This window comes from Rattus norvegicus, chromosome 1, assembly GCF_036323735.1.
Source record: "Rattus norvegicus strain BN/NHsdMcwi chromosome 1, GRCr8, whole genome shotgun sequence".
Lineage (NCBI taxonomy): Eukaryota > Metazoa > Chordata > Mammalia > Rodentia > Muridae > Rattus > Rattus norvegicus.
Window position 1 is genome coordinate 196,813,346 of NC_086019.1, and position 116,527 is coordinate 196,929,872.

General features: G+C 49.8%; 2 protein-coding genes and 2 long non-coding RNA genes across 8 annotated transcripts; 1 reads left to right on the forward strand and 3 right to left on the reverse strand.

Moving 5' to 3' along the window:
• Positions 1 to 3,145: 3,145 nt before the first annotated feature.
• On the reverse strand, positions 3,146 to 8,026 carry Nkx1-2 (NK1 homeobox 2). Its single transcript, NM_001170476.2, has 2 exons — positions 7,710 to 8,026; positions 3,146 to 6,190 (listed from the first exon to the last, which is right to left on the reverse strand). Exons 1-2 carry the CDS (start codon positions 7,921 to 7,923, stop codon positions 5,487 to 5,489), a joined length of 918 nt encoding a protein of 305 aa, NP_001163947.1. The 5' UTR covers positions 7,924 to 8,026; the 3' UTR covers positions 3,146 to 5,486.
• A 12,144-nt stretch (positions 8,027 to 20,170) lies between these two features.
• Lhpp (phospholysine phosphohistidine inorganic pyrophosphate phosphatase) lies at positions 20,171 to 111,342 on the forward strand. Of its 5 annotated transcripts, none has more exons than XM_063267900.1 (7): positions 20,171 to 20,357; positions 40,577 to 40,764; positions 43,920 to 44,073; positions 50,638 to 50,701; positions 51,589 to 51,681; positions 59,969 to 60,060; positions 79,035 to 80,107. In XM_063267900.1, the coding sequence occupies exons 1-7, from the start codon at positions 20,233 to 20,235 to the stop codon at positions 79,087 to 79,089; spliced, it is 771 nt and encodes a 256-aa protein (XP_063123970.1). In that variant the 5' UTR covers positions 20,171 to 20,232; the 3' UTR covers positions 79,090 to 80,107. The 5 variants fall into 5 exon arrangements, with proteins under 5 accessions (XP_063123970.1, XP_063123974.1, XP_063123973.1 ...); XM_063267903.1 differs by lacking the exon at positions 79,035 to 80,107 and adding an exon at positions 84,893 to 85,570 and having other exon boundaries at positions 20,172 to 20,357; NM_001009706.1 differs by lacking the exon at positions 79,035 to 80,107 and adding an exon at positions 110,429 to 111,342 and having other exon boundaries at positions 20,223 to 20,357.
• LOC120099944 (uncharacterized) lies at positions 49,073 to 64,508 on the reverse strand. Its single transcript, XR_005499493.2, has 3 exons — positions 50,879 to 64,508; positions 49,573 to 49,675; positions 49,073 to 49,415 (listed from the first exon to the last, which is right to left on the reverse strand). It is a non-coding gene; the product is annotated as an uncharacterized LOC120099944 (long non-coding RNA).
• On the reverse strand, positions 87,868 to 110,429 carry LOC120099945 (uncharacterized). Its single transcript, XR_010061153.1, has 2 exons — positions 103,866 to 110,429; positions 87,868 to 101,350 (listed from the first exon to the last, which is right to left on the reverse strand). It is a non-coding gene; the product is annotated as an uncharacterized LOC120099945 (long non-coding RNA).
• Positions 111,343 to 116,527: the final 5,185 nt, after the last annotated feature.

Sequence of the window (116,527 nt, forward strand, 5' to 3'; positions counted from 1 at the left end):
TTGTCCTTACCTTGCAGAATCAGTAGAATGGAAAAAAAAAAAAAAAAAAGGAACCCAGAGTGTTAGGAGTGAGCATGCATAAGGGGTCTGAAAATTGCTGAAGACCTCAAACCCAGATGGTGTGCAAAGACAGAGAATTTTTTTCTGCAGAAACAACCAGCATGTGGGGAGTCAACCATTCTGTCAACCATTCTTTGAAGTAGCAACCACAGACAAAGGCGCACAGGCCTTCTTATAGGGAGCCGGGGGAACTCTCTAAAAGGATTAGATAATCTAAAATTTCATTGGTGGGTGCTAGGAGGTCAGGGGTGGTCAGTGGTCTGCATTCCTCTGTCAGGAACGTTTAACCATAGGATAAGACAAGACTGCGGAACACAGCTGGCCCATCCTGAGGTAAGATATTTCCCCATTCTTGGGTTTATGACCTTGTTTCTGGATTTTATGGTCTGTTCCTGGAGCTGGTGCCTTAATGGCCTTCTTTTGGAAATCAGGCCTGGTCCTTAAGTGGAGACAAATGGTGTTTATGTCATCCTCTCCGGATGGGCATGGGGCATGGCTCAGCAGCGAAGCACTTGTCTAGCATGTGTGAGACCCTAGGTCAATATCCAGGACTAAGAAAACACAGTGATGGGTGGCTGATGTACACAGAAGTGTTCAGTCACTGCAGGAAGAAGTGAAATGTGGTTTACCCACACAGGAAGACCGGTGATTCCTACTAAATCTAGGCTGTGCATATAGACACCCAAGGACTCTACCCTTAGATGTATTACCATGGGAAACATGACGAATCAACGGACAGGACCAGGACTGTGTCTATCATGTCAGCCTCAAATTGGGAAGTTTGCAATTTCCTAGTAATGGTAGAATGGATAAGTTGAAGCGCTCAACCTATGAAAATCACCAACAGTTACAAACACGAAACATCTATAGCTACCCATAGCAACATGGAGGACACTAAAAATGTTGAGCATAAAGAAGCCAGACAGAACACAGTCTCACTTTATAATTAAAAGATGTTCAGAGCCATCCTTGCGTACATAGCTTGCTCCAGGCCAACGTAGGCTACATGAGACTCTGCTGATGAAGAGGACCAAGAGGTCTGTTGAGATGGTTCAGTTGTTAAGAGTATTTTCTGCTCTTCCGGAGGAACTGGGTTTGATTCGCAGCACCTGGCAGCCCACAGCTGTCTAAAACCCCAGTTCTGGGGGTTCTGATGCCCTTTTCTGGCCTCTATGGACCCTACTCACATGTGCCACAGACATCCCTTCAGACAAACCATTCATGCACATAAGATAAAAATTAATCGTTTTATTTTTCAAGAACTCCAATGTATACACATCTTCTATATTCATTTTTTTCTCGGATGTTCATTATACAACAAAGTAAATAAGCAAATATTTTGTAAACAAATGGTGGGAATTAGGCATATCAGTGTTAGGGTCTGAACCCTCAGCCTTACATATACTATGCGACCTCTCTTACCACTGAGCAACATTTCCCTAGGTCCAAAAAAATTCTTAAGTCTATTTCAGCCAGAATGACATCATTCTACCAAGTCCCAAGCTAAGTGCTTCCCATATGAATTCCCAAGATTCCCTTCTATCGCCTTCAGTGAAAGACATTATTCTGAGGAACCAGAGGCACAGACACCAATCTGTCAGTCATGTTTCCATGGCCGCCAGGTGGCCTTAAATCCTGAGGTAGGAGACCATGGTTTAAACTATGCTTTCCCACCTCAGCTGAGACCCTGGCGCACCACAGCCTGAGGGAACTTGTATTTCCTTGGTTGCCTACCTTTGGCATCTGCAAACTTTCCTCAGCTCTGAGGAGCTGCGTTTCTCATTAGAGTAACAGACTGCGTTCTGTCAATGCCCTCTTAAGTGTAACCAGCACTTACTGGAATTCTGATGTTACTCTCCCAACAGCAGTAAACCGTAGGTGGTTGAGAGATGCTTTTCCTTGTTTGCTTTGGGCATAGGTTTAATTCTGTAACCCAAGATGGCCTGAAACAGCCCAGCCTAAACCTGAACTCATGTCGATGCTCCTACTTCAACCTCCCAAGTGCGAGAATTACAGGTGAGTGCTACCAAACCTGGTGGACGATATTCCTAAAAAAGCTCAGACACAAAGATTGCGAATCACCATGAGTCCTGGGCCAGCCTGGTTTACACAGACACCTCCTTGACAAGCAAATCTCCCACAGTGAGACTTCCATCCCCTTCCTACAAAATGAAAAGGGGGGGGGGGGACGGGGCTGGGACTCTTAACAGGAGAAGTGTTCCTTACTTATTATCTTTAAAAAGGCTCTCTGGGGGGCTGGGGATTTAGCTCAGTGGTAGAGCACTTACCTAGGAAGCGCAAGGCCCTGGGTTCGGTCCCCAGCCCCGGAAAAAAAAGAACCAAAAAAAAAAAAAAGGCTCTCTGGTTACATGGCTTCTAGAAAGAACCAAAAACTGTCACTTTTACCCATAGCAATCGATGGGCATCGAATGGTTAGATTTTTTTTTTTTCCCCCGGAGCTGGGGACCGAACCCAGAGCCTTGTGCTTGCTAGGCAAGCGCTCTACCATTGAGCTAAATCCCCAACCCCCAACCCCTTTTAGACTTTTAAAAGGTAACTATCAGGCTCTTGGGTTGGGAGTGGAGTATTAGGAACTTGTGAAGTAAGTCTGGGACACTAATGTCCTAGAAACCTGGTGGGTAGATAGTGGTTTAGAAAGTAGATGAGAAATTAAAATTTTTTCAAAGATGCATTACTTTTGCTAGAACAGCCATGAATGTGTCTGTAAAAGTGACTTAAAAGTCTACATCTAGTGTGGCTCTATAAGAAATATTCTTATTGGGGTTGGGGATTTAGCTCAGTGGTAGAGCGCTTGCCTAGGAAGCGCAAGGCCCTGGGTTCGGTCCCCAGCTCCGGGGAAAAAAAAAAAAAAAAAAAAAAAAAAAAAAAAAAAAAAAAAAAAAAAAAAGAAATATTCTTATTAAGCTGTGAGTGTTAGCTGGTAGGAGAAGTGGGACAAATACACACACACACACACAAACACACACACACACACACTCTCTCTCTCTCTCTCTCTCTTTCTCTGATGATTATAATTGTTAAAAAAGTTTTGTTAATAATGAGGAATAATTAATCAAAAGTGATTAAAAAAGAATTTATTAGGCTAACACACCAATAGAGACGAGTCTAGGGGGTTAGTTGAAATGTTACTGGGCCTTGTAATATGTCCAAAGTCACGCATTTCCGACATCACTCTGACAACATGTGGAATGAGGCAGGGTCTCGGTAATGACAGCCAAGGCTGGGCCATTACCTCCTCTGAAGCCCGTGATTCTGGTACCTGGGGCACAGTTTCCCACTTAGTACAGACCTTTGACCTCTTCGTTCAGACCTTTGCATATTTGAAGTTCTCTGTTCACAGATATGGATTCCGCTGTTGAGAACGAGTAGCCAGGGAAGGAGCGTTTATCAGCACACATGGTGAATAAAACTGTGCTCCCTACTGCAGTAACTTCGTCTCTAATCTCCTCTGGCACCAGCTGTCCTTTGAGAAGTTACAATACAGCATTTGGAGAAACTGTTCTTCAGAATAGAAGAAGCAGAATCTAATTATCAGTTATACAATGATGTAACTCATACTGAGAAATCTTACAGTCCCAGGACATGAAAGCTTCACTGAAGGTGGAGGAAAGAAGGGATATTTTCCTAGCATTCCTCATGATAATAAAGTGAATTGTTTCAATGTTCTAATGTTCAGAATTCCAATGTGTATGCTTAATTTAAAGCTATTGATGATTAGATTTTTTTTGTTTTGTTTTGTTTTGCTTTGCTTTTTGCTTTTTGTTTGTTTGGTTGGTTGGTTTTTTCTTTTTTTTTCTTTTCCAGAGCTGGGGACCGAACCCAGGGCCTTGCGCTTGCTAGGCAAGCACTCTACCACTGAGCTAAATCCCCAACCCCGCTTTTTGGTTTTTGACACAGTTTCTTTGTATAGCCCTGGATGTCCTAAAACCAGCTCTGTAGACCAGGCTGGCCTCAAATTCACAAGGCCCACCTCCCTCTGCCTCTAGTGTGCTGGAATTAAAGGCATCCACCACCATCAGCGGGCATGTTTAATTTTTAATGGTACAGGTTGCTGAGGAATAATAGTAAGAAATACATTATTCTGCCATCAAACCACTAAAAAAGTAAGGATGGAACACAAAATAGGGTAGATGGGGTCATCTGGGTCTCTGAGGTATGTGACTACAAGACACAGAAAACTGGTATTTCAAACCGTTGAGTTTACAGAGTACCTTTGCTTTGTTTTAACAGAGAAAGCAGCAGTTAGAACATAAGTACCCTTGAACCCATTCCAGACAAGGTTTTGGCCTCCACAATAACTCCTTACAGTTAGCAAGTATTTCTTTTCCCGGCCCCTTACAACTTTTGCTTCTTCCCCATCATAAAGGGGGAAAAAATCTATTTAGAGCAAGAATTGTTTTCAAGTCAGAATCTCAGGTTATCTAAATAGGTTATGTTTGTGCTTTCAGAAATACAGTTAAATGCCTGAGTGCAATGTCTGCTGCTGGAGCTCGTCAGTTTGGAAGTCCATGAAGGTGTAGCAGGACCGACAGGTAAGCACCAAGCACTGCACATCGTGACAGTGCGAACGCAGACTTCAGGATAGCCTTTGAGTCATCGCTCCCTTTACTGTTCTTTCTGTGCATTCAGGGCACTGCTGTGGTCGAGTCAAGCTGTTCTCAAAACCTGTGAGGCAACAGAGTGGTGTCTTCTTCTCTGGGTCAGTCTATTTACAGTGCTGAACAACTTCGGGGGCACTAGTGGAGTCCTCACCAAAAAAAGTAAGGCTGTGGCTTTCTGAAGAACAAGCTACGTAGTTAACTTCTGGAACTGGCTCAAGTCTGAATTTCACATGAAGATCTAGAGATGCTGAGTTCTGCATCTTGAAAACAGCCCACAAAACAGTTGCATCTGCTTTGAGTTTCTCTCCAGCTTTGTTCAGGATTTGGGAGTATTGTGCTGAGCCACTGCCACCGCCAGGAAGGAAAGTTTCCTTCTCTTTGTTTGTACTGCAACCTGTAAAGATTCAGTCCTTGGTGCTAGCAACTGGTGCCCAGAGCATCTTGGCTCCCTCCGGTCTCCATCCTCCATCCTGGGAACTCCTATTAACCTGGTACTGACTACACAGACACTTTAAAAGCAGAGCCCTCGGAGTAAATGAAAGCGAAGAATGAGGTCCAGAAGCTGGAAGGTTTTTAACAACCTGTTCTGGATACCTTCTCGAGCCCCTCAGTGGCTTGTGTGGTTGTATGTAGTCCAGCAGGTGGCTTCTCCTCGCCCTCTGGTGGTGTCATGAGCAGCTAGAGGGAAGGGGTACATAGTCACCAGCACACCAGGAGGGGGCAGTCAGTGCCCCTCTGTGAAGCGGGGACCCGCGTTACCACACTTGATCACTCGTGAATTCTGACTGAGCAGCAGTACCAGATTCATAGGTGTGGAGCATAGAAAGGGGTCAAGTAGGGGGGACCAAGGAAAGGAGTGAAGGGACTCCCGGTGGCGGTGGTCGTCAGCGGGAAGGAGGCGGCAGGGAAGAGGACGTTGGTCGCAGGATAGGTGGGGAAAGTCTGAAAGGGCAAAGCGCCGGGAACCGGCGGGCCAGGACTACTCCCAGTGGCACTACCACCGCCCCCCGTCACCGCGTTGGGTGTCCCAGGCTGAGGCGCACTGCCTCCCGCCTGCACAGCGCCGTCAGCCCCTGGGTTCTGCTTCTTCCACTTGGTCCTGCGGTTCTGAAACCAAATTTTGACCTGTGTCTCCGTGAGGCTGAGCGACAGGGCCAGGTTCAGGCGCTCGCACACCGACAGGTAGCGCGTGGCTCGGAACTTGTTTTCTAGGGCCACCAGCTGCTCGTAGGTGAAGGCGGTGCGTGCTCGCCGTGGCTTGGCGCAGCTGGACTCCGCTCGCCGGCGTCGAGGCCGTGGGGAACCGGGAGAGCCGGGGGACGCCGGGAGGCCATCCGCGCCGCTCTCCTCCGTTCCCACCGCCACTGCCCCGGCCTCTAATGAGCCCGCGTGGGCCCCCTGCCAGCGCTCTGGCCGCTGCGCGCGCCCGGCATCCTCAGCTTCTTCCTCCTCTTCCGCCTCAGAGCCTTCCACCGGGGACGCGGGATCAGTGCCTCCGCCCACCGCATCTAAAAGAGAAGGGGAAGGTGACCAGAAGCCCCGTAACAACTCTACCCAGTGGCATCCCCAAACCTCCCCCAGAGCACTCAGATTTGCCCTTGATCCAACTCCCAGTTTCTCCCCTCTCCCTACTTTGCCCTCTTTGGTTCTGAATCCACACACCCTAGAGAGCTGTGTCAGTACTGTGTTCTCGTGCCCTTTACAAATCTGCCACTAAGTAAGCACACAAGAAGTACATGTTGGATGGCACCCCTTATCAAGAAAGTATAGGGACTTTATCGAGCCGGGAAAGTCAAAGTCTGCCGTGCATTATGACAGGGAACATCAAGTGCGTTTACTATTGAATCTCTCTAGTCCCTAGAAGTCTATGTTGGTGTGCAACTCCTAGCAATTAAAAAAGAAGTTATTAAACCCCCATCCCCCAAAAAGAGAAATTCCCCCTTTCCCATCTTCTCTCTCCAGTCGTGTTAATAGAGTTTCAGATTTGTCCGGGGCCTGATCGATAGATGTCATCTATTAAAGGTAAGTTTTAATCGAACAATATTAGGATCAGACAGGGAAAGGGGGTTTGAAGTCAGTACCTGCAAGCTGCGGGCAGGAGATATGCAGGCGCCAGTAATAGAATATCGATCAAGGAGTTAGGGGGAAGGGAGCGCGGCCCCACAGAGAGACCATCCAAACAATTAATCCAGGCCCGTGGCCGGGACCCAAGCCAGACCACCAGAGGCTTCCGGGCGTCCCAGGCAATCACCTCCAAACTTAGAAAGGAGGAGGAGGAGGGGATTGTGTTGCATACAGTCTCCCCTGGGACCCGAGTCCCTAGACCTTGGGCGTCTCCCTAAATAATCCATTCCAGGCCCACATCCCACTCAGAATGAATCCTGCTGTCTTAATTCTTCCAGTCACAAACTTTCCGGAACCCTTTCTTTGATGTCCACCAACTTCAGGGATAAGGGGGAAAGGTCTAGAAGAGAGCACCAAAAACTTCCTACCGGCCTCCAGTTCCCTGTTGGGTCCGGAAAAGGAGAAGGCATAAGCTCTGAAGGTGTTTCTGAGTAGTTGAAAATAAGCACCTAATCCGGAGAAAGCCCTAGCCTCGGTTGCCCCACACATGAAATGGGAGTGATGTTGATGACACTGTATACTTGGAAGGCATTTTCATAACCTTTATCCCAGCTCCTCACCCAGGTTCTAGCACATGGAGAGCACAGTGCATTTCCGTTAGATCAATGAGCCTGAGCTGTACTTTATGTGAGCCAGTCAGTGTGGTGGTGCTCATCCACTGAGCAGGTAGGTATTCAAGAAGCACACACCTGTCCTGCAGTCTCAGCCACGTCCCTGCCTCTATTCTCTTCCAAGGAGGGGTGCTTCGCTTCACACCTGCACGGGTGCACCTTCTCTAGATCCCAGGCTACCAACAGACCTTGCTACTACTTACACACACACACACACACACACACACACACACACACACACACACACACACACGGATAGCATCTTAGGCTTAAAACCGCCTCACATTCTTACCAGGGGTCTCCTGTGACCCGATTGGATTCCCCGAGCAGGCATCTTCACCTGCTTCCACCTCCACTAAACTTTTCTTGGCTTCCAGGGCTGCGAGACGCACGGGCGGGAGAGCAGCTCGCGTGAATTTCTGCGGATCCAAGATGTCCAGGACCGAGAAGGAGATCTTGTGGTGAGAGGGGGCCGCCTTGGCCCCGCCGTCCTGCCATGCCAGCATGCCCGTCTTCCGCGGGTTGGAGGCCAGCCGCGCGGGGTCCGGGATGGATGCGTTCAACCTTATCTTCAGCAGCGGTTCGGCCACAGCTCTCCAGCCGCGAACTGGAATTTCCCCGCCAAGTGAAGCTGGAGAAGGGGGACAAGGAGGCGGGGCGGGAGAAGAACAGCGGGGGGCTGCTTGAGGATTGGCACTTGCGCTGGCCAGACCCCTTCCACGTGCAGTGAGCACTTGCAGCCACTATCCTGGGCAGCCGGGGAGGCCGGGGGAGGGGGGGAGATGGCCTGGACTAGAGGGACCCTTGCACGCCAATGCGCGCTCTCCATTCGTGGGGTCACGGTGGCATGCTGTGTGAACGTCCTCCCATGCTGCAGAGACTCGTGAAGGGCGTGAGGGGGAATTCCGTCTCCGGCACCCCATCTGCACACACGTTCACCTAACCGAAGTTTACTTATTTCTCTTGGTGCACTTGCCACCTGCCTTTGACCTGGTGATGCCAAGAGGCCAAGCCTGATCGCTTTGCAATGATGCATGGTGCTCCTCATGCCCCATCCCTGAACCACAGTAACGGCTCCGGGCACAGAAGTTTTAAATTTTAAATTAGAAATTTTAAAGTCTCTGTGCATTTACAGTTTATAAAGCCCTGGGGTTTTCTCACTCTCTTTTGATTTTCTAAGCATGCCCCCTGTGAGGTAGGCGTGGCCTGCGACCACAGTCTGGGTTTCAAAGTGAAGGGAAACGAGGTTCAAAGATGAGTGAGTAGTGGCACTGCGGATGACACGGGTCTGGGCTGGGTCGGGGCTTTTCAGCTCACCCTGATGGCTTGGGATAAGTAAGTTTAAAATAAACTACGTGGAGGGGATACTTTTCTCTCCACCCAGAAGACCAGCAGGGTCAGAAGTCAAAGGGGGTTTATAGGAAATACGCCAACCCAGACGGCTGAAGGCTTAGGGCTAGGTGGCTTGGCTAAAGGTGGGTATCCCTCCTTTGAGTGACCCAGAGTACCGTTTTCCTTGCCCTTCAGGACTTCTTCACAGTCACAGATTCCACCACTAACATCGGAAATTGACTCTGGGTTTCTGACCCCTGTCCTTTCCCAGCCGCAAGAAGGAAAAGGTTAAAAGATGCCCAGTGGTTTGAATTGAAGATCAGAGAAGAGAGACAATTAAAATGGCCCCATCTGCCCCCAAGTCTCCAGGGAGTACAGCCGGCATCAGCAGTGAGGGAAAGCCTGCACTAGCCACACCCATGGTAATATTCCTTTTTTTTTTTCTTCACAGCGATGAGCTTTAGGCATTCATGTCAGCGACAAATTCTGAAGCATTAGCCCTCTGCCCAGAGCCACCTCGGACCCGCAGCTCCTTTCTTCTTTGCCCCATGCGGTTCCCAGACAATGTCTTGACAATTAATATTGTCTGAGCAGGTAAGAAGTAGGAAGAGGAGGGGAATCCTTCTCACTAAAGTGCTGGGAGCTGCTAATCCAATCTGTTATTAAAGAGGCATCCTCGGGGCTAGCTCCTTGTAGCCTTTTTCATTCAAACCTTTCAGCCCCTCCCAGGGGTGGCCACCATATTCCCTGCCGACTTTAAAGCCTTGCCGAAATTCAAGCCAGCTCCAGTCCTAAAGTAAAGACGGATTGAGCTTTTAAAGCGAAGGGAAGGAAGTGCCCAGACCAAGCCCACCAGAACCCCTCCCAACCCCCACCCTCACCCCGCCAAGGGAATATGTGCGGTGTGAAACTCAGGGAAAAGACAACCCAGAGGTCGGGCCAAGGGACAATGCATGCAAATCACAGATCCTTCTGGAATGCTCATACTTTGTTTTCTGTTTGGATAACCGTTTCTCACCTAGTTCCCACACTTTTTTTTTTAAGTCTTCCGTTTTCTTTCTCTCTCCTCCCCTACTGACCCCGATTCCTTTCTTTTTTACCTTTTCCCATATATATATATGAAGATCTGCCTAAGATCACTCATTCAGGAATCGATAAAACTTTTGTGTTTTCCCATGGTTCCTCTGGAAGACACATTGAGTCATTTCACAGGAATGGGAAGCAGTGTTCCAGGGAATACCCACACCCCAAAGCAGAGGAGGCCCACTACCAGCAGCCACCATCTCTCAGAACTGGGATCATTTCATTGCACCTCCACAGTCTTTCATTCTTGTTTACATTATGCAAAGTGTTTCCTCTCCTTGGACTCATCTCTCCTTTGAAGTCTACAGGGCTAAACACAGAAAAGGACAAAAAGGAGACAGTAACCAGCTGGAGAGAAGATCCAGGAGCACAGAGGGTTCCCTAGCCTGAAGGCAGGCCTTCTTGTGGCAGGTTTTAAATTCCTCTCCTCGTCTTCTCATCATTTCTCTTGGGTGTGTTCACCACAGTGTGAGCCTCCAGGACTCTTGCTTAGTGCTTGGCTCTGGGTAATCAATGAGAAAGGGAAAACACTGGTGTGTCTCTGTCAACACTACCTCAGTCACTCAGCCCACAGGCAAACGCTCCTAGACCTGGGTTCGTCCTTCTGCTGATGGGGGAGTGGAAGCAGAAAGCTTAAGGGAGCCTTTTTTGGTCTGGCTACTTGTTTTGTACAGACCATAAGGCGGCGGAACCTCCCTTTGAGAACAACTGGGAAAAAGTGCTTGACTCACTAACTCGTGTGTTATCCAGGCTGTTTCTCTATAGTACATATGTCCACATCTGGCAAGTCATCTTGCCTCTGTGCATGACGTTGATTTGGTTGTCTGTCTGTCTTTCTTTCTTTCTTTCTCTCTTTCTTTCTTTCTTTCTTTCTTTTCCTCCCCTTCCCCCAGCCTGGGCATTAAAATTCCATTTGAGTGCTGTCTTTAAATTGCTTTGATGCTAGGTGGGTTCCAACTCTGACCTGTCCTGATGGCAAGTGATGGCTGTAACAAGCTCAGGATCAATATTCATAGCGGGTGTCCTGGGCTGATAACGCTATCCAAGACAATGTCCGCTATCAGTGTGGACAGCTGAGATATTGCGCCATTAGGGATGTTGTGTTAAATAACCTGATCCATTTCTGGGGCTATTTAATGAATTTCCCAGCTTAGATGGTATCTTTAAGGAGATGGCAAAAGGCTATTCCAGAGGCACTGATGCAAATCAATGGTGCCAGGCTTCTCCAGCGACTGTCCAAACAAAGTGGCCTGTAATTCCAGCACAGTCTGGGGAAGCAGCCACCCACCCTGGGAGCAGGATTAACAATGGAGAAAAAGAATGTGAGGTGTATGTGGAGGGAGGGAGGGTGATACTATTAGCTGCACTAAGGTCCCTAAGATAAAATCATGTGTTCCTGAAATAAATACAAGTGGAGTTCTCTGTTTGAGCCAGCCCACAGGTTAGGACACACATGCCAAAGAGACAGCTTCATCAGGCACAGCTGAAGGCCAAGGGGAGGCACTGACTATGGGGACAGCCATGGATATATTCCTCTACTTGGTACTCAGATGGTTTTCCCCAACATGTGCTTCTTCAACTCAAATCACTCTATGAAGAGAGAAGAAAAAAAGACGCTGAATTTCAAAAGGACGCTATTGGCGGCAAGCTCATTAATGGTCTGTTTACCTGATCCCAGGCCCTTGTTGCTATCAGTTACAGTTAAACACTGTCATTTACATCCTCGATGGAGCTTTGCACTCTGAACGCCAAGAAAAGCAAGTACCACTTTAAAAACAGAACAATGACACAAACAAAACACCTCAGAATCAGGGACAGTTTTAGCACTAGGAGGCAGAGGCAGAAGGACTGTTGCAAATCTGAGTCCATTAGGTCCCTAGCCAGCCAAGGCTGCATAAGAAAACGCCTTCTGAATTAAAAAAGTAAGTAAACAAAACCGAAAAACAACAAATAACCACAAAATGCAAAACCATCTTGGAGTCAAGATTTGGGAAAGATAAATTCAAAATGTATCCTTCCTAGGCTGGAATCTTGGCTCTTGGCTCTTGGCTCGGCCGTTAGAAGAGTTTGCCTCGCATGTATGAAGTTCTGATTCATTACCCAGTACCACGGAATTTGATGGCGCACATCTATCTGTAACCCCAGCGCTTGGGAAGTGGAAACAGGAGGATCAGGAGTCCAAAGTCACCCTTGGCTACTTATGGGGTTCAAAGTAGGCTGGGCTACTTAAGACTCTGCCTCAAAATATGAATAAAAAAAAAACAAAATAAATTAAGCAAAACTACAGCCTGCCTGCCTTCCTCTAAACTGCACAAAATAAGCATGTTTACATATTTCACTTTGAACAATAAAAGTGTGTCTTGTAGAAATCAGTAGGGTAAAAAAAAAAAAAGTACTTGTTTTTGAGACAGGTTTGGGTTTCCTAGTAGCACAGGTTAGTCTGGGGCTTGTGGTCCCCTGCCTCCTTCTCATTCTGGATGCTGGGATTAAAGACTCAGTTTCTTTATCTTAAAACCTTAGAGGAAACATCAAAGCTTATTAAGCAATAGAGGGTTACATTGTTGAGCAGAACACATGTTGATTGATACTGATAATAATAATTAGTATTAACTGCATCCACTCTTGGTTGGGTGCTCGCCCTTGGTCAGGCTGGTAACCAATTCAAAATGTTGGAAGAGTCAGAATATCCCCTGGGCTGGGAACCCAGACAGAGTAAAAGGAGAAAGGAAGCTGAGTACTGGCTTTCATCTCTCTGTGTCCTGGTTTTCATCTCTGTCACTTCCCGAGCGGTGACAGCTGCCTCAGGCTCCTGCTACCACACTTTCTCTTCCATGAGGCACTGTGAGCCTCAAACTGTGAGCCCAGACACATGAATTTTTCCATAAATTTGCTCCTTGTTAGGTATTTGGTTACAGCAATGAGAAGAGAATCCGTAACTATTCCTACGATGTTTCCATGCCTACTTTGGTTCATGTGGTGTAGACTAAATATCCTGGCATCAAATCAAGCTCCTTCAAAATCCTAGCCCAGATATCATGTGAGCCATGTGTTGGTTCCCTGTCTCTGCATGCTACCTCCTGAAAGGCTTCCTCTCAGTGGAACAGATAGCAGGGAGGTATTATATGATAGCCCATTCCTGGTCTGCCTAATAACTCAATTGGGTTCTATCAACTCCAGCAAGTGAGCTGAACCACCCAGTGACCTCAATCTCCCAAGTGCTAGGATTACAAGTATGCACCCTGTGCCTATCTTCATTTGTGAAATGCCAGTATCATTTCAAACTCTGCCTCTAAGTTTTGTTGGTTTGTTTTTGAGACAGGATCTTTCTGTGTAGTCTGGCAGCTTTCCTGGGACTCTGTGTAGACCAGGCTGACTTCACACTCACAGAGATCCACCCGCTTCTGCCTCCCAACTCCTGGGATGAGAGGGGCTGGGAAGGGACTACACCCTCCCTCCCTTCTAAATTGGCCAGAGTCAGAGAACCCTGCCTGGCACAGCCTTTGTCACAGTGTCTTGTACTTACTCTGTCTTAAAGTCATTTGCTTTTGGACTCACCAATGACCTTGTCTTCAGTAGGTTGAAGGATCACAAGGAGTAAATGGTAGCCCGATAAACATAGTTTCAAGGTTGGATGAAATGGGCTAGAAGAAATTGTGCTAGGGTGGGTTGTGGGGTGGGAAGCCATGGAGCGATGATTCAGTGGTTAAGAGCATTTACTGATCTTGAAGAGGGCCCTAGTTTGATCCCCAGGACCCACATGATGGTTCACAACCGCCTGTGACCCCAGTTCCAGTGTGTACAACCCCCTTGTCTGGCTTCCTCTGGCATTGCACACATGTGGTACATACATACACACAAGAAAACACTCATACACATAAAATAAAAATAAATAATTCTTTAAGAAAAAAGGGGTGAGGCTAGAGAAACAGCTCAGCCATTAACAGCTGCTCTTGGAGAGGACACAGGTTCAAGTTCCCGGGACCTACAGGGCAGCCCACAATAACTCCAGTGCCTGGGGATCCCATGCCTCTTCTAACCTCCAAGGGCTCCTGCACACATAGTGTGCATATATACATGCAGGCAAAACACTCATTCCTGTAAAATAAAATAAACATTTTTAAAAAGAAAAGGGTGGTGCATGCTAAAGCTAAAAACAAGAGCAATTTTTTGGTATGGATGTGGGTTTTTGAGCTACCCAACAGTGGCCAATGCCATGCCTCTATGGAGCCGCTGTATTCTTCAAGGCATCCGCAGGAGACAACTGTGCCCTTTCAGAACAGAACCACGGGAGCAGCAGCAGAATTTAACCCAGTGTGAGGTGTTTCTGGCAGAAGGATGTTGTAGAATCGGCTCCACAACGATCACCCTGAATGTGCCCAGTGCTCAGTGTGCCTGACCTGAGTCCCCATTGTGTCTGTGTAAGCAGTTCCAGAAGGCCGAAGTGACCAAGTTAGGTCAAAAGAAACCAGCAGACTCTGCCCTGTTCTCTCCAAATGCTTGCTCCCTTGGTTGGGAGAAATCTCTGCTTTGACGTGCTGTGTGAGATACTCTAGTAGCCTAGACAGCCTTCATTTTCATAAGCGCTTCGAGTTGTGTAGTGTGTACTAAAGTTTGAGAACTGCTTCTAGAGCAATTGTCCAATCCCCACCCCCACCAACACACACACACACACACACACACACACACACACACACACACACACACACACACAAAACTGCTGTAGCCCATTTCAGAGAACAGGAGGTCCCTTCGCTCACATGGGCATTGCTTGGTTTGGTCGTCTCACTTTTCAGAGTAGGAAGGATTTGATAGGAACAAAGCATCCTGAGGGTAGAAGGTCCTGTATTTCTGAACAGGGCCACTTCCTTCTTCCTCTTTGCTGTGGAAGCCCACAACCACAGTACCTGCCTGGAACACCTTAAGGAAATTTTTATTTTGGCTCTCTCAGTTTCAGAGCTTTTCGGTCCTTGTGGGAGGGAAGGCATGACAAAGTCTTCATATTAGAAATGTGTGTCAGAGGCTGTTCACGTCACTGTTGCCCAGGGAAGCTGAGGGCAAGGGTTGGGTATAACCTTCGAAGATGCATCCTAGTGACTTACTTGTGCCAACTAGACCCAATCTCCTAAAGTTTTACACACACACACACACACACACACACACAAACACATACACACACACACACACACACCCCGCCACCACACCAAACAGCAACACCAGCTAGGAAGCAAGCATTCCAAACACCAGCCTGTCTGAGACCCTTCAGAGCCAAGCCCGGGCATCCCTGATTCCACATGGCCACGGTGGGGTTACACGCAAATGTTCTTGCTACAGCCGTGTTAGGACACATGCGTGAGCCTGGATCTTCAAAATATCGCTTCCCTCTGAATACAGGGAGTGAGAGGCCCTGAACAAATAGAGTTAGAATCCCTCCTCGAACTGTCAGACTAAGTTGAGAAAAGACTCTTCACCAGGCAGTTGACCTGGCATTCTGTTCCCTGGAGCTGAAAACAAGCTATTGGTGAAGCTTTTAGTTAAATGCTAGGATGTCAGTGAATTCCTTCGAAATCTAAGGAATTTGTTTTCTGTCACCAGAGTCCTGGCTAATAGGAGTAAGTTTACACAACTCAACTTGTAGAGCTTATGAAAACTCAGGCTGTCATACATACTTTTGCTATAGTAATTAAGGATTAATGGATGTATGTGTGAGCTGAAGTTCAGCTATGGTTGTAGATTTGCTATTGGAGAAAACGAAAATCAAAACTAAGCCCAAAGCCTCTGCTAATGGTGTGTGCGTCCCTACACCCTCCAGGGTTACTGGACCTCTGGAGCCTTGGCCCAAAAGGTGCAAACAATAGTCTTTTGGGGTTAGGAGCCTGGGGGAGGCTTTGTTTCCTCTTGCCCACCCTCTCTGTCTGAAATGCAGAAGCCACCCCAGGAGTGCAGCAGGCAACTTGAGAGCATGAGGGTCAAACCTCTTGCTGGACAGGCAGGTGGTAGTGGAGAAACATGGAAGGAGCCTACTCCCTGGAACTGTTACGAGAAGCTGTTGTCCTGGCCAAAGTTGCCTCTCTTTTGGTTCCCTGCGCAGGAGAAAAACTGACCCTGCCTGGTTATTGCATGCAGTTGGATGTGACTCTGAGTTAGACAACACTCTCTGCCCATCATATCCAAACAAAGCTCTTAGATATTTGGATCAGGTGGACAGTTCTTGGAGGCTTGTTGCCATAGACCAATCAGGTCCGGGCTGTTATGGCAGCTCTGGATCTCTGGATTTCTGGATCCAGTCCCTCTCCTTTGTAACAGTTGTACATTCACTGGCTTCAGATGGCAGATGCATTATTTGGTACAGGTCTAGCTATTAGAAGTCTCCAAACCAAGCTGTCAGCAGAGCTGCTTTTGCTTTCCTTGTAGAGGATTTGGGGACATCCATTTTGTCCCTTTAAGCATCATCCAGGGACCTCCTATTTCTCTTGGTCCATGCCCCCTTCTTCTTTAAGGTTGAGACTGTAACAGTTGCGCATGCATGCACGCACACACAGGCACACAGGCACACAGGCAGGCACACAGACACACACACACACAGACACACACACACACCACTGCTGTTGGCCTGTTTCCTGTGCGTCTAACTCCCCTGACTCTCATTTTCTTTAAGGATAGCATTTGTGGTTCTGTTGCATCCACCAGATCAGCCAGGCCAACCTCCCTATGATAGGTGTAATCTCATCTGCAAAAGCCCCCTTGCAGCCTATATGCTAAGGCGCGTAGCTGGGCTCTGCTATTCTGTGGGTTCTTCTTTATCCCACCTTTTATCCCCCTGGTTTCACCCCCGCTCACCATATAGGAGAGAAAGGATAGAGGGGAGATAGAGGTCCTTGAGGTTAATTTCTTTCTTCTTGTTCTTCTTTGACCACAACTGCTAACAAACTGTAACCAAACCCCCTGAACCACCATTAACCATCAACCCCACCTATGAGGGCCTAACATTTATATACCCTCTGAAGAATTTCCAGAATTCCAAATGTCCACACCTCTGCTAGTACACGAGGCAAATATAGTCAGTTACTGCAGACAGTCCAAAGCAGCCCCACATCCCCATACCTGGAGTTGAAATGAAGCACATTTTATAATATTTGTCTTTTGTCTTTTTAAAAAAAAAAAAAACAAAACTTCCATTGCTGCGCTATCCTCTTTCTTTCTGAGCTGACAGCACTCCTGCAAACACGGTGAACATTCCTAAGACCTGCCGGACATTCTGCAAGAAATGTGGGAAGCAATAACCCCACTAAGTGACGCAGTACAGGAAGGGCAAGGATTCCTTGTATGCATTATGACAGGAAATAGAGTGGCTATGGTGGGCAGACTAAGCCTATTTTCCACAAAAAGACCAAAGCTACAAAGAAGAGTGTGCTGAGACTTGAGTGCGTTGAGCCCAACTACAGATCTAAGAAGATGCTGGCTAGTAAGAGATGGGAGGAGATAAGAAGAGAAAGGGCCAAGTGATCCAGTTCTAAGACGATTTTGTTATGAAGTCAATAAAATCATAAACTTAAAAAAAATTCCAGAATTCTCACTACACTAATGCGGTTGCAGGTTCTGGGTATCGAGATGTAGACATCTCAAGGGTCATAGGCCTTTCTGCATTGTTTTCTGTCTTACCTAGAGAGTGACAGTGACTTGTCCAGGTCCCATACAGAGCTGGTTGAGGGGACAAAAACCACACAGGTGTGCTCATCAGTAGCAGAGGTGCCCTTTATCCTCCTGGGCATAAGTTTAGAGTCAGACATTCTTTCAAGTTCCACTTCAGACTTCTGTCTGCATATAAGATACTGCTGCCACCCACAGCCCAGCGTCCATCCTCTTGGCTGCATCTCTGTCACTCATTGTCACTTCGCATACATCAGGCCAACCATGCTACATGTTGTCTTATCCTCAGATCATCTTGATATTTGAAGGCAAAGGTCACATCTCAGGTCACTTTGTACCACAAAAGCCCCACTGCAAGGGGCAGAGGCTTCTGGTAAATTCTTCAGTCTAACCCAGCTCCAACCTGGAAGTCTGGAAAGACCCAGATTCCTATGTTGATTAAACTGGGTGCTGTCCAGCTAGATGTCGAAGGTGAAGTGGTAGGCACCAGAAGGCAGTGTTGAAATGATTTGGTGCTTCTGCTTCACTGGAGGCAGAGGCTGTTCTAACAGGATGCTAACATCTTACCAACAGGCAGTGGAGACAGACTGCCAAAGGAGCAGAGCATTCCTAATGAGAGGTTCAGAAACCTTGGGAATAAATTTTTTTACTTCCTCGGGAAGCATGCTGGGCTTCCTAGAAGGAGCCACAGGGCCTTTAGTCAGTGATGGCCCTGACTTAGGGAGGATAATTGGGAGCTGAGTCAGCTCCTTGGACACCTAGTTGGAGGAGTTGACGAGGCCAGAACTGAGCTGGTCTACAAACTTCTTCAAGGCCTCAGCAATTATAATGAAACTAACTTGGCAACCAATCAAAATTGTACTGATGTCACTGCTTTGCCCCATCAATCATATTAAAGACTACCTAATCTCTCTGGAAAACTCCCCTAGACCTGAACAAAAGGGGTCTGCAAACCATTCTGATGAATGATTGACCCCTGCATGCTGGTGATTTCTGCAGAATAAATGCTCTTTGCCTTCGCATGCTATTTGAGTCTGGGATCTTCTTTCAGTGATTCTTGGACCCTAACACTCACTCATAGACATATAACTCCTGATTATACAGGACTCCAGCCTGATTCTTCAGCCTCCATTCCCTAAACCCCAAATCTGTAAGCTTTTTCTTGCCTGGTGCAAACGAACTTTCTCTAGTGGGAGCAGCTTCTCTGGTCTCTCTGTATAGTATAATACTGACCTCTAGCACAGTTAATCCACTCAGGGTAGATGTTACACCTTTTATTTCTCTTGCAAACTGATTCTCCAGTAAGATCATCAAAAGAATAATACACACTTTGTTGAAATGGATTAAAGTCCTAACATTCTGGATGCTGGAGAGGTGGTTCGGTGGTTAAGAGCACTGGATGATCTTTCAGATGGGCCAGGGTTTAGTCCCAGCACCATATTACCATTCACTATAGTGTATAACTCTTGGGCCAGGGGTCAAAACCCTCTTCTGGACTCCTGAGACTCATAAAATTTGTTTTCTTTCCTCCCATATTACTTTATTTTTTATTTTTGCAAGGCTATTGTTTGCATACAACTTGTTTTTTAAAGATTTATTTATTATATGTAAGTACACTGTAGCTGTCTTCAGACACACCAGAAAAGGGCATCAGATCCCATTATAGATGGTTGTAAGTCACCAGGTGGTTGCTGGGATTTGAACTCAGAACCTCTGGAAGAGCAGTCAGTGCTCTTAACTATTGATCCATCTCTCCAGCCCGCATACAACTTTTGAACTTATGTTTTTCATATAATATTAGAACAGAAGAGTTTTCCAAGGTTGTTACCTGGCTCTCTTTCTCTCTTCCTTCCTCCTTCCCTCTCTCTCTCTCCCTCTCTCCCTCTCCCTCCCTCTCTGTCCCCGTCTCTCTCCAACCCCCTTCTCCTCCTCTGTTTTTTTGAGACATGATTTCTCTGTGTAGGCCAGGCTGTCCTGGAACTTGTTGTACCAGGCCTCAAACACAAGAGAACTCCACCTGCTTCTGCCACCACCCTTTGGCTGGTTTTTCTTTCAGCACATTTCTTTCAGCATCGCTGATATGCGATCTGTATTCTCTATCTTAATTTTCTTCAGCTTGTCTTGGCATTATCATTTATTTACACCACAGTCATTCTGTTTACACTTGTTTCTCTAGTATGTTTCCAAGGAATGGGATTGGGCCGACTATTTAACTGCCTGCAAGATCTCTCCCTCTCTTCCACTTTTGGGACAGAACGTCACTACTGAGGCCAGGCTGTTCATTTACTTACTCTGTGTGTGTGTGTGTGTGTGTGTGTGTGTGTGTGTGTGTGTGTACTCATGGGGAGCTCTGGGGACAATGTGCAGGAATAGGTTTCTTTCTGCTATGGTATAGGTCCTGGGCATTGAATTCAAGTTGTTAGGTTTTGAGACAAACACCTTGCTTGATCCCCTTGTGGCATCTTGCTGACGCTGGCCTCACACTCTCAGTCCTGCTGGGGATTTACAGGTGAGAGCCATCCCTCCTGGACTGTTTTACTTTTGATTTCAATTTGCATTGTCCTGACTCTTAGGGGGTTGAAGTCCTTCCGAGGCATGTGTTCACTGCTTTTCCTGGCAGCCAAGCGCCAGGCTGGCCCACGTGGTTCCTAGTTTGCGCCGGCCCGCCAGCTGAGGACTACATTTCCCAAGCATCTCTGCGCGGGAGACGCTGAGCGGCAGCAACGCTGGGTTCGGGTGTACAGCTGGACGCGATGGCCGCGTGGGCTGAGCGGCTGTCGGGCGTACGGGGGGTGCTGCTTGATATCTCCGGCGTGCTGTATGACAGCGGCACAGGCGGCGGAGCTGCTATTGCAGGCTCTGTGGAGGCGGTGGCGAGGTTAGTGAGATCAACGTAGGGGGTGTCGGGCTGTTGCTACCGGAGGCGGGGCGTTCCCGCTAGCTCCTCCTTCTCGCGCTCTAGCCCCACCCCTCAGGCTGGCTAGGAACCGGGTAGGGAAGGTTGGATTGGTTCTAGACCTTTATGAGTTGGAGCTGTGCTTTGGAAGTAGTTGGTTAACTTTCAGATATAATACAGATTCAGAAAGTGTAGACTGTCTCATTAATATTGTAATATGTTAGGCGGGTGAGATGGCTCCATGGGTAAAAGGCACTCACTGCCAACTGTGACAACCTGAGTTCAATCCTTGGGACCTATATGGTAGAACAGTGGCTACAGCAAATTGCCGCTATCTGCCTTCCTTGTACGTGCGCCATCCTAAAAGTAAATAAATGGAAAAGTTCCTTTAAAATATTTCAGTATGTTGCTTACATGTTTAAATGACCATTTTTAATATACTAGGCTAAGTAAACTATTTAAACGACCCGCCTGCTTCTCTTAGAAAACTTTAAATCACATACAATGGCTAGCCATCTAATTCTCTCTCTTTTTTTTTTGGTTCTTTTTTTCGGAGCTGGGGACCGAACCCAGGGCCTTGCGCTTCCTAGGTAAGCGCTCTACCACTGAGCTAAATCCCCAGCCCCCTGATTCTCATTTTGATTTGAGGACAAGGGGTCTGGTTCTTCAAGCCTTGCCCATGCAGCGTGTGGCGTTAAACCTGGGCTATTTGCCCTTTGTCCCCAGATAGCACTGTGTAATGTTGATGAGCAGTTGGAAGAGGCTCTTTGTTTAGCATTGAGCCTCTCAGAATCACCAGCTGGGGTACCCTGACCTAACTAGGACTGTTTACTTATCTGCAGTTAAATAAGTCCCTTGATCTGAGAGGCCTCTCCCCACCCCCTGTCTGTGTGTGTGTGTGTGTGTGTGTGTGTAGAGAGAGAGAGAGAGAGAGAGAGAGAGAACACTTGAGCAAGAGAGATGGCACTGATGACATAACAAGGACACAAACACGGTTTTGTATCAAAGTGAAAGGGCCTGGTGAGGGACAGTGAGAACTAGGAAGCGCCTAGACCCTCTGGGTGGGTAGATGTCCAGTTTACATGTCTCTCTGGCCTCTATTCTCTACTAAGTCTAGAATTTAGGGCTGGCTTTGTTTCAATGAGCCTTGAATGTTGGGCAATTAATTATGTGGATGGAGGTTCCTCTTAGAGTGTAGCTGGACACTGGATGATGTTTTGAAGTGAAGTTGCCTCATGTAAGCAGGCAAGGCATAAGGATCTCATTGAAGGGAATTTAGGCCATATTTTGTGCTCAAATGAAGAAGCTGAGTCACCATAGATCAGTATATGTGAAGACAATTCCAAGGCACACAAGCCCGGGGATGGTGCCACTCATAGGAGGTGACTCTTCACTCATAGGTAGTGACTCTTTCCACTCTAATTAACAACTGAAGAGAATCCACACATAGATACGCCCAAATGCATGTCTCCTGGTGATTCTAGATCTCATCAAGTTGACAATTGAGATTCCGTGGTCATGTATTCATATCCACACACACACACACACACACACACACGAACATGTATAATGTATACATGTATAACATAAATAAGTGTAATGAAAATGAGGTTTCTTTTGACATCTTGGCAACAGAGCCTTCGCATCTATGCCTTAGAATATATAAATCAAAAAAGTCAGCAACTGAGTGAGAATATGGACAAATGACATAATCATTCACCAGGAGACACCAGTGATGCCCATCCAGTATTAAAAATTAAAATTAAAACTATACCAATAGTTTTTAATAAAACTGGCAAGAATCCAAAGGTTGGGAACAAGTTTGCTTTTTTTTTTTTTTTTTTTTTTTTTTGAGACTTTGTAGAAACAAAAACTGCCACCTTAGGTAAGAAGAGACAATTGGCAGTGCCTGGCAGTAGTGGGTACAGTTCTGGGTATTTGTCCTGACTTGTTTACTAGAAATAACTAAGCAGTGGGCAGTGGTGGCAGATGCCTTTAATCTTAGCATACAGGAGGCAGAAGCAGGAGGATTTCTGTGAATTCAAGTCCAGCCTGGTCTACAGAATAAGTTCCAGGACAGCCAAAGCTACATAGAGAAACCCTCTCTTTAAAAATAAAAAAAGCAACAACAAAAACAAAAGCAATAAAAGAAAGAAGAGAAAGAAGGAATTGAAATAAAAGGTGGCTGTGTCTTATGAAGTCATAAAAGACCAAGAACAACCACTCTCCATAATCAGGGAAGAGTAACTGTCCCAGTGTCCGCTGTGGACACCGTACAGTATGAGGACAGCAATCATTGTGTCCTCTTTGGGGTAGAAAAGATAGAAATGCACGTGTTCCTGATGCTATATTTGCATAAACCCTGGAAAGGCAATACTAACCCTGCTGGTATTTTGGAGTCTTACTGAAGAGATGGGGTTGAAGCAGAGAGAAGTGGGTTGGGGAAGAGTGGAAGAAAGCCCCTTCATTGTTCAACTTTATATATCAACATTTTTAAAGCTTTTGAACCATTCCAAATCAAAGTTATAATATGTGGCTTTCTTCAGCAGCACGGGAAGAATGGTGTTACAAGGGGCATGAAGCCAGGAGGGCGGGGTGGTGGTGGTGGTGGTGGTGGCAGGAGCCATGGTGGTATGGTATGGACACTTACAGTGGCTAAAGGAGGAGGCAGTTGAGTTGGGAAAAGAGAATTAAAGAGACTTGTCCTCGTGTGGATATTGTGGGGCTGGAGAGAACATCGAATGAAAGGATCATGTGGCTTTTTCAGTCAAGAAACAGAGTGACAAATGCTTGTGCTTGGCTAGCTTCCTGCTTTTTATAAAGTAGGGAGACCCAAGCCTAGGGGATCGTGCTGCCCGCTTAGGGTGGATCTTCCCAATTCTGTTAACCTAATGAAGAGAACCCCTTACAGGCATGATCAGAGGCTTGTCTCCTATGTGGTCCCATTAAGCTGAAAATTCTACATCTAGAATCTACATCTACATCTACATTCTTTTTTTTTTTTTTTTTTTTTTTTGGTTCTTTTTTTCGGAGCTGGGGACCGAACCCAGGGCCTTGCACTTCCTAGGCAAGCGCTTCTAGAAGACATTCTTACTGCACATGTGACACTCAGTTCATTTCACTCTCAGAAAGCCCCCACCATACTCCCCTGCCCAGAGCTTTGCCCTCTACACCCATAGATTAGTTTTGCTTGTGACTCTTGATATTGTAGGCTGGAAAGAACATAGAGTGAAGAGAAGTCAGGATAGCGGGACCTTGAGGAGGCAGCTGATCACGTGGCTTCTGCAGTCAAGAAATCACAGAGTTTTTAAGGGTCCCCTTCAAGTTGTCCCTCTCACCTGCTGTTCACAGAGCTCCGTTGTGTCTGTGGCATGTGGTTCGTAGATGGCTTGATGGTGTCACTAAGCATATTTCCATGTAGGAATGTCTTAGTCATGGTTCTGCTGCCATGAAGAGACACCATAACCAAGACAATTTAATAAAAAGGCATTTAGTTGGGAGGTTATTTATTATTTCTGCGGGTGAGTCCATGACCATCGTCATGGGGAATATGGCGGCAGGCAGTCAGGCAGGCACTAGAGCAGTAGCTGAGAGCTCATATCCAATCCACAAGCACAAAGCAGAGAGAGTTTCCTGGGCTCTTGAAACTTCAAGGCCTTCCCCCAGTGGTACACCTCCTCAACAAAGCCACACCTCCTAATCCTTCTTAAACAGCTCCGCCAACTGGGAGTCAAACATTCAAATCTATGAGCTTGTGGGGGCCGTTCCTGTTCAAACCACCACAAATGATGACATAATTTTTTCTATCTGTATTATCGCCACTAGAGCTGCTGTGACTATTCTAGAACGTGCGTTTTGGTGAGCATGTGAGTGTGTTTCTATAGGAGGATGGGCATGTCAGAGTAGAGTGGCTAAACTACAAGGCAGGAGTAAGTGATAAGTGCTGCCTGGGAGTTCGCCAAAGTGGTTGGATCTCAAGCCATCAGTGTGTAAGAGTCACGGCTGTTCTTTGTCCTCCCCGACACTCAGCTCATCAGTCCTTTCCTCGAAGCAAGGCAGAATTGGAGACAGGGAAAATCCAGGGAACATGAGAACTGAGAGGAGCCCTTCAGCCTTGAGTCTGGCTGAAGCCTCTTACTCACAGAACGGTTCCAGCAAAGTTAACCGTTTAAGGCCTTCATCCCTTCCGAGCTGTAAGCCTGCAGTTTCCTAGGGCTCTCACCAGAAAGCCCCTTTACCAGAGACAGGTATCTACCAGAGAGATAGATACCATGCCCCTTGCAATGTAACCTTAGTGGCTCCTGATTTTACTCTTTTTTTTTTTTTTTTTTTTTGGTTCTTTTTTTTCGGAGCTGGGGACCGAACCCAGGGCCTTGCGCTTCCTAGGTAAGCGCTCTACCACTGAGCTAAATCCCCAGCCCCCTGATTTTACTCTTATCAGATTATAAACCCATCCATGGCACTTCAAAAGCCTGTCGTCTCTCTTATTAAAAGGGAGAGAAGATGGAGAATTAAAAATAAAATAAAATTTAACAACCATCTACGAGGTAGCCTGAGAGCCACCTGGATGGTTACAGTTAATGCTAAGATAGTTGTGCCTAGTGAAAAGCCCATCCTTACACTTGGGCATGTCTTACTGCTTGTGGCTCTTCAGTGTACCTATGCATCCAAGTGTGTCTTCTGTCTGAGCACCTCTCTTTCTCTCTTCAGCCTTGTGCTTAAGCCTAAATTAAAATATCTTCAATAAAACTTCCAATTCTGTTTCCTTAACTGACCAGTCCTGAAAATCTGATGAGAATTGAAGCCATGGCTCCTGTTTTAACCTGAATCGAGGTCTCTGAAAGTCTAGTGGAGTTCCTCTGGCCGCTGAGGGTGGCTTCTTGGAACTATGTCCTCATCCCCTCCATCACTGACAGTAGCAGGGTTATTTTTACTTCCCAGCCCTGTGAAGAATAGTGTGACGGTACGGAGCCTCAGTCTCTCTGTCTCCATCTTTTGTTTTTTTTCCTCCTGTCAGGAGCACAGAGTTGTTGTCAGGAACTGGCAGGAGGAGGACCCCTCGTCTGAGCCTTTCATTTCTAGACAGTAGTGTAGTTCTGGATAGTATACCTCCAAGGCAGGTGATGTCCAGGTATTTCCCAGGGACACCAAGGTAGCTGGCCTTTGGGGGTGAGTGTTCTACCCATAGGAATTTCATCAGAGATTTCTTCTTGAGCTCTCTGACATCCAAGGTGGGTGCTATTACCTTTTTTGTTTGTTTGATTGTTCTGAATTTTGAGACAGGGTTTCTCTGCGTGGCCCTGGCTGTCTTGGAACAAGCTCTGTAGACCAGGCTGGCCTTGAACTCGAGATCTGCCTGCCTCTTCCTCCTGAGCACTGGGATTACAGGCAGGCACCACCACTGCCAGGCCTGCCGTTACCTTTCTTAACTAGCAGGCCTACTGGAGACTCAGAGTGAGGAAAGCTCAATCTGTACCTGAGCTAGGATAGCAAAGCAGACCTCTGAACCTCTCTGCCAGACCAGAGCAAGCCCTTAACCGCCGTCTTAGACCTGGACTTTTGAGGAGGAAGGGGCTGGCGAGGCTTCCTTCTAAATCAGTGATTCTCAGCCTTCCAAATGCTGAAACCCCTTAATGTAGTTCCTCATGCTGTGGTGATCCCCAACCATAAAATTACTCCATTGCTACTTCACAACTTAATTTTGCCACTGCTAAGAACAATAATGTAAATGATTTTGGAGATAGAGGTTGGCCAAAGGGTCTCTGACCCAAAGGTGAGAACTGCTGTCCTAAATGTTTGCCCCAGAACTGACTGACACTCCTAGCCTGTCACGCTGCTATCCAAGAAAAGAAGGCAAAGAGTTGTGGTGTTAGAAAAGACGATTTTAGACCCCGTGGCTTGTGTCTCCTGACTGGTCCTAGGAAAACTTTTCTAAGATATGCTTTGAGCACAATAGAGATGGCATTTGCTGTTCTTGTAGAGGACCCAGGCTCAGGTTCTAGCAACTACATCATGGCTCAGTTCCCAAACACCCACCTGGAGGCTTACAACCAAACATAACACTAGTTCCAGGGGGTCTGATGGCCTCTTCTGACCTCTGCAGGCACCAGGCACACATGTGGTGCACAGACATACGTGCCAGCCAAAACACCCATACACGTAAGATAAAATAAAAAAAAAATCTTAAAAAAGAAATTAAAAAGACCTGTTTTGACCCCTACAGTCGTCTTGCATAGCAGGGGTGTCTCTGGTGTGGTGATGCTGTGAACAAGGCTGCCTGTGACAAGCCTAAAACACACTGAAGGCAGCTGTGGCACAGGCAGGGGGAGCCCCTTTTCTGAAGCCTGTGAGGTTATTCCTGTTGAGGGGACAAGGAACCCAGAGGACTGACATGCTCTCTCTGAACTGCCTGTCTCCTTTGCTACTGCATCAAGTCCCTAAATCTGTGCCCAGTCTATTGGAGCATCTCAGGTGACCTTTGACTCTGTTGACTGACAGTCCTTTTCTTGCCTCATTTCTTCTGTGGCTTTTGCTGAGAATGCGTCCAAGTGGCCTCTCCATAAGGCCAACCCTCCCTGCTCAGACATAGGGCAGCCCCACAGGCCACCGTTCCCCTGTCACAGGTGCCAGAGGCTTGGGTAAGAGGCTTGCCCTCTGTTAAAACACACCTGCTTTTGAAGTTTGGGGGGGGGGGGTTCCTCTCTGGGTGGCTGAGCCAACAGTGACCCTCCCAGAATCCTTCACCAATGGGTCCAGCTTGCCAGGATACACAGCTGGCCGTCCAGCTGGCTCGTGTGGCCTTGTCGGATCTCTCCACCTTTCCCTCTGTGACCCCTTGAAGTGCAGGGCTCCCTTTGAAGTTCTGCCTGAGTGCAAAGGAAGTTCCTAGGGTAAGGCCCTCAGCCACAAAGGGACACTGAGATGGGGGTGGGATGGGACCCAGGGGGAACAGGCACTTCCCTGGCAGTTCCCAGGCACCGCACCTCAGGCCCCCAGGAGGCATCTTGATTTTTGAAGTCTAGGAGGGGATGGCTCACTGTCTTCCATTATTCTCTATGGATTTCCTGGGGTGACCGATTTTTTTTTTGACATTAGTTCCCACTTACTGGGGGACAACACACAGGAAGAGGATAATCTTAGCCTTTGAGAATGAGATGAAGATCGCCTGAAGGAGGCTCGCCAGCCAGCCAGGTGCTCACTCCCTACCTCACTTCCACACCTTCCCAGTGAGTCCTTTCCAAGATGAGGGTGGAGGTCTAGAAAAGCAGAAAAGAGGCTGAGTTCGCACTAAAGGCAAATGAATGCTTGCATCCGCCCACACACCCAGCACACATTAGTTGGACACCTGCAGTACCGGGAACCCTGCTCTAAGCCCCGAGAGTTTGGTAGTGAGCCAGGTAGCTAGATACCAACACCCTGGTGGAGTCAGTGCGGCCAGTGCCTGGAGACTGATGGAGCCTAGTGAACAACTTGTGCTGGGTAGCCTAGTGGGTCAGGTAGACAGGGCCTGGACTGTGTGGGTGGCAGTCAAGGCTGCAGGTGCTCACAGGCCTCAGAGTTCGCTGAGCATCGAGTTGATATCCAGAGAGGTGAACCTAAGAGCATCCTAGATGGAAGAAGGGCAGCTTCGTTCTTCCCGTGTGGAGTCGTTCTTACCCCCTCCCATCCCCCACCCATACAGACACTTAGTCCTGGAAGCTGCTGGGTGGGGCTGATTGACTGTTGTAGGACCTGTGGGCAGGTGTGGACATCTGTAACCCGCCTGGGTCTTCCTCCACCCCTCAACAGGCCTTTATTGGAGCCCATTTGTGGGCAGATTGGGCTCCCCGAGGGAAGCCATTCAGAGGCAGGCTGAGCACAGCAGGGGCTGCAGCACAAAGGCCCCGGCGGCTGGGCAGGCCCTGGTGATGGCCCCGAGGCATCTGCATGTGAAAAGAGACGGGCATTTACTGCATCCTGTCGAAGGCCACTAAAGCACATCTGGACCAGCCTAGGCCAGACTGGCCTTTTGGGGGCCAGCGGAAGGAACCGGGCTTGGCCTCAGCCCAGGGCAATCTCATAAAGCAATTCCCACCCAGAATGGTGAGCCAGACCCACAGCCCAGCCTTCCAGGTGGCTCCTCTCCATCCTCAGGGTGAATAGAAGTCTTAGGGACCCTATGGAAACCCACATGCTATACAGAAAGTCAGGGTGCAGCAGCAAGTGATCAGGGTCAGGGCAGCTTTGAAATCTGGCTAGTCCCCAACTCTAGGACCTCAGTGCTCAGCTGTCAGGACAGCATCTGGTCATGAGGACAAAGTCCCCAGGAATAGCCATAACAATGAGAGCAAACTGGCCAAGCTGCTTCCTCTCAGTCCCACCTGTGGGCCAGGCTAGCCAGGAAGTCAGCTGGGGAAACACTTGCTTGAGTTTTCTTACCCTCCCTACCAGGAGCTCTGGTGGCTCTGATGGTGAGATTAAGTGGTCTTATATATTGCCCTTTTCCCTGTCCACAGGTGAGCCATGATGGGGGAGGGCACGGACCAGAGCAGCATACTCTATCCTGGGTTCTGGGTTTTCTGTTTTGTAATGTCAACACTTGAAATTTCATAACAGGTAACTTCCTTCAGTAAATGTCCCTGCCAGCACTTGGTTCAGAGAAAAGTTCAAGGCCTTTGCCATCACCCTGCTGTGGTACCTGCCTCAGACTGATCCTGTGGGTCTTCCACCACCTTTCTTTTATGTTCCCCTAAAGCACCAAGCATTTGTGACACAGCCCCCACCCCAAACCCATCTTTGAAGTCCCCAAGGCAGCTGCCTGTCACACAGTCACTGCCCTTGCCCTGTCTCCTCTCCTCCCCAACTCTGTTCAGCCGGAGTAAGGTCTTAACTCTGTATTACCCTCAGAGCAAATTTTAAAAACTGTATTTAGTTATTTGTCCTTGGGCATGCGGGCATTAGCGCGCGCGCGCGCACACACACACACACACACACGCACACACACACACACGCACACACACACAGGTCAGAGAACAGTTTAAAGGACTTGGTTCTGTCCACCCTGCAGTTCTCAGGGATTGAACATACACACACACACACAGCTTGAACACATGAACACACACACACACACACACACGCACACACACAGGTCAGAGAACAGTTTAAAGGACTTGGTTCTGTCCACCCTGCAGTTCTCAGGGATTGAACATACACACACACACACACAGCTTGAACACATGAACACACACACACACACACACACACACACACACACACACACGTGTCAGAGAACAGTTTAAAGGGGTTGGTTCTGTCCACCCTACCGTTCTCAGGGCTTGAACTCAAATCATCTGGAGCCTTTACCTGCTGAGCCGGCTCACCAGGCTGCAGCCTCACAGAGGGTTTGTTCTTCTACATTTCCTTTGGGGAAAGAAAACCCAAATTAAAAAGGAAATCAGAAGAATGTTTGCTGTGAGATCAGTTGGTGAAATCCTGAGGGTGTTGTGAGGAGTGATGGTGGCGAGGCTGGGGTGTCAGCTGCACACATCTGATTTGCACACCAGCGACGACCCAGGTGTGTCAGGAGACAGAACGGCTGAACAGTCTGAACAGTGCTTTGTCCAGACTGCAGAATCTCTGGATGACACCGTATCCAGATTGCAGACTCTGTGTAGCTGGGAAGGAGAAAGTATTAGTTCTTTTAATTAGTTTGTATTTGACCTGGACTGTATATAAGTAAGAAAGCTATAGGTGTGTGTGTGTGTGTGTGTGTGTGTGTGTGTGTGTGTGCGCATGCCCTACCCCTTCAAGCTGCCAGGTGCGACAGGTATGTGCTGGACGTGGACCAGTCAGTCACTCCAGCTCTTTGTTCTCACCATCTCCTCTATCTGTTCTCTGTGGGTGTCCCTCTCAACCCCTACCCCACCACCCTTTTTCTCTGCCCTCACGGCTCTGCTCCCATATGTCTGCCTGTTAACATATGTACTCCTCCACCTCTACCCCTTCCTCAGGTCCTCACTCCACCCCCCCACCAATAAACCCCTTTATCCCAGGTCTGTTATAGGTCATAATTTCTCAGGGGTGCACTTTGACTCAGCCCCACCAAATGTACCCCCTTGCCACATTATATTCCATAACACTGTGTGTGTGTCTGTGTGTGTGTGTGTGTGTGTGTGTGTGTGTGTGTGTGTGTGTGTATACTTGTGCTACGGCACACATGTAGAACTTAGATGGTAACTTGCAGGAGTCAGTTCTCTCTTTCCACCACGTGGGTCTTCAGGATCGTCTTCTGGTGACCAGTCTTGGCAGCAGGCTTCTTTAATGGCTGAGTCACCTCACCTTACTTGTTACTTTTGAGATGAAGATTTCACTTTGTTGCCCAGAACATAGGGAGACCTGGACAGCTGAGTTCAAGAAGAGTATTACTCTGCTCCTGTCTCCCTAGAGCAGTGGTTCCTGACCTTCCTAATGCTGCGACCCTCATAGGAGGAACTCCCCTCAGCAGTTCCTCATGTTGTGGTGACCCCCAACCATAAAAGTGTTCTGTTGTTACTTCATAACTGTGTTTGCTGGTTATGAATTATAATGTAAATGTCTGATATACAACCCCCCAAAGGGGTTATGACCTGTAGGTTGAGAACTGTTGCCCTGGAGGTTGGGGTTCCAGGTGTTCACCACTGTGCCAGACTAATATACAACACCCCCATCTATCTGGGCTGGTGTCATAATTGATCTGTGAACTTGAACTTGCTGGAAGGAGGCTGAGCGCCTTAGGTGAGGGTGTAAGGCTGTAGCCGTAGCAGTAAAATTTGCTGTCTGGGATGTGATCTCAGGCATGATAGGTAGGTTCCCCCCTGGAAGTGAGAGCAGCCAATGTGTGCTCTGGATCAGAGGTATGGATTTACCTTCAGTGTGGCACGGGAAACCCATGAAGCTCACTTACGATGCAGAGCCCCCAGGACAGACGGAGAAGCTGATTGGCAAAGCAGTACTCAATCATTGCTTGCTGTTATGAGATGGGGGAGGGTTGACTCCTCCCTCTCACGGTTCCTCCAGGATACCTTATACCTGAGTAGAACTCCCTCACCCTGGGCTCCACTCCCTTGGTCTTGCTTCACGGAAACCCTGGCTTCCTATTGGACAGAACCTGTGTGGAAAGTTGAGATGCCCTACACCAGCACAGGTCACCATATGGTCATCACTGACACTTACTATTGAGTATTTGCAATTTGCCGCGTACTTCCCAAGTGTCTTTTTAAAAATCGAATCAACAACCCTATCTGGTATCTGCTGCGAATGCCTTGCTGCATAAACGAGGAACCTGGGGTTTGAGAGGAGGTGGCAACAAGCTGCAGGGCAGGTAGGGAGGCATGTCTACTTTCTGAGCCCAGCTCCACCTTGCCCTTGGCTTGCTCAGCACTCAACCATCTAGCCTGTTCAAGGCCACTGATGCTCGGGGATGACTGCCTGCCAGCTGAGTTTGCAGGGCTAGCCAGTGAGATTTGTTGCCATGGCTATCCCCAGCATGTGTCATATTCCTCAGTCTCCCTTCTGTGTGACCTGCTTAGGTTGGAGGGTCACCAGGATCTCCCTGGTTACCAGGTCTCATGCACTTGACTCATGTGTTTGTCAACCGCTATGAAATCGATGCTCTGGCCTTGGCGTACCCCTGTGATCTGAGCTCTAGCACGTCATAGAGAACACAGTGGTTGGGTGTTCTGAGGGCAGGTGATGTGGGCACCAGCACAGGGAAGGCGCACTATGTGTTTTGTAAGGACTCTGGCTGGGGTCCTGCCTAAGTCACATGACCTTCCTGAAAGCACTTGACCTAATGGCCTTAATCCAGAGGAGCTAAGGCCTGGCCGCTGTGCACTGCCGTTCTGCTCTCTGCTCAGAGTTTGGACTCTGACCACATAGTGTTAGCTACTGCTCAACGGTGTCCACTGGAGTTTGAGGAGGTCTGGGTGGGCCAGCAGATAGCTATCAAGTGAGAAGGCTGGACAGAGAAGGTGTAGTGGGTCCAGTCAAACATGTGCTGTGTTTGGTGCCTTCCACCACAGAGGGTCTTCTGCCGATGTCAGTGAGGAGTTCACGGAGGTCTCAAAGGTGTGTCCCTTCTGTGCCAGCCTTGACAGTGTCTCCAGCATGTAGCCCGAGAGCCCTCTAAGTGACCACCCTGAAATGGGGCGGCTTATGATCCCAGTCTAGGAGGAAACTGGAGAATCGGGAGTTCAAGGTTACACTTGGCTTTGAAGCCCACCGGACTCCTTGGCACCTTCTCTGCAAAACAAGAAAGAAACAAGAGTGAAAAGTATTTCAGGAGCCAGGCACGGTAGTGCATGCTCGAGTCCAGCAGTCAGGAGGCTGAGGCAAGAGGTTTTGTTTTTGTTTTTTTGGCTTCTTTGTTGTTGTTGTTGTTGTTGTTTTTGTTGTTGTTGTTTAGTTAAGGCCATCTTGGCCTACTCTGTCCCAAGAAACTAAGCCAAACAAAGCTAAACCAAAAACCAGACCCATTCTGGTACCCTCTGGCAGCTGAGGACCCCGGGGGAGCTGTCTGTATCCTTCAAACAACCCCAGAGGTACTAAACATCTTCTTCCCTTGTGATGGTTCGTACAGTATGTTAACCTGACAGGAGCTAGAGTTACTGTGGAGACAGATCTCTGGGCATGTCTGGGAGGGGTTTTCTAAAGTGGCTAATGGGGGGAAGACCTGCCCTGTGTGTGGATGACATCATTCTGTGGGTCAGGGTCCCAGGCTGAGTAAGAAGCAGAAAGCTAGCTGAGCACCAATATTCATCTCTCTGTGCCTCTCAGAGCTGTGAAGCAGTTGAGACCAGCTGCCTCATATGCTGCGGTGCCTTTCCCACCCTGACGGAATGTGCACCCCTCGAACTGGGAGCCACAATAGACCCGTCCTCCCTCAAGCTGCTTTACTGGGTATTTTGCCACACCAACAGAAAAGTAACTAACTGACACGTCTCTCTAGGAAATGACCTCTCACGGCCCTGCTTCCCATTCCAGTAGTACGTGAGACCCTCCATCCCACCCTGTGTGAGGTCTGAGTAGGACTAGTGATTAGAGTAGCGCAAGACTGAGGGAAAGGCCTTCCCGAGCTCTGCCACATGAGCTTCTCTGGTACCAGGTGGGCCTTGGATCCACCTTGGGATTTGAGTCTTAGGTTAATCCAATAAAGGAAGGACAGCACTAGATTTGGGTTACCACAGCAGACTCACTTTGGACAGGAACCAGAAAGCTTTCAAATAACCTCTCTGCAAGAATGTGCTGGTCACTCCCTGTCTCTTGTGGACCCAGCGAGCCTTTGAACTACCATTTCCCAAGTTTGACATTACTTCATGGACATTTAGCCTATAAACACATGGTTTAAACCCTTTGATGGCCCTGTCCTGTAGGGTCCCAATGATCCTGCTCAGTGGTTTCTTAGAGTCTAACCTCCGTGACTTCTTTGGGTTTTGGGAATCCCGACTCCTCCCATAGTCCCACCTAGCTGCCCAAAGATGTAGTCCTTGGAGTTGTCTCCAGGGTTCCTCTGCCCTGTCTTCATGTGAGACCCATTGAAGCAAAGGACATGGCATGCTGAAGTCACAGCTCTGGTTCCCTGGAGCCCAGAGCTGACAGAGCAGCAGGAGGAAGGAGGTCTTAGAGACATGCAGGGTATAACTAGTAGAGGATAGCTTCTGTATGAATAGGGTAAGATGGGGCTTTTGGAGGGAAGAGCACGTGGACCTGGCCTTAAAGAAAGACAGGAATCCGATCCAGGGGACAATGAAGCTAAAGACAGTGATGATGAGAGGACTGCCAGGCAGATAAAGGCAACAAACGCCAGGGCTTCCGGAAGAGGAGGTGGGACCCCAGCTGTTCTTTCCCTGGCAAGCTCCTGGCCCTGCCTGGCCTCCTTTTCTGGTCCCTCTGAGGGGAGCTCATGACTCTTTAGCTTCTCAGCCCTTGTCAAGCTGGAGAGGGCATGCTTTGAGCTGTCCCAAGGTCACTCAGGATGTCCAATAATTGTCCTAACACTTTACCTGCCGTGGAACAGTAATGAGAGGGTTTTCATTATTTTCGGGTGAGCGCTTCTGGCAGATGCCCGACAGCCAGCAGATGTGTAAAGTCCGAGGTGATTTGTAAGGGACCGGCTCATCTGATGCACAGTAATTGCACACAGCGATGTTGTCACTCAGAGGAGCATCTTGGCCTGCTGGCTGAGGTTAAGGTCAGTTCAAAGATCCAGTTGGGTCACAGGAAGTAGAACTCTCTGAAGGGTGAGTCAGTGGCTAAGACTCTGGCCACAAGCTTAGCAGGGCCTTCAGACCGGCCAGGGGCATCCCCCTTCAAGGCTTTTGGGTGTTGGGGTGTACCTGCAGCCACTGTCCTTCATCAGTATCTCTCTGTAAGCTGTGCCCTTTGGGGCTTTCCTCACCATCTGAAATCTGTTCTAGGCCTCCCAAGGCCAGATCTGTAGCATGTGGCACTGGCGCTCGCAGAGAGCTGTAGCTGTGGTCTCTTGGCTCCCTCTGCCTGGGTCACTATAACAGATATCACCAAGCTGTGGTCTACACTGCCTGTTTTTTTTCTCCCAACGTTGGAAGAACTGGATGCCCATGACCAGGGTACTTGCGTGGTTGGCTTCTGGTGACATTTCTCCTTGGCAGATAGGTGACAGCCATTTTACCATGCATTCACATGATCTCCTTGCTTTGTGAGCACTGAGAGAGATGGGGGAGCAAAGGGAGAGGGAGGACAACTTCACTAGGCTTCTCAGGGGTCTTTCAGTTTTTTTGGGGGGTGGTAACATCTCTTTATGTATCTCTAGTAGGCCTGAAACTTGCCATGAGAACCAGGCTGGTCTCAAACTCACAGCTGTCCTCCTGCTTCTGCCTTCAATGTTGGTGTTACAAGCATATGTCACCACACCCAGCCCTTGGTGTCTCTGAGGATATGAGGCCTATCATATGGGGACCCCTGCTTTATGACTCTACTTAATCACCATTTGCTGCTCATAGGCCTTGTCTCCAAGTGCACACACAGGAGAGGCGGCCATTAGGGTTTCAATGTAGGAATTTGGTGAGGCACAGTTCAGTCCACAGCTCAGGACATCCAGGCCTCACTCTGGTGTGAAGCACCTTGCTCATCTCAGTTTCAACCCAGGCCCACACATATCTCACCCCTCCCGAGAGTAGGAGGCCCCAGAACAGAGAGTCTGGACTGCTGGGCCCTGCCTGGGGCATAGTGTTACATTGGAAGATCCTGGGCATTTTGCCCTCTGTGCCTGCACACGACTCCATATGTAGCCGAGGGCCCCCAAAGCTTTGTGCTCTCGGGCCAGATGACCTGGGTCATTTCTCTCTTAGAAGACTTCCCTTCTTTCTCCTGAGTGGGGAATAAGCTTACTCAATTAGCTCGTCAATGGCGAGGAAGACCTGCTCTGGGGTGTGAAGACAAGATCAGGCCTTGGATATTCAGCACAAGGACAGCACTTCCCGAGAGCCGAGACTCCGTGAAAACCTGTATTGGGGCTTTATTCGCTTTAAGTTTTTAAAAATTAATCTTTAATTTTATGTGTATGGGCGTCTGTGCACCATGTGTGTACAGTGCCCACGGAGGCCTGGGAAGGCTGATGATCTGGAACTGACGTTATATACAGATGGGAGCTGCCACATGGGTGCTAGGAACTAAACCTGGGTCCTCTGTAACTGCAGGGAGTGTTCTCAGTCACTGGGACACCTCTCAAGCCCACACTTTACTATCTTAATAAGAGGAGCGGCTTCTAGGGGTTGGGGATTTAGCTCAGTGGTAGAGCGCTTGCCTAGCAAATGCAAGGCCCTGGGTTCGGTCCCCAGCTCCGAAAAAAAGAAAAAGAAAAAAAAAAAAAAGAGTAGCAACTTCTGTAATGATTTTCAGTGATTTTTAAATAAAGAGACCTGGGTTGGCCCCTGGTGGTCCTAGGGTCTGTGCTGACATGTCGAAAGGGGGGCAGTGTTGGTGGCACAGAGGGACAGGACTCAGAGGGAGGGCTCTGCATACATAGCTCCAACCCCATTGTCCCCAGACAGATAAACTAGCACACACAGAAAGCACTGGTTTCCAACAAACTCATGTCGGTATCTCGAAAAGAGACAAGGAACTACTCCCTCCCACCCACATCAGAAGTTGTGTTTGGAGTGACAGATGTGAGGCTCTGCCATCTTGCTGTCACACCGATTGCTCACTGTTCTGAGAAGGTCACATCACCATTCATTAGCGGTAATTAGTCCCCCGAGACCCCTGCACTTCTTCACTCATGTGCTCCATTAACTTGGGTGTGAATCACACATTCCAGGCACCAATCAATGAGGACCCATCCATAATACACAAGGTGAAGCTATTAGTCACAATATATTAACTGCCCAATTTAAAAGTAAAAAAGCCATCTTTATGAAGGGCAATTAACCACTGAGAGTAATTGGTCATTCATAAACCTCTGATTAGGAAAGACAAATAATAAGAAAGGGGTGAGTCACTGAGGCTGTGGAAGATGTGATCTGTGTGGCGCCGGAAGGCTGTAGATCTAGAGTTCTTCATAAATGGCACTGCTAGCCCCAGAGGTGGCTGGTCCCTGAAACTCACCTGCCTCTGGGCGAGCTAGGGGGCCCAGAGGATCAGAGATGGCCTAAGGGCAGTGGCAGTTGAAGTGTTTTAGGTTTTCCAAGGACTCCTTGTGTGCCCAGCATGGGGACGCTGTACAGAATCCAGCAGACTGCATTGCTGAGCTACTAGAGTATGTGGGTTGGGAAGGACAATAAACATAAGTTGGAAGACTGAAGATACTTGATGTCCTAGAGACGTGGAGGTGATAATAGAGACAGAGTGGAGTGAGTATCTCAGACATGGCAGAAAGAGGGTCCTACTCTCCCTGTCCCATGGTGGGCAGATGCTGGGATCATCCCTGACTTCTCCATGGCCCACCACCAGGCTCATCCTCCAGACTCATCTCCCAGTGGAGGTGGACCTGACTACCTTCGAGGGTGGGGCTCCACACTGCAAGGGCCACTCTCCCTCCACTCACTTAGCCTATAGAACTCTCCGGGACCTGCGTATTCTTGGGAATGTATGGGCTGTCTATGCTCACTTTTGTTCTGAATAATTACACGGAGACCTTTATAATTATTAAAAGCTTTAGACAGTATATATAGCGAGGCAGATTCTGAGCTATTCTATCCTGACGGTGCTGGCCTGGCCTATTTTCCAGCCACGTGGCCAATTGCCTGCCATCTTAGAATTGCCCTGAAACCACCTTCTTCATCCATGTCCCGATAGCTACTCCCCCATCCCCACCTGAGACCCTCTCCCTCCTTCTGAGCCCTTTCCATCTCCTGACCAGCTATAGGCTCTTCAGCTCTTTAACCAATCAGAAGATGGTGGAAAACAGTGTTTTACAAAGTACTGAGTCAGGAGATGCTTCATAACAGTGACAGTAGGGAAGTCTGGTCTGCAGCCAGATCTCTGGGTACAGAAATCAGCATTTGAATACACAGTGCACAAAAAATCCCCAACATCTTTTATAAGATTTAGCCATGGGGTTTGTGAGAGCTTGGGGTGGGAGCTGGGGTGGGGTGGGGTGGGGACTTCCATCTGCCTCAGGAGGAGGGACAAAAGGCCTTGGGCCTTTCTGGGGCTCAGTTTCATAACCTGTGAAATGAGGTGTTATGTCCTCACTGGGATTGGGACTCACCGGCCATCAGTGGGTGTTGACTTCAAGCTTCAGTTTTGCATGACTGGGTCTGTCACATGACACCTCTGACTGGGTCTGACAGGAGGCCATATCTGTGAGGAAAATACTGAAGAGCACACTCGTTCACCATACGTGTGCTCTTTATTAAGGCACATGCATTTAACATTGGATTGCATTGATTGGAAGAACAGCTTACAGGATGCATGAGGTCAAGACAGCCCAGTGTCTTGGAGACCCAGTGGGAATGTATTTAGGGACGTTGTCTGAGAGCAGGGCCTGGTGACGGTCAGTGTAGTTGTTTGTTTTTGGTGAGCATCTCTGTTTTCATTTTTTAAGTTACATTTGTTTAGTTTGTGGGGTTCCCATGTGCAGTGCTGTGTGTGTGTGATTCAGAAGACGTGTTAAAGGAGTTTTCCATCCTCCTACCATGTGGGCCCCAGGGCTTGAACTCAGGTGGCCGGGCTTGTCGACCAGCCCTGTTTTTATTTTTGAGATGGAGTCTTAATTCTAGCCCAGAAACTAGCCTGGAAACTCATGGCAATCCTCCTGTCTCAGCCTCCTACATGCTGGGATTGTAGACATGGGTTTTTGTCATTGTTGAGATAGTCTTATCTATGGAGCCCTGGCTGGCTTGGAACTTGAGACTTTCCTGCATCTTCCTGGAGTTTTTTTAAAAGTGCTTCTCTAATCTTAGGATATGCGACCCAGGCTGTGTAGTTGCTGGATAGGATCAGTTCCACACCTGTCAGGCTTGGTGAGGGCTGCATGATCTGAGCTTGGGAGCCAGCAGGACAGCTCCCACCAGTCACTGCTTCACCACTCACCCCAGACATGAGCCTGGGCTTCCTGTCTTAGTGGCCTCCTCCTGCATGTTGGTCCCTGGTGAGTGCCACACTCGCTTGCTGTCCCCATGCAGTCCGTGTGCAATCTGTGTGCTGGGTGCCTCCTAGAATCCACTCCTGCTGCTGGGTGGCCTTTCCTTTGCTTCCTTGCACAATTGGCTGGGGTTTTCTCCTCAAGGTCTCAGCTCCCGGTTGCTTCCCAGTAAGGGCCTCCCCAACCTTCCTGTCTATCTAACCATTATCCCCATTACACATACCCTCTGTGTATCCATCACGGCCCCTCTCCTCCCAGGTGAACATTGCCTTTCCCGTGATCCTTCTTGTTCACTGCCAGCCAGCCCCCATGCTAGCTGAGAACTATGGCCAGGGAAGGCCACAGTACATGTGCATTCCAGCACCCAGGGTGTAACAAGTACACAGCGATTATCTGTAGATGGGTTGAATGTCATCTCATTGGGGGCCTCTCGAGGTATCCTCTCTGTGGCTTTGTGTCCAAAGAACTCACCTAAGTGCCACTGGGATACTCCGAGGGAGGGTACACAGTGCTGTTTGTTTTAAGTGCTATTAATAACTCTATTAGTTCTTAGTATGACCCAGCCAGCCCCCCCCCAATAATCAAGGCAGAGTCTTATTGATTTAATTAATCAGCACAACTATTGGGCGATTAGCCCTAAACTTTTTCTATGCCAGACTGGCCACTTCCCAGTTGTGTCCCCCAGGTTCCTCGCTGTTTGTCTCACTCAGGTTGTTTCTGTTCCATCTATCCTCAGGGTACACTTCTCTCGCTACGCGCTCCCGGTTCGTCATGTCTAATGGAGACCTCCTGCTCTCTCCATCTTCTTTCTTCTCTTTTCCTGTTCTTTCTGTCCTTGCAACCCGTGGCCTGGTAAGCAAAGCCATGCCTACCTGTGTTTTGCAGTAGTCGGCTGTAGCCATCTTTATTTAACTAATAACTTTAAATTGGGGAGTGAGGTTTACACAGGGGCAGGTCTAGGGACAACTAGATCTTGGGGTTCAGAATTTAGTGTTTGTACACCCAGCTGTTGGTTGTTTTTAGCGTATTTCAGTTTTACAGAACCTCGATTCTGGGTTTGTACAGAGTGGGGTTCCCCGTTTATTGATATTAATGAGAAGTCAAATCTCAGCTTGGTTGCTCTGCCTGACCCCGTTGGAGAAGTATGGATCCAGGGTTAGTAACTCGTGGACGTGGGGAAACGCAAGCGCTGTGAAATGGGATGGAGAAACAGCTGTGGGTGGGCATTCTGGGGCAGCTTGCTGGTGGGCCAGGTCGACGGTGCTGGGGAATTGATGTCTTTTATCTGGAGTGAGAAGATGCCTTGCCTGCAGTGGGGGTAGGGTGAGGCATTCCAAGCAGACTCAGACCATTGTGTGAGGATAGACACGACATTTAGAGATGTGGTCTGCCAGTATTGTCCGTGTCAACAAGAGGTCTGTCCCAGCTGTGAAATGCTAGCCTGAACACATCTTTGTCTGTCTGGTCCACCTCATCAACTCATAGGGACTCGACCTGCTCTGCTGCTTAACCAGCTGCCCTTGCAAAAAAAGTCTCTCTCTCTCTCTCTCTCTGGGTCTCTCCTCAGGAGTCCATGTTCTTCTGTGCTCAACACATTCTTGCTTGTGTTTTCCTGTCCTAGACTGAAACGGTCCCCGCTGAAAGTGAGATTCTGCACCAATGAGTCCCAGAAGTCCCGGCGAGAGCTGGTGGGGGTGCTTCAGCGGCTGGGGTTTGACATCTCAGAAGGAGAGGTGACTGCCCCTGCGCCAGCCACCTGCCAGATCCTGAAGGAGCGAGGCCTGCGGCCACACTTACTCATCCATGAAGGTAGGCCTGCCTTGACTTGCTTTTCTTTTTTCTTTTTTTTCTTTTTTTTTTTTTTTTTTGAGAGTCTCCTGTAGCTTTATTTACCACTTATATACCCAAGTTCTCCAGGTAGAAAATATCTGGAAAGCACAGTGGGAAACCCTGGCTCATGACTTGCTTTTCTTGAGGTGAAGCCTGGGGAGAAGGCCTTCACCCACCCCATCCCTTCCTTGGGCCAAACCATGGGAAATACATGCATGTCAAACCTGATTTCTTCCATGACACTTGTGAGTTTTCAGGGTACAGAGTTCATGAGGCTTCCTGCTGGGGGTCGGGGAGAGGTAAGACCAAGCCCCAATTCTCCCTCTTTGACCTCCATCTTCAAGGCTAGCTAGAGGATGCTCCTGGGAGTAAAGCCTGAAGTTGTATGGTGTTCCTTGATCTAGGCAAGAGGTCAGGGATTCGCCTAAGGGATTATTGAGAAGAAAAGAGGAAGGAAGGGCCGGGGATGACTGAGAATATGCAAATCAAGCTTGCAGTCCATATCTTTGCAAAAACTGCCACTCAGCCTCAGATTGCCTCAGTGACACCCAGTCCTGCTGGTTGGTGAAGTTTGCAAATGGCTTTCGGAGTGAGGTCTGAGTCCAGACAGTTGGTCTGAATGCAAGACCAGAGACCTTGAGCCCTCGGGTGGGGGGGGGGAGCTTTTGTGGAGCAAAGGAGTGGGGGGCTTTCTCTGGTCACTATTTTAAAAATGGGGTTCAAATACTCGAGGTCACTTTTTGTCTCCTTCCTTCCTCTTCCCTCCTTGCTTCCCTCCCTCAGTACCGGTTCCATTTTGACAAATCTCCGGGCAGAGGCAGGGAGAGTGCTCTCTGGAAGGCTGGAGCGGGATCCATTGCCCTGGCACCAACTAAGAGAATCATGCTCAGCCTTTAAAAATCTCCTTTCTAACATCCTTTGTCTGTAGTTAGGAACCCTGCCAGGGTCTTTAGGAATTCCACCTTTTCTTCCCTAGGGAAGGGGTTGTTAGGCATGGAAGAGGGGTAGAGGAGTTGGGCGGGGGTGTAATGCAGCTCAGTGGTGGCACTAGCCAAGGAAGCCATAACAGAAACTGAGGGGGCTGGAAGGGCAAATGTCCTTCCTCTGCCGCTGTGCCTGTGTTTACAGGAAACATACCTGGCTTCAGGCTCTGACTTTCTCTGGGTTTTATTACTGATGTTTTCCCCCTAATACTTTACTATGAAAATCTTCAAGTGTATAACAGACCTCAAAAACATTTACTTTGGGTGGGTGGGGGGAGCATGGAGATGACTCAGTCAGTAAAGTGTCTGCTACACAAGCACTAGCAGTTGAGTTTGATCCCCAACAGCCATGTGAAAAGCCAATCCAAGGACTGAGGACGCGAGGCTTACTGGCCTTCAGTCTGGCCCAATTAGCACGCTCCAGGCTCAGTGAGATATGTCTCAACAAACTAGGTGGAGGGAGAGCCATTGAGGAAGACGCCCAATATTTTCCTAACCTTTACACACACACACACACACACACACACACACACACACACACACACACACACACACACTCACATACACACACTATTAAACATTTTTTTCCAGTCTCCTGGACAAGAGAAAGATATTCTGTAGTGTTTTCTTAGCTCTGTGTCCATCCATGCCACCATCTGTCTGTAATTTTACTTTTGAGTCATTCCCCAGGGAATGTTGGTACAGTCCCCAGCATTTCACAAGGCTCAGTATGCGGTCAGTTTGTTTTCTTTTCTGCCGATGTAAGATTTTACATGCAGTGAGAAGCTCAAACCTCTCTTACGCTTTTATTTTTTTAAGACAAAGTTTCCTCTGTGTGTCTTTGGCTGTCCCGGAACATTATCTGTAGCCCAGGCTTGCCTCCAATCACAGAGATCCTCTTGCCTTTGCCTCTCTGCCTCTCTCTGCCCTAGAGATCTCCAGTATCATCCTGAAGCTTCCTGCACACCCTTCAGTCAATCCCCAACCCTACCCCCTTAGTGATAGTCACTGATGATAATGTAAATAAATGTACCTATTTAGAATTTCATACCAATAGAGTTATACAATGTATAATTGATCCAGGACCCCAAAGACCACCTTGGGTCTCAATGATTCCCTGGAAGGGCTCCCAGAACTCGGAGATTAAAGATTTAATCTCAGAATTTGGGATTAAAGCTGGGTACAGTGAAAGACCACAGATCAGCTCAGCAAGGGAGGAGCTGCATGAGCCAAAGGACAGGAGAAACCAGGCGTGAAATCCCAGTTGTCCCTACGTTGGATGTGCTTGGTTGTCTCAGCAGTGAAGTGTGACACTTGAGGTTGGCAACAGGGAGGCTCATGGGAGCGTTGGTGCCTACACTCTTTTGAGAAGGGCTGGTCATCTAAGTACACGGTCCCCATGTGACTGACCTTAGGGACTCCATCTCCATCCACACACTTCACTCAAGATCATACTGACCCAGTATGACCCAGTTGGTCAGGAGTGCAAACCCCTCCTATCCAACAGGATTTTGTAGGGTCCCGGGGTCCTCCCTAAGGCTGTTATAGGGCCTCTCTTAAAAGCAGGCCTTTCTCTGGAGCATACAAGATCCGAGCAAGCCAGGCCTGCTGAAGTAACCCTCTCTTTCACAAGAAATAGTCTTCTGTCTAAAGCTCCTCTTGCCAGCCTAGAGGCTCATCATAGGGTTGCATGTACTGTGTTCTTGCTCTTAGCCGTGTAGGAAACATACCGCAGGATATTTATGCTGGATATTTCCCAGCTCCAGGTTCGTATTAGTTAGGGTTTCTGTTGCTGTAAAGAGACACTAAGACCATGGCAATTCTTTTTTATTTCATTTTTGTCTGAGACAGGGTTTCTCTGGGTAGCTCTGACTGTCCTAGAACTTACTGTGTAGACCAGGCTGGCCTTGAACTCTGAGATCTGCCTGTCTCTGCCTCCGAGTGCTGGGATCAAAGGTGTGTACCACCTTATAATGGTGTGTGCCACTCCCTATGAGCCCGTGGGGGCCATTTTCTTTCAAACCTTCACAAAGCTGTTCTGAAATAACTATTCTGCCAGGTAGACCTGGCAAAGAGAAAGTGTCCCTTTTAGGATCTGGGAGTAGGCTACATTCTGGGCTTGAGGGTTGTCTGTCTCTCTTGTTTCTTTAGGAGTCCGCTCAGAATTCGATGACATTGATATGTCCAACCCAAACTGTGTGGTGATTGCGGATGCTGGGGAAGGCTTTTCCTATCAGAATATGAACAGAGCCTTCCAAGTGCTGATGGAGCTGGAAAACCCCGTGCTCATATCCCTGGGAAAAGGGTGAGTAGGGCAGCAGAGGGAGTGTGCTGGGCAACTCTAAGTAGAGACAGATTCAGACAGGTGGTTTGGGAGTGAGCACGGGGGCTCTCCTCCCTCCCTTGCCTTTTCTCTTCATTCTTCCTTTTCCCCTTTAATTATCTTCCCAGAGCTGCCTGACCAAGTTTCTGTATGAATCTTGGTTCAGGAGAGGGGTAGGGGCTTCTGCCTAAGGAGACCTCAAAGACTAGGTGTCAACTGTCCAAAATTTATGGTAACGGATGCAAAGGTCCCTTAGCGCAGGATATAGCACAGAATGATCAGGAATGGTTCCTAGGGATGCTTGATAAAGTAGTAGGTGGACTCAGGGTCTGGGAGGATGCTCTGGGCTGGGTGCCGGTGCTGGGTGCTGGGTGCTGGGTGTAGGGTGCAGGATGCTGGGTATTGGGTGTAGGGTGCAGGGTCTTGGGTGTAGGGTGCAGGGTCTTGGGTGTAGGGTGCAGGGTCTTGGGTGCTGGGTGCAAGGTGCAGGATGCTGGGTACTAGGTATAGGGTCCTGGGTGCAGGGTACTGGGTATTGGGAACCTTTATAGAGTTGGAATTTGGTCCCCATGCTTTGGCACCTGAACACCGTGCTAGTCAGCTTCGTCACTCCAGCGATACCTGAGGTAAACAGCAGAAAGCGAGGCTCATAGTCTCAGGCACCTTGTGGCACCTTGCTCCATCCGATGCTGTGAACATGAGTGGGTATAATCGTGTAGGATACACACTTCTGGATGTATCTGTGAGGGTATTTGTAGAGAGGTTTAACTGAGGAGGGAAGACTTGCCCTAGCACCCCATGTACAAGTGTCCTGGAGTGAGGAGGAAGGGGAAAAAAGAGGATGCCGACTTGGTACCAGCATTCACCTCTTCCAGCCTCCTCACTGTGATGCAGTTTGACCCGGCTTCTTCATGCCTTTGCCACCAGGCCTTCCACACCACAGCGTTCTGTGACCCTCAGACTGTGAGCCTGTGTTTCCTTCCTTTCTTAAACTGTCATGTATTTGGTCACAGCAACAAGAAAAGGAAACCAATGTGGGAGTCAGGCTTGACCTTGTTTTATAAGCTGCACACACACACACACACACACACACACACACACACACACGTGTATGGAGGCTCAAGGTTGTCAGGAGTATCACCCTCTATCCATCCTCCACCTTGTTCAGTGAGGCAGCATCTCAGTCAAATGAAGATCAAAGGCATGGCAGGTTCTCACCCGCCAGCTCAAGGGTCCTCTGTCTCTGCTTTCCAAGGCCATTGTGTCCTTCAGGCATTTACATGAGCTGGGGACCTGAACTCCAGTCCTCACCTTTGTACAGCAAAGGCTGTACATACTGAGCTATCTCCCCAGACCTCTTGGCCCGTTTATGGTCAACAAACAGTAGCTTGTGAGTGACTTTGTACACAGTGACCAACTATCTCTGTGACCCAGTTACCCATCTTGTGAGCTGATCTCCAGAAGGCCGTGCATGTCTAGCCTGGTCAACAGAAGCAGCACCACAGGTTCAGAATCTCATGCCTTTGAGGTGGCATGATGCTTTGGCGTCCCTCCCAGCTTGGTAGGCATCAGGGTTTCCTGCTGGAAGTATTTCCATCCAGTGCTTTGGTGATTGGGCCCTCATGCCCATTGATCTAGGCGCACATGGACTGCTTAACTCACTGGTCTGGGCCCTGCCCTTGGATATTTGAGTTGGCAAACCTGCACGAGAAAGTGTGCATAACGGAAAAGTAATATTATAAGGCCGTTTATGTCAGCCCATTTTTTCTTGAATGCAGTCTCATCGTTGCCAGAGGCTATTCCAGATTACAAGTAGAAGCCTGGATAAATGGATCGGTGGGACAGGATGGTGAAAAGAGCGATTGCTCGCTCTTGGCTGTGCGAGAGCTTCCACACACTGAGCCGTAGGTGACGGTTGATTGGATATGAGTGGGCCTCCAGATTCTGACTTGGGTGAAAGGTGGGGTGTCTCCATCCTAGAGAAAGGGCTCTACATCTTTCGGAGGGTGGCAGCCTCTCCAGGCTTCCCAAAGGCCTAGGAAGAGCTCCTGTCACTACAGTCAAGGCCGGAGTGGCCTCCCGGAGGGTGAGAGGAGGCAGGATGTCCCTCTCCTCAAAATGGAGTGATTTACATTTGGCATCTGTGCGGGCTGAGAGAGGGAATTGGCTTTGTAATTTCTCCTGTCATGCCGCCATCAGAAAATTAAGCTGTTTACTCTGCAGACTATGGAGGTTAATGGCTCTTCTGGGAGAGGTCAAGTGGTCATTTTGCAGGGAGGCTGCACCGAGGAATCGGAAACGGCAGGAGAATGAAGCATAAAATCAGATCTGACTGCTCCTCTGGCCTGCTTCTCCCAGTAGCCACAGTGGCCCTCAGTGGCTGGAGGGCCCAGGGCCCTCCTAAACCCGCAGCGGGCCACATCTAGTTGCTAGTGCAGGGACATAAATTAAGATGCCTGTTCGCTATTTCTCTTAAAGGGAACAGTGTTTATGGCCAGTGGTTGGCTTCGGGTAGATTTTTGATTTCTTAAATGAGTAGCAAATAGAGAAAAATGGTGGGCTCTATTAAAAGCAGCCCAGATTCAGCTTAAAAAAGACAGTAAGAAAGAAAACTGGGGCGGGTGAGGGGGACGTAGCTTATGTTGCTTGTGTAGCACGTATGGAGCTCTGGATCTCTTCCATTCTCAGCACCACATAAACTGAGGTGGTGGTGCACACCGGTAATGCCAGAACTTGGGGGTGGAGGCAGAAGGGTCTCTGCGAGTTGGAGGCCAGCCTGGTCTACATAAAGAATGCCAGGCTATATAGTTGAGAGCCTGTTTTCAAAAACAAGCCTCTGCTTGTTGGGGGCGGGGTGGGGGGGAGGTAGGTAGGACAAGGTTTTCATTTTGATTTCTGAGAATCTATTTCCCCTGGCTCAGAGGCCAGGCTTTGGTGAATCTAATTAACCAAAGTCCTTTTTCCTTCAGAATAAACTTCTAGAACTGGGGCCAGCAGAGGTGTGGTTTAAGGACTCCTGAGGGGTGAGATTTCTAAATGTGAGGGGCCTGTTTTCATCCACCCTTGTGTCCTGTATCCTCCAGCCAGCCCTGGGGCAGCCTGGAAACCCCCAGAATCACTGGCTGCAGAAAGCTGCATGTGTTCCAGTTTTGCTGTAGACGTTTCTGTTTGCTTTCTGGCAAGCACCTCTGAGCTGAGTTAGGTCTATCCTGCTCTGTCCTCTGCCCAACCCACACACTCGCTCACCCTCTCCTCCTGAGAGCTTCCTCTGAACAAGGGTTTGAGATTCGGCCCCTGTCCAAGGAAGATGGCTCAACTGTGGGTTTGGAGGTGGCCCAGAGTGAAGCCCATCAGGTGCTCTGGTGATCCCAAAGTGCTCCCTGGGTCCTCACACTCCTTCCCTCGCTCAGAGTGACCAGCTCCCCCTCAGGATACAGCTTGTCTCTTTATCACTTATTCATGCAGGGCACCATCTTCACTCTCACAGTTTCCCTTTGAGTCTGTTTACATCTCTTCTAGGCTGGGAGGCTAGGGGTACCTGTTAGGTCTTGCAAGTCCCTGAGCCCTGCATAGAGTCCGGACTGATAAGCCATCTGCCACCCTGACAGCACAGCTCCAGCACCAGTGGCCCCCTCTGCTGGCCAGATTCTGTTACTCATGCTCCAGTTCTTTGAAACTCTGGATCTGGCTAAGGAAATAGTCATTTATAGTTTATTATAAAAATAGAAAAAATAAAACTCTGTGTGTGTGCACGTGTGCATGCTTGCCTGCCTGCTGCCTGTGTGTCTGTAAGTGTAGGTGTACTCATGCCAGGGTGAGCATGTTAAGGTCACAGGTGTGTGTGTGTGTGTGTGTGTGTGTGTGTCTGTGTCTGTGTCTGTGTCTGTGTCTGTGTCTGTCTGTCTGTCTGTCTGTCTGTCTGTGTCTGTCTCCCTGCCTGTCTATGTGTCTATAAGTGTAGGTGTGCTCATGCCAGGGTGAGCATGTTAAGGTCATAGATTGGTGTATGTCTGTCTGTCTGTGTCTGTCTATGTCTGCCTGCCTGCCTGTCTGTGTGTCTGTCTGTCTGTGTCTGTCTTCATGCCTGCCTATGTGTCTATAAGTGTAGGTGTGCTCATGCCAGGGCGTGCATGTTAAGGTCATAGATGTGTGTGTGTGTGTGTGTGTGTGTGTGTCTGTCTGTCTGTCTGTGCCTGTCTGTGCCTGTCTGTCTTTCTGCCTGTCTGTATGTCTATAAGTGTAGGTGTGCTCATGCCAGGGCGTGCATGTTAAGGTCATAGATGTGTGTGTGTCTGTCTGTCTGTGCCTGTCTATCTGTCTTCCTGTCTGTATGTCTATAAGTGTAGGTATGCTCATGCCAGGTGTGTGTGTAGGGGCCACAGAACAACCTCAGGCGTTGCCCTTTACCTTCCCCATGTTTGAGACAGGGTCGCTTTGTTGTTTGCCAGGCTAGTTTCCAGGACTTTTCCTGTCTGACTTTCCCTCTGTCACAGGAGTGCTGGGTTTGCAGACACATGGTACCACACCTGGCCTCATGTGGGTTCTGGGAACTGAAACTCCTCATGCTTGCTTGGCAGGTGCTCTACTCACTGAGCCACCTCACCATCCCCAAGAAACCTTTTAAAAATTTTTTCTTTAGGGCTCTGGAGGAGGGCCAGATCCCCACACAAGCAGTTCGGATCCTCCGAACCCACATATAAGCCATCTGCATGTAGCAGACTGCTCGCACTTCCAGCCTTCTAGAGATGGATTATTTATTCCAAGAGCAAGCTGGCTTGCAAGGCCAGTTGTGACAGCAAGCCCTGGATTTGATTGAGACACATTATTTTTCCCAAAGAATAGGGTGTGGGAGTGACCCAGGGAGCCTGACACTTAGCCCCAGGCCTCTGCATGAACATACACACACCACACATACATGTCACTGCTCCAGAGGCCGTGGGGCCTAGGAGAATGTGTCAGACTATAGTCTCATACAGTTGCCAACATTATTCAACAATTTATACTCTGAGGGTTAAGAGAAATCACAGGAGCAACGTTTCCATGAGTTCAAAAGATGTACACAACCATGGGGACAAGCTGCATGTGACAAAAATACATTTTTCCATAGAGGCATATAAAGGATAATTTAAACATTTAGTTGAGTAACAGCAGCAAGCAATGATGAGCATCTGAAGTAAACTCACTCCCATACCTGCGAGGAGCACAAAACACTTTGCAAGAATAATTCCATGTTTTGAAGAAACTGAGGTCATAGGCTCTTGTTTTCTCGGAGTTTTCTCACAGGCATGAAGACCTCTCACAGGATTCCATTCCTAGACCGTGTTCTGGCACATACACATGAAAAGAAGATAAAGAAAAGAAAAAAATTCTTGAGATGGGATCTGCTATGTATCCCAGAATTCACAATCCTCCTGCCTCAGCCTCCTGAGTGCTGGATTACAGGAGTGCCTCCCACCAGGTCGGGGGCTTGTATTATTTTACCACTGAGCTTCTATCTCAAGGGCCTCTGTCGTAGCTCCTGGGAACAGCTATTTACAGTAGTAGTCTCCAGTCTTCTGCTGAGTGGTGTTTGTGTCCAGGCATCCTGTAAGGAACTTACAGCATGTTATTTTTTGCCCAAGTTTCACAACAGTCCTGGATATGGGTGGTTTGTTTGCTTTGATCATTTTACAGGTGAGGAAGCTGAAGTCTAAAGGCTTACAGAGACCAGAGTCACTGTTAGAAAGCAGAGAGAATTTTGACGTTGAAGCCACCGCCGTCCCTCTTTTCTCTGGTCCTCAGCACACTCACTTAGTTAATGTCCCCTGCTGGACATAGAAGGAAGGGAAAACTGACGTGTGTGGTCAGACCTCTTAATAATTCTCAGCTTACATCCCCGTACCATTCCTGGGTTCTAGTGAGCCTCATCTCTGGAGTATGTTGGATAAAGCCACCCTCTTGCCTCCTTGGTTGCATGGCATTGCTCAGAGAACCCCAGGTATCGATGACTTTACAGCCAGGACTCTAAGTACCTCGAGGCCTTGGTCTGATCTGGATGGGCTGTGGCCACTTGGAAGGGCACTGAGTCTAAACTGAGGAACGCTCTGAGGAGCCGAGCCTGCATCGTCTCTGGAGGTTGGGAAGACAGTCTTGTCTCACAGAAGCAGCTGGTGCCCGTGAGACCTGGCACCTTGCCTGACCCCGACTAATAGGAGATGTGGCAGGCTGCTGTGGAACTAATGGAGTTCTCTCCTCAGGCAGCAGTTAGGGGTTAATTATTAGCAATTAGGGAGTCAGCACATGCTCTGGGGGCCTGCCGTTCCTTCCCAGAACACGGGTCACTTGTCTTCCTCTGTGTTAGTAACTGGATCCATCTGTCCCCCTTGGGTCCCTGGTTAATCATTGTGGTAGGGTCCCTACAAGGCAGCAGCAGGGGGCTGGTGGCTGAATGACCCATGATGCTTCTGCCTCTGCCATGTGGCCTCCATTGGTCATTCTCAGCATGTCATCGGTGCTGACCCGCACCTGTGGCTCTCTGTGTACCCCTTTTCTTCTGCTCTCTTGCAGACGCTATTACAAGGAGACCTCTGGCCTGATGCTGGATGTTGGAGGTTACATGAAGGCACTCGAGGTACCTGCCCTGGTTCTGTCCCATGCCCCCTTCAGGCTTTCTGGAGAAGAAGGTGTACTTTACAGACAAGTAGCCTTTCATGGGGGTCTCCTGGGTGGTTCTTTCAGCCACACACCCCTGTCTCCTCTGTGGAACTAATAGAGTTCTCTACTCAGGCAGTAGTTAAGGGCCCATTACCTTGGTCAACATGAAGTCATTCTGTGTGTGTCATCCCCTGACCCCCAGCCAACCTCTGGGTGCTCTTTCCAGCATGCTCTTGGCTCTGGCTATCGGCTTTGGTGTCTACAGATCACCTGTTTCCTTCCCAGCCCCGTAACACCTCAGGCTATATGTCCTCCCTGGGCCTTTCCTGAGATGACTTCCCAGGTCATAAAGCCTTCTGTGGCTTGACCTCTTGAGTCCACTGTGACTGTGGCCTATCAATTAGCTACACCTGCCTAGACTCCTGCTATCCCATGTACCAGCCCCACAGTAGTGGCAGCCCCTGTCCACCTGTGTCCAGGTGAGAAGGGTAAGCAGGTGAGGAGACTGAATCCTAGACACCCTCAGGAGGGCTGTGATCAGCAGGGAGCAGGGCAGCAGGGAGAGGCAAGAGATGGGATTGTAGCTGAACAGGCAATGAGAGCCTTGGTCCCCTGTCCTTTGGAAGACTTGTGACTTTGCTAGGTATGGTATGCCACTTGCTGTGGGCAGCCTTGGAGGTAGGTGTCCTAAGCATTCTGTGCAGCAGCCTGTTGGGGAGTTGCAACATGTTTGCCTGTGAGACGGTTTGAGGCCCAGGGCATCCTGCTTTGTGAAGGGCTCTGACCATCATGAGGAAGTCTTTCCATGTGCGGCTACTCTCATGTTCCTGATCTGAAACTCATACTGTGCCCTCTCTTTGCCAGTATGCCTGTGGTATCGAGGCTGAAGTGGTGGGGAAACCCTCCCCTGAGTTCTTCAGGTCTGCTCTGCAAGCCATAGGGGTGGAAGCCCACCAGGTAGGCATAGCAGGATTTCCTTTCTTCTTTACATTTTAAAAGGACGTTTACTTATTTATTTACTTATTGTGGGTATGGGATTGTGTGAGTTCATTCTCTCCTTCCACCATGTGGGTTCAGATTGACAGGATCAGCAGCCAGTGCCATTACCCATTGAACCATCTTGCTGGCCAGGGCCTTTCTCACTGTGAGGAATGAGACAGTTACTTACCATGTACCCCAAACTGGATCACAGATATTTCCCTCTTAAAATGGTTTTTTCCTCTTTTTTAAAAAAATTTATTTTTGTTTATAAGAGTACACTGTAGCTGTCTTCAGACACACCAGAAGAGGGCATTGGATCCCATTACAGATGGTTGTGAGCCACCATGTGGTTGCTGGGAATTGAACTCAGGACCTCGGGAAGAGCAGTCAGTGCTCTTAACCGCTGAGCCATCTCTCCAGCCCGTTTTTTTCCTCTTAAAAACTAATTCTTTCCTTTCTTGTTTTCTGTGTGCGTGTACATGTATATGCACATGCACGCACATGTGTACCTGCAACTTACCTAAGTGTCGCATGTGTGCATGTGTAGCACAGAGGGCAACCTTGCATGTTAGTCCGTGCCTTGCATCCGTTTGAGAGTTTATTTGCTGCTGCTCTGCCAGACTGACTAACCAGTGAGCTCCCAGGGATTCTCCTGTCTCTACCTCCCCTCTCAACATAGGAACACTGGGATTACAGATGTGTGGTGCTGTGCCCACTTTCCCGTGGGTCTGGGGATCCGAACTCAGATTGTCGTGCTTGGACAGCAAGCTCCTTTCCAAATAAGACATCTTATCTCCCTAGCCCCAGAACTAAGTTTTTTACTACCTTGTTTCTTTGTGAGGTGTCTGTCTGTTTGTTTGTTTAGATAGGGTTTTTCTGTGTAGTCCTGGCTCTCTTGGAACTCACTATACAGATCAGGCTAGCCTCTGCTTCCCAAGTGCTGGGACTAAAGGCAGTTCCACCATGGCCCGGCTTTACTGCCATGTTTTAAAATAAATTTCAGACCTATGGTATCCTTTCACATTATAATATTTCTTTTAAAACGTGGCATTTTAGCACAGCCACAAAGCTGTACAACCCCAGGCAACGACCAAAGAGTACATAGAAAAAGGGCCAGTTTCCTGGCTCATTAGTACTACAAAAAACATACTCCAATATGGCTGCTAAAAGAGAGAAGTAGCAGAAGATGGCCAGCTTCATGTGGAGAAGCTGGAACCTGCATGTTCTGCTGGTAGGTCTGTGAGTGAACAGCACTGCTGAGAGGGAGCCTCTGGTGGGTCTTCAGTATTAAATGGGTCTCCATCTGCCTCAGCGATGGTGCTCCCAGGTGAGGCCCAGATAACAGGGATGGGAATTCAGAGGACAGCACCACCACCACCACCACCATCATCTTGTAGGGTCAGAGGGTAGCTCAGTAGTTAAGCACCTGCCCAGCAAGAATGAAGCCCAAGATTTGAATCCCACCACCACAGAAACAGTCTCCTAAAATCATTTAGAGATGTTCGAAACAGCTGTATTCACAGTACCTAAAAGGTTGAGCAGAACTCAGAGGCTTGCCTATTCCCCACGAATGGGCCAGCAGTGCATATCCCATCTGCACAGTGAAATGTCCTGGAGAGGAGGGTGACCCATGGGCACATCGGGAATGTCATCTTGTGGAGTACCTAGTTTCCCATGGGAGATAAAAGTGTTCTAGAGCTTACGTGGGTTTGATAGCTTAGTGGGTAAAATCCCCTTGAGCCAAGCCTGATGACCAGGCCTCACGGGGTGCATGCAGGGAGGGAACTTGTCCTGGTACCGCCATGTGTGCTGTGCTGCATACCTGGCTCTGTGCCTAGCATTTGCAGGCTAATGCGGTCTGCATTTAAACACAGTACCTGTGTATTTCCTCCATGTCATCCTGTCCTGGCTCCAGCCTGCCACGTTGCTGAAATGCTAGTTCATGTTATTTGAATATCGAGATGTATGCACATTTTAGGACAAGTGTCTCCTAACTATGTGCATGCAGAGTAATACTGCCTGCCTCTGTGTTACTGTCACTGGTTTTTGTTTTTGTTTTTTTGTTTTTTTAATAAACATGTCTTGTGAAGGGCTACAGGCTGCTCCTGTGCCAGGTTGTGGCACACCTTGACTGTTCTGAGCTTCCCTAATCAATAAAGTCTTTACTGCCATTTCCCTGGTGTTTTGAGCCTGAGCTCCGGTGGCGCAGCCCCCAATCCAATTCCCAACATATCTTTCCCAAACAGCCTAGAAACAGCAGGGAACTGGGCTGACCCTAGATAATTGGAAATTCAACCTCCTTAGAGGTAATCAGGTTTTTTCCTAGGGTCCAGAAATCTGGAGAAGAATAGCACACCTTTCCCATGACTTCTAGGAATTCCTAAGGCTGTGCTAGAAGCTCTCTGCACGCAGGGCAGGCATTACAGCCTGCCTGACCACCTGCTGGCTGTGGTAGCACCACCCCTGTTCTTAAGGGGTGAAGTCTCTAGACACTGTCCTGGGGAGAGCCACTGTTCTGGGCTAGCATTGGGGCCTGACTTTGATCCCTACGACCCTCTTGAAGGAGGAAGTGGAGAACTGACTCCTAGAATTACACTGTACACACGCATGCGCACACACGCATGTGCACACACACACACACACACACACACACACACACGGAAATATAATTAAGGGCTGGTGACGGACTCTGTCATAAAAGCCTTTGCTCAAAGCACTGATGATCTGAGTCTGATCTCTGGAACCCACATGATGGAAGGAGATGGCTCATTCGTGCAAGTTGCCCTTTGGCCTTCATATGCACAGTGACATGATGTTCATGCCCACTGCCCACCATAGAATAATAAATAAATTAGCATTTTTTAAAAAAAGCAATTGAGGGACAGGCTCATAGCTGTCTAGAGCAGGCTGGCTGTAAGACGAGGCCTGTGCCCTCCATTTATTCCTGTTTTGAAGGTCAGTGCTATAAGAGTTGGGGCAGTCTGTGCTTCTGGTGGGAGTGCCCACAGTTGAGGGTCACAACTTTTGCCCTGCAGCCTTTCCATCGAAGCCTTGCTGCTGTGGTTACCAAGCCTTATTCCTAGCTGTTTTCTCTAGGGATGAGGTGTCCTATCCTCTGACTGGGATCAGGAGTATGTGTGTGTGTGTTTAGAAATCCAGGAGAGCAAAAGCCAGGAGTGGATCCAGCCCAGCTGGATATGAATGCTTTGGCCCAACATGGAGCCCCCAGCACCACAAAGTGGGAGTGTTGGAAGTCCTGCTGAGACGCCACATGCGTCAGTCAAGCTTCCAACACCTCCTACTGTATGGCTCTTAGGAGGCTTTTGTCCTCTAGAGCTTTTTCTAGTAGAGTTAATTTTCTCTTCAGAACACAAGTTCAGGGAGTGAAGGAGAAATGGCTGCTCTTGCAGAGGACCCAGGTTTGGTTCCAGCACCTACATGGTGGCTCCCAGCCTCTTGTAACTCCAGTTTTAGTGAAGCCAATGCTCTCTTCTGGCCTCCTTTGGCTCCTGCACGCACATAATGCACATAAACTCACGCAGGAACACATACACATTAAAAACAAACAAGCCTCCTGTTTAACCAAAGGAGATCAAAAATTTCAGAGAAGTCACAAGAAAAAAAACTATCATTGTACCATTTTAGAATAACATAATTTAAGCTTTCTAATCTTTTTCCACAGACAATGAATAACCTCTACCTGCTATTTGAAACCTGATTTCTCCCTAAAAATCTGTTGAGAAAACTTTCCTTAGTGCTTATTTAAGCAGTTTTGTGAAGTAACTTTTGTGACTGTGTAATATTTCACCATGTTATATTTATATGTACACATTTCTGTATATATATGCATGCATATGTGTTATCATTCCCGTTACTGGATATTGAGTTGCATCCTCATTTCTTCTTGTTTATAACCCTGGTATACAGCTTTGTTGCATATTTTTATATCTTTGTTGTTATTTTCCAGACACTATAAATAAGTTTGTAGCGTACAACATTTATTCTAGTTTGGAAGGGTTGTGTCAGGTTGCTCATCTCTCCACATCTTTACCAACACAGGTTTTTTTTTTGTTTTTGTTTTTGTTTTGTGTTTTTGTTTGTTTGTTGAGGCAGAGTCTCACTATGGCAGAGTCTCACTATGTAGCCCTAGCTGCCTGGAATTCTCCATGTAGACCAGGCTGGTCTGGAATTCTCCATGTAGACCAGGCTGACCTGGAATTCTCCATGTAGACCAGGCTGGCCTGGAATTCTCCATGTAGACCAGGCTGGCCTTTAGATCCACCTCCCTCTGCCTCAAAAGTACTGGGGTTGGAGGTGTATGCCGTCACACCCAGCTTCCACCTACCAATTTTCTGGGATTTTAAAAGTATGTCACTGTGCCTTGTTTACCTAGCATTGGGAACTGAACCCACAGCTTCTGTATGCTGGCCAAGCACTTTCCTAAGTAAGTAACATCCCTGACCCAATCTTTCCTTTAAAAAGGGATCCAGTAATGGATAGATGGCTCAGTGGTTAAGAGCATTGCCTACTCCTTCAGAGGACACAGGTTCCATTCCCAGCATCCATGTGGTGGCTCCCAACTGGCTATAACTCCAGTTCTAGAGGATCCAGCCCCTTCCTCAGGCATCCCTGAGCACCAGGCACAGTTACACAGAGACATTCATGCAGGCAGAACACCCATATATGTAAAAAAAAGAAAATCAGTGATCCTTGACTTTGGTCATGTTAGTCCTTATAACTGTGCTAGGCCATGGTGGAAACATCTTAGCAAGTGTCAGCTCGAGGTTTCTGAGGCACCTGGTAGCTGAAGGTGTCAATATGGAGGACTCCCCTTGTGAGTTGTGTACCCTCCCGCTCCACAGGCCCTTCCTAGCCATGGGAACATACTTCTTGCCCTGCAGGCTCCTGGGAGAGCTGACAGCTCCCAATACACAGGTTTTCTTGGGAGACCCTTAGCCCCAGTGCACTGGAAGCCTCCAGTGCAGTTTGGCACCATTCTTCTGAGCGCCTGAGCTGGTGAAGGAGCGACTCTCCCTTAGGCAGACGGTAGTGACGGGTCAGAGGATCTACTCTTTTTAGCCCAGACTAGCTTCTACCTCATTATAAAGTCAGTGATGACTTGGAACTTCTGGTCCCCCTGCTCCATCTCCTAAATTCCAGGATCTTAGGCCCCCACTACCTTGCCTGTTTTATGTAGTACAGGGGGATTGAATGGAGACCTTCGTACACTCTAGACAAATGCTTTACCGATCGACCTGCCTGCCCAGCCCAAGAGTCTGCTGTACAGATCCAAAGCACAGAATCTGTCTTGGATGGTGACAGCCCCCTGCAGCTCTCTGCATTTCTGGGTTCTCTCAGAGTCTACCCATTCAGTTGTTATGTGTCTCCCTTCTATCACATCATAGTCAGAAAGGAGTAAAAGCCAGGCCTGACAGGTAGAGGGTTTTTTTTTTTTATTTCCCCCGACAGCGCACCTCTTGACCTCCATCTTCTTGCCAATGATTTTTTAAATCCTAAATGATTTGGCAATAATTGCTCCTCTTGGTGTGATTATTGCCCTTCACTGATGGTAAATCTGTAAATTCCCCAGGGTCCCCAGAGCGTTTTGGTATGCGGAGCCCACAAGCTGGCCCAGACAGGCTTCACTGCACATCCTGCTGGCTGCCCATGTCCAGTCCCAGCTCCCTGCCACCCTCACCTCTCCTTCCTGCTGCTCTTCCCCATGCTGGCATGGTCATTGTCCCAAGCATCCATCCCCCACATGCTCTATCATGGGTGACAGCATTTCCTCTGAAGGATTAGTTTCTCCTTCCTTCCTTCCTTCCCTCCTTCCTTCCTCTCTTCTTCCTTCCTTCCTCTCTTCCTTCTTTCTTTCTTTCTTTCTTTCTTTCTTTCTTTCTTTCTTTCTTTCTTTCTTTCTTTCTTTCTTTCTTTCTTTCCAGATACCATCTCTCTGGGCTACATCAACAAATGCCAGCACAAAAGGTCTCGAGAAGGCAATTTCCACTGTCCAGTTATGTATGCGTGTGAATGCACATGTATGAGTTGTTTTGAGGCAGTATCTCATTGCATCCAGGCTGACCTTGAACTCACTATGTAATAAAGGTGACCTCGAACTCTATGGTCTCCCTGCCTCTATCTCCTAAGTACTGGAGTTACAGGCACACATCATCCCACTTAGGCATGCAGTGCTGGGGCTCGAACCCACAGCCTTGTGTATAGCAGTCAAGAACTCTACTGACTGAGCTACAGACAGCCTGTTCCAGAGCCATGGCAGGTGCCAGGCGTGACATATAGTTGGGATTTACATTCCATTTGTAGGGAGCCCAGCCATACAAAGGTCCCAGCACCCTTGACAATGGTGGATGCTCGAGTTGGAACCCTTGAGTATTTAAGGGCCGAACCAACAGTTTTAGGACAGCTCCTTGAGAGGGGGCAAGCAAGTCCAACATGAGATGTCTGGCCGTCTGTACCTGAGGTCACTCTGTGCAAGTTGTGGGGAAGTCCCAAAGCTTTGGTGTCTCCTGTTCGTGTGTGGAATGCCCCATGCTGTCCCACTACAGTGACTAGATGCCACCGGCTGGCTCCTCCCAGATGGCTGGATGGTTTTCACACAGCTATATGAAAGTGCACATGATAGATACAAACCAAGTAAATGAATGAACAAACAAACAACTCCAGTCAAGCTCTTAGCAGTGTCCCCCAGCTCTGTCCTCCTAGAAAAGGGCTCCCCATTTCCTCATAGCTGGGAATCGCCACTGGCACTATTATTTTGCTCAGGATTTCTTTAAATTGACTCTTTAAAAAATTGTATTTTAAAAGAAACTTTGGTTTGTTACTGTAAGTAGAAGACCAGAAAGTATTGACTTCCCATAGTATTATTCTAAGGGTAGACACTATATCTGGGGATATTGATGGGAATCAGTTTGTCACTGGTAGTTGTAACATAGCTGGAAAACACAGGAAGAGAGATCTGAGAATTCCGGTGAGGATTTTGAAGTGCGGGCTGGTCCCTATGCCCCTTTGCCTCTGACTGTTTCCTGTCCTTGCAGGCAGTCCCTCTCTGCTTCCCTTTTCTAGGAATCCCGTTGCTGCTTCTACTGCCCACCGCCTTGGCCTAATCCTTTCTTCTCATGATTGCCTTTGTAGTTTCAGGATCTATAATCACACATGTATCTAAATGAGTGCACGTGTACACACACACACACACACACACACACACACACACACACACTCACACACATAATTTCGACTTCAGATTCTGCTTATGAGAGGAAACATGCTATATTTGCCTTTCTAAGTCTGGTTTGTTTTGCTTAATGTAACAATTTCCAGTCACATCTATTTTAGGTGTCTCCATTGACACCATGACACTGGGGACCAAGCCTGCAGCACACAAACCATATCCAAACCATGATGGCTGCCTTATTGCCCTGTCCTCGTGTGGACTTTGCTGTGTTTGTGTGGAGACAGCTGTGGGTTTTTTTTCTCTTCCAGTAAGGACCCCAGTCACATCTAAGTGCTCACACCAGGGGTTTACCCAGCTTTGCCTCCTTCAGAGAACTCAACTCAGTCCATGACATCCTCCCTACACACGGGCTGTGAGAACACCAAAGGCAGGAGCCTGGGCTAGTCACAGCTCCCTGAGCCTTAAAAGACATCCCTTTTGCCTGATGCCCAGTACCTTGAGAACTGCTGGTTCTGAGAGGTTGCCTGGCGTAGGGTTGTTTCAGATGGGAGGAGGAGTCTACCCCACTGACTGCCACTGAAGCCCTATCTAGTAGACACGGTGTGTGTTTTAAATTTTGGTTTTTCTAAGTCCCTCCACACAATTAAAGCAGACCTTTTGACCTGGGGACTGTAAAGACTAGTCAGACACTGAATTAGTTTTCATAGCGCAGTCACCTGGTCATAAAGTCTTTAACGTCGGGTAAAATGCAGCCTGCTCTGTAGCGCCAGGTGCTCCTCGTGTTCTCAGGCCACCAAATCACTTTGACGGCTGCTGATTGATTTTACATTGGATAACTATATACTGGTGATGTCGGGGGTGGGGGGCACGCAGGCAGCAGGAGATATATTCAAGGTGGGTTGACTCTAAATCAATACAATGACAATATTACCTTGTTTAATTCTGATGATGGTGGCTTTAAGCACCAAATCAAGCAGTTTATTATGTCAAGGGGAAAAAAAAGAAAAGAAAAGATGAAAATCCAGGAATAAAACTCCCCTGACATAACGTCTGAGCGTATTTCACTACTGACAGGCCATCATGATTGGCGATGACATCGTGGGTGACGTTGGCGGTGCCCAGCAGTGCGGAATGAGAGCTCTGCAGGTGCGGACCGGGAAGTTCAGGTCAGTGCCCTCGGCCGCTTCATTTATACCTGCCCTTCTGTGGACCCTCCCAGGGCAACTGCCTTCTTGTTTTGTTCTGTGTCCAAACAAAGGGAATTTTCCTTCTAAACAGTATGTGGACATTCACAGCTTTGTCTGTAGCTGGTCCCCAAGGACCAGTGTGGCTGGCCTTTGTAGCAGAAACCACTGTCCTTAACTGTGTGACATGGGTGAGGCAGAGTGGCCCTCGGTGCAGAGCCTGGACTTTGAAGCAGAAATGAACCTGTGAGGAGGCCAAAGATGCAGAAGCTTCTGCTTTCCCAGTGCCGTGGCCAGGGAATCACATTGACTCTGTCCTGTTGGGCAGTGGGCTCAGAACCTCTGCGTCATTACAGCTGGCCTCATCCTGTCTGACTTCTTTCCTTCTTTTGTTCCACCTTCCCCAACCCGTGAGAAGCACAGAACCTAGAGATGCAGACAGCTGTCAGGGATACTCTGGGTCTGAAGTTTGTGAACAGTTGCTAGGAATTGAGAAGCTGGGTCTGCCCCGTGGTGGCTGGCCTGATGCTTGCTTTCCCATTGAGGGTGTCTTATGTATCAGCAGTGTCTTGCTTACTTACATGTATATATCTACTGCTTAGTATTTTTTTATAATTAAAACATAATTACACAGTTTCTCCCCTTCCCTCTCCCCAGTCCCTATTTATATTTTGAGATGGGCTTGCATGTGTATTTTGCATGGGCTTGTCTCAGACTTGCTATGTGGCTAAAATTGATCTGGAATATCTGAGTCTTCCACCGCTACCTCCCACGTATTGGACTATAGGAGCGTGTCACCACACCTGATTAACACTGTGCTGGGGATTGAACCCAGGGCTCTGTGCATTCTAAGCTATCACCCTACTGACCAAGCCACATCCCCTGTCCCTGCCTTGCTTGTTTTAATGGATCCCGTTGTGGTCAGGCCATTCAAACAACACTGTTTTGTCGATGCTAGAGAGACTTGGTGAAACATGGTTATCTGGGTTTGAGGGATGGTATGTCGGTCATGCACATCTGAATGATTGTCCTACACAGGGCTAGAACCCACCAGTGGCCTGCCTTTGACTCTGAGATCCATCCTGGGTAGAAAGCGGAGGGAACGCTGAGCTAAGGCAGTCTGTGAGCTCGGCATGAGAGAGGGAGGGCTCGGCAGACTCTCCTAGGTTGGACATATCTTTGAAGCCCCAACATACCTGAACTACAGGCTTCCTTTCTTCCCCAGCCTCTCAGAGGAGGGTCTCAGAGCTCCATTGGTTATGTCTGGCCTGAGGGAGCCCTGCTCATAAGCTACAAAAGCATTCTTTCCAAGTGGCCAGCCTATCCCTTCCTGGTTTGTTCGCCCTGATGTAACACAGTACCTTATTGTGAAGACAAGAAATAGAGTCTCTCACAGCTCTGAAGACTGGGGTGTCCAAGATCACCGTGCCAGTATGTTCAGTGTCTGATTCCAAGATGGCTGGGTGTGTCTTCCTACATTCCCAGAGGAGGAGGGATAGTGAATCCTAATGTGTGATCAGAACAGAGAGCCCATTCCCTCAAGCCTTTTTCATAAGGTAACTGTTATGATGATAATTATTTGGGGGGTTTCTACCCCACCCTTGGTCATATAGTTCTCAAACAAAAGACACAAACCTTTGCATTTATAATAAGCCCTAACAGCACTAGTGCTGGGCAGATATCAACCCTCTGTGCTATTTTGTCTACTTCCCTTTCAATAACCCCGAGATATCACTTGTCATGTTCTGCCTGGGCCACTCCTACTCCAGTTAGCCGGCCCTCACAGCCATGCACTCGTGACACACCTACCCCATGGCATCTTCTTGTCTCCTTGTGGTCTCTGCCTCAGACCCCAAGCCCAGGAACCAAGGCCCTGCCTACCACTCTTCTGCCCAGCTATAGGGTGTAGGAATCTTTATTCAACCATTAGTTTTAAAATAAGGAGTAAGGTTACACAGCACCACTTGCGGTAAGCAAGGATTTCCTCCTCAATGGGGGCAAGCAGAACTTGGGGCCAATATTTAGCATGGCTGTATGGCAATAGACCAAACCTCAGCAGGTATTAATCCTGTGACCAAATACCTCTAAAGGCCAACACTGTGCTACCAGGAACTAAGTTTCCAACACCAGAATTTAGGGGATACATCCAGGCCATAGCAGACCTTAAGGTCCTCGATCTCTCCTTTTCCCCAGAGTTGCAAAGCCTGATTCTGCTGTGCTCCTGGCTGGAGGCTCCTCACTGGGCAGTGAGACTCAGCGCCCTTCAAGGCTGGGCTTGATGCATGGTGGTGTCCCATGTTGCCTAGCAATGAAAATCCAGCTAGCATGTATTCAGTATGTGTTTCAACGTAGTGGTCAAACATTCAAGTGGCACATTTGTGTTTGAAAGCCCAGAAGTAGGGCTACTCTGGTTTATTTAAGGAAAACATGTCTTAGTTGAGTCAATGTGTCCTTAGTTGGAGCCTGTCTGGCCAGTCCAAACCCATATGTCCCATGGACTCAGAACTGTGTCTTTGCTCTTGACTAAGTCTCTGAGGAAGACCCCACACCACAGTGGGGAGGCCTACACACAGGTAGGATCTTGAGGTCCACCCACTCTAGCTCCCCTTCGCAGGATCCAGCAGCCACTTTGGCATCCTGCCAAAGAGGGATCATAGCACCCCCAGTTTGGCAACTCTACCCCCCTGCGATGTGTGCTCTCAGTAGACGGCCTCTGAATTCAGACAGGCTCAGGTCTCTTTCTCTCCTCATTTTGTCCCTTCCTTATATATCAGGTCCTCGGACCAGCTATCAGAGAGCTGGCTTTATGTAAAGACCTGGGGCCTCTGACCCAGAGCGGATCCTGAAGTGGGTCGTTTGGCCTCACCCACACACCAGGGAAGTTTCATCATTGTGCCTGTGGGTGGCGCATGCAGGGTCTGGTTTCCAGGCTGTGCTTTTCTGAAAGGCAAACAGGAACGTGTGTAGCCTTAAGCTCTGCTGTGTTCACACGGAGCTCTGGAAGGGCCCTCACAGAATTCTCAAGGCAACTGTATCCAGCAAGGTCTATCAGAGCCATCTCAAAATAGACCCAGCTGCCCTGAGTGGGATGAGCTCCCTTACCTAGAGTGAACCCCAGAGGCTGCTGGTTGCTCACCCGGAAGAGCACAGAAGGACGACTGAATGCCAGAAGCCTGAATAAAAGGCCCAAGGTGTCCGCATTAGGCTGACACTGGGCTAGCCTCTGGCCTGGTTGCATCTGCCTCTTTCTCTGTACTGTGGCCCCTAGGACCTCTCGTACTGGAGGCTGGCCCTATATCCTGCTGACAAAGGGAGAATGGAGTGGAGTCTCCGAGGGATCATAGAGCTCTCAATATCATTGTGCCACCTCCCTTCTGCAGATGCAGAAACTGAGGCCCAAATAGAGCAGGGCCATCAGTGCCGGGCTGCCCTGCTGCTCACACCATGCACTCCACCTGCTCTGTGACCATCTCCTTTAGGTCCTAGATTGTCATTGCTAAAGCAGTGGTCGGTGGTCAGGAACAGAAAGGTGGTGGCTGTGCTGAGTAGAAAGGAGAGGGGCCAAGTGTCAGCAGTAAGTGACTTTGACTGCACACCACACCTTCAGGGATCTCCCGTGCCAGGACACTGTTGTAAGAACAAATGATCTTCCAGGGTGCACTTGGCTTGACGGTGATTTGTGAGTTTGGGGCTTCTCAAAACGGGAGGCCATCTCACCAGAACTAACACCTGCTGGCCTATGCCCAACCAGAACAGCCCTTGTGGAAATGACTGGAAACACAGCTCTGCCTGCCCCAACACAGCCTGGCTGGCCCAGTAAGTGGACTTAGTGGCAACTGCCCTATTCTTGTGCTTTAACTAGTCCCAAGCCCCCAAGCATTGCACACTTCAGACAGGGCTACTCCAGGAGGCAGGGGATGGTGACTGTGCAGTCTGTCCTTGGCCTGCGACAGATAAGGATGGGGCTGTCACACAGACTGTCTTTACAGCACTCTCCGGCGTATGGTGGAGAGGGAGAGATGACCTCATTTCATCCATGCTCATAACCAGGTTCCACATGTCAGCTCAAAGGCTGAGCTTCCTTCTGTATTCATGCAGCCCACTTGCCTTGCTCCTTGTCTGGACAGGGTACTTCGAGTTTTGGGAAGGGTGGAGCTCAGCACCCTAGATGCATTGGCCTTCTCTAATCTAGTCTCCTCTCCCTTCATTGTCCCTTCCTTCCTGAGCCCCAGCATCCACCTGGGCCTGGTTCTGGCTCTCTACAATCTACTTCTCTTTTCCTCATCCATGCGCTGCCTCCCGCTCTGGCCACAAGAGGGCGCTTTGTCACCAGGTTCTGGGAGAGTCTACCCCTTCCTGAGTTCAGGACTTGAACACAGAGACCACACACAGCAAGCACATCAGGCCCCAGTGCACCCTCAAAAGCACTCACAGCCAGCCTCCCCCCTCCCCCTTCCCCTCACGCTCGCATTCACATCCGTGCCCCTGAACTCCCAACGTATGCTCACCCCCTCCTGCTCCCCTGCTGCTGTGTGCCTTTGTCACATCTGTGATCAGGCCACCTTGCTATACTTAGGCCAGACTGGGCTCTAAAGAACCATAGCAGGTCCTGTGACCCATGGAGACTTCCTTTGTGTTTTCTCCAGCTGGTACCTTCACAGGGGGAGAACCCAGAGAACTGTGTGCACTCTGGGCCTGGGGTCCCTGTGACAGGATAGTTCTTGCTCACTAAGTCCCCTACTGTCCCCTTCTCATTCTTTTCTTGAGCCCTTTGTCATGCTGTACTCTTCCACCCCCTGTTTCCATGTGTGCCCAACCCCCTTCTGGGCTTTGCCTGAATCCTATATGAGCTTCCTTTCTGATGGAATCTCAGTATCCTTCCACCAGCAGGGGGCTCCACTGGCTCTGGGTGGGGACTAGAGAGGCATGGTGACTTTCAACACCATGTGGTAACACTAGCTTCCACACCAGGCCTATCTCTACCTCAGGCATGCCTTGCTCCAGGAGCTAGGGAAATGGCTCAGTGAGTAAAGCGCTTGCCTTTCAAACATGAGGACCCGAGTTCACATCCTCAGAGCCCACGTAAAACCAGATGTCTCAGTGAGCATCTGCACGCTCAGTGCTCCGAAATCAAGATAGGCAGACGTGTAGAATCATGGGAAGTTTGCGGGCCAGCTAGCCTGGGGTTTGTAGCAGCAAACCAGAGACCCTGCCTTAACACCTGAGGTTGTCCTCTGACTCATACACAGGCACACTCCCACTCCCACAGATGAACACACCCATGGGCATGCACAAAAATAGCAAAGAATTCTCCCACCCTTCTTGTTTCAACATAGTCTTGTAATCTTCCAAATAGTTATCTTTGTACACTGTTCTATTCCAGAGACAGATCTCTTCAGGTCTCTCTAGTGACTCCTTCTGGAGAGACATGAAGTCCTCCAGCCTCCGCCCTTGCTCAGTCACTTCTGTCTAAGTTCCCTATGGACCCTAAGCCTAGGATGAGAGGTACCCTCTGGGTGTCTCTGTTCTCACCCCCACCCCCACCCCACCCCCAATTCCTGCAGAAGGAACACTGCACATGTTCGCCATAACCCTCAGAGACGGCATGAGTACCCCTGCATCCACGTACGTCCGTGGAAGGTATGAGGCACTTTCAGTGGCCCCTGACTGCAACCTTCCTTTACCTTTCCCCTTCCTCCCCGCTCAGGGCGAACTTGACCCCCACTCTCTCCCCACCCACTACTCCTCACCCCTCGCTGACCTTCGTTGGTCTTGTCTGGGGAGCATGAACTAAGGTCATCAGACTGAGCAACAGAGGCGTCTGCAATGCCCCTTCCTGAGCGTCCATCCGGGTGGGCAGGCTTGCCTGGGGTTGGCCTTCTGGTAAAGGGTTTAGGAGGGCAGTGAGAATGCCTGACTTCTATCTCTTTTAATTTTATCTGTTTGGTTGGCTTTTTTTTCTCTTGTTTTTAGTCTCCTGTGTCTGAATTATACAGAGAGCCTTAGCAAGAATGGTGCAGTGCTTGACAATCAGAAGTGTCGGGTGGCCGGGGTACCATCAGCCTGCAGGGTGCTGTGGGGCTCCAGCCGTCCCCACACTCACAGTGTCTGATTTCTGACGAGAAGGGCTTGTTGTTGCCAGTGGGCTTGGGCTCTGTGTATCACTGCACGGCAGCCCAAAGGGCTCAGATTACAGAACCAAGACCAACCATTTCAGGTTTTTCCAAACTGTGAATGCCAAGTGCCAGTTCTGCCCAGCTCTCTCAGAACCTAGGGGCCATGGTGAAACTCACTACCCTCTCCCCATGGTGTATCCTAAGGAGCTCTTTTGACTCGTCCTTACTCCTTGACTCTTCTGGACCTGGGAAGGTGGCTGTCATGCATTAGAGACAGAGGGAGATTAGTGAGCGCTGACCTCTCAGAGTCAGCGGAGGCTGAGCTTGGGGGAGTCTGAAAAGTAGGCTCCTCGAGCCTCCAGTCTTACTACACCTTTCTGTCAGCCTCCACTCCCTCACAGCTGGGTAAGCTTCCTCAGGAGTGCTCCACCAGGAGTCTTGGCTCCCAAGGATACAGATGCTTGTGAACGGTAGGGTTTCCAGTAGTGTGTAGAATTTTGGCTGTCCTTAGTTGTTGTTTTTTCGAGAGTGGGGTGGGGCAGGAGTTAGGCAGCCCAGAGAGGAAGGAGTTAGCCTTCTTGGAACCTACTAGTAAAGAGGAAGCTTAGTTTTTCCACATGAAATAGTTTAAAATAAACTTCGAGGGGAACTTAGACAGGGCTGCTGCAGCCAGATGGGAGAGCCTGGGGTGGGCGTGTGTCCCAGCTGCTATCTTAGCCCCTGCAGCCTTGACTGAGGAAGCATCCTGCAAGTCCAGTGGGCTGTGGACAGGAGGTGGGCAAGCCAAGGCTTCAGGCTGGCCCCTGGAATGTAGTCCTGCCTCCGCTGGAGACCGCCAGGTGGCTCAGATTCCCAGGCTTCCCAGTAAAAACAATAGCCATCTCTTTAAAGGAATGCAAGGCTCACAGTATGCCAGGAGACAAGCCTCTGTACCGCTTCCTCTAACAACCCTAGAAAGTAAATAGAGTAAATTATTTAAACTCAGTGGCCTCTGGGTTTAAATAATTCAGATTCAGGAACAGTTAACAACCTAGTAGACCCTAGAGTCCACGTGAGTGTTAAGACCCCCCCCACTTCCGCTGTCTTTCCATCCGTTTTCCAGCTGCTGAGATCAGTCTAGGGTACATGATGCTATGAGGTACTCCAGGGAGAAGGTGGGCATCAGACCACTCACCGCCCACGTGGTAGGGTCCTCTTGACCAGAAACAGCCTAGAGTATAAAGGCTTCAGTGGTATCCTGAATCAAGGCCCAGAGAGTAAGTGGCAGGCATGCCCAGCCTGAAGCAAGTTGGGATGAATAGGTAGCTGTCATCAGGGCAAGGTTCTGGGTGCCACAGGTACCTCCTCTAACTCAACGCCCAGCTCAGGGCCTGCAGTAAAGTAACACTGCTCCAAAGCTCCCCAGTGCCTGGCTATAACCCTGGCAAGATGCCGTCCCTCTCCCACCCTCCAGGTGTAGGTGACCATGCCAGCCTGGGTACTTATGCAGTTGAGCCTCTCATCTCTTGACCTTTCTTGGGTTGCTCTGCCTGTGCTCTGAGGGAGGTTGGTGCAGTGGGCAGCTCTGGGCCAGCTCTTTCCCAGGCACTGTGCACCCTGGCCGTGTGCTCAGCTCGGCACTCAAACACAGCACAGCCATGTCTCTCACTCGCCTTGGTGGTTCCTGTGGGTTTTCTACTGGGGCCTGGGGCCACACGGGCTGGGCTTGCCATAGTTCAGGAACTCGTGAAAATGCTTTCATTACTTTTGAAACCAGAGGGAGAAAAGTATTTGTAGTCACTGCGCTCAAGAAAAACGCCTGGGCACAAGCCTGGGGCTCTCGATGTCCTGCCTGCTCTGCCCTGAACCTTTCAATCCCACATCTGCCCCCTGACCTCCTTCGCCTACCTGCCCTCACAGCTGCTGTCCAGCTGTGACCTGCATATATGGACCCCAGCACATGGATCCGTCTGCACACGGCCCTCCTATGCTGAAGTTCTTACTCCAGCTGTGATGGAGCCACTCTGTGCCCAGTGTCTTCCCCCCATCCCCCGCTGTGCTGCATGTGTCTTAGAAACAGGGTCTACCTTGGGTACCCTCACCGCCACCCAGTACCCATCTCAGGATATAATGCATCCCAAATCCTCTGTCTGGACCTCTTGGGGGATAGATGCCCAGACACAGGTCCTTGTCTGTGAGATGAAAAGGAGAGAGAATTTCCCCCATTCCGTCCACTACTCTGCAACCCAGGGGTCAAGGCCGTATGCAGTGGGGATAGGCCACATACCCAGGGAGGTGGGGGGGACCCCCAGACCCCATCATTCTCCCCTCAGATTTATTCTGTTCCAGAGCTGGTATTCCTGTGGGCACTTAATGGGTGCCTATGGCAGCAGCTACTGTGAGACTCCAAGGGGGAGGAGATCTGAAGCCAGACCAGGGCTAAGACTGGGGAGCCTGGGAGCAGGGAGCCGTTCTGGGATCAGCACCCTACTTGAGAAGAGAGATCTGAGCAACCAGGGCCTCTGCCACAGTGATGCTGAGCTGTGCTCTGTCCTCCTTGGCTCCATGGGTTCTGTGGGACATGCCTAGGTCCAAGCCAGCAGTCGACAGAAAGCCATTTCCTGCCCTCCAGATTCCGTTCCTTCTTCCTGTTTTCACGTGTTTAACAGAGGCTGCATTTTTTTTTCTGTTTTAAAGTTAAAGTGATTTTTCTAATTCTGCAGGAAACGTCTGCCCTTTGGAAAACACAGAAAAGCGCAGAGGAAATAACTCACAGTCCCATCTCTCTGAGGGAACCTCAGTTAGCATTTTGTTCTACCTATTTAAGAAGCAGCAGTAACAAAAAGACATAAAATGTTATATTATTTATAAAATGTAGTTTTGTACTTAAAAATCATATGATATTTGAGCATCCTATTTCTGGAGGCATGAATGTATCCTGGCAGGTGCATTAGCAGGGGGAGTGACGCTGGGGGCTGCCAGCGGCTGTGTGTGCCCAGGAAGTTGAAAGCTAGCACAGTGAAGGGGAGGTCGGGCACTTTGTCTGGCCTGGGAACCGAGTGCATCCCTCTCCCTGCCCTGTGTGCCAGAGGGGGCCTCCCACGCCCAGAAAAGTGCAAAGCTGGCTCTCCCGCCTGTGCTCTAGGAGGGAGAGGAAAGTCTGCACTTCTTGGAAGTCAAGGGTAGGGAGACGCTGTTTCTCGCTATGAGCCTTCATCTGAGGACAGTTCTGTGTACGTTTGTCATGTGCCAGCCCTGATTGGAGATACAGTCCTAGAGTTAACCTTCTTTCTGGTGTGGCCTGTGTCTGGCCAGCTCTGAAGGCCTAACACCAGAGGTGGGTGCCTCTCCGTTACGGAGTCAGTCGGGTTGATAATGCAAAAGTTGCTCTCAATGTATATCCAGCTGTTCGTGGCCTGTGGACTGGGCATTTTGATCAGAAGGCAGGTGTCAGAAGCATTTTTTTTTCTGTGCACAGGGTTCTTCACCTGCTTAAAATAATAAAAATTATCATTAATGTTCTAATAAATGGGCAAAAGCACACAAATCCTAGATGCACACAACTCGGTGAGCTAATGAATGCACTGGCCCTTCCAGCATCTTCTACCCTCCACCCCTCTGATAGCTAATAGCAGAGACAGTTTTGCCCGTCCCAGGACTTTCCATAAATGGAAACAAACCATGTGTGCCGTTCTTTCTCATGGTCAGACTTTTAAAGGGGCTTCTGCAGGCTGGCAATCAGGCCTCGAGGCACCAGCCTGTGTACTGTGGAGACATCCCCCCACCTGCAGAAACTAGGCAAGAGTCACATGCAAACATGAGCTTCTTCTGGGCTGGATGGCATGGGGGTCGTAGCCATGGGACGTACAACTAGCCTAGCATGGACTCTCCCTGAGAAGGGTTCTGAAGGGTAGAGAGGAGTACCTTGTAGGAGGGAGAGTCAGGAGAAAGGCCAGTGAGGAGGGAGGAGCAGGGCCCTGGCCATATTTCTGCCCCGTCCTTTTGATGCCTGGGGTTCAGGAAGCCTGAATGCCAGGGCAGGGACTGGAGCAGGACCTACTGCTATCCCACCCCTTAGGGGACCCCGTTTATTAGCACTACATGTTCTGCTCCTGGGCTAAGGCAGAGAGACTGACACATGTTGGTTCTGGTGGCTGCAGGAAACAGATATTTCTCCAGACCGTTCCATCTTCTTCAGAGGCTGGAGCTGTTTCTTGACCTGGATCCCTATTACCTTAAAGAAGAAGAGAGGCAGTAATGTAGGGTGGAACAGGGGACCAGTTACTGTGGCCCAGCTGTGACTTGCCCAGGCCTGCCTCTCAGTGAGTCTCAAGCTTTTCTCCCAGAAGAGGCAGAGTTGGTTGACAGGACTCTGGGGTCTGCTAGCTCCAATCACTTCCCCAACTAAGGGTCCAGAATCTTAGGGAACACTTGAAAGATCAGGCTGTGTCCCCAGGCTCGGGGCTTGGTGCAGATCTGGAAGGACAGGAGTGAGGCAGAGCTGGTGCGGTAGCTCTCAGTTGGGGCTGTAGTGGGCTTTGGGGACTCTGCAGAAAAGGGCATATTATGGAGCACTGTACAAGAGACAAAGCTGGAGTTCTGAGTGACTGTTGTAGAGCTCTCTGTGGACCTAGAGCAGAGGGTCCCTGGATGGACTTTCACTGTAGCGTGTAACTTTAATTTTTTCAAATCCTATTTTTAATGATGGTTCGTAAATGCTTTAACCTCCCCTTGTAGCCCACCACCCACCAGAGGTAGTGGGAAAAAATGGTTATTAGGATATGGGGGAAGTGGACCTGTTTAGAAAGGTTCTTTGGAGCAACTCCTGCCTGTGTTGTCTGGAAATCAGCAATTCAGTTCACAGGTTAGCAGGTGGCGGCAGCTCAATCCACTCGAAAACACTTCATAGATACATGAGCAGTCCAGTTTGGTAGATTCTGGTTAGCAACAGTGGTGACACAGCCTAGCAGAGACAGCCAGGCCTCAGCCTTGGCTAGAGTCAGCAGGAGGGGCCAACAGGAACACCAGAAGTTCGCAGCTGTGCCTCTCAGGGAAGTGAAGATCAGCAAAGGTGGGAGACCCACAAGCTTTGCACAGCTAGCTGTACCAGCAAGCCAAGCTCTTTCTCCATCACTCCATGGAGTCCCTAGTCCTCAGAAGCAGCAAGAAACTGCAGCACACCACCATATGTTTTTTGGTGCGATTCTCTATGGAGTCCCAACAAATGCAGCTCAAGTACACAATGTAAGGCTGACTAATACATGCATGTTGTCAGCAAAGAATCTTTCCTCACGTGTCCTTTCACATGCTTGCTTTAGCAGAACATCCTCTCTCCTGTGTCTGCTTCAGCAAAACGTTCCTTTAAAAGTCTGCTTGAGCCTTTCACACCTGTGTCCACTTTAACAAAATGTTCCTTCACGTGTTTGTCTCAGCAAAACACCATCCAACCGACTTTCCAAAGAACCCTTAAGTTTCCACTTCAGTGGTAGAGGCTAGGAAACAGCCACCCAGTGGCCCCAAGGCAGCCCCAGGTCAGACTGCAGAATTTATTGATTCTGTTGCTGCCCAAGTGGCAGAGCCCTCCTAACCCACATGTCATGGCCTGTCTGTAACAGAACCAGGGGCAGTAACCAACAGGGAGCGGATGCTTGTCTACCGCTCTGCCACTGTGGTAAGGACCATCATGCTCTTCCTCACAGGGGAGAAAATAGAAAAGCAACCAAGAGAGGGAACAGTGCCCTCAAAACCTCTTTGGATGTAACTCAGTGTCATCACCACGGAGGAGAGAGGCCTCAGGGCTTTGTTACCTCCTAAAGGCTTCAGCTCTTGAAACCAGTACATGGCATGTCTAGAAGGGGACACACGGAAACCTGGCCCATCTTCAGAGCCCGCCTCATCTGAGGATCCATTAGACACATCCAGCTCTCAAGTCCAGCAGTATTCATGTCCCGACCCACAACCCTCCCAGTGGAAGCCGGCAGATGTTAACAGCTCACTGCCATGTGGTCTTGTACACTTCAGCCAAGACGGAGTGCAGCGTCCTGTGCAGCATTCTTGCTGTGTAGGCAGAGTGGCTTGTTCCTCAGTGCCTCACCTCACAGGGCATCCCATGTTAAATCTGACAGCAGGCATTACGGATGGGTGCCCAGCAGGCCTCTATTGAGGCCGCGGATGTTCTTGGAACATCATGGAAGGCGGTCTCTGGAATATACTGTTCCACATGGGCATGACATACATGAGCCACATTACAGCTAAGCCCTGGGCACCCTCAGCAGAGAGAGGGTTATAGCCTCAGTCCCTGCTGGCCCCTCAGTGAGGAAGACACCCGAGTCCTGGGGAGAGCCGAATCCTTGTGGCAACAAAAGTTTTGAGTGCCGGAGCCTTGGCTTAGTGCTTCTCTCCTACGGCAGACAGATGTTTGACTATGCCAGCTTCTAGGAGCATCCCTGTAGCCTGGTTAGAACTGTCCCAGAGTGTGACTGAGGCCTCACAGTGATGGTGACAGACCTAAGCAGATGGTGTCAGTCACCCCTCAGCATGTCCTTCCATCCGCAGTCCCAAGGGTGAATATTCAAGCCATTTGTTTTGGGACGAGAGAGGGCTTTCCATTACAAACAAACAAGATACACTTTCTTACGTCACATTTCACAGCTGTTCCTAATTTCTCACTTCAGTGTTTAGACTTAAGATTCACCGGTGATTCTGTTAATTCTGTTTACAAATGTCTATGGGCAAAGACATGTTCTAGGAAAGTCCACAACCTGTCCTCCCCATTGTCCACAGGCAGAGTTTGAACAGGCGGAAGGCGTGAGCCTCTGCCTCCCTCTCTTGGGCTATTACTGCTCCTCACTGCCTTTGGCCTGTGTTGTGGTAAAGGTTCTGACCAGCACTTGGCCAATAGGTTTGGCCTCTGAGCAGAAGAATTCAGACTGTGGGGAATGCTGGGCTAGACTCAGGAATGACCGCAGAGGTCCAGGCAGCAGAGGCTGGTGAAGGAGGGTTAAGAGCTAACTATGCTTCATGGCCTCCCCAGTGAGCACAGCCTAGGACTGTCTCCCAAGGAAATAGGCACACACTACAGCCCAGTCATGCACAGCCTATTGGGTAAAGATGGCGTTCTCTATGGATATGGAGTATGTATGGATATCACTGACCCACTTTGAATTGGGGTGTCATGGGGAAAGGGCACGGCTGCCCCTGTTACAGTAGAGGGCGTGAAAAGGGGATATAGATGTGGGATAGGAGGCCAGTGAGTAGAACCAAAGCAGTCAGCCTTACAGTGCAGGGGAGGATTGGACGTTGGTGTTGCAATATGACTTCCATATGGGTGGCAAAAGGCTCATGGGGGTCTGGGGAGATGGCTCAGTGGGTAAAGAGGTTGCTCTGTAAACACAAGGACCTCAAAGTCCCCAGAAACTGTATAAAAAGACCTGGGTGGTGTATGCTTTTACTGTCGGCAGAAGAGAGGCAGAGACAGGCAGGTCCCTGGATTTCACTGGTTTGACAGCCTAGCCATTGGGGAATTTGGGGCCAAAGTGGGAGAACCCGGATGGTAAAGCCTGAGGGTTTCAGGTGTGCATTTACACGTGGGGTGGGGGCTGAAGGCATGTACACACACACACGCGCGCGCACAGAGAGAGAGAGAGAGAGAGAGAGAGAGAGAGAGAGAGAGAGAGAGATATCCTGGGGACATGCTCATGGCAACCAGCTGTCGTGGACTTCCAAAGACATGTGTTCTGTTCTTCCTCCTTCCTCCCTCCCAACTTCAAAGCCCCTCAGTCTGTATAGCAGGGTGAGGAGAGGGGCCGGGGGTGGGCAGCCTTCACGATGAAGCCCTAAAGAGTGTTTTAGCAGTGTGACAACCCCGAGGAATCAGAATGGTCCCTTGGCTAATTTACATGCTATACATTTGGGGTTTTAGTGGGGCATAATTGTAATCCATATGCCGGTTAAGGTAATTACACTTATAAACCTAATATAATCCATAGATCAATGGGTTCAGAGCTAATTAAGGCAGCCGTAATTAACATTTACAAAACCCTTGCAATTACTGCATATCCTCTAAGCCGGCCTTCCAAGCTGATAATGAGCCCCATTCAGCTCTCTGTCCTGCACATTGGGGCCCTCTGGGGCGCTCTGTGAAGAGGGGTCAGCACCTGTGTTACCACCCCCAGGGCTCCCAAGCAGGGCCCTAGTAGGATAGAGGCAACTCCGGGAGGCAGGATCATGTGCCTTATTTGCTGGCCAGTTGGTTCCCTCGGCAAAGGGCATTCTGGAAAAAGGGAAGGAGAAATGGATGTATTGAACCCTCAAGCCCAAAGCCGGCTTCTCACCTGGGAAACATGGACCTTCCCCAGGCTCTGAAGGATGACCCGAGGTCTCCCCATTGTCCCCTGCGTCTGCCCGCAGCACATGGTTTCTGCCCTGAGTGGAACTGGGTAAGAAGGAGCCTCCAGGAAACCCAGACAGCAAACACTAGGGTGATGGACTGCTACACCTGAGGGGCATACAGAGACCCTCTGCCCACCATTCTCGTGTGGGAAGGAGGACACTTCAGGGCTGTGCACAGAAGGATTTGGGAAGGATTTATTGCTTGAGCCACCTGGCTGCTGGTGATTCTTTTTGAGATCTTTAGCCTTTACATGATGGGTATATAAGGATAAAAACAGTGGGTATAGCTGGGTGGTATTGGCACACGCCTTTAATCTCAGCACCCCTGGAGGCAGAAGCAGGTGGATCTCTATGAATCCGAGGTCAGTCTGGTCTATAGAGTGAGTTCCAGGGCAGCCAGGACTTCACAGAGAAACCCTGTCTTGAAAAACCAAAACCAAAACAACAACAACACAGCAAATAAAGTGCTCAGTGTAGAGCCTTGTACACAGTACCCTTGCCGTCTACAGTGACCAGGAGGGCAGGGTCAGTGGGGCAGGGACAAGGACAGATAGGCAGTACCTGGGCCAGTGCCTATGTCCTACTGGTGTCTCTGCGTCTGGGGTTACTTGGTGGGCCCTCGCCTCTCCTCATTTCTACACTGCCTAGAATTTTCAGAACTTTGCACCTCTATCAGACATTTCTAGCTAGAAGCAGATTCCTTTGATGGAGTGATAGGACAGGGTGCACAGGGGAGCATGTATGTATGTGTGTATGTATGTGTGTATGTATGTGTGTATGTATGTATGTATGTATGTATGTATGTATGTGAGGGTCACACTCCTGTTGGAGAAAATGGTAGGCCCTCGTGGCGGCTGTTGTTTTTGAGTACTCATACAGATTCCATGCACTGATACCCAATGACAGCAGCGCAGCCAGAACGGCCAGGTGTGTTTTATGGGTAAGGTAACAAGCACAGACCGGCCGAGTTATAGTTCTGAGTTTGTTCACAAAGTGTGACTGGGCCAGGATTTGAACCCAGGCTTCTATGACTCACTATAACCCGTGCCTCTGCAGGGATCCCCACCTTCTTCTCCTCCTAAGTGAGCTGTGAGGCTGAGTCAGGATAGGGGTGTCAGGGGACAAGAAGCAGGTCAAGGCTGCAGGGTCCACACAAGATGAGAGGAGATGAGACCACAGTCTGGAAACCCTGCCCAGGGACACTTGGGTGGTCTGTTGATCTGCCCAGGTTCCACAGAGAACCTGCCATTGAAGGGAGAATACCACAGAGAGGCCTCCTTACCAAGTCCTGCTGTATTCCCTGCTCAGAACCGTGCTGAGTCCTGTGTGTCAGTGCAAGTGTGGCCCACCCATCTCATTTAATCACACTGTCTCTGCCACCTGGGAATGCTGAGAGTCCCAACAGAGGTAGGCACGGCAGGGGCTCCCTTTCCCTGCACAGAACTGCTACAGGCCTCACCCATGGACATACTTGATCTCCTTTTCTACTTTCTTTAAAGTGAGAGAACCTCTCTGTCATGACCATCAGCCTCCCTATTAAAAACAACAACAAACCCCCAAACAAACAACAAACCAACCACTGTAGCTGTGCAGTGGTGGTGGACACCTTTATCTAATTCCAGCACTTGGGAAACAGAGGCAGGCGGAGGTTTGAGGCCAGCCTGGTCCTAGGACAGCCAGGGCTATATATAGAGAAACCCTGTCTTGAAAAAAAAAACAACCAAATCAAACCAAATACCGAGTGTAATAGTTGGTTTTTCTCTTATTAAAAAATTTTTAAAATGTGTATGTATGTGTAAATTTATGTACACCATGTTCAGAAACCTGTGGAGGGTAGACTAGGATGTCAGACTCCGAACTGGAGTTAAAGGCAATTGTGAGATCCTCCGTGAGGGCTTAGAGCTGAACATGGCCCCCCTGCAAAAGCAATAAAAGGGTCCTGTCACCCACACTGGGAGTTATTATTATAGATTATAAAGCTGCCGACACCTAGAGCTCTGGATGGGGTTCAGGTCCCAGCTCTGCACTGAGCTGTTTCCGTATGTTGACTCTCTGGAGCCGTACCCTCAAGCCCAGATATGGGTACATCACTTATCCTGTTTAGAGACATGGGAAACCCTGGGCTGTAGTTGTACCTCTGTGACACAGTGGAGTCAGACTGAACAATGGCTGGCTTGCCACCAATACTCAGCATTTGTTCAGTGCTCGTCCCTGCAGCCACCAGAGGCCACCACTCTGAGGTGACAAGGGCAGTATTTAAAACTCAGGCAGTCTGGCTCCCAAACTTGTGTTTCTATTTGCCGTTGAGAATTTAGCAAAACTCAAAAAATAAGGTACTGGCCATCCCAGTAGCCCGTGGGATTTCTGATAGCATCTGCTGTCCACCTTAAACCCATCCCAGTAGCTCGTGGGATTTCTGATAGCATCTGCTGTCCACCTTAAACCCATCCCAGTAGCTCGTGGGATTTCTGATAGCATCTGCTGTCCACCTTAAACCCATCCCAGTAGCTCGTGGGATTTCTGATAGCATCTGCTGTCCACCTTAAACCCATCCCAGTAGCTCGTGGGATTTCTGATAGCATCTGCTGTCCACCTTAAACCCGCCTGCACGCTGAGGCACATGGCAAGCCCAGTGCTCCGTTTGGAAATGAGTTGGGAGCCCACGCCCTTTCTCTTTCCAGTGACGGGTGAAGGGCATCCCTCTACATCATTGAGCCTGTCACCATGGTGCCTTTTCCTGTGTGGCCACACCATTGCTGGCCTTTGATGATCACTGGCAGATGATACAGTTGTCCTCGGTGCTATTGTGTGCTTGTTTGGTCTCTCTGTAGCTCAGGGGGCCCTGGAACGCATTCCGTAGTCCTGACTGATCTTGAACTCACGGCAATTCTTCCGCCTCAGCCTTCCAAGCACTGGGATGATGGGTATGAGCTACCATCCCTGTCACTAACCCTGCAGACAGGTCACCATGGTCATTCTTGTTAACATGGCCTTGCACTTTTTTGTGATCTCTGCATTGGAGTAAATTCTTCATAGGAAGTCACTGACTGCGCAGAATTCTAAGACTTGAATGTTTCTGCAGAGTTCTCCCTCCCGTCACTGTTACCCTGTCTGTATGACGGATATCTTATTTCTTCTTATTCATGACAACAAAAAGTGCCAAGACACAGCGCTGTCTTTTTAGAGCAGGCCTTTACTGAGGGGAAATGGAGTCATCGTTGATGGCTGACAAGACTCTCCCCCAACCCCCAATGATAAATCGCATGTTCACTTGGACTTTCTTGTGTTTTTTGTTTTTGTTTTTTGGTGTTTTTTTGTTTTTTGGGTTTTTTTTTTTGTTTTGTTTTTTGTTTTTTGGGTTTTTTGTTTTGTTTGTTTGTTTGTTTTTGATGAAGGCTTTCCCCTAATGAGAAATCAGCATTTCATCAAAAATGGGATGCAGATTCTGTGGCTTATTTATCCCCTGAAGATGCCTCTTTTTTGTTCTCTAAGCCAATCAGATACTAATGACCGAAGATGCTGGCAAATTAATTTCAGGCATGTGAGACGGGTCGTCCTGCACATAAGGCTCCTGGCCAAGAAACTACATTGTAGTCAAAATGGTGAGGCTGTGTAGGCTCAGCACAGACCAGGGCTCAATTCCACACATAGACACTTTCTGTCAGGAAACCAGACACCCTCAGCAAGTGCCTGGTAGAGTATGGCCAGTGTGATCTTCTTGTCTCTTGTCATAGGAAAAGCTACACTACTTCCTATGAAGGCATAGCCTTAATATGGCCAATTCAGAAGCAGAACCTTCCAGAAGGCTCGTAGGAAATGACTGGGTAGCAGTTATGAAGGCAGAATCAGCAGGCAGGTGACTTTTGCCATGTTGCTGCGCACGCGCGCACGCGCACACACACACACACACACACACACACACACACACACACACGCGCGCGGCCCTCACCTGCCCCGCACCTTACAGAATGGGCCGAATGTCATTTCCATCATTGTGTGAGCCTTTAATGTTTTCATTTTCCTTCCTGGGCCCGGATGTTGAGCATGAGGGTGTCAGAGATCTTGCTAAGGAAAGGTGGATCGGCCAGAGTAGGGACTTCACAGCAATAGACAAGCCACGTCATCTGCCAAGCAGCTCCCTGCCTGGCATTCTTTGGGAGGATGTTTGGCGAGAACATTAAGTCCTTCAGTTCTTTTTCTACTTTCTTGCTTGGACTTGCAGGCCCTTAATGCAGGAAACAAAAGAAATTATAAATAAATCTTGGCCACCTTCCTGGCCTGGACAACTCCATGGCTGGGCCTGTCCCTTCCTCTTATCAGATCTAGCTGTGTTCTCCACAGTGATTCTGAGCACAAGCACTGGGCCTCACCACGGAAAGGCAGCTAGCCATGGTTTCAGAGAGATGAGAGGGACTTGAAAAACAAGGGGGCCGTGGAGAGCACTTCAACAGGGTAGCTTCCTCCCAGCAGGACGGAGCCATTGGAAGTGGAGCCTGGACTCTGGAATGCTCACCAGCTCTCCTAGACTTCGAAAATATTGGGCCTCTGTTGCCCTCTGGCCCTCGGGAAACACGAACCTGGCACTGAAGATGGCTGAGCGGGATCTGGATGCACCTGCTAGGATGTGTGCTAGTTGACTCTGGCTGCACTGTGTCCTCCACTCCCCTAGCTGTGGGTTCCAGGCTTCCAGCCAGGGACCTGGCTAGCTTCCCTAGGGCCCACACCCTTCCTTCCAGATCACAACCCAAGCTGTATTGATAGAATGGCCACCCACCAAGGCAACAGTGAGGGGGTAGGGAGGAGACCTAGTAGAAGAGCCCTAGGCTGGAATATTTCACACAGGGCCATGAATAGATCCTGGAAGATGCTCTCGGCAGCCTGGAAGACTGATTCTTAGAGCACTAGCAATCGTTGTCCCCTGCACTGCCCTCAAACGCACCTGTGTGGGATGTGTAATGCCAGCTCTGGGTTGCATAGACAGTGGGTATCATGTGCCCGATGCATCCATGAGAACCCAGCACATAAACATGAGAGGTTGCCAAACCCTTAGGCCAACATGAAGCTCATCGTCGCTTGCCTGCATCCAGTCACAATGAACCCATGTATATGCGTTAAATGAGACCCTTTGTGCTGAGCACCATGTCAACCTAGTTAAGGCTGACAACAAGAAACCGGGGGAATGGGCCTCGGTGAAACGGAGCCAAAGGAGAAATCTTGTAAAGCGGTTGTTTGCAATTGAGCCGTGGTTAAGGACTGTGGCAGAGACGCTCAGGCTAAGATGTCAGCAAAGAGAACTTCAAATGCAAGAAAGGAGCAAACAAAACACATGACTCAAAAAACAAAACAAAGCAAAAAACACACATAGGGGCTGGAGAGATGGCTCAGTGGTTAGGAGCACTGACTGTTCTTCCAGAGGTCCTGAGTTCAAATCCCAGAATCCACATGGTGGCTCACAACCATCTATAATGGGATCCGATGGCCTCCTCTCGTGACAGCAACAGTGTACTCATATGCATAAAATAAATAAATATAAATCTTGAAAAGAAGACCAACTATGTAAACAAAGACACCACGTGGAGAGCCCTGGCGATGATGGAGGTCAGCATGTTGACTTTGCCAGCAACATGCTGCTGTTAGCGGGGATTGAGTAACAGATTTCTTACAACTCCGGGTGAATTGACACATATCTTGGGAAGTTTACTGATAGTATATCAAGAAAGAAAGGAACCTTTGCTTGTAGCGTACTAAAGAGAAGGCTTCAGTAACCCAAGGTAGATGCTAACGATAGGCCTTGAACACATGCTAAGTTGGGGAGGGAGTCTCAGAGGTGCAGAGGTAGGGGCTTGGAGTCAGCTGTCTGTCTGGACATGGATGTTGGCGTCCTTCATACGGACATTTATGGAGTATCTGCTGGGAGTGAATGCTGGACACCAGCCCTGCTTCCCCAGTGGGAGGTGGATTAGTACAGGTGATTCTGGACTGGGAGCTATGCCCAGCACTGTGGAATCATGGAGAGTTTTTTTTCCTGTTTCCAGAGTTTGGTAGAGCTACATTATTGTTTATTAAGGAAAAGGTTGGGTATTGGGAAAGGAAGCCACCTGGCCATTCTCAGAGGACCGCTCGGGTGCACAGTGGCCTGGGAAGCCATTTGGCAGGTGCTCTGGGCTGGAAGGCCTGACCTGCCTGCCAGGCTGTGGGAGAACTCGTGACTGGTGCACTGCTGGGCTCTGCCCTGACTCCCCTGACACACCCTGTTCCAGCCTGTCCTCCCATCAGGCACCAGACCAGAGAACACTTGAGCCAGGCCACAGCTGTCATAGGAGACAGTGCTGGTCCCACACAGTGCCGTCACCCTGCAGTCTGACTTGTGCCCTCCTCCACACGTCTCTAGTACCCTGCACTGCTCTCCATGAGCATCAGGTGAGACCAACCTGAGGCTGTGAAGAGACTTTGTCCGTGCAGCCCTTGCTCTCCACAGCCTGTAGCCTGCTGAGAAACTGTGTAGGTGGGGAGTTTCCAGGTTTGCAGTACCTTTTGGCTACACTGGAGGGTTTTGTTTGCCTGCCTGCTTGTTCTGTATCTGCCTGCAGAAGTGAGAGCCATCCTCCCTTGTGGGAGTCTATAAAAGAATGAAGAACCTTGGGTCAGTGAGATGGCTTATTCAGTAAAGGAGATTGCTGCCAAGCCTGACAACCTGAGTTATAGATCCCAGGACCTACATGGTAGAAAGAGAGAACCATTTTCTTTTTTAAAAGCTGTCCTCTGACCTCCACACAGACCCTTGGCATGGGCTCTATGACATATGTACTGCCCAATAAATTAAAAAAAAAACCTTAGGTATTTATTAAATTAAAATGTAATTGCATCATTTTCTCCTCTTTTCTTCCTCTACCCGCTGTTGTGTCCACCCCACCCTTTATACTCTCTCAAATTCATGACCTCTTTTTCTTAAAAAAGAAAGAAGAAAATGTTTTAACAAAAAGTACAGGCACCCTGGGACTCTATGTGCAAGCTGTAATCTCCCCAAATATAACCGCCAGCATGTCTCTCTCTGCTGCAGGTTTCATTTAGGGTTATGGCTTGGTTCGGGGTACTAGTTTAAATCTGTACCTAGATATGCAGCCCATCACTCTGAACGTGTGAGCTTTGGGGACTGAGGATACAGCATTGCCAGGTTTGCTGATGGGAATCTGTATGGAGGAGGCTGTGTGGGCTGCATGGCAACCTCAGCAGTAACAAGGAAGCAAGAAGGGAGGGAGCCGGCGAGAGGTCGGTGGGCACACCCAGGCTGAAGCATCCCCTTCATTGTCTCAGTAGGCCACCGAGACCTTGCCCGAAGGTCAGGAGACAGCTAAGGAGGAAGGCAAACAGCCAGTCCTGCTGACTCCTGGCTGCATGGGCTGGTTCCAAGAGTGAAGGAGAGAAACCCTTCTGCCTTCAGAAGCCAAGGCAACAAAGCTGAGGGCGACCTCTGCTGTCCTCAGAGGGCCCGGTTACCAGGCTCCGAGGCCCATCCTGTCCCTGGGTGGCCTGGAGCTCCAGCCTTGGCAGCTGTGCAGTGTTTGTTGTGGGTAGTTACCATGCCACCCTCTGGTATCTCAGTGAAAGAGGCCCAAGGACAGGTGTGGCTGAGCACAGAGATTCCCAGTCTGCCCTGGCCCCAGACGCACCTTCTCCTCTTACCCCAAGGGGACAGATCCTCGAGATGACTACCATGTTGAATACTCTCTAGTTCTTGGCACCTTCTCTATGCCAGCAGTCTGGTTAGAGTGGCCGGGTCCCAGAAGCAACTTACACTCAGTAGGGCTTACACTCAGTAGGGCTTACACTCAGTAGGGCTTATCCGTGCCTCCCGGGGGACAAGCCACTTTCTTGTCTCCCAGAGGCCATTAAGCTGGAGACCAGGGAGGTCATTCCTGCTCTGCTTGCCCTCCCTGGTGATCTAAACAGTGTGGATGACTGTTGTGGGTCTGAGGGTACTGGAAGCAGCTTGGTGGTACTGTCCTTCCTCCTGGTTCCTCAGAGTCATGGTTCATTCCCACCTTGGAACATCCACCATGGAAACGTTTATACCATGAAAACCAGCCAGTGTGTCAAAGCAGGGGTCCCATCCTCAGGAACAATATACAGCTGCTTAGTCCTGTCTTCTGTGCAGGGTTGATAGGATGCCCTCAGAGCTCAATTGTGTGAGGTGGGCAGTTGCTCCTCACTTGTATGAAGGAGGCAGTCTGGTGAGCAGCTATGAAGAGGTCTGCCAGTCTAAGTTCATCGTCACCATACTGACCCTTTCCACTGTCTTTCCCCATACTGGTCAGGAGCAGGGTCCTGCTTCTCACGTCAGGGCTCCATTCTTCACTGTAGGCACAGGCCTAGAGAAGGGTACCCCAGTAGGCACAGGCCTAGAGAAGGGTACCCTAATAGGCACAGGCCTAGAGAAGCGTGCCCCAGTAGGCACAGGCCTAGAGAAGTGTGCCCCAGTAGGCACAGGCCTAGAGAAGGGTACCCTAATAGGCACAGGCCTAGAGAAGGGTACCCTAATAGGCACAGGCCTAGAGAAGTGTGCCCCAGTAGGCACAGGCCTAGAGAAGGGTACCCCAGTAGGCACAGGGCTAGAGAAGGGTACCCCAGTAGGCACAGGCCTAGAGAAGGGTACCCTAATAGGCACAGGCCTAGAGAAGTGTGCCCCAGTAGGCACAGGCCTAGAGAAGTGTGCCCCAGTAGGCATCCAGAGCCTGCATCCATCCGGCTCCCCTTCAGATGGCGCCAGCCAGGTGTCGGAAACCCCAGCCCCAAGCAAAGCTCTCTGTCATTGTCCTTGTGACCCAGGCTCCTGCCAAGAGCAGCGGCACATTCTGGTGATCCCAGCTCTGAAGATGTAGAACTGAGAAGTTCCCTGGGATTTGCCAGCAAGTCTTGCCAATTGGTGAGTTCCAGGTTCAGTGAGAGACTCTGTCTCAGAACGTGAGGTGGAGGAGCAATTGACTGATCACCAGCGTCTGGAACACCCTGTGGCGGGTCGGCCTGATGCTGCTTGATTGTGATGATATTGGTTTCTCAGGATGTGGTTGCCACTGACAACCAGATCCTCATGAGCACAGAGTGTTGCCATATGAACCCTCTCAGCAATTTAACTGGAAGGTGAGAGCCTGTGATTGGGCAGTGGAGGGAGAGAAGGTGGGACTGCAAGTTCAAGTGAGGGGGTTGCAAGGAGAGGAAAAGGAAAGGAAGACAGAGGGGAGGAAACTGACGTGGACCAGGACCACATGACCAGGAGAAACAGCAAGTAACAAGGGGCTTATAGCTTGGGTGTGAGTTAGCATAGCTCGACACCAGCCTAATCTAGGCTTATAGCTTATAAATAAAATACCCGGATGGTATGTCTTTTCTATGGACTTGTTAGGATTATAAATTCCTATCCCCACCATACGTGGAACTATTGGATACATTGACAGAGCAGCGGCACACGGCTCACCGAGCAGCCTTGTCATGTTCTTGTAGTGTACTTAGGAACCTGTTCTCTCCTAGGCAGCAGTCACTGGGTGGCCACACTGTGAGTTCCTGAGTGCTGGGATCCCAGCTGTGCTCTGTCATGCTCTTTATTACTTTGTATTACTATTGTTGTTGTTGTTGTTTTTAGACAAGTTCTCACTATGCAGAACTTTCTAGGTAGTATCCTAGAAACTCACTATATACACCGGGCTGGTCTCCAACACAGAGATCCACCTGCCTCTGCCCCCCCAAGTGCTGGGACTCAAGGTGTGCAATGCTGTGCCTAGCAATAACTTTGGATTTATAGAAGGTTCCCAAAATAGCCATTGATCCTGTCACGTCTCTTCCTAATTTCCTGCTCACATCTGGTTCATGTTTCCCATCCAGGGAGCTGACATCCTTTGCTTGGGCCTCACTGCAGACTTTTTGCATATTTTGATTACTTGTCAGGAATGAATTCCCTGAAGTGTGCTTGCCGGGCCACTGGAGACAGATGCACTGCTCAATTCTTGATTTTCTATTAAGAAAGGGAGGGTTGTGTCATTCGACAGAGTGAACAAGGGTCATGTGGCTCCCTCATTCACTGGCCTCTGCATTGTTGGCAAGCTCAATTAGAACGCTGGGATCCAGACCACTGGGACAACCCTCCTCCCCTCTTTTGCCTCATATAGTCCAGGCTAGCCTTGAAATTCTGATCCTCCTCCCTCTGCCTCCCAACTTCTGAAATAATAGCATTGTGTCCAGTTTTTGTGGAGCCCCGGGCTTTGAGCTTGTTAGACATATACCCTTGTCAGCTGAGCTACGTTTGTAGCTCCCAGAACCCCCCCTTTTTTTTTTAGATTTGGAAAGTGAGACTGGCATTTCCGGAAGCTATCCCTGACCCAGGAGATTCTTCTCTTCAAACAGCTACTTCCCTGACCTGAGAATCTGACAGGTTCTGGTTTATGTGCCATACCTCGGAAACACAGAGACCTTCTCTCATAACCTCTGGGTATACTGACCTCCTGAAGCCACCATACTGCCCTGGCAGCTGTCATTGATGGTCATGGCAGCCTCAGGCCTGAACCCAGTGTAGTGGCATGTAGGCATCCAAGACCCAGTGCCGGTGCCCCTTTCTCTTCCATCAACACTCAACAGTGCGCGTTGTCTGTGTGTACTAGTAAGAAACCAGAAAGACAGGCGGATGAGACCCGCCTGCCAAAATATCTGATGCCACACAGAGCAGGAAGCCATGTTTGACACATGGCTCTCAGCACGCAGTCTTGGCAGACAAGCAAGAGCATCAGGGGAGTAAGCTTGCTGGGCAGAACATGCCAGCATCAGGTCCCCAGATAAGTGCAGGCTCATGCACTGCCTGGGTTGTTCCCCAGAGGGATACCATCCACCCAGCCTGCTTGAATCCCCAACCTCCCTCCACTGCCTAGCCATGCTGTGTTTCTGTCTGTGGCTTCTGCCTCCACACCACAGAGCCCTTTGGAATCTAAACAGAAATAAAATAGGTCTGTAACCTTTAAAAACACCTGCCTGAGACCAAATATCTAGCCATTACAAATAGAGGCAATCAGGACGTTTGCCATAAAGAACACTAGAAGATATACCTGGGCCAAGTGATGGGAATCAGCGTCCCATACTCGAGATGAGTTGAAGAGGGGGGACTTGACCTCATGTCAGTGTCCCTCCCGTGATACTGTTGCAGTCCAGCACAGCACATGTAGAGGTACCCAAACACACTGGGCATGCGTGTCAGCACAAATGTGGGGAAAATGGTTGAGGTAAACATGCCCTCCTCTCTGTAGGCATCGTTTATCTCCTCGGAATGCATCAGCTCCTGACCTTCTAGACCAGTAGCTCTCAACCCTTTTGAAGGTCAAACAACCATGTCACAGGGGTCACTTGGAGCCAGCGGCATCCCTGAGCCACTCAGATGCAGGTCCAGTTGCTCTGCTCCGTGGCCAGAAGTCACTGTACATTTGAATGCATGAGGAGATTTGTGCATAAGAAATGCTGAGACCAACGGCTGGGCGGCTGGGCGGGTGGTGGTGTCTTACACCTTTGATCCCAGAAGTAGGAAGGCAGAGGTAGATGGGTCTCTGTGAGTTTTGAGGCCAGCCTGGTCTACAGAGCGAATTCCAGGACAGCCAGCACTACACAGAGAAACTGTCTCAAAACAAAACAAAAAGAATTTGCTGAGGACGGAAAGAACACCTCAGCCTCACAAGCCCGATGACCCAAAAATTCACACAAAGAAATGACATGCCATCTTTAATCCCAGCATTCCTATAGTGAGATGGGAGGTAGAGATAGGAGGATCAGCCCGAAGCTTGGGAACAGGGAGCCTGGGGTAGGAAGAGCAAAAACAAGAGCGACCTTGACTGAGAAACAGGGTGAAAGGGAAAAAAGGGCGGAAGGAAGGAAGCAAGACTGTAACCTGCGTGCGGAAGTAAGCAGGGCAGGGAGACTGTGGACAGCAGATGCTTAGGCTGACCAAGGACAGTGGCTGTGCTATGCTGCACACCTCAGTGTCCTGCTCCCTGCCTGCTCCCCGAGCCCGCTCTGCCAAGGCCTCTGTGCAATCACTGATTTGTAAAACCAGAGTACATGCCAAAGGAAAGTGTGGGTCCTGGCAAGCGGGCCATTTTCACCTTGTCTAGAGCATTCAGACCTGCTTTTCTGAATCGCCCGTTCTCTGCACACCCAGAGCTTTATTACAGGTTAACAAGGGTGACGTCTTGTGGAGACCTCACTGCTTGATGCAGCGCCGAAACAACAACAACAACAACAGAAACAACAGAGACAAACAAAAACAACCTGGCAGAACAGGAGTGAAAACACAGCTTTCCCAGACATGCATTTAAAGAAACAAACTGTCTGGAGCAGCAGAGCAGAAGTGCTAGTGTGGGGTGGGAGAGGTAGCAAAGGATGGTGGAGAGTCCCACCCGCTCAGCCCATCCTCAGGAACCAAACCCCACCCCAGGCCTCTCACATGGCCTGCCCCCACTTCCCCAAATTCTATCCCAGATCCCACTTAAGGTCTCCGCAGTCTGCTTCTACGTTCTACCCCAGACTTGCATGGGTGCAGGGACCTCTGGTGTCCCTACTGTACCCACCCACACAAGTCCCCTTGGACAGGGGACAAGCAAAGGATTGGGAGGTGCAGTGGGGCTGTTCAAGGTCTGAGGATGTGAGTGTGGAACTTTCCCCAGAGGAGGAGCATCCCACGGACAGAGGCCTGTCTTCCCAACTTCTCTCAGGTTCCAGCCTTCCAGGCTTTGTCCTCCACTCCATCAGCCGTGCCTGGGTAGACTGCGGTGACACCAACCACAGCCGAGTCTCGGTGTGCTTGGCCACAGGTACTTAGCCAGATGTGCTCCATTCTGTAAAGGTGATAAAACAAATCCTGTCCTAGGCTTTGCATCTTGAAGATAAAGAAACAAAATATTACATCTACTGGGTGCTACTGGACATTGGCCACCTTATTTAGGAACTGCAGGCCTTGGGCAGAAGGTACCATTATCCTCCCCAGTTTGGGTCCACAGAGAGGCCATAGCTGCAGAGGGGGAATCCTTGCTGTGCCAGGAGAACAACTGGATGGGCCAGGTGATCTCTTGCTCCCAACCATCACAGTCAGTTGTGTACCTCCAGGCAGCCTCAGACCAGCCTGCTGGGCATAGGTAACACCTTCCATCCCCAGGCCACCAGCCCTGTCCCCCAGCCATACAGCAGGCCCTCTCCTAGAATGAGCCCACCCTGAGATTTTACTGAGTGTCTTAGTTAGGGTTTTACTGCTGTGAACAGACACCATGACCAAGGCAAGTCTTACAAAGGACAACATTTAATTGGGGCTGGCTTACAGGTTCAGAGGTTCAGTCTATTACCATCAAGGCATGAACATGGCAACATTCAGCCAAGGCATGGTGCTGGAGGTACCTAGAGTGAAGGCTGCTAGCAGAATACTGGCTTCCGGGCAGTTAGGATGAGGATCTTTAAAGCTCACACCCACAATGACACACCTACTCCAACAAGGTCACACCTTCTAATAGTGCCACTTCCTGGGCCAAACATATATAAACCATCACATTGATCCAGAGGAATAGTGATTAGCTTCCTAAACAGTCAAACCTTCTTGTGGTATTCGGGCTTCTGAGGCCCCAGGTAGCCTGTCCCCAGTGACCATCCCTGTAACTGGGTAGTCACTTAGCACTGATGTGAAGATGGACTTGGCTTTACCGCATCCCTCATAGATGTGTACACGCACATGAACAGAAATCCACATGTGTACATACACATGTACACTCCCTGCCTCCTTCTCAGTATGGGCATCTCTTCAGGGTGATGTCTCTCCCTCTCCCAATGTAGACTGTCCCGTTCCCATACCACCACTGTCCTTATTCTGTGTGTGGTGGCCCTAGGTGCTGAGTTTCCTAAGATGGGCCCAGCCCTTCTTGGTCACAGCCAGACACATGGAAACTTCCTGTTTGCCCAGATGAAGGATGACAGATGACACCAGGACTCCAGAAATACACCATAGGGCTCTTCCCCACCTGCTTTTTTCACAGTCCAACAGGCCCCTCCTGGAGGCTAGAGATGGCCAGTGTCAGAAGCCCAGAGGCCTCACCAGAGTGGCCTCTGCTCAAAACTAGGCCTCTAAGCCTTGAGGCAGGAGGCTAGCCCATGACCAAGTTATTCTTCTTCTGCCAGACAATGTCCAGGTTCTACTGTCCTTCCAGCCTCAGCTAGTGGCCACCACTTCTACCCACCCTGGTGCCTGGGCATCTGTAACAGGCACAGAAAGTATCCCATGAACCTCTTAGCATGGTGCTATAAGCCTCCTGATAGATGAGCAGAGCTTAAGGCAACAGGGTTGAGGAGCGCTGAGGGCGCCAGGCTTGGGGCCTAGGGATCCACCGTGGACAAGGCTTCTTCAGACTCACAGGCTCTACATGGTTACCAGAATTCACAGTGAGGCAGCTCTGAAAGGAAGGACCCAGGAAACTGGAGGAGCTATAGGACAATGGAACCCTCAGGAAAGACAGGCCCACATCTACACCATATGGTTATGACCTGAACTTCTGTCCCTGGAGCCTGGTGGCACAGGTCAGAAGGATCTTCTTGTAAGAGGGGCTATCGCTAATAAGGTCGGAGCAGTGCCTGTGTGGCCTGGTGGCCAGCAGCGCTCAGTGGGGCACTTTGCTTTGGTTGTGAGCTTGAAGAGTTCCTAGCATTACCAGGTGCTGTCACAGCTCTGACACTGTCCACCCTCAGGGTATCAGAGTCCTGGAATGTGGACCAAGAAGGTTCCCAGGAAGAGTCACTGGGGCAGAGGCTTCTGTGGGTAATAAATATGGGAAATACTGGAGGCTTTAGGCTAATGGGCCTGAAGGTCCTCTACCCCTAAGCTCCTGCCCCCAGGCTGTTCTAGTCACTGCCACTGTCGGCATCAGGGTGTCAGCAAACAGCAAACAGCAGGCTTGGAGATGGGCAAGACAGGCTGTGTTATCCTGTCCTCCCTACCCCATCCCATCCAGATAAGGAACTTGTCCGTTACCCTTTTTCCAAGGGCATGCCATAGGCCCCCGGTGTCATCTGCTGCCAGCAGCTCTCCCAGCTCTGGCGAATGTGAGTCACTCCTGCAGACAGTCAATCTCGGGGGAGGGAAAGGCAGTGCTGCTCTGAGCACCAGCCAGTCTCCCTCGGTTGTATTCACACAGCTTGGTGCCAACAGGCCATACATAGCACCTATTCATTTCCAGGCCTGGCACATCTTGAAATCAGTGTTTCAACACACTGCTGCCCCACAGTTGTATGCCAGGCCTTCGTGGGTAGGCATGGGGGTGGATTCCAGGCTTTCACTGTTCATGTGTATAAAAAAAACACACCACAAGAAAACGAACTCTGAAAAAGGTCATGAGGTTTTTTGAGCAGAGTTGGGCTGATGCACACCCATACACAATAATGGTAATAAATCAGTTGTCCTCACGTACATGTCTTGTCTAGATTCTGGGCTCATGTGCCTGGGCCCATGTAAGCAGAATACCGTGTAAGCAGTGAACTACTGTCACTGCTTGTAGTAAGTTTCAAAAGTTGGTGAGCATGAATCTTCACTCTTTGTATGTTTTCACGGTTTTGCGCCTGGGTTGGGTCCTTGGCAATGTTGTGTAAATTTTAGAATGGAGTTGTCAGTTCCTGTGAATCCAGCTGGGATTGTATTAATCTGTAGCTTAAATTGGGGGATGTTGGAGACTGTGTTGCTGTCACAAAACACCTGAGACTGGACAGTTGCTAAAGGGGAGAAATAAGTCTCCTCAGTTCTGGAGCAGGGAAATCCAAGGTAAGGGTGCTGCACGATTTAGTGTCTCCTGAGGCGTGTCCTCTGCTTTCAAGATGTTACTCCTCTCTCTCTCCTCAGAGGGACGAACAGAGCGGGAGAAGGGTCTGGATGCTTACTTCCAGCCTTTTCATAAAGTCACAAATAGAGTCCCAAGAGCCCCGTCCTTTAATGCTATCACATTGGCAAGTAGGTTTCAACCCACAAGTGAGGGGACATTCAGACTATAGGGAGGGCACCACTGTATTAGGTCTCCGCATCCATGAGGATGCCTTCATGTTCACTTAGATCCTCTTTAGTTATTTTAACAGTATTCTGTGCATTCCGGAGTGTAAGCTCTGCACTTCCTGTGCTAAACTTGCTGCTGTTTTACCATCCTTAAATTTTCCATTGCGTGTGTCTGGGTGTGTGTATGGTATGTGTAGGTGTGTGGATGGGCATTCGCATGACTGTGTGTGTAAGGGCAGAAACCAGAGAAGGACATCGGGTGTCCTGCTCCATCACTCTGGACCTCTGAGACGGTCTCTCACGGAACCTGGAGCTAGGCTGGCAGCCAGTGAACCCCGCTGGTTCTTCTGTCTCCACCACGCGCATGGAGGTTACACGTGTGCACCAGCACAGTCAGCTTTTAAGTTGCCAGGAAGTCAAGTTCTCTTACTGTGCCATCTCTCCAGCCCCTATTTTATTATTTCTGATGTGGTTTTAAATGGAATTGGATCGCTGTTTGACATGGTTCTATTTTAAAAAGAGAGTAATTTTTTTTTATATTTTCTTACTTTTGGGGTTGGGGGGGGGCATGTGTACCATAGCATTACATATGGAGGTCAGAGGACAGCTTGCAGGGGTGGGTTCTCTTCTTTTGTCATATGAGTCCCAGGGATCAAACTCTGGCAGTCTGATTTATGACAGGCCTTTACGCTCCGAGCCATCTTTCATAAGGCTAAGGTACAGAAAGTGCAAGGTATCATGGCAGACGAGGGATACTCAGGGCTGCTTCCTTCCTTTCTGTGTTTGTGATCAGTAGAGAAGGAGGGGACATCTGTGAGACAAGTCAGTTCTCTCTACTGGGAGCCAGTGGGCAGAGAGCAGAAGTGACCGTCCTTCCTGATGCAGGGGACAGAATTAGAGGGAATAGCCTGTTCCCTACTACAGCAGGTTTGAGTCACGGTCAGATACAGATAGCAGGGCAGCCCCATTCTGAAGGGCGTCCTAGAGTCATGGGGAGAGGACACAGACTGGCCCTACCTGGCCCGTGGACAGACTGCTACCTCATGGAGAGTGTTTGCTGGGTAACATGGGATCCAGCAGTGTCACCTTCATTTGTGTGTGGAGAACATGACGATGTAGGCTCAGAGAGGAGCAGGCTCTCGGGAGGCAGAGGAAGGCTCACGGAAGCCTACTGGCAAAGCAGACACAGTGTGCCTGTAGACCTCTGGATGCCTTGCTGTTATTACATATTTTAAAAGCTCAATTTTTTTTATAAATTAGAATTTGCAAACCAGCTGGGCGTGGTAGCACATAACCCCAGCTCTCAGGAGGAAGAGGCAGGCAGATCTCTGTGAGTTTGAGGCCAGTCTGGTCTACAGAGTGAGTATTAGGATACCCACGGATATTATACAGAGAAGTCCAGTCTTACAAAAACAAAATAAATAAAAAGTTTGCAAACCTGGGCATAGTGGGTCACACCTATAATCCCACTCAGTAGTCAGCCTAGGCTACCAAATAAAACCCTGTCTCAAATAAAATAAAATAAAATTAAATTAATCAATTAGTTTTAGAGGCTTGCTCACTTGATTAAGTTATTCTGTTTTATTATCATTGTCTTAGATGTTGACTTGCTTTACGTTTGTGGGCACAGGCACATTTACATGTGAACACACATAAGTCACTGTCACATGGAGTCTTTTAACCACTAAGAGGAAGTTGGAGGCTATCAGATTCAAGTGGCTGTGCCTGAAGTGTGTCAGCCAGTTCTGGGGTGGGGGAGGGGAGCTGATATGTCATCCTGACACTTCCCAGGGTGTTCCCACCTCCTGTCCTGCTTTCAAGCTGCTGCATCTAATCATTGTCACCACACATGCAGCTGGAGAGAGACACACACAACTGGTCCTTGCTAGCTGGTACTACTGTGTGTGACCCACTTGACTTGTGTTCTCATGAGGAGTGTATGGTGTGATGACCTTCTAGGGGTGAAACTGGCTTCAAGAATAAAGACAGTTGCAGCTAGGTGGTGGTACGTGCCCTTAATCCCAGCACTTGGGAGGCAGAAGCAGGTGGATCTCTGAATTTGAGGCCATCATAATCTACAGAGTTCTAGGCCAGCCAGGGCTACACAGTGAAACTGGTTTTGAGAAGTGGGGGAGGGGAGGGGAGAAGACAGACACAGACATACTCTGGGACTCCATGACTCTCAGGAAGGCTCCGGGGTGACTTTCACCTCCATCTCAAAGGGCCTTAGCTAGGTGTCTCAACACCCCTGTGGGGGAGACCACAAGGGTCTGGAGGTAGGGAGTTCATCCCAAACTGGACCTGTGTTCCTAACCTCTGGCACCTGGCCTCTCTCAGTATTGCTCCAGAGCACTGGGTATTTGCAAAGCTACCAGTGAGCCAGCTGTAATAGCCCATTGCAGTTGGCACTCAGAGATCGTTTGTGCCAACTGTCACTCCTCCAGCCTGGACCTAGAAGGGTGGTCCCTTGTCGGTGCATTGGAAGTGTCTATGAAGGCCGGAATACAGTAGGCCTTCCTCTCTGGAGAGACTTCCTGAGCTGCTTTTACACAGATATGTCTACAACTGGTCACACAGACATGCCTGTATCTGAGGACTCCAGCTCTATAAGGAGCTGAGGCCCAGCTCCCTAAGGCTGCTTTCTGAGAGCTCCCTGGCCAGAGCTCACCCTGTCTGCTTCCGCACTGATCCTGAGCAGAGTGAGGGGCAAAGGGCAGTGTTGACCATCCTCCTCTGAGCGTGTGGTGGTCGCACTGCTCTGTCCTAGGTGGAGGAAGGAAGAGCAGAGGTTAGCAATGTCATTCCCTTGACCAGCTGGGTTGGTTATCCATAAGCACAGACTAGACATAAATTGTGCTTTTCCCCAGCAGAACAACCAAGGAGGACTGTGCAGTGATCTCATGGTGTCCTCTGTGAAATAAAGAGAGGACAGACTTGTCACCCTTAAGAACCAGTGTTCTAAACAGCTCTAGCCAGACCCTCGCAAAACCCTCCTGCCATCATGAGACAGTCTTGAGACAGACGCTGCACGCAAAAGCACATGGACTCTTCTGTATCCAGCTACTCCCTGTCCCAGCATGTACCCCAAGTGCCAGCTTCTTATCTGTTCTAGACACAGAAACCATGGCTGCTTTGACAAGGCTACATGCTGCAGCCACAGGAAGCCCATGGTAGGTCCACAGGAGTAGATAGGGCTGTGTTCATGAGGGGGACGAGAGAGCAGCCGTGAAGACTTAGGAAGGTCAGAGCACTGGAGCCCCATCCAGCTGAGCTCCCATGATTGATGGCCTAAAATCCCCGTTCTCAGGTGTTTCCTTGATGTGTTTGTTAGTGGCTCAGAGCAAGACTCTGTTCTGTCTGCCCCCAGACTGCCCCATTGGCCTCTCAGCCTCTGGGGGACACATAACAGCCACAGAGCTACAATTGGCTCTGGGTCAAACCTCTGGGGTCCCTGGTGCCGTGGACTCTAAGACTGGAAGGCCCCTGCCCCCTGAGCTATGAATAGCCACATTGTGCCTCAGCCTGACCTGCGACTGGGCCACAGTTATTCAGCCTGGCGGAATCCAGAGGAACTGTCTGCCTGCCAGCTCCAGTTGTTTGACTTCATACTTCAAGGCCAAGTCCTTTCAGGAAAGTAGCACCCCCCTCCCCTGCTTAGGAAAATAGATGTGCAATTGACTGGCTCTGCAGGTTTTGAATCTGTCATTTTTTCCAGAGCAATGCTAACAACGTTCATTCACTGACACTCTGCCTCCCACTGACTCCTTCCCTCTCTTTCTGTCTCCCTCAATCCATTTTTCTCTTTCTCTTTTTCCCCATCCACCAGCAGCAGGAAGATATGGTGCATTTTAGGGTTGAGGTGCAGAACAAACGCTGGCTTTGCCTGCGGCCCGCGGCCCGTGGAGGAAAGCATCAATCCTGCATGTCCACAGGAAAGCACTGGGACCTCTCTTGTGGGCTGGACGTGGCTGGACGTCTTAATCGCCTGTGATGTTGTAGAAACCTAACCCTGTTACTAACACTGCTATGCACGTTCGGGCCCACACTGTCTGCAGATAGTGCTCTGTGGTCTTCTGGATGTGGCCGTGTGACTTTTGAAGATGGGCATAGGAAGGGCCTGATTAAGGGAGGCTTTCTCCCAAACTCAAGAACACTACCAACCCCAAATTCCCAGACATGGTCTAATTCTGGTATTGGTAATGGTGAGTGTGTCCAGCCTGCCCAGAGATGACCACCCAAGCTGTTAGGGGACTTGGTTAACCTTGCTTGAAACATCCAGAGCCCCTGCCCACCGCTACCTGCCCGTGCAGAGACTAAACTTACGTAACCAAAGCAGTAGCTTTAGGAGGCCAGGTATTCATCTGTCCCCACCACCCCACAGTAGGCTGGACACAGGGAAAGAGAATAAGGAGGCAGCAGGCCCAGCAGTGCCACTTCAGACATGGCCCTTTGTCTTGTAAGGAAAAGAGCAGATTCACAGCCAGCTAACAGAGGGGCAGGATGCACTCCCAGCCATAGCTGGGCTCGGCGAGGCAAGGCACTGATTCTAGGTAAGCAGCCTCTGGTCTCCTTACAGGAAGTAGGCTCCTTGCCCTAGACAAAAAAGGACTAACGTCATCGTTTTTTCTGTTTTTTTTTTTTTCCACCAGCCCCCAAACCCAGGAAATTGCTGCTTCCACATCTCTGTGTAGGGAGCACAGAGAGAGCCAGAGTCATCCTTCCAAGAGGTGGGGGAGTTTGCAGAATAGAGAGTACCTAAGTGCTGCTTGGGGGTGCAGATGTATTGATGTCAGCAGTTGGGGAACAAGAAGTGTTGGCATTCATGACATTCACATGAATGAATACATCCTGAGCATTTCATTAGGAGTAATAGAGACGGGGAGGCCCAGCCCCACACATGGCGAGCTGTCCCACTAGGTGTCCCAGAGCTGGGGCTCATTCACTGGTATAGGGTGGGGCTGGAGAGGACTCTATTAACCATGCCTCATGGGAAGGAGACGCACAGGGCCCGGCTCGTACCTGTGCTGCCCTGGACTCATCTGGACGCTCCAGGCTGTAGGCAGCCCAGGAAGATGTCTGGTTTGTGGACGGTGGGATCCAGAGACTGGAAGGACGCACAGAAGCAGCTGTACCTGCTGGTTCCTGCCTCTGCCTGCTCCGGGTCTGTCCGTTTTCTCTTAGTTTCTCTTCCTCCCTTTCTTCTTTCCTTTATTCCTTCCTTCCACCTTCCCTGTGTCCCTCCCGTGTGAGCACGCACCGTCTTCCCTCACTTCCCATCTTATTCCATTGAGACGGGGTCTCGCGGAATCTGAGAGTTGCTGTTTCGCCTGAGCGGGCTAGGATGTCTATACCCACCAACAGGGTGTGGCCGTGCCAGGCATTTTTACATGGGTCCTAGGAGTTCAAACTCAGGCTCTATGCTTGCATAGCAAGTGTCCTACTCAGTGAGTCTCCAGCCTTCTACTTCTTTAAATTTAAATTTGGGGGCGAGGGATTTCATACATGAGTGCTGTACTTAACATCATCTCCACCTCTTTCCCTCTGCCAATCCCTCCCATGTTCTCCTTCCTTTTCATTCTCATGGGCCTTTTTTTCTATTGTTACCCACTCACTCACGTATTCTCACATTCTCTCTCTCTCTCTCTCGCGCACACACACACACACACACACACACACACACACACACACACACACACACATACACACACACATACACACACACCACTGAGTCAACTTAGTGTTGCTCTTCTGTATATGTTTAGGGCTGACCATTTCAGGCTAGATAACCCATCAGGGGGCTCATGGCTGATCCTTCCTCTAAGCCATTCAGGAGGGAAAGCCTTGTGAATCTCCCTCCACCCATGTTGGCATGTCCACTGGTGTGGTCATTGTGCGGGTCCTGGGTAAGTAACTATACTGTTGAGATTTCATGGGTGCAGCTTCCCTCTCATATCCAGAAGACACCATCTAGCAGCAGATAATCTGGTCCTTGGGCCCTAACAATCTTTCTGCCCCTCTGCTGTGCTGCCCCCTGAGTCTTAGGTTTAGGGGTGGCATTATAAATGCATCAGTTTCATCTGGGCATCCAGTGGTCTCTTCTCTATATTGTGATGGGTTGTGGCCCTTCATTAATTGTCTTCATGTAGGGGTTTGGGATTTAGCTCAGTGGTAGAGCGCTTGCCTAGGAAGTGCAAGGCCCTGGGTTCGGTCCCAGCTCCGAAAAAAAGAACCAAAAAAAAAATTGTCTTCATGAACTGCAAAATGAAGCTTCTTGATGAGGGCTGAGGGCTGAGCACTATACTCACCTGTGGGCATAGGGGTAAACATTTAGAATACAGTTAGAGGGTCTACTGGTTTAAGAAAATGGCAGTAAACCACTGAACTGAGAATAGGTCCCCCGTTGAAGGAATCAGAGAAAGAACTGGAAGAGCTTGAAGGGGCTCGAGACCCCAAAAGTACAACAATGTCAAGCAACCAGAGCTTCCAGGGACTAAGCCACTACCTAAAGACTATACATGGACTGACCCTGGACTCTGACCCCATAGGTAGCAATGAATATCCTAGTAAGAGCACCAGTGGAAGGGGAAGCCCTGGGTCCTGCTAAGACTGAACCCCCAGTGAACTAGACTATGGGGGGAGGGCGGCAATGGGGGGAGGGTTGGGAGGGGGACACCCATAAGGAAGGGGGGGGAGGGGGATGTTTGCCCGGAAACCGGGAAAGGGAATAACACTTGAAATGTATATAAGAAATACTCAAGTTAATAAAAAAAAAAAAAAAAAGAAAAAAGAAAATGGCAGTAGTAGCTAGGTTCTCCCCTAGAGTCCATGACCTCTCCAGCAACAGGTAGCTGGCTAGGTTACAATACTATGTTTGTTTGTTTGTTCATTTGTTTGTCAAGGCAGGGTTTTCTTTGTGTAGCCCTGGCTGTACTGGGACTCATTCTACAGACCAGACTGGCCTCAAACTCAGAGATCCTCCTGCCTCTGCTTCTGCCTCTGCTTCTGCCTCCACCTCCCTAGTGCTGAGATTGAAGGCATGTACCACCGCCGCCGCCGCCGCCGCCGCCGCCGCCGCCGCCGCCGCCGCCGCCGCCGCCACCACCACCCAGCCAATACTGTTTTTTTTTTTAGTTGCTACCTCTGTAGTTGATTTGAGACCCTCTGCTCTTCTATCTCTGCTGGACTCTGGTGTTATAGTTTCCTTTTCCGCCCTGCATCAGCCTACCTCCGACTTTGATCTTGGCATAGATTTTGGGCTGAGCTGCACAGGGGTTCCACTGAACACCCAAAACAGCTTTTCCCTCTCACCTCTGATCTTGGGCTAACAGCCCTCCCAAGAGTCCCTGGAGACAGTTACACTGCCATGTTGGTAGGGACTATTTAAGATGGCCACAGGTGCATCCCTGTCCTCCCCACTAGGGACCATACCTGAGACACATTTCTCTAGGAGAATAAGCAGATTAAACGAGGCAGGAAGCCAAGTGGGCAGAGAGCGGAAATGAGCCCTGTGGACGCTAGCGCACAGCAGAAAGTCTGGGACGAATGTACTGAGGACCTGACACAGGGCAGGCCCAGAGAGGCTGGTAGATGGTGTGACCATTCCTCACCCAGGAAGAGCTAGAATGGGAGGTGCACCTGGGCCTGCTTCCTAGCGACCACTCCCTACAACATCCTGTGTCATCCAGCCACTCAACAAGCCCTGGTCGCCCTCAGATCTCGGCAGAGCTGACCCCTAATATGCCAAGCTGAAGGTTAAAGAGGGCCTTTGCTTGCAACACCCGTGGAGGGAGCCATCGGGGACGGAAAGAGGAAGCCAACCACTGGGGCCTTCCAAACTCAGGGGAAGCCTCAACCTTGAATCTTGAGCCTTTTACAACCCATTTGCCTCAAACCCTTTCCCAACCTTCCATTTCCCTGGCAGCCTTCTGAGGGTCATGGAGCCCTCTGTTGTCATGCACTCCCAGCAAACAGTGGGCAGTGGGAGATCTCAGAGCAGGCTCCTTTGGGCTGGCCTTTGGCTTCCTAGGCACAGTGGGATGGTAGTCAGGGCCTCGAGGGTCAAAGTTGCATTGGGTAAATGCTCCCTGGAGCAGCTCAGCCTCCTGGTCAGAGATGAAAACTGGAGAAAACGAGATTCTGTCCAGGAGCCATCTGGGCAGCCAGCCAGGAGCCCAGGCAGCTTGGACAGGGTCTCACATGGACACAGTTGGCCCAGTGTGGGGCACACTGCCTCAGGCGGGCTGGCTGCTGATTTACAAGCTGGCTCTCCTGGCCTGTGATTAAGGAGGCAGTTTAGTTAGCTTTTGGGGGAGTCCGGTACAGGAGGTGTTAAGTAGATGTGGGTAGGACGCTGGACTCGTACCTGCTCCCTCTGGGGCTGCCTCAGTTTCTTCATCTGCACAGAGTAATCAAGGGAAACCACACAACTCTACCTGACCTCGTATACATACAGGAGTGGCTAGGGAAGGGATAGAGGGCATCCTTCCTATTCAGGCCCTCACCTAGGGGTGGCAGGGAGGTTCATGTGTTCAAGGCCTGGCTCTGACCTCTCAGGTACAGTCCTCCTAGGGGACCCCGCCCCCGTCTTGGCCTCAGTTTCTCCACTTGGGTGACTTCACCATAGAAACTCTGTCAGGTTTGGGGGCTTGATAGATTTTTTTTGTCTGGTTATTTCCAGTATCAGGGCTATGCTGGGACCTGTGTGCCCCGTGCTAGCCCCCTGACCTGAACTCTGAGTGTTTTATCTGCTTCTCTTTGGTGTATGACTTGAGGTTTCCTTGAGGCGCTATGCTGAGCTACCATGATGTTGGGCACGCCCACTCGTTGGAACTCTATCCGGAGGGCGGTGGGTTGGGACCTTGTGACACCTGCTGCAGCCAGTGGCAGGGCAGAGGGCCCTGTGCCCAGGTGGCCTGTGTGTTTGATAGCATATCCCTACATCAGGGTTACCTGGTCTGACCCTGTCTGTAACAGTTGGATGTGGTCTACAGAGCACATGGCATCTGCTGTGCCCAGGCAAGTATTTGCTCTCAGGGCCAGCACTAGCTAGCCTTGTTTCTCCTGGGGTTGTCAAGTCAGAGATTCAGAAGGGACTGGTTGAGGCTAAAGAATAATCTTGCTAGGTGTGGTAGCACACTCCTTTAATCCCAGTACCCAGGAGGCAGGCAGATCTCTGTGAATTTGAGGCCAGCCTGGTCTACATGGTAAAGTCTAGGCTAAGACCCTGTCTCAATTAATAATAATAACAATATTAGCCATTGTCGTTGCCGTCGTCGTCGTCGTCGCTATCGTTGTCATCATCATCATCTTCATTTTCATCATCATCTTCATCACTCTTCAGCCTGATACTTTTTCGGGGGAACAGTGGCAATGTGGAACGGAGGAAACACTGTTCTCACCGTGTACTTTCCTAAGACAGTACCACTGCCAGCAACAAGGGGCTTAAGTGTGCATTCACAGTGGCCTAGTTGGGACAGTTGTTAATTTCTGAATCTTTGTAGCTGTGGTCTGTAACTTTAATATTTTTAAACCTTACTTTTCATGATAGTTCTTAAACGTTTTAACCTCCCTGCTAGCCCACCACCCACCAGAGGTAGTGGGAAAGAAAGGACACAGGGAAGTGGACCTGTTTAGAAAGGGTCTTTGAAGCAACTTCCGTCTGTGCTGTCTGGAAATCAGCAGTTGAGTTCACAGGTTCACAGGTTCACAGTTCACAGGTCAGCAGGCAGTGGCAGCTCAGTCCAGTCACCAGCTGATACACCAGCATTTGGGTTTGGAAGAGTCAGGTTAGCAAACATGAATCAGCAGCAGTGAGAGGTACTACCTAGCAGAGACAGCCAGGCCTCAGCCTCAGCTTAAGTCTGCAGGAGGGACCAGCAGGAACACCAGAAGTTCCTAGCTGTGCCTCTCTCGAAGAAGCAAAGATCAGTGAAGACTCAAAACCCACAAGCTCTGCCCAGCTAGCTGTACCAGCAAGCCTAGCTCTGTGTCTGTCACTCCATGGAGTCCTATTTATACCCTCTAAACATCACGTGTCCCACACGTGCCTTGCCTCAGCATGTGCATCCAGTCAGCCCGAGTCCTTGGAAGCTGCCAGGAAACTACAGCACACCACCAGAAGTTTGCGTTTCTCTCTATGGAGTCCTGACAAATGCAGCTCTGTAAGGTGGACCAATACATGTGTGTCATTAGCAAAGAATCCTGAGTCACGTGTCCTTTCACGTGCATGCTTTAGCAGAACATTCTCCCTCCTGTGTCTGCTTCAGTGAAACGTTCCTTTCCGAGTCTGCCTTAGTCTTTCACCTGTGTCCACTTCAGGAAGATACTCCTTCATGCATTTGCCCCAGCAAAACACCATCCAACACAACTGATCCTCCAAAAGAGCCCTTAAGTTTCCACTTCAGTGGTCCTGGAATGTTTACCTCTTGCCCCCTCCTCCTGATCCCTCTTCAGAGTTGTATAGTATTCTACCTGGCAAATACGTTGCACTAGACTTACCCTGCCACAAGTGGTGCCCTCTGTGCTGTGGACCGTAGGGCATGAGATACCCTAAACATCCTTGTAATTCTTTAGCACATTTGTCCTCTAATTCAGCAAGCTTTGACCAAGAACTTTCCACAAACCAAACCCCATGTTGCTTTAAGATTAACTCTTAGCAAAGATATCCAGACCTGAGGTAGCAGCACGATGTTCCTTTCGTGGACTTAAATCCTCGAGTGTCACTCCAGCAGAGATGCTAGTGAACCTGAAATGAGAGGGAGGTGAACCCTCGTGTCCCTGGGTAGGGTGGAGTCACAAGCAATCCTTCTTCCATCCTGCTATCAAGGCTGGCTCAGCTTGTCACTCATCGGCAGCCTTAGTTATTCCCACATCAGTGCACCTCAAGGGGGCAGCTTGCTTAGGGCAGGGTTTGGCCCAGGCTTTGTGGAACATGCCATTGCCTATATCACCTAGAGGCTCCTGTGTCCTGTGTCCCCCTTGGGTGCTCTGACTATCAGGATCCCCTGTTTATTGCTCCTCAGTGGAGCAGATGTGATAGAATCAGAGACTGCTCCAGCAGAAGTTCCTGGAGAGCCAGGAGGTCAGGAAGCCAGTTTCTAAGCTCCAGTTACCCGTGCACAGAGTAGGAACTCCCAGGCAGCAAGCAGCATGCTCACCGGCAGTGAGCCCTGTGAAGGGGGTTGGGAGGGAGGAGTTCACTAGGACCAGAATGATCAGGACAGAGGTCCTAAGTATAAGCACCACTCTGCCACCTGGTATTCTGGGAAGGTTGTTTTCAGGAGTATCAGTGCCCCCTCCCAGGGTGCCAAGCCCCCGGTGGCCTCACTTCTATGTACTAACAGGGTCCCTGGCTCAGTCACTGGGCTCTGTCCATGGCAATAAACGTAACTCTAGGTCCTCCAGTGGCAGGATTCAGTGATGCTAACCAGCTGCAAGACCAGGGAGGATACCCCCTCTCCATGCCTTTGTTCTTCAGGTACCGCCATGAAGACTCAGAGCTTAGGGGTGCAGCCTCAGGAAGCTGGTTCGAGGAGGGGGAGGGCAGAGTAACTTTTCTGAGAGACCCTGAGTAGGTGGACACCTGGCCCTGTGCCCTGGGTGTGGCAAGTACAGATCTCTCAGGGGCTCAACTGTTGCACTGAGCAAGGGCTGGGCCCAGCGTGTTTAAAGCCAGACACACACACCAGGTACTTACCACGTTTTCATCAAAACACGAACAGCTGTCAGAGGTTCCTCTATCCCAAGCCAGCTGCCAGCCCCAATAGACCTGCTTTTGCTAGCCTTTAGGAAACCGTTGCTCATCACCTCACAGCTCAGTCCTGGACCCCATGGGATCTAGACCAGGCTGCATATGCTTCTAAGCCAACCTCGGAACACCGGTTCCATGACCCTGGGCAGTCCACTTACTGTTTCTGAACCTTGGTTTGTCAACTGCAAGGTGGGCCTCTTCTCAGCTCAGTTACGTAGAGAAAGGAGGCTCTGAATGTTGGTTTGCCCAAGGATATGTGGATGAAAAAGCCAGCCTTCTAGGAACTCCTATGTCCCAGTGTGCTGGTAGAGGACTGAGAGCAGGGCAGGGCTATGACTGATACCAAGAAGGTCTAGAAGACCGGAGGATGCTCAGTTTAGGTGCCATGGGCATAGAGTGGGTACCTAATGAAGGAGGGGAGGAATGGGAGTCGGGAGGGGTCAAAGAAGACTGCCTGGTTGGACATGGCGTGTTTCTTGGGGATTGATTGCTTCTCAGTCAGAGCTTTGCAGGGTAGGTTGGAAATGCATGTGAGTGAAGGGTGCCTAGCATTAAGAATGAGCAAGAGGGGGCTGGAGAGATGGCTCAGTAGCTAAGAGCACTGACTGCTCTTCCAGAGGTCCTGAGTTCAATTCCCAGCAACCACATGGTGGCTCACACCCATCTGTAACAGGATCCGATGCCCTCTTCTGGTGTGTCTGAAGAAAGGGACAGTGTGCTCATATGCATTAAATAAATAAATAAATTTTAGAAAGAGAAAGAAGAGGATGAGGAGGAAGAGGAGGAAAAGGAGAGGAGGAGCAGGAGGAAGAGGAGGAGCAGGAGGAAGAGAAGCAGGAGGAGCAGGAGGAGGAGGAGGAGCAGGAGGAGCAGCAGCAGCAGCAGCAGCAGCAGCAGCAGCAGCAGCAGCAGCACAGAGTCAGGCCTGGTGGCACACACCTTTAATCCCAGCACTAAGAAGGCAGAGGCAGGCAGATCTCTGAGAGTTTGTGGCCAGGCTGGTCTACAAAGTGAGTTCCTGGAAGCCAGGACTACACAGAAAGACCCTGTCTCAAATAACACAAAACAAAGAACAAGCCATAGAGAAAGGTAGAGGGGAGACGGGAGCCATTGGCCTTGTTCCCTTGCATAGCTGCCTACAGTCTCAGCCCACTAGTAGGTACACCAAATTGCTCAAGAGGGCAGATTGTAGCTTCTAGCTTTATTTTTTTTTTTTTGTTTTTTTTTTTGTTTGGCCTGGAACTCACTATGTAGACCAGGCTGGCCTCAAACTCATAGAGATCTGCCTATTTCTTTTGGGATTAAAGATGTCTGCCACCATACCTGGCTGGCTTTCAGATTTGAAGGGTTCCTTATAGGTACCAACCAACCAGAAACTCCAAGGATCTTTGGTAGGTAAGTGACTTGAGGACACTCTCTCCATGCTCCAGCCACAGCCAGTGACTTCTAAGAGGACTCCTAGGACACCACCATCATACCAACAGCTGGTTCCTGCTCTGCCCATGCTCACCGTGCTGCCATCTGGGGTGTGTGGGAGCCTCACAGGAAGCTGTCCACTGTGGAGTCCATTCAGATGGGTCCCTGGGTTGGGTTCTGTCCGGTTGATGGGTGTCCTCACTATGAATTCATGCATAGGCCTGGCCACAGAGTGATCCTGAGCAGTAGGTAACAGTGACCATTGCGAAGCCCCTGTCTGGTTTCTGCTGCCTGCTGGATACGACCTTGTTCAGACCTGGTTCTTGGTCCCGCCGATTCTAAGGTGCCCTTGATGGCCCTTCCCAGAGGTCCCCAGCCTCCTGTCTTTTCAGCGTTCACAAGCTGTGGACTCTTTCACCTCATGGTCAAAGCTGTAAACACTGCTCAGCTGAGATTTGGCCCTGAGGTGGAAGGGAGGGGAGAGGTGTCCCTGCCACAGACATCAGGATCTGGCCAGAGGTCATCAAGCTCAGAAGTAACTCCCCGAGGAGCCACTCAGAGGAGCCTGGATCCAGGTTAGGTTAAAATGTTGCATACCAACTCAGCCATTACCACTGGGACTCTGGGCTGTCCCCACCCAACGCTTTGTTTCTTGTCCCTGGAGACACACGCCACAGTTGCATGGAGTGCTGGGCAGAGCTCTTGGGGATTCTCAGCAAGGTTTGTTCCCAGACAGGTGGAGAACCTCGTGGCCTAGAGTGCAGCTCATATACTGACTGACAATCTTCCCCCCACCTCCCCACAACCCAGGGCTGTGTGTCACATCATGGGGTCAGAGGTAATGAAGCAAAAGGTATCTCTGCTGTGAGGTGGAAGTTGGAGAGATCTGAGATACCAGCAGGCTTGGCTCCCAAAAAAGACGAGAAAAGGGCTTGGAGACCTACCTTCTACCTTCTCTGGATATTAATTCAATGCTCTGAAACCCATAGGGCAGAACACACCTCCACTAGATACAGCAGGGCTTCCTGATGTCTATGGGAAATCACTTAGAAGCCCTAGGGTCCAGGGGAGCAAGCAGGAGGCCAGGATGTCACATGCCCAACCAGCAGCCATTCCCCTGACCTTAGTCTGTGGCTCTTGAAAATGTGTAAGACCTCTGGTAACTTCCTGCCTCAGCTTACCTATCAGGGCTCAGTGCCCTTGAAACTGACTTGCTGGGGGAGACCCCTGATTCCTCCCAATTGAAGGACAAATCAACTTGGAATGGGCTCCAGGTTCTTGAGACACTGTCTGTCTCAGGGGAGTTTAGTTAGATGAGCCCTAACCCCACCATAGGTCTTCAGCTGTAGATGGAGCTGAGACCACCAGGGACCTCAGGGAGCCATGGGTCTAGAACAGGCAACATGACTCCTGCCTCTGGGCTGCATACCCAGCTTCCAACATATGCTGCCCACATGCACAGAGGGTGTGTCTTAGTTGTGGGCACAGGTCTCCACCCGACTCTTAGCTCTGCTGACTTGCTGACAGGTTTTTGCCCTGGTAGGGTTGGAGTACAAGTGAGAACAGCCAGCTGCAGCCCTGGGAAGGGGATGGAGCTGGGGCATGACAGTATTGGAGCTCATCTGGATAGTGCTGGGAGTCAGGGCTCCTGACCACTGTACAGAAGGCCAGCTAGGAGCTCTGCCCTCCTCCTCAGCCCCCTCACTTCCATGGAGAAGTGCAGGGGTTGGGGTTCAGGCTGGTTGGCTCTCACGGTGTATGGCATTTTCAGATGTACTCCACTTCTGCTGGGGTGTCTGGGGAAAGGGTGCTCCCACTGCAGAGCTAACTAGCAGAGCATTGGCAAGACATTGGGCCAGACCCTGCCACATTCTTGCTCTGTTGGGCAGCTAAGAGATGAACTTTTTGGTCACCTGTGTTGATCGGAACTCTGACTGCAAAGGAGGTACCAGCCATAGAAGATGTTTCCACTCCCGTTAGTGGCCAAGGAGCCATATGTCCTATGTGGTTTGAATGAGAATGGCCCCCATTGACTTACTTATTTAAATGTCTGGTTCTCTGTAGGTGGACTGTTTAGGAAGGATTAGAAGGCGTGGCCTTGTTGGAAGAGATGTGTCCCTGGGGGTGGGGTTTCAAAAGCTCAGGCCAGCCCCCCTGCACCCTCCCCCACCTCCATCTTGCCAATAAGATAGATAGATGTAAGCTCTCAGCTAATGGTTAGCACCATGCCTGCGTGCCTGCCGCCATAGTATCCACCATGATGATTACAGACTAACCTGAAACTAAAGGAAGCCCCCACTAAAGTGCTTTCTTTCTTTTATGTGCGGCTTAGTCATGGTGTCTCTCCACAGCAATAGAACATCAACTAAGACACCTCAGTAGGGGCCTCTTGAGGACTCTTTCAGGCCTGCCATTGACCAGCCTCTCTGGTTGGAGCTTGGGTGATGGCCCTGATGCTTGACATATGGTCAACCTTCAGATTGTTCCAGACCAATGAAGAATCCTGATGAAGCCTCGTCCATGATGGTTTCAGCTGGTGTCAGGTAGAAACATGGATGGAGATACAGGCTTCAGGCTGAGGGGTCCAAGAGTGTGTGCAGGCACATGAGGTTAAGACGTTCCATGAACTAAGGGCGCCGGGCAGGCCCAGCTCTTCAAGGGCTGTGACAGGAATAAATCCTTTGTATGTCACTGAGCTACACCAGACCTTGAGTACAAGTTCCAGAAAGGCCTTGGTTAAACAAGGACACGGGCTCCGTGGGAAGGATGTCTGCTTAAGTTTGCTTGTTATCAGTATGACCCAGGGTTTTCCCCAAGGGACAGGGCAGGCAAGCCCCAACTCCAGGAACACTCTTCTCTTACCCACCTCCAGAACCTAGTGTTATGACAGAACACAGAGGGAGGGATAGGAGGATATGCCTGAGATGGTGTCCAATGCCACTCACCCAGCTACATCACGGGAGATCACTGACCCTCAGGCCCCTGACAGCACAGGCTTCTTGTCTTCTCCTCTGCAACCCAGGAAACTGTCTTGACCATGTGTGTTGTAAGCCAGCAGCCAGCAGCCAGACAGCAGGAACCCTTTGTTTTGAATGCATGCTGTGGAGGGTGACCCCAATAGGCTTGAATTGATAGACCAGAGGAGGCAGATCTCCCAGTGCCGTCCTCCCAGCCGTTGCAGGAGCTGTGCTCTGGTGTCCAGGCTCCCCGGGTAGTTCAGATTCCCACTCCACCCACTCTCAAATGTAAAAGTGCCCTTTGCATCTGGCCCCTGAAGCGATACCCTCTGTCCCTCCGGCTGCGTCAGTGTGGTCTGAAGTTGGCATCGCCACCCCGTGGTAGTTCCCAGTTCACTGAATGTTCTTTCTCTGGGCACCTCAGGACCTGGCCTCAGCCACCAGGGGTGGACAAGAATGCATGCCCCCTCCCATAGTCATGAGAGCCCTGTCCTACCCTGTTCTTGGGGAGCAGGCAGTGACTGGGAGAAAGCAGGAGGGGGCACCCTGGCAGAGCTGCCCTGGAAGAGGTCCTGCCATCTGTGGCCCGGAGGTGGAAGTGGTAGGAGATGGTCCTTTATGAGCTTCTTTGCTTGGGTTCCTGTGCCATTTTCTTTTACTGAGTACAAAGCCCATCCCTGTGACACTGGCCGTGGGCTGTGTGCACAGAACCGCCTTGTTTCTGCCATTACTCAGTTGCTCCCTGCACTAAGCTCCCAGGGCATGTGGGGGAGGAATAGCTAATGACAGGCAGCACCCAGTCTCCCAAGCCCTTTGTTCATTCACTGGGTGACACTTGCTGGGTGCTGCTGAGGGCCAACCCTGCACCGGGGAACGCAGGGCAAGAAACTTATCCCCTCCTTCTAGGAAGCACTCCAGCACCTGCCATCATTGGCAGGTGAAGCAGGGTGTTGTCCAACCACAGTGGGACAGGAGACAGGCTCTGTGTAGCACAATCAGTCAGAAGTAGGGACTGATGAGTGGAGGCCTTCATGAAGGGTATGTAGGAGTTCCCGTGGAGCAAGTTTTAGGAGCATTCTAAAAGGCATGGTTGTTAAGAGATGATGCAGGAGGATTGCTGTGAGTTCAAGGTAGTCTGGGCTACCAAATGAGAATGTCAAAGGAAGGAAGGGAAGGAAGGGAGGAAAGAAGGAAGGGAGGGAGGGAGGGAGGAAGGGAGGGAGGGAGGAAGGAAGGAAGGCAGGCAGGCAGGCAGGCAGGCAGGCAGGCAGGCAGGCAGGCAGGCAGGAAGGAAGGAAGGAAGGAAGGAAGGAAGGAAGGAAGGAAGGAAGGGTGGGTGGTTTCTAAAGCTGAGCATGAACAATGGCTTCTAGGTGTGATAGTCTCAAGCTGGTGGCTGTCAGGTGGAGGGGTCTAGGCTGGAGCTCTGCTGTGCTGAGGGTCTAGGCTGTGGGCATTTGGGACAGTCAGCAGTTTATGCAAGGGAGAGGCCAGAGCAGGTGAGCATTTCAGGGGAACGTACAGACTGTCGGAGAGAGGGAAGGGGACTGGACTGAAGGTGATCCAGTGGAGGGTCAGGGCAAGATGGAAGGAACCTGTCTGGCCTGGGCAGAAAACACCCCTTTTCTCTTGTGAGGATTCCACCAGAGGACAGGATGGCAGCCATGCTGGTGGAAGCCCACCTGATCTTGCAGCTTTTGTGAGACCTACCATGGACTGCTATGCAGGGCAGAGAAGGCGTTCGGGAGGAATGCCTCTCCCAAGTAAGCCCTCAGACCCCAGACTCTGAACAGTACCCAGGTGAACCTGGCAAAGGCACTTCTGCCCCACTTCCAGCCAGGACCCAAGGCAGCCACAGACAGACATCCTGCGTCATCCCCAGGATGATGGTGAAAGCTGCCTGACGCCTTGGATCCTCTAACAGACTCCCTGACCTTCTGGCTACCTGTCATGCCCTCAGCCAGGCTGTTTCCTATCTTTCCAGCGCAGGCCCCACCTGTGAATGTGGAGCTAGGCTACTCCTATCACCCTTCCCTGTGGGAAGATGTCCCCCTGGTCCTTTCTAGCCCAGGGCCTTAGCAGATGGAGGGAGGCCTCTTCCCTTCATGCCAGTCGTTGTACAGTTGTCAGAATCCAGTCTATGTTGCCAGTCAATGGAATCACTTCCATCAGGCGGGGCGAAGTTTTGAGGAGGGCAATAATATGGCGGGTAGATATAGTTCCTAGGAAGTGTGAGTCAGGCCTGAGGTAATTCCAGCAGCTTGTCCCTCCGCAGTGGGAGGGTTGCAGAGACTGGCCCTCTTCCTGCCACACCCTGGTTGACTGCTTAATGTAGCTCCATGAAGCCCGGGGGGGGGGGGAGTGGAAAAGGGCTTTCTGGTGGCTAAGACCAGACTTGGGCTCCCAGCCCTGTCCCCCACATCTTCAGAGGACTGTGAAGATGAGCCTGCCTTACCTCCCCAATCTTGCTGTCTGCTTAGAGCCCATTCTGAATTCAGGACTCGGCCTCCTCGAGGGAGTCACAGGCACTGTCTGGGCTTTGGCCCTGGCCTCAAGAGTGTATTGTCCTAGTCAGACTGCAGGTACGGCTACTAATGGGTGAAGGGTTAGACGCAGTCCTGATCTTCAACATCCCAGCCAAAGAATGACTTTGCCAAGAGCCCTTGGTGCCCCTAACAGCAGCAGTGGCCGCAAAGAACTGAACAGTGCATGGTGCCCCCAGAGCATCGGGGAAGAGGGAGTTCTGATTCCCGCAGTCATTCCCCTAGTACCCTAGTCATTCCCCGCAGAGCTCATGTACCAGGCCAGCACCCCAGTTGCTAAGCAGGGTGCTCTCCTTGGCTCACACTTTGGCTAGAGGCAGATGGAGCCAAGACCAACAGTTACTCTGTCACAGAGTGCTGTGGAGTGGCTGACAGGGGGTGTCTGTGTGCCTCAGTGGGACTGCACAGGAGGCCTCAGCAGGAACCACACAGTGCAGAGAACATGGAGGTTCCTCAGAGTCAAGCCAGCCTACATGCTGGAAGGTAGCTTCATTGGAGCCAACTGGCAGTGGCTTTAGGAGGATATTATAGGGTCACTGGCTGCTAAGGTTTGAGTGTGGTTTGTCCCCTAAGGGCTCTGTGACAGAGGCTTGGTTCCCGAGGTGACCATATGGGAGTTGTTGAAACCTTGAATGGTTTGGTATCCAGGGGAAGGACACTGAGTTACTGTTCTCAGCAGTGTTTGGGGACGTTCCTTCTCTTCCTCTTCCTCTTCTTCCTCACTCTCCTCTCCCTCCTCCTCTTCCTCTTTTTCCTCTTCTTTCTCTTCCTTCTCCTCCTCCTTTTCAAGACAGGGTTTCTCTTTGTTGCCCTGGCTGTCCTGGAACTCACTCTGTAGACCAGGCTGACCTCAAACTCACAGAGATCTGCCTGCTTCTGCCTCCCGAGTGCACACCACGCTCAGTTTGCGGGTGGTTCTTGTGGACAGCAAGCAGGAGAACCTGCTTAGCAGTGAGTCCCTGAAGTTTAAGCCTGAGCCCTGAGTCACTCTTGCACCACGCGCTGTCCTTACGCTCTCTCTCTCTGAGGCCTAATGTAGGACTAAAGTTGGAACTACAGAAATGCCTCTTCTTTATAGTGTTGCCCGGGCTCTGGTACACAGTAATAGCAAGATGGACTGATATCCTGCTAGACTAACCTGTGGTCCTGTCCTCCAGGCCTGGCGATGAGCACCATCCAGAAGTGAGGGCAGATGGGTACGTGGACAACCTTGCAGAAGCCGTGGACCTGCTGCTGCAGCACATGGACAAGTGACCGGCCTTCCGAGACAGTGGACGAGGGCACCCACAGCTCCCGTACTCCATCGCTGCACCCTCTTCCTACATATTCCAGACCCCAGGCTACCCAAGGCTTTGCCGATCCTGACCCTTGCCCACTGCACTGGGCAGGTGCTGGAAGTTCTAGGATGCTTGTCCCTGGGCCAGAGCCAGCCATCCCCTTCCTCAGCCTCCCTCTACTGACTCCCTGTTAACATTCCTCCCTCCCTAGAGTCTGGGCAGAGGTTTGTTCCCTGCCTTTATGGCCTGCTCCCCTCCCTGGCACATGCCATGTTTCCCATAGTGACATTCAGGAAGAGACCCGTTAGACCTCCAGAAAATAAAACCCTCAGGCTGACAGGTCCCTCTGAGACTGTCTGAGTCTCTAAACTCCTTTAGCCACCTTTGGCACTTGGTCCTTTAATTGGCACCATTCAATTGGATCATGCATTGACTCCTCATTGAACTCTCTGATGTGAGGGACCTACAGAAAACCCAGAGCTGAGCCAGCCTGCCCACCACCCACAGCCCTATCTGGCTTCAGTCAGAGTGACTGATCAGACTCTGCCCCCTACCCCTGTCCTAGGAACCAATGCCAGCCCACTGTTCTTCCTGTTCCCCTGAGTTACCCAGACACAGGCTGGGGCAGCTCTCAGGAAACTGAAGATCAGCCTCCCATAGAGCAGAAGTGCCCACCTCTACAGTCAAGGGTGCAGGCACAGAAAGCACCTTAGAGTCCGGATGGACAGACTTGAATATGTTGTTTCCAGTGCACAGAGCGACCTAATGGCTCAATAAACTTGGCCTCAACAGTCCCCTTTGACTCAGCCTCTGTTACTAAGGGTCCAGAGTGGGTAGAGAGAATGCAGGCCCCAAACAGGGTCTTAGATTCTGATGCCACTGAACAGTAGAGGGGCAAGGCTACAGATCTTCTCCCCTGCTCTGACCCCTTTAAGAAATTAAGAAATGGAGACTGGCAGGGTGTGGTGGCACATGGCTTTAATCCCAGCACTCAAGTGGCAGAAGCAGGTGGGTCTCTAAGTTCAAGGCTAGCCTGGTCCACAAAGGGAGTCCTACACTGAGAACCCCATCTGGGAAAAAAATAGAGAAAGAAAGAAACCAAGCAAGCAAGCAACGGAGTCTGATAGTGGTCAAGGAGAATTTCTTCATCTCCAGTGGAAGAAGACAGAGGACAAACACTAGCACCACCTCCTCCATTCATTCATTATAAAGATACAATTTTAAGTTCTGTTTATCAGTATGTGTCTGTGTGTATGTGTGTGTATGTGTGTGTATGTATTTATGTGTGTCTGTGTGCATGTGGTGTTTGTGTGTATGTTTGTAATATGTGTGTGTGTGTGGTGTGTGTATTTATTTATGTGTGTGTGTGTGGTATTTGTATGTTTGTTGTGTGTGTGTGTGTGTGGTGTGGTGTGTATGTGTTTGTGTGCGTGTGTGTGTGTGTGTGCGGTGTGTGTGTGTGTGTGTGTGGTGTGTTTGTGTGTGTGTGGTGTGTGTGTGTGTGTGGTGTGTGTGTGTGTGTCTGTGTGTGTGTGGTGTGTGTGTGTGTGTGTAATGCCATAGGTACACTTGTGGAAGTCGGAGGAACAGCTTGTTCGAGTTGGCTCTCTCTACCTTTCCATCGTTTCTGGGAATCAAACTCAGCTGATAAGGCAAAGCCCCCTTTCCCAGTTGAGCCCTAACCAGCCCTGAGTTTTCATTACTACAACAAAATCGCAGAGGCAGGCTAAGGGTGGTGCGGTCACATGCTTGAGATTCTAGCATGTAGGGTTCAGAAACAGGAAGATTGTCAGAAATTCCAGGCCAGCTTCAGCTACATGGCAAAAATGTCACAAAATGATAACAAAAAATGGAAAGGGGGAAAAAAAAGAAGAGTGGGTTTTATATCGTTCAGTTGAGAAGGTTTGGAGGGTACAGCCTTGACTGAAGTCTCATAAAGACCTCATGGTATCTTCCATGGTGAGACAGGAAGACAGGGGATGGCCCTTTTGAGGACACCCTCCCCAGCTGATCTAAGGACTTTCCACATTTTAAATGTCCTACCAGCTCCCAACACCACGACTCCAACTTATGGCTTTGAGGGCAACAGAGCCCTCTGCAATCATAGTGTCCCCACTAGGCCTGGCAATGGTGAGCCATGCTGTCCATGGTGGGACCAGACTAAGGGCCTTCTCCAAGGGTCCCCTGGGACAGTACTCCCTCCCCGCAGGTGTCAGGTTTTAGAATCTGATGAATGGATAGCTGATATTGTTCCTTCTTCTCTAACTGATCCAGAAGCCACTACTGATGAATCTCTTGGGCGACAATTTATAAAAAGAAGTTGTCTATGGAATTAGCCCAGTGGGTAAAGACGTCGGCAGGGAGATAGCGCTCTGAAAAGGAAGTAGCTGCAATCCAGTTAAGTCAGTTAATTGTTAGCTATTCGACCATGAGGCCTGAATTGACCCCTAGAACCACCAAGCACTTGGGAGGCAGAAGCAGGCAGATCTCTGTGAGTTCGAGGGCTATTCTCTCCTTCTAGAATAGTTCTAGAATAGCCAAGGCTACTCTGAGAGACCCTGTCTCAGAAACTAAAGAACGGAAAACCAAGAACAGAACAACAAAGGGTGTATCAGTATGTATTTATTATATATATATATGTACATATACATATATATATTAATATTCATTGGCGTTTTGCCTACATGTATGTGTGTGTAAGGGTGTCAGAAGCCCTGAAACTAGCGTTGCAGTTGTGAGCTGTCATGTGGGTGCTGGGAATTGAACCCATGTCTTCTAGAAGAGCAGCCAGTGCTCTTAACTGCTGAGTCATCTCTCCAACCTCTGCAGTGTGTAGTTGTAACCCCTGTGCTAGGGAGGTAGAGACAGAAGGATCCTGGGGGGCTAGATGGCCAGCCAGCCTGGCCCAATCAGTGAGCTCTAGGCTCAGTAAAATACTATCTCAAAAAATAACAGGCCAGATGGCTCAGTGAGTAGGAATTTGCCACCAAGCCTAACAACCTGAGTTTGATGCCTGGGACCCATACGACAGGAGGAGAGAATTGACTCCTGTAAGTAAATTGTTTTCTGATCTCCACACCAGTGCTGTGGCCCATACACGCATGCACACTCAAATAAATATAGTGAAAAATAAAACGTAAGGTAGAAAGATTGAGGAAGACATCTGACATTGACCTCTGGCTAACACAAACACACCACACACGAGCGTGTGCGCGAGTGCTCGCGCGCGCGCGCGCGCACACACACACACACACACACACACACACACACACACACGGGGTGGGGGGAGGAGAGAGAGAGGCATAGTCTGAAGACCAAGCTGAGGTTGACATCTGGCCTCCACGCATGTGTACACGCTAATGCAACTGTGAACATGTGATGGAGTCAGAGATCCCCTGAGATCCCTAGACAGTGACACTCCCTTTGGCACTGTGAACACAGCAGTGGGGCCTTAGTGGGCAGGCTGACCTCTAGTTTATCAAAGGAGGAAACTGGCTGAATGTCTGCATCAGGATGAGGGGCCACCAGTTTGACCAGTGTCATTGATCTTCAAGGGAAGGCCCTTGGCCTCTTAGCTGGATGTACAGAAAGCTCTAGTACAGTTCCACAGCAGCTCAGAACAGAGGGAGTGTGGCCACTGGAGCCATTGCAGTGGGCTGAGCTTGCTAATGAGTGTGCCCCATGGGTATTGTAGTTCTCCCACGCCCCCCCCCCCCTTTTTTTTCCTGAGAAGTTACCAAACTGGCTCTCCTTGGCTGGTTTCTCCAGATAAGCTGAGTTTTCTCTTTCTGCCAAGGAGTGGGCTGCAGATCCTGTCTGGTCTGCTCAGAGACCACGTTGTCCTCTGAACCAGAGTGAACTCAGAGAAATGGTCCTTAAACTCATCCAAGGTCCAGGAGTAAAAGGCAGAGTAGAGACTCCCAACATCTAGCCCGTGTCTTATGCTCTTTCTGAAGCTGGAGTCTGAGATGCCCCATCCAGCCTTGTCTGCAATCCTGTGAAGGTGGCCTGTGGTGACTTCAGGGCTACAATCATCCAGTGCTCAGCTGGCCTCTCCCTCCAGAGAGGATCCATTCCTGCCCCTCTAGAGGCGATGGCCTCCTGCCTTGATGCTTCCCAGGGTGACAGCACTGCCCAGCAGCAGAGCCTCCCTTCTCTTGATCTGTCAGCTGCCTAGCAGTCAGCCTGTAGGATTACCACACGGGACCCATCTGCCTCAGACTCTCTTACACCCTCAGCAGGTGGAGCTGGCAGGAAGAAAGCCTCCTACAGGTCTCTTTAAAACGGGAAGAGCCAGCCGTGTGCTCAGGGACCCACCTTCCAAGCCAGTGCGAGTGTCCATGGATAAGAGATAGGCTGAGCAGTTTGGGGTATAGGACAATATTACATAGGAAATACAACCAAAAGGTTTAAAAAGAAACCAGTAGCCACTTGGAGGTCTGGTCACTGTCCAGGTTGGGCATTTGGGAGCGGGGCTTTTTTCTATGCACATTTTGGGAAAGCGCTGCTCTCACACAAATCCATTGTTCAGATGGGGGCCTCACCATCCCATGTTCAGATGGGGGCCTGCTTAGTGATTAGGAACACCCTAGATGGATGAACCCACGAGCCAGCTGGCCTCAAGGACTCCAGAACGCTGAGGCCTGCTGCTGTCCAATGACAGGGCACTGAGTGCTGCTGCTGCCTGTGAGCCCAAGCCTGGCTGTGAGCAGGATCCTAGTTTCAGCAAACCTCAAGGTGCAGGAGACACAGCAGTGCAGGGCAGAATCAGGACAGAGGCCTGTGCATGTTGTCAACTTGAGCTGGAGCAGGGATTGGATGAGGCTGGTGCCGCTGGAGAGTAGGAGGTGCAGGTTAGGGAACTCTTGTGCCCCTGCCTTTGGGAATCTAAGGAGCGGAACTGTGCTTGGCAGCTTTCCTTGCCCTCTGTCCTGCTATTGTGAACTACCTACTGTATATGTAAGGCAGAGGACTGGTGTCCTGGCAAGACTAAATGGCCAGCCTGGGATCTCGCTCACATGCCCTGATTTTAACTGTGTATATGGTTGCTGGTATGTGTATGCTGTGTGTATGGGTGAGGTGTGTGTATGTGCCAGTGTGTATGTGATGGCCTTTACCAGACAAGCTATCCCTACCCCCCAACCACCAGCCTCAAAGGGTGGCTTGTGGGGGAGTTTTGAGACAGGATTCTGATACTTAGTCCAAGCTAACACACAATCTTCCTGCTTCAGCCTCCTGAGTGCTGACTGGGGTTACTCTGGAACACTTGTTTCTTTGTTTCTTTCCTTTCTTTGTTTCTTTTCCTTCCTTCCTTCCTTCCTTCCTTCCTTTCTTCCTTCCTTCCTTCCTTCCTTCCAGTGGATGTTCTGCCTGCATATGTCAGTGTACCACATGCATTGGATCCCAGATGCCATCAGATCCCCTGGAACTATAGTTACAGATGATTTATGGCTCCTGTGTTGGGCGCTGAGGATTGACTCTGGGTCCTCTGGTTCTTAATGACAGTGCCATCTCTCTGTCCACCACCTCCCTGCTTCTTAAGTTACACATTCACATGCCATTTTGTTTGACAAGGGATCTGTTGCCAAAGAAGCAAAACAGAAAAGTAGTCTAGGATGTCACTTCTAGATTAGGATGCTCTGGCCACAGCAGAGGGTCTGGGAGAACATTCCAAGGCCAGATTATAGAGACCAACATTGGGTGACAAATTAAATGTACCTCTCCACTGGAGTCCTCAGGACTGCAGACACCACAGTGCCTCTCCTGAGCTTTAGTTACTCATGTCTCTGGTTTGGAGGGGAAGCACAGGACTGAGTACCCATCCCAAGGGTACAACTATGTGTTGTAGAATTCCTAACTGTGCCGCCCTCCTCCATGGCGGCAGAGGTCCTGAGCTGACAGCCTAAATATATAGCCTCCAGGGATCCTCTATGAAGAAGGATGTTGGCTGCCCAGGCCTTGCAGGCCTCTCAAGTGGCC

What these genes read in the sequence shown, in the direction of transcription:
- Nkx1-2 (NM_001170476.2), bottom strand. Translation starts at nt 7,923, where the DNA reads ATGCTGGCATGGCAGGACGGCGGGGCCAAGGCGGCCCCCTCTCACCAC. An exon ending in CGGGTCACAGGAGACCCCTG is followed by an intron (nt 6,191 to 7,709) that starts GTAAGAATGTGA and finishes CTTCTCTTTTAG; the next exon opens with ATGCGGTGGGCGGAGGCACT.
- Lhpp (NM_001009706.1), top strand. Translation starts at nt 20,233, where the DNA reads ATGGCCGCGTGGGCTGAGCGGCTGTCGGGCGTACGGGGGGTGCTGCTT. An exon ending in CTCATATCCCTGGGAAAAGG is followed by an intron (nt 44,074 to 50,637) that starts GTGAGTAGGGCA and finishes GCTCTCTTGCAG; the next exon opens with ACGCTATTACAAGGAGACCT. An exon ending in GTTACATGAAGGCACTCGAG is followed by an intron (nt 50,702 to 51,588) that starts GTACCTGCCCTG and finishes TCTCTTTGCCAG; the next exon opens with TATGCCTGTGGTATCGAGGC.